Genomic DNA, 108,697 nt, shown 5'->3' on the forward strand with positions numbered 1-108,697 from the left:
ACACTGATTCTGCTAAAAGGAAGCTTATCCTTTGGTTAGCCAATATACCTTTCCCAAACACGTGGCAAATAGGTGAAGCCTATTACCTGTTACCTAAACCCGGGAACCAGATCACACTGCAACTCACTATGTTTGAGGGTTCCGTCCATCCAGGCTTATTCAGTAGAACTTCATAGGCGTCTATTGAAGAGGGCTCGTGGATTGTAATACTCAGCGTTACTGCAGTGAAAATTACTTTGCTGTAGCATAAACCCAGCTTCTGGTGACAAGGGTGGTTCATGGGAGTAAAACTTCTTATTTACAATATACGATAATTGTGGGTTATACAATAGAATTTCAAGGATGCTTCTGACGAGCAGGATGAACAAATGTCAGGGATCCATTTCCTCCGTTTGCTCAGATACACTCTTCCAGAGTCGGATTTAAACATTCACTTAAAGGTTATTGATACAATTGTTGACTTGTAAACTGAATATAGAAATCATTGAGACAAAAATAACAATTGCTCACCACTAGGATATCAATGATGTAGCTAACTACGATATCCAAAATAACAACAATGCCCTGAATCTGTGAAAAAATTGATAATTTGAAATGGATTCAATTGCTAGTAGATCAATAAAGAGCCAGCATTATTTAATCCCTATTAAATCAAAGTGATTAGTGAGGAAAATACAATCTACTACTAAACAATACTAATAGATAAGTCATAATACTTCAACCCCAATCAAGAGGTATTAAAAATCTGAAGATATTAAACTTAATAAACAATTTAGATAAAATACCTTTAATAGAGAAAATAGGAACTGATTTGACATTAACAAATCCATGTGTCATTGCAACCAGCTATTATTCACAGTCAAAAGAATATACTTTATAGCGCTAAATGGATGAAGAACAAGAGTGCATGCATGGGTTCTCACAATGGATAAAGATGTTTCTCAAGAAGGGATGACTAAAATAAACTCAAAGACATATATATAAAATAGTATTGTATGGATATACAAAGCAATACAATAGTGTCTATAGTGTCACACAGCAGTGAACCCTCTTCCAGGTGCATACATTCGGGATGACCCTCCTATAAAGTGAGAAAACCACGTGAGGGGGTCCTCTTGGGGATTCTGCTTACAGGATTTCTAGATTAATCAGGCACAAAAAAATCATAGATGGGTTCCCCGTTGCTTCTGAAAACCTCCAATACTCATAACATGAATGAAGGAATAAAACAGGTATAGCATAATACCATTTATTAAAAAGATTGACACCGAAGGTGTCCCACAGAGATAGTGCGGCAGGAGAGAAAAAAAGCTGGACAGCAACATGGAGGATAGACTTAAGAAGGGCAAGGTTAGGGTCAGGTAGGCCAGAGAGAAGGAGGATACAGTAATTAAGGCGAGAGATTACAAGGGAGTGAATAAGAGTTTTGGTGGCGTTTGTGGTGAGAAAGGGGCGTATCTTGGATATATTCCTGAGGTGTAAATAGCAGGATTTTGAGAGGTACAGAATGTAATGTGGGGTTTGAAGGTGAGGGAGAAGTGGAGGATGACCCCAAGGCATCAGACAGGAGGGAAATCATCATGTCATACAATAGAGACTGGTCACTTGGGATTATATAATGGGACAAAAGATTGCCCTTTCTTACCAAAACTACCACTGTATCCCATGTTTCCTCGTGTGGTGAGATCAGGTTTTCTGCACCAGCAAAAGAGTAATTGCATGTTCTAATAATTAGCATTATGTGCATTTTGCAAGTAGCTAATGTGAGTCATTTGTCTGGGCTTTTAAGTTATATAAATATTATGCATTCAATACATTATACAAAGACAAATGATTGGACAGTCACATCAGATAAATATTTATAGTTTAAAATCAATGATTATAGCATAATGATTAAAAATGTAAAATGGATAGCGCTATCAAACTACAGGAAGGGGTCACTATCTTTTTTCCCCCTCTGATTGAAGTGGTGTTCTGAGAGACATACAACAATAGTTTTCTCCTAGGAATATCTCCACCTTGTGGCCAGCATGGATAACGACATGCTTTTTACTGTTCACTTACATCTATTATTATCTCTTATTTTAGCTTGTTTAATTCGACAATTTGCCTGATCGTCTCTAGTAGTAGTAATAATAATAGGCGGGTTTTTGAAAAATCCGCCACATCGGTGTGAGCCAATCGATTAGAAGGGCGTGCTTAACTCATCCAATCATATTGCAGAGGTGTATATAAATTTGATTGTTGGGCGGCCGTTCGTTATATTCTTCTACAACCGTATTAGAAAGACATGGCCAGAACTAAGCAGACAGCTCGCAAGTCCACCGGCGGGAAGGCTCCCCGCAAGCAGCTGGCCACCAAAGCTGCCCGGAAGAGCGCCCCAGCTACCGGCGGTGTGAAGAAGCCTCACCGTTACCGGCCCGGAACCGTCGCTCTGAGGGAGATCCGCCGCTACCAGAAGTCCACCGAGCTGCTGATCCGCAAGCTGCCCTTCCAGCGCCTGGTCCGAGAGATCGCCCAGGACTTCAAGACCGACCTGCGCTTCCAGAGCTCGGCCGTCATGGCCCTGCAAGAGGCCAGCGAGGCTTATCTGGTGGGGCTCTTCGAGGACACCAACCTGTGCGCCATCCATGCCAAGAGGGTGACCATCATGCCCAAAGACATCCAGCTGGCCCGCAGGATCCGAGGGGAGAGGGCTTAAGATACTCGGCACCGCCATATGCACAACACAAAGGCTCTTTTCAGAGCCACCAATCATCTCTAAACGAGCTGTAGCGTCACTTATCTAGACGTGTTCTAATCAGTGCTTATTATACGTGTGTAAGATCTAACTGCTTTCTACCACAGTTTCAATCAAGGAAATATGTCGGTGTCATTACACATCTCCTACCTTAGCAACGCCGTAACACTAGGTCTCCGCTTTACACTTCAGGTTGTTTACTGTATACTGGCCCAGTTGTGTATAGTGAAGGCGGAGAGATCACTGCCGGTAATCTCCAATGAAAATTCCGTAATTAATGTGCCAGCAAACGAGTTGTAACGTCCCGTATAGTCACACTGCAATACAAGTATATTGTTATGCATAAAAGACTAACTCCTAGATTAGATTCTATATAAACAACATTTCTCTGATCCAGTTATAGAAGCAGCAGAATGAGAAAATGGTGTTAAACGTTACTGTAATCCGGACTCAGTGGTTTAATAGTAACATGAACAAGCACATTACACTATTAACACAAGTAAATAGCAGCGGTGTAATAAGCTCTTACAGGAAGATGTGGGTGGCTCTGAAAAGAGCCTTTGTGTTATGGGGACGTCAGTACTTCGGGAGTGTATCTAGCAGTAAATCACTTGCTCTTAGCTGCCTTGTGGCTCTCGGTCTTCTTGGGCAGCAGCACGGCCTGGATGTTGGGCAGGACGCCTCCCTGGGCGATCGTCACCCCACCCAGCAGCTTGTTCAGCTCCTCGTCGTTGCGCACTGCCAGCTGGAGGTGACGGGGGATGATGCGGGTCTTCTTGTTGTCGCGGGCGGCGTTCCCGGCCAGCTCCAGAATCTCAGCCGTCAGATACTCCAGCACCGCGGCCAGATACACCGGGGCTCCGGCTCCCACACGCTGCGCGTAGTTCCCCTTCCTGAGGAGCCGATGTACACGGCCGACCGGGAACTGGAGTCCAGCCCGTGATGAGCGGGTCTTGGCCTTAGCCCGAGTCTTACCGCCCTGTTTGCCGCGTCCTGACATTATCACCTATGTATGTCTCAAAATCTAACTGTAACAGATCCGCCCCCTCAGCCCTGTATTTATACCCTTATGGGACAGACTCCAGCATCTGTTATTGGTTCGTTTTCAGACCAGCCAATGCAGTTTGTGTTCAGGCAATCACCAATCAGCAGTCTACGATGGGAACATGACGTCCCTATGGATCACATGACACAACTCTCCAATAGCGCACAGAGCAGGTGGTGAGACTCATTTACATGGGCTGCCTATAAATAGAGCTGTTGTGGGAGGTGTGGTCATCAGTTTTCGTTAGTCTGTTAAGACGGTCTATAAAATGCCTGAACCAGCTAAGTCTGCGCCAGCGGCCAAGAAGGGCTCCAAGAAAGCCGTGACCAAGACCCAGAAGAAAGATGGGAAGAAGCGTAGAAAGAGCAGGAAGGAGAGTTACGCCATCTACGTGTACAAGGTGCTCAAGCAGGTCCACCCCGATACCGGCATCTCCTCCAAGGCCATGGGCATCATGAACTCCTTTGTGAATGACATCTTTGAGCGCATCGCAGGGGAAGCCTCCCGCCTGGCTCACTACAACAAGCGCTCCACCATCACCTCCCGGGAGATCCAGACCGCCGTGCGCCTCCTGTTACCGGGAGAGCTGGCCAAGCACGCCGTGTCCGAGGGCACCAAGGCCGTCACCAAGTACACCAGCGCCAAGTAATCTGCTCCTGTCCTGAGATAACACAAAGGCTCTTCTAAGAGCCACCCACATTCTCCCCATCAGAGCTATGACGGCCGTTGTATTATCGTTCCTCTTTTCTCTATTGTTTTCCTCTCCCCGATTGATTACTTTCATAGTTAACCGTTTGTTCGCTCGGTGTATTTACTGAAAGGGCAGCATGTCCCTGTGGTGTGTCTAGGGCACAGACCCCAGTATCGCGCATATCCCCTGTCGTGCCGCCACAATGGTACCATGTTAAAGCGGGAGGACTCCATTCATATCCACAACCTATTATATTCGTGAATGAAAGTGAATCAGATGAGATGTTCCACATTACACTATGATACAGGCAGTTCAATATTTTCATATTAGTTCCCAATATGTAATCTTTGTATTTCCTCTAGAAACAATGGAATACTGTAAAGAAACATGTATTACAACACTATACGGAGCCCATACTATTATACCGACGTCAGGGCTGCTGTTCCTCCAGCGGTCACGGATATACCAGCAGCAGAGTACAGCTCTTTACAAGACATGGTGGCGGCTCTTAGAAGAGCCTTTGTGTTGTGTAGCGGGACAGACAGGAAAGGGAATCAGCCTCCGAAGCCATACAGGGTGCGGCCCTGACGTTTCAGGGCATACACCACATCCATAGCGGTGACCGTCTTCCTCTTAGCGTGCTCGGTGTAGGTGACGGCATCACGGATCACATTCTCCAAGAACACCTTAAGGACCCCGCGGGTCTCCTCGTAGATGAGCCCAGAGATGCGCTTCACACCTCCCCTGCGAGCTAGACGGCGGATGGCCGGCTTGGTGATTCCCTGGATGTTATCACGGAGAACCTTCCTGTGCCTCTTAGCGCCGCCTTTCCCGAGTCCCTTCCCTCCTTTACCACGTCCAGACATTACTTTTACTTCTGCAGACAGATTTGAGAATAAACTCACTTTGACAACATCCTTCTTAAATACAATTTGTGCGGACCTGAAAGGGGACACACGTACGATGAAACAGGGGGCGTGTCCTGTGATAAGTCGGAGCTATAGGATGAAGCGAGCTTTCACTGCCCTTTTCGCCGATTGGCTGAACGCACAGCCGTTATTGATTTAAAAAATCCCGCCCAGTCGCTTTCATGCTTTACATTTTTACCGTTTATGGTTGAATCCCATTCTCATGAATCTATCTGATCGATTGTGTGTGTATTTGTGTTGTGTGATCATATGGGCTGCAAGAATTCCATATTTAAGTTTCCAAGCTGAGTGCTATTAAACAATATTCTGCTGTCCCAATGTTAAGTTCGCTCTAATTTATGTAGTGTTATAAACATAGTTATTGCAGTATATATGGGAATACTTAGCATTAGTGCTATGGTAGAATCTGAGTTAACCAACCACTATAAAAAATCGAGAATACAGTTAATAATCCCCACAAGCAGAAAGGAGACATCTGTATATACGTTGCTATTATGTGCCTGTGTTTTGTTATTTACTCCACATAGTAGTGGTGGAGCAAGTTCTTGTATCCTGGGGAAATATTTTTGGACATGTAATTTATACTCCCCCAGGTTACAGGATAAGGTCAGAGTTTTACACTGTCCAATTACATTTAACTAGAGTTTCAGTGACACAAGATCCCTGGTACTGATCCCAGTCCCTACCACATCCACAAACTGCTCGGCCATCATTCCCCAGACACAGCCCCACTCATCCTCCCCTGCTCCGTACTGCAGGACTTTTCATCAACAAATCATTCATTTATAGGGGTGCTGTGCTCCTGTGCAGCTGCATGTAGGCATGTCACATGTAACCAGAGCCCTAACTTAAAATTTTAGCGCCTGGGGCAGAAAACTGCCACCACCCTTAGCCCTCAATTTTAACCCAAATGAACCTAAAATATTCATAAAGTGCACCCCCTTCAGCGTTATCAATGTTCTCAAAAAGTGGAAAATAGTTTTCAATCCTTTGATAAGGATTGAATTATTTCTCAAATTTATGAAGAAAGCAACACAGAAACATCAGTTCCGATAAACTGCTGTTTCTTTGATAAATAAAAACACTTACCCCGCCTCTTCGTAATGCGGTGTCTCCGGATCTCCTCCTTGTCCTCTTCGTTCCTCTTCATACTACAATTGCGCATGTGCAGTTCGAAAACCTGGGCATGCGCACAAACATCTCCGCTCTGTCTCTGCAACTATAGTTGCAGAGTGAGCAGTGAGTGACAGGGAGGGATTATGTGATCCCTCCACACATGCGCTGTCCAGTTCTGCTCTTCGGAGTAGAGCTGACAGCACTGAAATATTTCAGTCATGATAATGTGCACCAGCTTCAGCTGGCGAACATTAGCATAACAAGTTACCGAAAAAACTTTTTTTTGGAACTTGTTAGATTGCGGAAGGGAGCAGTCACCATACTACAGAATGGTGACTGCTCCCAAAAAACGAAAAGGGATGCAAAGCAGCAGATTTCTACGATATCTGCAGCGATGCACCTTTCATAAATATGCGGCACACTCCAACTTGCGTTGGAGTTACGGAAAGAGAGAGAAAGTTTGCTAGCGCCCATTCATAAATATGCCCCTATGTGTGGTAACAATGAGTTACAATTCTCCTGCTACACCCTCAGTATACTCTACTTCCACATCAGAGGAGTTTACAACAAACAATTGTAACCTTTCCCAATCCAGACACTATTTCTTGTTCAACCATCACAGTCTACAGTATGTCCAGTATTTGCTTTGACTTAACTGTGTAGTATGACAAAATGTGATATTGGTTAAGACTGCTATATTCACAATGTTACTTTTTATTCATTAAACTGGGCTTTATTCATCTACATTCTTGCCTGAGTGTGAATTATGTTCTAAGTCCACAACACGGTGAAAGGGCAGAAGACTAAAGGTAGCCCCATAAGTGCTGAACTCATGGGGGAGACATTGCCAGTTATGTTCAGTATTATCCCCTCGGCTTGGTCAAAGTAAATAGTCTGTGGCTGCCCCAGTATCGTGACAGACGGAAAACAGGACTAAAAAAGTATATTGATCACAGTGCACATTTTGTGAGATATGGTGCAACAATGGGGGTGCTGAATTCACCACTCGTTTCCTCACATTATCTCCTCATTGGGGATTTCCTGCTCTATCTATCTCTCAAAAAACACTTTGTTTCTGTGCAATAATCAGCACATTTCTCAAGGGCTACCTTTGTAAATATTCTGAACATACAATGAGGCTTAAATACTGTGACAAGAGCGGGCCTTACATTGAAAATTTTTGGCCATGGACCATGTGATATCAAAAAGGAGTGGGATGGGGTTAAAAACAGGAGGACCAGGGCTCTACCTACCCTCAGGAGGTGGACTCTACCTGTTTACTGACCATTGTTCCAACACCTCTGCAACCCAAACTGGATGGCATGGAAACTGCAGGTGGTAGACCACTGATGTCATGTTCTTCCTAGACCCCCATTACCATCTAGACCGCTAGGCAACCTAGACACCTGCCTAGGGCCTAGCGGCTCTCGGGGGGGGGCGCAGTTGGGGGGGACAGGAGCAGTTTAAAATAAAAAAATAAAAAAATTAATTTTCGGCCCCTCCCCCGACTCGCGGCACCCCCCCCCCCCCCCCCCCCCCCCGCGACTGGTGGCTGGTCTCCTCCCTCCTCTGTGTGGCCTGCTGTGTGTCACATGGGACGTGCACCACATGACAGGTGCCGTCCCATGTGTGAAGGGGATGAAGACTCCACAGCTCCTAGATGGAAAAAGGTAAGTTGGGGGAGGGGTGGGGTAGTATAGTATAGTGTGTGTGTGTGTGTGTGTGTGTGTGTGTGTGGCCACTGCGTCCGTGTTTTATGTGTGTGTGTGTGGCCACTGCGTCCGTGTATTATGTGTGTGGCCACTGCGTCCGTGTATTATGTGTGTGTGAGGGGCCACTGCGTCTGTGTATTATGTGTGTGTGAGGGGCCACTGCGTCCGTGTATTATGTGTGTGTGAGGGGCCACTGCATCCGTGTATTGTGTGTGTGTGTGTGGGGCCACTGCGTGCGTGTATTGTGTGTGTGTGAGGGGCCACTGCTTGCGTGTATTATAGGTGTGAGGGGCCACTGCGTGCGTGTATTATGTGTGTGTGTGTGAGGGGCCACTGCGTGCGTGTATTATGTGTGTGTGTGTGAGGGGCCACTGCGTGCGTGTATTATGTGTGTGTGAGGGGCCACTGCATGCCTGTATTGTGTGTGTGAGGGGCCACTGCGTGCGTGTATTATGTGTGTGTGTGTGTGAGGGGCCACTGCGTGCGTGTATTATGTGTGTGTGTGAGGGACCACTGCGTGCGTGTATTATGTGTGTGTGTGTGAGGGGCCACTGCGTGCGTGTATTATGTGTGTGTGTGTGTGTGTGTGAGGGACCACTGTGTGCGTGTATTATGTGTGTGTGTGTGAGGGGCCACTGCGTGCATGTATTATGTGTGTGTGAGGGGCCACTGTGTGTGTGAAGGGGGGGGCCCATGAGGTGTAGATCCGGCTCTACTGCACGCCACCAATAAAAATGGACCATGTCTGGAGGGGGTTGACCCAGTGGGCAAGGATTGGGTGACTGTGGGGAAGAGACAAAATAAAACTCCTGGAGGGGAGCGGGGTTGTTGGAGAATCTTGGAAGAGCATGGACTTGGACTGATTGAGAGCAACCGGATTCTCTTAGGCCAGAAAGTATTGCTAAAGCAGGAGCATCTTCAGGTAGAGCAGACAGTTTACCTCTAGAGCTGATTATGTCACCACTCCATCGTTAGACACTCGTAGATTGTGGAGAATTTGTGAACCTACATCGGTAGGGAGACTAATACCCAGGGTCCCACCAAACTGGATACTCATATACACAGACCCATCTTACGGATCAGAACCCCTGGCCCACTTGGATTGTCAGCTGTGGACTTTATTACCTGGAGTTTGTACCTGCTAGGACTCTGGGTGCTGGGAGGCTTTTACTGGCATTAGTGATTTTCTGACACTTGTTATATTTGGCAAGGAAACATGTATTTTACTTAGTGTGTACACTTGGTTAAATAAAGGAGTTATCTCTTTCTTGCCTCCTTACCTGTGTGACCTGTGAACCTAGAGGGCTGGGTATCTAGAGAACTACTGTTCCAACACCGATGTCCTCACAAATACACATTATGGCACCAAATTGTAACATAATCCTGCCCCCACCTACAGAAAAAAAAGGAATTACCTGCTGTGATTAAACAATAGAACTACCATTTGGCAGACAACAGGAATTAAGTAGCATGGTGGAATTGTGTACCCCTGAGCTTGCATATTAATCTGTGTGTTTATTTACTCCTAAAACATTTCTGTATTGTGCCCAAGCTGCCAACTCTGGAAACATATCGTTTTGTGACAATACTGGGATTTCACATCTGGATGACCGGGATTACTCCTTAATCTGGTGGATTATGTGGGGTCCAATCCAGCCAGCAGCAGCTGTTCAACCTGTATTAGTGCCAACAGGCGACAGGAAAGAAACACATTCACATCTAAAAAATCCATTGTGACTACATAAGGATGAATCTAACTGAGGCATCGGAAGGATAGGGGGGAGTCCCAGTGACTTAAAATTTCTTAGAACAAGGCTGTTCAGAGGTGACAGTGGGGAAAACAGGATAAAAAGTATATTTTTAATCAGGCTAATCCTCTCCCCACAGATTGTTACAAATGAGGACATCAGTAGGGAGTCCATCCGATAACCCCACCTCCACTTGACCAAAATCATGTCTTCAATCCAGATGAACTTTGACCACAGCGATGTCTTGTATCTGCTCCCCGTCCATGGCAACACAAACACTCCAGTTTTTTTTTTAAACACCTGGGACGTCAAGACCAAAACAGGCCGCAGCTGGTTATTAGATGTGCCCAATTCCAGCAGTCCCCTAATCTCACTATCTTTCACCAAAAGAGGTTGCACATATACCTGCAGATTGGCTGGGGCAGCTCTACCCACCCAGACTACTACTGAGGAGTTCCTCAAGGTTCCGTGCTGGGACCACTCCTTTTTAATATATTTATTAATGACCTTGGTGATGGTTTAGAGAGTAAAGTTTCTATTTTTGCAGATGACACTAAACTCTGTAAGGTAATAAAATCAGAGCAAGATGTAGCTTCTCTACAGAGGGACTTAAATAAACTGGAGGATTGGGCGGCTAAATGGAATATGAGGTTTAACACAGATAAATGTAAGGTTATGCATTCAGGGATCAAAAACAAGAACGCAATCTATAAATTAAATGGAATTAATTTGGGAGAATCTATAATGGAAAAGGATTTGGGAGTGCTCGTAGACAGTAGACTTAGCAATAGTGCTCAATGTCAAGCAGCAGCTGCAAGGGCAAACAAAGTATTGGCATGCATAAAAGGGGGCATAGATGCAAGGGAAGACAGTGTAATTTTGCCACTGTATAAATCATTGGTAAGACCTCATCTTGAATATGCAGTACAGTTCTGGGCACCACTCTATAAAAAAGATAATTTGGAACTAGAAAGGGTTCAGAGAAGGGCGACAAAATTGATAAAGGGTATGGAGTCATAAAGTTATGAGGAAAGGTTAGCCAGTTTAGGCATGTTTACTTTAGAAAAGAGGCGCCTAAGGGGAGATATGATTACTATGTACAAATACATTAGGGGTCAATACAGAGAGCTTTCATGGGAACTCTTTACCCCAAGGACCATACACAGGACACGTGGTCATCCCCTAAGGTTAGAGGAGAGGAAATTTCACAACCAGCAAAGGAAGGGGTTCTTTACAGTAAGGGCAGTCAAGATATGGAATTCATTGCCAGGGAAGGTTGTGATGGCAGATTCAATAGATATGTTTAAGAAAGGGTTAGACAAATTTTTAGCGGAAAGGTGTATCCAGGGATACGACCGTTAATTTAAAATAAAGTATAGTAGTGGATATAGGGTAAAAATTGGATTGCAATATTGAGTCTGGGAGGATTTTCAAAATTGAAACAGATGGGCGGTTGCCTACTCTGGATTAATTTCAAATATAAGTGCAGGATCGCAGGAGATCCAAAATAGGTTGAACTTGATGGACTGGTGTCTTTTTTCAACCTCATCAACTATGTTACTATGTTACTATCTCTTCCGCCTCTGGTGCATCAGAGAGGTATAATTTCTCCTGGGACAGATGAAGGACCTCCAGACAGCAAACCACCATAGGGAGCTCAGAGCCCTCTTCCTGAACAGCCACAAATTCTGGGGCCAAGTCAATTATACTAGTAACATCTGCCGAACTCTGGGACACGTCATCTCATGGGTTGTTGGGTGATGCTCTGCTACGTTGAACCACATGTCTGGAGGAATTTCCCAGCAGGAGCGCTGAGAGGTTGAGGGGGGGTCAGGTGCAAAGTGCTGGAGCCAGGGCCTGTCTCTGTGGTGGGAGGAGACACCAACCTGGTTTGACCTCACCCCCTTAAGTGGCAATGAGAGGGGCCCAAAGAAGTTGTACTACTGGGGCCTAAAATTTCTCTTGGTGGATATCTTGGAGTTGGTTGTAAGGATAGAGGTATCGTACTGTAATCATGTTCCTTGTGTGTTATGTTAAAGTGCTGATTGATTTAACCCTTTTGTACAATTATAATAGCTATGTTGGGGATTCTATAATAAACTTATGCATTCTTTCTGCCACTATTTGCCTGTTGTGAGAATGTATTCACTGTTCTGCAAGAGAGCGCCGCCCAGATGTGGGGCCTGTCAAGATGGCGAAGAAAAGAGGAGAAAACTCCCCTGCCCAGGTTTTCGGCACCAATAAGTTCCTCTTTCTTTCAGGTCCCGGTGGTGGTGAGTCAATCATGGCTCACCTCCGATCATTTGAATTTTTGGCTCCAGGGAAAACCGAAATCAGGCTTAACCTTCATTATTATGGAGGTACCCCACTCATCACACTAACTGGTATTTTTAAGCCCAGATTTTAACTTGGTGCTAGTGGTGAATAAATAATTGTAAGTCAGGTTAGCACTTTGAAAGCATTTCTTACAATTGGCTCCATCACCTATAGCTTCTTTCTACAGATACATATTTTTATACATGTTCAAACTACAATGTGCAGGGATCTTAACTCTTACATTATTACTCCTGTGATACATGATTAGCAGTTACTCGTTGGGGACAGGCATCTATTGAGCATCACATGTGCATTTAGATCTATTTCACAAAGCAGCCGCTCCAGATAAGTGCTACTTGCATGCATAAACACATAAGGAACTGTGTCATAACATTATTAAATACTAGGTAATCAATACACCAGAAAACACAAAGTCAATATTATAACTCTGTACTAGAAGAAGTTGGTGGCCCTGAAAAGGGCCTTTGTGTATATATATGTGTGTGATAGGAGAGTCAGGAGCCGATGTTTAGCCTCCGAAGCCATACAGGGTGCGGCCCTGACGTTTCAGGGCATACACCACATCCATAGCGGTGACCGTCTTCCTCTTAGCGTGCTCGGTGTAGGTGACGGCATCACGGATCACATTCTCCAAGAACACCTTAAGGACCCCGCGGGTCTCCTCATAGATGAGCCCAGAGATGCGCTTCACACCTCCCCTGCGAGCTAAACGGCGGATGGCCGGCTTGGTGATTCCCTGGATGTTATCACGGAGAACCTTCCTGTGCCGCTTGGCGCCTCCCTTCCCGAGTCCTTTACCGCCTTTCCCTCTGCCAGACATGGTACTTCAGCCTCTCTCTTTCGCTTACAAAAAAGTATAATGTTATTCAACAAACGCTCGTCCTCTTTTTATACAGCATGAGCGGACTTGATGGGAGACTGCATGATTATGGGGGCGGAGTCTCTAAAACCAGCTATTGTGTAAACGGTGCACAACATTGTGCCTCTGATCCCTTTCGGTGTGGTCCGTTTCTGGATTTTAATGCAGTAACTACCTGTGTAACTTACTGGCTCACTCTAGGCTGCCGGGTGATGATCACTTTTGTCTTGTTTAGTAGAATTAATCGATAATATACATGGGAGAGAGAAGAGACCAGTGACCAGTTACGAGGTTGGATGTATTTTCCGTCCCTCTGTAGAACTTTTTTTAACAGCAAAAGTCAGCACACGGTGAAGGAGTTTCATGACTTCCAGTTTAGAAACAGAAGAGCGAGAAGGAATTAGAATATTTTCTATAAATCTCATTTCTTCCGTCCAAACAAACACAAAGTGATGCAGACATTCTGGAAAGTAGAACAATGGTGGGCGTGTTCTATATTACCCACCAATAGGAACACAGACTGGTTCATCAGCTCAGCCAATGGCAGCGCAGCCCTGCGTCCCTTATAAACACCTGGCTGAAGTTCCCTATAACATAAAAGTGTAAGATTAATTTGATCAGTAAAATAATGTCTGAGTCAGCGTCACCCGCAGCGCCTGCTGCTCCAGCAGAGACCGGCGCTAAGAGTAAGCGGCCAGCGAAGAAAGCAGCTGCAGGAGGCGCCAAGAAGAGCAGCAAAGCCTCTGGTCCCAGCGTGTCCGAGCTGATCGTGAAAGAAGTGTCCGCTTCCAAGGAGCGCAGCGGGGTTTCTCTGGCCGCCCTGAAGAAGGCTCTGGCTGCCGGCGGGTACGATGTGGAGAAGAATAACACCCGCCTGAAGGTGGCGCTGAAGGGTTTGGTGACCAAGGAAACCCTCATCCAGGTGAAAGGCAGCGGCGCCTCCGGCTCCTTCAAGCTGAACAAGAAGCAGCTGGGGAGCAAGGACAAGAAGGCGACAGTGGCCAAAGCCAAGAAACCAGCAGCCAAGAAAGTGTCCAAGTCCCCCAAGAAGGCTCCGAGCGCCTCCAAGAGCCCGAAAAAGGCCAAGAAGGCAGCAAAAAGCCCCAAGAAGCCGAAAGCTGCTGTGACCCCTAAGAAGGCGGCCAAGAGCCCGGCTAAGAAGGCGGCGAAGCCTAAAGTGACCAAGAGCCCGGCTAAGAAGGCGGCCAAGAGCCCGGCTAAGAAGGCGGCCAAGAGCTCGGCTAAGAAGGCCGCTCCTAAGAAGAAGTAGACTGTAGATCCGATCTCCTGTCCCCCGTTACACAAAGGCTCTTTTCAGAGCCACCACCCGGTCATGACAGAGCTGTGATGTGACCTCCTCCCTGATCTGCCATCTCTGCGTTACTCTATGACGGCTGCTGTGTGCTGTCCGCTCCTCAGAGTAGTTTTACTTCTCACCTCTGTGACCCCTTGTTGCTCAGGTTTTATTGTAAATTAATCTCCGCGATCTAATAATTAGTTGTATGTATACATACATTGTTGCTAAATTAACCATTTCTTGTTTCTTTGGGATGTCACGTGTATGAGTATTTTTAGTCCATTCAAATGTATACATTCAAGACCAATGATAAAGGGCTAAATATAAGAAGTTGTCAAACTACAGTATGGGGTGGGGGTATTGGCTGCTTTATTCTCAGGAGTTTCATCTGAATCTTTTTAGTGACAGGTATACAGCAGCTCTCTCCCTCTTCAACCCGTGTATTATATATACGGGTTGAATATATGATTGATGTGAAATAAAAAAAAAAATCTATATATAAGTATAGTTTGTAAAGTTATATCACCACCGTGTGGTAAGCGTGGATATATATATATATATATATATATATATATATATATATATATATGTGTGTGTATATTTGTTTCTCCCCGCTCAATGGCATCGTGATAAGACTGTAACGAGAGAAATAGTTTTAATGTAACAGCGATCATGTGCGGCAGTCTCACGTGATAATGAGGAAAAAGAATAGTCACGTAGTTAACAGATAGATATTCACGGCGTGCTTTATGACCGTAACTACGAATATGCATGAACCAATCAATTAGAAGGGCGTGCTTAACTCATCCAATCATACTGTAGCACGGTATATAAATAAGCGTGTTCAGCGGCATATTTTTACATTCTCGTATTGGAGGAATAATACTATGGCCAGAACCAAGCAGACAGCTCGCAAGTCCACCGGCGGGAAGGCTCCCCGCAAGCAGCTGGCCACCAAAGCTGCCCGGAAGAGCGCCCCAGCTACCGGCGGTGTGAAGAAGCCTCACCGTTACCGGCCAGGCACCGTCGCTCTGAGGGAGATCCGCCGCTACCAGAAGTCCACCGAGCTGCTGATCCGCAAGCTGCCCTTCCAGCGCCTGGTCCGAGAGATCGCCCAGGACTTCAAGACCGACCTGCGCTTCCAGAGCTCGGCCGTCATGGCCCTGCAAGAGGCCAGCGAGGCTTATCTGGTGGGGCTCTTCGAGGACACCAACCTGTGCGCCATCCATGCCAAGAGGGTGACCATCATGCCCAAAGACATCCAGCTGGCCCGCAGGATCCGAGGGGAGAGGGCATAAGATACTCGGCACCGCCATATACACAACACAAAGGCTCTTTTTAGAGCCCCCAAATCATCTCTAAACGAGCTGTTGCGTCACTTATCTAGACGTGTTCTAATCGGTGCTTATTATACGTGTGTAAGATCTAACTGCTTTCCATCACCATTTCATTTTTTAATCAAGAAAATGTGTAATGAGCTTTACATTTCAGGCTGTTTCTTTGTGTACTGTGAAGGCGAAGAGATCATTCATCCGGTAATCGATAATTAGCCACCAAACACAGTCACACTGCAATAGAAGTATTTGCTATGCATATAATACAGTAAATCTACTAGTTTAGATTCTATAAATAGCATCCAGTACTAGGATTATACAGAACAGACCTTTGGTCATTGATCCAGTCTTAGGAGAAGCAGCAGAATGAGAAAATGGTGTTAAACGTTACTGTAATCCGGACTCAGTGGTTTAATAGTAACATGAACAAGCACATTACACTATTAACACAAGTAAATAGCAGCGGTGTAATAAGCTCTCGTAGGAAGATGTGGGTGGCTCTGAAAAGAGCCTTTGTGTTATGGGGACGTCAGTACTTCGGGGAGTGGATCCAGCAGTAAATCACTTGCTCTTAGCTGCCTTGTGGCTCTCGGTCTTCTTGGACAGCAGCACGGCCTGGATGTTGGGCAGGACGCCTCCCTGGGCGATCGTCACCCCACCCAGCAGCTTGTTCAGCTCCTCGTCGTTGCGCACTGCCAGCTGGAGGTGGCGGGGGATGATGCGGGTCTTCTTGTTGTCGCGGGCGGCGTTCCCGGCCAGCTCCAGAATCTCAGCCGTCAGATACTCCAGCACCGCGGCCAGATACACCGGGGCTCCGGCTCCCACACGCTCGGCGTAGTTTCCCTTCCTTAGGAGCCGGTGCACACGGCCGACCGGGAACTGAAGTCCGGCCCGGGATGAGCGGGTCTTGGCTTTAGCCCGAGTCTTACCGCCCTGTTTGCCGCGTCCTGACATTCTCAGATCGAACTGTCGTAAAGATTAAGATTTCCCCGCCCCTCATCCTTGTATTTATAGACTTAAGGGACAGCCTCCAGCAAATGTTATTGGTCCGCTTTCAGACCAGCCAATGCATATTATGTTCAGGCAATCACCAATCAGTAGTCTACGTTGCGAAAATGACATCACTATAGATCACATGACACAATTATCCAATAGCGCACAGAGCAGGTGGTGCGATTCATTTACATGGGCTGCCTATAAATAGAGCTGTTGTGGGAGGTGTGGTCATCATTTTTCGTTAGTCAGTTAAGACGGTTTAGAAGATGCCTGAACCAGCTAAGTCTGCGCCAGCGGCTAAGAAGGGCTCCAAGAAAGCCGTGACCAAGACCCAGAAGAAAGATGGGAAGAAGCGTAGAAAGAGCAGGAAGGAGAGTTACGCCATCTACGTGTACAAGGTGCTCAAGCAGGTCCACCCCGATACCGGCATCTCCTCCAAGGCCATGGGCATCATGAACTCCTTTGTGAATGACATCTTTGAGCGCATCGCAGGGGAAGCCTCCCGCCTGGCTCACTACAACAAGCGCTCCACCATCACCTCCCGGGAGATCCAGACCGCCGTGCGCCTCCTGTTACCGGGAGAGCTGGCCAAGCACGCCGTGTCCGAGGGCACCAAGGCCGTCACCAAGTACACCAGCGCCAAGTAATCTGCTCCTGTCCTGAGATAACACAAAGGCTCTTCTAAGAGCCACCCACATTCTCCAGTTCAGAGCTATGACGGCCGTTGTATCTGTATCCCGCCGTTTCCTATTATGTTCACTGAACGTTTTCTCACATCGCCCTTCCAAATACAACCGCAGTCTGTCTGGCGGTCATCTACGTTCTCAGGTAAATGTGCGCTCACTGTAAATGAGCAATTCTCAGGTAATATAAGTGTAGAAGGATACACTGCTCCTAATCATGTCACGCACAGGTACAATGTAATCCGTGTAACAAGGACCGTGAGATGCCAGAGACCTATAGTTGCTGTTCCTTCTGCGGTCATGGACATACCAGGCTCGGGGCAGCTCTTTGTAAATCATGTTGGTGATCTCTTAGCAGATCCTTTGTGTCGGGAAGAGGGAATCGGCCTCTGACACAGAGTGCGGCACTGATGGCTCAGAGCAGCCGGTAGCGGTCATTACAGCAGCGGTTTCGGTGCAGGCAACATCCAGGACATCGTATATGAGCCAAGTGATGCGGGGAACGTACAGTCCTTCGTGATGTTACATCCCCGTCTATTCCCCACGTTTCGTGTAGTCTGCTCCTTACACTGTAATTCTATCTGCCGTAGCCCTGTTGCTGATGACAATAACATCTAATGTAGTGGGTGAAGAAAAGTCCAGACTCTAAGTTTAGGACGAGCTTAAAATCCCCTCCAAAATAATGTTACATAAACCAAACCATTAGGTGGGGGTTCTGTGCTCTGCTGCATCTTCCGCTGGTGTATGAATTAAAAACCTACTGATTATGTATTTAGCTTTGCAGATATTTAATTGCATCCAAAAAGAGTTAAATAAAACAGGGCTGAATATAGATGTATATCTCCAAAAACTAGAGGTTAGCATTTAATTATTGCAGAAAAAAAACAAATATTGATGCATATATTAAAACATAAATACTGACTGTTTTTTCATGTAGCGCACAAATATCAACTTTAAATTTCAGTGTACAAATAAGCTATCACGTATGTGTGCTACATGTAAAAACAGTCAGTATTTAACTTATGTGCAAAACAGAAAACTAATTTTCACCCGTTGCATTGTAACATGGTTTTGTCCAGGAGACTTAAATAAGAAGTTTCTTAAGTTAAGATCCTTAATGAATCAGGCCCACTGTGTGGTCTATGAAACAATTGTTGGAGAGCCAACATGGGCTACAAAGGGGTAACCCTGGATGAATCCGAGATTTCTAATTACAGACACCTACTGCAGACCCCATAGAGAATTTATTAACCTGTGAAAAGTCACCAGTGAAATCGAAAAATACTTAGTGAAGAAGGGGACTTTGCCGGGCTCCCAGAGCACCACTGACATGGTACATAGCATTGGTATTTCATTCTGTATCGCAGTGATACTTACCACCCCCAATTATAAGTAAACTCCTTTGTATGAAGTCCCAATTAACATAAATCAAACTGCACTTTACAGATTAAAATCCTGAAATAATTAAAAATAGCATTGCAGGCAACACTTCTTGCAATTAGCCAAGACAATTGTTAAAAGGGGTACTGGAAATTGTAACTTGGTAATCAGAGCGTGAAGCAATATGGCCAAGTAACCAAACTTGAGGAATAGTTTTATGAAAGCAAAAGATAGTATGGTACTCTAAAACAAACACTACATAAATCACTGTGTGTCAGTAAATATACACACACACATATCCACCACTTTATTAGCTACACCTTTCTGGTACTGACACCCCCCTATATAGAGATATAGAGGGGAATAGACTGAGAGCTTTATAGGTAAGGATGAGAGAAGGGAGAGAAAAATAAGTTGGGCAGTAGCATTGAGGATAGACTGATGAGGGGTAAGGTGGGAGTTGGCTATGCCAGAGAGGACAAGATTACAGAATCTAGGTGCGAAATTATAAGAGAGTGAATAAAAGTTTTTGTAGCTTCCACTAAAGGAATGGTCTGTATCTGGGATATTTTCTGGAGGTGGAAGCTTCTATATATGAAGAGGCTATGAAGAGAATATGAGGTTTGAAGTAGAGGGAATAGCCAAGGATGACCCATAGACAGGGCCGGATTAAGGAAATGGAGGTCCCTGGGCTAAGGGGGCCTCAATTCCCCCATGAGGCCCCCAATATGAGCCACCTGCCACCCCCCGTGAGGTCCCCCCAAGCGCTTACCTGTCACTGCAGTCCTCCTTCCGCGGCGCGCTGTAAGCTCCTTACTGAGGAGATCTCGCGAGAGTGAACTCTTGCGAGATCTCCTCAGTAAGCAGATTACTGAGCGCCGGGGACGGATAACTGCACTGACTGTGCTCAGCAGCATTGATCCCCCCAGACCGATCAATAATGCTGATGAGGACTTTGAATGGCCCCATGGATGCCCGAGGCCCCTGGGCCATAGCCCAGTTAGACCTCGGGTTAAACCGGCCCTGCCCATAGACAAATAGTTTAGTCTTAGAAAGGGCTGATACATCCAAGACGGAATGGCCAAGAGTCAGCAGGGGACACGAGAGATGAGGGAAGATGAGAGGTCCGTGGATAGATTTGGGCGTCATCAGCATACAGGTGATACTTCACTAATAGGTATTTTCTTTAGAAGAACAATTGTTGATAACTACAACATGCTGTTAGCTTCCACACTTTGCACATGAGGCACCCCTTTCACATTAGTGAATTTGGGTATCCCAATCTCAGGAGTGTTATTAGAATGTGAAGAGTGGAATGTGATGGAAAGGGTTAACAGCATTATTGTCTCATGCAAGCCCCCCTGTTTTGTAGATAACATACATACAATGGTCCCTGTTAGTACAAAGACATTTCTATATGTCAGCAAATAACTGGATTTAACTAGTCTCTGGGGGAGGAGGAAGGGGGGGGATTAGTTTAGGAGTTATATTAGACAGCCAGCACCCAGATAGCTTTGGCTAGAACGTGAAGAAAGCTGTATCTACTGAATCATCCTGAGTACACTGAGTGCTATATAGCAACTGGGCTTCGCAGATCAAAACATTTCTCAACAATCAAATTGTATTGCACAGCTAAGTACCTATTCATTGTATATGTATCTTTTATAAAAAAAATAACATTTGTTTTATCCTTTTTACAATTGTTGTCTGTAAATAATTGTGATCTCACACCAGAACATAAGAATTAAGGTCCATCCCATAGATTGTAAACTTGCGAGCAGGGCCCTCTTACCTCTCTGTCTGTATGTATTGTTTTATTACTGTTTGTTCCCAATTGTAAAGAGCTACAGAATCTGCTAGTACTATATATATAAATAAATGATTATGATGATGATCCTGTGACAGTAGGGCTTTCAAGGAAGCCTAAGACTACCATCTGGACAGGCTGCCATGAATCAATAGGATGTTGATGTCTTTAAGTGCAGGCTGATTGTGCATTTAACTCTTAGTGGATTTTCTTCCCCACAGTGAGTACAGAACTTTCCATACTTCTGGTCCCGGGAGCCCAACCGCTAGTGCATAGAATCCCACAGTCAAGGTTTGAGTGGTTGAATAGATTCCCAGAGTTTTACTCCTACTTGGCCAATGCTGGATACTTTCCTCTAATCACACAGGTGCAGGCTGGTGTCCTACCTGGCTTAAAGGACTTAGCGGCAGAGTATAGTTCCTCCAGCACCAGGGATGAGTCCATGGCTGCAGGATAAATAGTGTAATACTATTAAGACAGTTACTTATTAGCTGCATCTTTGTTAAATGTCTTTGGGAAGTAAATGTTGATGTAGTAAACTCTGATACCTCCTATGACATCACATTCCCCTTCCTTGCAGCTCAGACAGGGGCATGTGGCCACAGTAGATTTTCTTGAAAAAAAGAAGTTATATTTCTCGCCGTTTGCAGGGGCAAAAGCAGGATTTATAGCAGGTGGTTTCCATTTCACGTTGCCAGATTGGGTATGACCAGCACGCCAGGGGATCAGCTGTCACTTTAGCCCATACTAGACCACATTCTAACCACTTTTCGTCCCCTTCAAATAAATGGGCAATGCTTAGGTACACATAACTCCCCCTTCAAGAGCACAGCAGTGTGAAGCAGTACATATCTGTCAGCTCTCTCTGCAGTTGGACCAAAGTCCTGACTGAGCAAGACAATCACTCAAACTCTGGACTGACCCACCAGAATCAGGACAGTTGGCAGACAGTCTTGCTCTCTCCTTCTTGTTCTTGCAGCTTTCCCAGTTGCTGTTGCTGGTGTTTTAAGCTTAGTTGCTTCTTGTCTGGGTCCTAGAATGTTGAGTCCCTCTTTGGAAAAACAAATATGGAAAGCCTAGCAATGAGTGAAACTCTAGACCTCCCCATAGCTAGCCCAGGCATGAACTAAAAAAATCCCAAATTATTAGCCCCCCCTCTACGCAACAAGCCACAATATTAAATTATCTCATTCACGTTTATTAAATGGATCTATACCTCCCCAATCAGTTCCAACATTAAATCATTAGTATTCACATTTTGTAAATAGACCTATTTTCACCCCACTTGCCCCCACATTAAATGAATAGTATCCACAGTTAATATTTAAACCTATTTCTTCCCAAACAGCTTAGAATTCAGATAAGTAGTACTCACGGTATTTAATAAAAGACCCTCCTCCCCAAACTCAGCCCGTTTTCAAATAATAGCCCCAAACCACACCAGCATTAAAATAATAGTCCCATCACCCCCACTTTAAATTAATAGGCCTCACGATAAACTAGATATAAAATTAAATAATCCAGACCATAAAGTAAATAGTCCCCACCAATAAATCAATATCTCCCACTCACCAATAAATAATCAGCACCCATCCTCACCCATTAAATTGCTCACACCCCAACCCACACTACTTTAAAAGCCTCTACTCACACACCCAACGCGTTTACATTTACCTTGAAACCCCTTCCCCGACACTTACCTTTATCCATGCAGTGCTGTAGATTGCTTCACACAGGCTGTCAGCAGCTGAGCTGCACAGAGGCTGCCCCTCTACAGCTGTAAAGTAGCCCTGTGTCATGAATCGGGGTCCTAGCCATGTTTACGCCATTCAACAGTATCATATCATTGTGCATCTCCCTTCTGTCAGAATGCAGCATTCCAAGTCCTGGGACAAAGTGTATCTTCTGTCTGCTGCACTGGAGGCTGCCATCTTGGATGATAATCCTCTGAGTTTCTGAACTTTGGGGGTACTGAGTCTCTGGCCGTGGTTTCCGTCTGACTGTTCATGCGTCAAGGTTCCTGTCCACAAGGTCCAGATTCCAGTTGATTTTTCCACTACGGAGTCCAGTCCAGTTCCTTCTCCTGTCATCTGGTAGTCAGGAATAGAGGACTCTTCTTTTCCATGAGTAAGGTCTTCAACTGGCCTCCTTGTTTCCACTTCACCTCTGCTACAGCTAGTCCCAAAGGTCCTGAGACAAATCCCAGAAATCCTATTGACATGACTGCCTGTTGCCAATATATCTTCTTCACCCAAATGTATTATGATTTAGACAACCCAAAGAAGCAGTTCCTGAGCAGAAGTCTATCTGGAACTGGCATTGACACTTACTTAATAATGCATATCACTAAAATTTAGGGATCATTGAATTCATGCATTCATCTAATTAACATGATGAACCAGAAAAATACCCAGGCCCGGCGCTCCCATTAGGCAACCTTAGGCAGTTGCCTAGGGCGCCGGGACCTGCAGGGCGCCGCTGTCGCTGACTAGATTTAAAAATCTAGTCAGCGGAGAGAAGTGGGAGAGAGGTGCCACCGCTGTTTTTTCAACGTTCGCCGTCACTGTGTATTAATTCAGATGCGCCCGGGCTGCCCGGCGCATCACACACCTGATCACTGACGTCAGTGATCAGGTGACAGGTCTGAATGAAATTTTGCCTAGGGCGCCGAAAACCCTAGCACCAGCCCTGATAATACCTGCATATCCTTAAAATACAGTTTATGGTTGTGCAATCTGCACACGGAGAGAAATAAACATTTCTAAAGAGAAGCCCTAAACCCTGCTAATAAAATATTCTCTGGCTAACCACTAATTGGAAAAAGTATTGTCATAAGAGTAAAACTATATGTACGAAAAAAGAAGAAAAGATAGAGAGACGGAACCTATGGGCAGGAATTTAGTACCCCCAAAAGTCCAGAAACTCAGAAGATTATAGTATCGAGACTGAGACTGGAAAGGGTATAGGTAGGGAATACCAGGGGTGGCTACTGCATGGGCTAAATAGCCTGGAACTGGCCACAGATAACTCAGGACCTGCAACAAAGGTAGAAACTCGGAGTAAGCAACCCCAAAGGGATCAGAATACCCTGGAACCCAGAACCTGGTCAAGCCTGGAACTGGAAACTCGTACCCAGAGACGCAAAAATGGATGCAGGAGTTGGAAGTCTCAGCAGCAACCTACTACCCTAAGACCAGTAGCAGTCAGAGTAGTAGGCAGACGGGAGTTGGATCCTCACAACGGATTAATAGCTAGACTTTGTACAACAGCAGATAGTTATACTGGAGTAGCAGAAGGACGCTGAATCCACACTAAGGGGCATATTCAATTGTCCGGATTCCCCGCCGCGTTAAAACTACTACCGTTATTATGGTAATAGTTAGCTGGAAATCCAGCGAGAAAACTACAGTAAAAACGGTTTTTTCACGCACTATTACCGTAATAACGGTAGTACTTTTAACGCTGACAATTGAATATGCCCCTAAGAGTTAATGGTTGAAGTCTGTACAGCAGCAGGTGGAACAGCAACAATAACAAGCTGGAACTAGGAACGTGTTGCACTGGTAATTAGATGTGTGTGAGAGGTGACTTTTATAGTCTGAAGAGGAAGCTAATTGGTGGATGAAGTCAGGTGCTCAGTATAGGCAGGATGTAGCAAAATGTCTCATTCAAGATGGCAGCATCCAGTGCAGCAGACAGAAGTCACGCTTTGTCCCAGGATTTAGAATACTGCATTCTGACAGGAGGGAGATGCACAGTGATATAATACCACCGAGTGGCGTAAACATTACTAAGACCCTGATTCATGACCTTAGGGTTTTTTTGTTATCCAATTTAAATTTGTCTGCAGCTTGTTTAGGTTTGTTCTAATTGTGTTCTAATAAAGTGTATTTTAATGATCCAGTTCATTAGCATATGTGTTTTTTTTGCCATAAGTAAATACAAATTTTAGGTAATTGAGATTTTAGAAGTGCTGAAATGGACAATTATAGGTAATGGCCTCCAGAAGCTTTAGGGATTCTGACTGATAAGTATAAAATGCTCACATTTCCACATCTCTCACATTTCCTTTTCATACTTACATTTTCATGATATATTTTGTGTCCCTTCAACATTATATAATGTCTGCCCTATTTTCTTCACCTCTACTTTATATCTTGCATTTATCCCTCCTACTTTTCCTTATCTGTCTCCTTTCTCTGTCCACTGTCTCCATGTGCCATATTTTAATCTCAGATAACTCCCTCCCTCCTTCCCCACCAGCTCTCCCTGAGCCTCACCTCTTGTTTCTCTCACCACCCCTTACTTGTCACTCCCTTAGTCCATCCTCCTAACACCTCCTCCATTACCCCCTGCTCCTCTCACTCCACTCCTCACTCCCTTACCCCCTTACTTCTTTCTCCTCTCTCCACCCCTTACTTGCCAGTCCCTTACCCCCTGCTCCTCTCATCCCCCTCCTTTATTCCCTGCTCCTCTCAGTCCTCACTCCCTTACCCATGCTCCTTTCACCCCCTGCTCCTCTAACTCCTTACTCCCTCAACCCCTGCTCCACTAACCCGCCTCCTTTGCCCCCTGCTCCACTAACCCGCCTCCTTTGCCCCCTGCTCCTCTCACTCTCGACTCCCTTACCCTCTGCTCTTCCCAATCTCCACCCCTTTGCCTCTTGCTCCTGGACTGGAATGGATTTAAGAGATCAAGAGATATGATTCTGGAGCTCCACCAGATGCATCTGGTCATGGTGGGAATCTTGAAAACATTCTATGCAGAATTAAAAGGACATAAAACACTTTTAAACTGAACTGTCAGGAATTTGTGTAGGGCAATATGCCCAGTGTAGATGGGGAACTCTAATGAGAGAGAATCTCAGAAGTGGTTGGTAATTGTGAGCCCTTTGTGAGGTGGGAGGTAATTCAGGGTAAGATTGAAATTGGTTGAAAAACTATAGATTAAAGTATGAATATGATGCATAAAATGCCTCAGTCTCCAACAATATTATACTGCTACCACAAATAGAGGACCCTGGTTTATTACTTTACTGTTTTGTCTCTATAGAAAAGTCCTGTTTTTCCCTGTACTGTTTTATTGTATCTAAGTACAGCACTTCAGGCTGTTTGTAACTCGCAGTCAAACACAATGAACAACAGCAGCCCCTCTTCTTCTCCAGCCAGTCCTAAATATCGGAAGCAGCTGCAACTGTGGATGCAGCACTGGTGCCTGAATCTATGAACAAATGCCTGCTTCTGAGTAAGCCTTCTCCTAACCAATGTGACAGTGAGGTTGACATGGGGTGGTAGACTGGGAGGAGTTCCGTAGAGCCTAACAAACTGACTCATCACGGGTAGGACTAGATAGTGCAGCTGAACCTACTTTAGGAGATAGGATAGTGTGGGTAGAGGGGTTATTATACCCAGTGATAGACATAAAATCCACAGGTGAACCCTGGACTGCTGTTCAACAGCTAGTAGTATCTCACAAACATAGGGCCCAGCTACTAGCCTTGGCCCATGATGTTCCAGTGGCTGAACATTTAGGTATAATTACAAGTATTCTCCAGCTACAGTGCAGTTTTATTTAGCCAGGTATAACTTAATGTGTAAAGTGATTTAAGGCTACATGTGATGTGTGCCAGTGGACTGGGGGACCCATGTAGGGTACCTACCTCTGTTACTCATGCCCATCATAGGGGAACCATTTCAGTGGGTAGCCATAGACGTTGCTGCAAACCAGTGGGACCAGTAAAAGATTTACCCTCACCCTAGAGGACTTTGTCGCCCTGTATCCAGAAGCAGTGGCTCTTTTATCCAGAGCATGTCATACAAGCCCTTATGGATTTTATAGCAGGGTGGTTTCTCACATAAAGTGGTCACTGACTAGAGATCCCAACTTATGGGGGAACTTCTAAATATACTAGTAGAAAAATTTGTGTTAAGAACCCTACATACCACCCCTTATTATTCACATACTAATGGATCATTTGAGTGTTTCCAGGGTACTTTAAAACAATCTCTCTGCATATATGTCATCTCGGGGAGGGGGATCTGTGAAAGGTCCCTATGACAGCTCTTCTTTGCATACAGAGAAGTACCGCAGGATTCCACCAGGTTTACTCCATTCAAGTTGCTATATGAGCTGTGATTGAGGGGCCCATTAGACCTAGTACAAGAAAACTGGGAAGGGAAGATTTCAAGTCTTGAGGTTGCCATAATACTGTACAAAGAAAAACAGTGAGTTATTTTCATTAATCTTCATAACCGTTCTCTCTAACACATCCAAACCTCACAGAATAAGCAAAAACAAGGATATGATAGGCACACCCGAATCTGTTAACTACAGATTAATCAAAATATACTAATACTAGTCCCCATCCGTATATAATTTAAGTGCTCTTCCCACCCAGTTCTATGTGGATTACTGACAACTGAATGAGGTGACAGTTACTAACATATAACTTATGTCCAGCCTCCACTATTGACTTAATACTATTGGCAAATCTTCTTAATCAATGAGGCTCAGAAAAGGTCAACTATTATCACTCCATTTGTGTTATTTGCATTTGAAGTAATTTCTTTTGGAATGAAAAATGCCCCAGACACTTTTCATCTCACAGAAGATCATATTCTAGAGGGGGGGCCATTTTTTAGCCCAAGCCAATTTAGACAACATAACTATATATAACAATAGGTGAGCCATATAAAACAGCCACTGGTTTGTATCCATGCCATTGGGCTGACCATAAGACCAGACAAATGTCAGATGCAGATGGTGGAAGTTTTATATTTGGGACACAAGATTGGAGGAGAAAAAAAAATAAAAGTGGCAAAAGTTGAGGCAGAGACAGGTGAGAGCCGTCTTGGGCACTGACGGTTATTACAAAAAATGTGTTCCCTACTACAGCGCTATTGCAAAGCAGCTGACTGACTTGGCTGCCAGAAACCCCTCAAGACATTGATTTGGTCCCCTGACTGTGAGAAGCCATTTAGCCAGCAGAAATCATTGTTGGCTCAGACTCATGTGCTGGCTGCTCCGGAGTTTCAGAGAAGATTCCTGGTACAAATTGGCGCTTCAGAGAATGGGCTGGCGGCAGTATTGTGCCAGATTGATAGCGATGGACAGGAGCATCCCGTAGCTTACATCTCCCAGAAACTGCTAGACAGGGAAATGGCTTATTCAACTGTTGTGAAACAATGCCTATCATTTGTATGGGCCTTTAACAAACTGCAGCCCTATCTATGTGGCAGGGAATTTTCAGACATCACCACTTATAGAATATTATGCTGGAGTTTAGCTTTGTAATCTTTTAACGTTGTTGTATCTCATAAAAGGGGTAAAGAAAAAGTCAACACCAATGGACTCTCTCACCATGAAGAACAAGAATTACCATTTCAGTCTCATGGTATGATCTCCACCACTTGCACAGTAAAAGGATCAATGGACTCTGTGCGAATTTAAGAAAGAGGAGGTTGTATGTCAAGATGAGGCTTCCTGGTACTGTGCAATAAAGGTTTTCCCGCTAAGGACCCCCTTTCAGCAGGAAAGTTACAGCTTTACATAGATTTATTATACACCACCTAAGATCCATCTGAATGTTTTTTGTGATATGTAATTATTTAATGTTTGATAATTGCTGCAAGTACAATTGCAGAAATGTAGCCTTCTATATGTACTGTGCTATTTGCTATTCAATAGAACCACTGTATGTTATTGGTAAACAAGGTGATGGACACTCAGAGGGAACCCATCCGCAGTGGTAAAGGAGGGAAGGGACTCGGGAAAGGTAACTGGGGCTATAAGGTTGTGTTTACAGCGACCATTAGGAACGCCAGTGTGGGTGTATCTATGCATGAGACATACAAGATATTAGATGGTATTGCCATGATCGACGGAACGTTTTTCAATTGCAAGCAGCTTAAAATCTAAATATTTAATTGCATATAATGGTCACGCAATTAAAATGAACAAACACGATCAGCCAGAAACAGAATGAAGAGATTATACGCGATGAATTTGCGGGGATATAATATCAGTAAAGACTGTACGTACCCCACATCTCAGCTCCATTACTAGAAAACCCGCGGTGTCCGGAAGGTTTTCCCAGAGATCCGTGATGCCGTCACCGAACACGCTGCTGTAATGACCGATAGTTGCTGCTCTGAGACACATTCTTCTATACAGAGGCGGATTCCCTATTGCTCGCGCTACACAACACAAAGGCTCTTCTAAGCGTCACCTCTGTCCTCAAACGAGCGGCCCCATTGCGGCTGGTAAGTCCATGACCGCAGGGGGAACAGCAACTAGTCTTAAGAGCTGTCTCTTAATATTTAGCTCACATTATCTGTGGCTGGATTTGGGGGGACGATTAGTTTTAGTAGAAAAGAAACGATCACTATGTTGAAACAAGGGAACTGCAGGATAAATTTTAAACAATGTTATAGCCCTGATGGGGAGAATGTGGGTGGCTCTTAGAAGAGCCTTTGTGTTATCTCAGGACAGGAGCAGATTACTTGGCGCTGGTGTACTTGGTGACGGCCTTGGTGCCCTCGGACACGGCGTGCTTGGCCAGCTCTCCCGGTAACAGGAGGCGCACGGCGGTCTGGATCTCCCTGGAGGTGATGGTGGAGCGCTTGTTGTAGTGAGCCAGGCGGGAGGCTTCCCCTGCGATGCGCTCGAAGATGTCATTCACAAAGGAGTTCATGATGCCCATGGCCTTGGAGGAGATGCCGGTATCGGGGTGGACCTGCTTGAGCACCTTGTACACGTAGATGGCGTAACTCTCCTTCCTGCTCTTTCTACGCTTCTTCCCATCTTTCTTCTGGGTCTTGGTCACGGCTTTCTTGGAGCCCTTCTTGGCCGCTGGTGCAGACTTAGCTGGTTCAGGCATCTTCTTAACTGAGTAGCAAAAAATGATGACCACACCTCCCACAACAGCTCTATTTATAGGCAGCCCATGTAAATGAGTCTCACCACCTGCTCTGTGCGCTATTGGAGAATTGTGTCATGTGATGTATAGTGATGTCATTTTCGCAACGTAGACTGCTGATTGGTGTTTGACTGAACACAAACGGCATTGGCTGGTCTGACAACGAACCAATGACAGATGCTGGTGTCTGTCTCTTAAGTGTATAAATGCAAGGATGAAGGCTCGGAACCGTTATAGTCAAACTTTGATATAAACATAACTCAGAATGTCAGGACGCGGCAAACAGGGCGGTAAGACTCGGGCTAAGGCCAAGACCCGCTCATCCCGGGCCGGACTACAGTTCCCGGTCGGCCGTGTACATCGGCTCCTCAGAAAAGGAAACTATGCGCAGCGTGTGGGAGCCGGAGCCCCGGTGTATCTGGCCGCGGTGCTGGAGTATCTGACGGCTGAGATTCTGGAGCTGGCCGGGAACGCCGCCCGGGACAACAAGAAGACCCGCATCATCCCCCGCCACCTCCAGCTGGCTGTGCGCAACGACGAGGAGTTGAACAAGCTGCTGGGTGGGGTGACGATCGCCCAGGGAGGCGTCCTGCCCAACATCCAGGCCGTGCTGCTGCCCAAGAAGACCGAGAGCCACAAGGCAGCTAAGAGCAAGTGATTTATTGCTGGATACATCCCCGAAGTACTGACGTCCCCATAACACAAAGGCTCTTTTCAGAGCCACCCACATCTTCCTGTAAGAGCTTATTACACCGCTGCTATTTACTTGTATGTATAGTTAGTCTAATACTGTAACACCACTGTTTAAGCCAGATTACAGTAACGGTTACCACCCTCAAGTCAGGACTGTACGTTTTATAGTTACACAGCTCCTTGGCGATCTTTCCAGCAGCAGGGACTACTTGGGTTAGTAACCTAAGGTCTGGTGTAGGGGATCCGCCCGTTGCACACTAGTTACGATTTTAGGCAAATGACAAAAGCTTCTATTGCACTGTGACTATAGGGGACACTACAACTCGTTTAAAGAGATTTGAAAGCTGTGCGATTTTCGTTCTGCCTTCCCTGTGCACATCTGAGCAAAGGAACAAGCTGGAATAGAAAGCGGAGGGCGAGTGTTACTGCGCTACTAGTGTAGGAATTAGTTGTTTACATTATACATACATGATTGAAAAATGAAACGCTGCCAGAAAGCAGTTATGTGACGCTACAGCTCGCTTTCATAAAGATTTGGGGGCTCCGAAAAGAGCCTTTGTGTTGTGTATATGACAGTGCCGAGTATCTTATGCCCTCTCCCCTCGGATCCTGCGGGCCAGCTGGATGTCTTTGGGCATGATGGTTACCCTCTTGGCATGGATGGCGCACAGGTTGGTGTCCTCGAAGAGCCCCACCAGATAAGCCTCGCTGGCCTCTTGCAGGGCCATGACGGCCGAGCTCTGGAAGCGCAGGTCGGTCTTGAAGTCCTGGGCGATCTCTCGGACCAGGCGCTGGAAGGGCAGCTTGCGGATCAGCAGCTCGGTGGACTTCTGGTAGCGGCGGATCTCCCTCAGAGCGACGGTTCCGGGCCGGTAACGGTGAGGCTTCTTCACACCGCCGGTAGCTGGGGCGCTCTTCCGGGCAGCTTTGGTGGCCAGCTGCTTGCGGGGAGCCTTCCCGCCGGTGGACTTGCGAGCGGTCTGCTTAGTTCTAGCCATAATATTATCCTCCTATACGAGAATGGGAATGGGAAAATATTCCGCTGAACACGCTTATTTATACACCGTGTTGCAATGTGATTGGATGAGTTAAAAACGCCCTTCAAATTGATTGGCTTATGGAAAAACGGTTGATCTTTCAAACAGCCCGCCAAATATTATTTCTATTACTAGAGACAATCAGACAAATTGTCGAATTAAATATCTTAAATAAAAGATATTTTCTTGTTTCCATTATGGATTATTACGATGTAACTGAACGGTAAGAAGCGTGCAGCTATCATCCATGCTGACCACACGGTGGAGATATTTATAGTATAAATACGATTGTTGTATGTCTATTGTCAGTAAAGGAATCCAGACCACAAGTTCAGAGGGAAGACACGACACAGTAACCCCATAATAATAATTTAAATTATGACAATTGCTTTTAAGTTATAAAGATTTATTTGATTTGATTGTCCACTAAGTTGTCTTTGTATAATAAATTGAATAAATAATATTCATAAAAAAGAACAGATAAATGTCCCACGTTAAAATACATCATACAACACAATAGTACATGTAATTACTCTATTATTGGCGCAGAAACCCAGATCTCACCACATGGGGGAACGGGATAGAAATTACTTTGTCCATTATAAAACTACACGGTTACTGCATCTTAGTGTCTGTAGAGATTTGATTGATTTTTTTTATACATATTACATTATTACTCTTATAAAATGTGATTAGCAGCTACTCATTGAGAACAGACGTTTATTGACCAACACTGACACCTAGTGGTCACCAGGAGCATTTATATCTATTTCACAAAACAATCTTGTCTTCCGATACGTCTTACTTACATGCACCAACATATAAGCAATACCCGCTGCGTGCTAACATTGTTACATATTCTGTTCCCTATGCATCAGGTTACACAGATCATATACAACGGCGATATTATAGCTCTGTACTGGAAGAAGTGGGCGGCCCTGAGAAGGGCCTTTGAGTATATGGATGTGCGGTGGGTAAGAAACAAGCTGGTATTTAGCCTCCGAAGCCATACAGGGTGCGGCCCTGACGTTTCAGGGCATACACCACATCCATAGCGGTGACCGTCTTCCTCTTAGCGTGCTCGGTGTAGGTGACGGCATCACGGATCACATTCTCCAAGAACACCTTAAGGACCCCGCGGGTCTCCTCGTAGATGAGCCCAGAGATGCGCTTCACACCTCCCCTGCGAGCTAGACGGCGGATGGCCGGCTTGGTGATTCCCTGGATGTTATCACGGAGAACCTTCCTGTGCCGCTTGGCGCCTCCCTTCCCGAGTCCTTTACCGCCTTTCCCTCTGCCGGACATGGTGCTTCAGCCTCTCTCTTTAGCTTACAAGCAGGTACAATGTTATTCAACCAACCCTCAACCTCCTTTTATACAGCATGAGCGGACTTGATGGGAGACTGCATGATTATGGGGGCGGAGCCTCTAAAAAACAGCTTTTGTGTAAACGATGAAAGAAACAATGGTGGTCTGTTCTAATAACAATCATTGATTCTTCCTACCATCCTTACTACACTGTTTAACGTTGCTGTCTTGTTGTTTGAACTCAGATATTAATAAATATTTTACAACTAATGATTAATAAATAGTGACATACTCCCAGCCTGTCACCAGCCTGCCCCTTGTGCACACATATCCCGGCCTCTGATCCCTCTCGGTGTGGTCTGTTTCTGGATTTTAATACAATATCCCAGGTCTTTGATCAGTGACTTCCTGTGTAACTTACTGGCTCACTCTAGGCTGCCAGGTGATGATCACTTTTGTCTTGTTTAGTAGAATATATCTATAACATACATGGGAGAGAGAAGAGACCAGTGACCAGTACAGAGGTTGGATGTATTTTCTGTCCCTCTGCAGAACTTTTTTAACAGCATAAGACAACACACTGTGAAGGAGTCTCATGACTTCCAGTTTAGAAACAAAATGTGGGCGTGTTTTGTTACCAACCAATAAGAACACTGGCTGGTTCTTCACCTCAGCCAATGGCCGCGCAGAACTGTGCTCTATATAAACTGGCTGAACGTTCCCCCTCAAAAGAATAAGGGTCACTCTGCACCTAGTAGGAGGTTTATGGGATCACGGAAAATGTCAGAGACCGGCGCTAAGAGTAAGCGTCCAGCGAAGAAAGCAGCTGCAGGAGGCGCCAAGAAGAGCAGCAAAGCGTCCGGGAACAGCGTGTCCGAGCTGATAGTAAATGCCGTGTCCGCTTCCAAGGAGCGCAGCGGGGTTTCTCTGGCCGCCCTGAAGAAGGCTCTGGCTGCCGGAGGGTACGATGTGGAGAAGAATAACACCCGCCTGAAGGTGGCGCTGAAGGGCTTAGTGACCAACGAAACCCTCATCCAGGTAAAAGGCAGCGGCGCCTCCGGCTCCTTCAAGCTGAACAAGAAACAGGCGGAGAGCAAGCAGAAGGCGGCTAAGAAGAAGCCAGCGGCTGCGGCCAAGCCCAAGAAACCGGCGGCCAAGAAAGTGTCCAAATCCCCCAAGAAGGCCCCGAGCGCCTCCAAGAGCCCGAAAAAGGCCAAGAAACCGGCAGCGACCAAGAAGGCAGCGAAAAGCCCCAAGAAGCCGAAAGCTGCTGTGACCCCTAAGAAGGCGGCCAAGAGCCCGGCTAAGAAGGTGACGAAGCCTAAAGTGGCCAAGAGCCCGGCTAAGAAGGCCGCTCCTAAGAAGAAGTAGACTGTAGATCCGTTCTCCTGTCCCCCGTTACACAAAGGCTCTTTTCAGAGCCACCACCCGGTCATGACAGAGCTGTGATGTGACCTCCTCCCTGATCTGCCATCTCTGCGTTACTCTATGACGGCTGCTGTGTGCTGTCCGCTCCTCAGAGTAGTTTTACTTCTCCGCGATCTAATGTAAAGTTGTCTATATTAATACATAGGCCCCACATTGCGGCTTATTAACGATTTATTTGGGCGTTAGAAGATACTTATTCTTTATTCTATTCAAGTATACAAAGGCAATCGATTGATACATTCAAGAACAATGATAAAGTTGTGAATATATATCTAAACAAATTAACCCGTGCATGATACTCATGCATTCTAGTCAAATCAAGGTCAATTGGATGAGCCCTTTCTGAGAAAATAGTTTTTTCCACACACACTAACACACGCCGCTAGGCTTTTATATATTAGATAGTTATCAAGTTACAAAAAAGTGCATTGTATAGTTTACTGACCTCATGATGAAAATAAAGGGTTTCAGAAAGACAAGTCACACAACAGCTCTCTCTGCCTTGAATACGTGTATCCTATTACTGTGCAGTAGTATGTGAAGCAATGTCGCCGCCATGTGGTCAGCAGGGGGATTTCTAATTGTTATTTAGCTTTCCATTATATAGTAATAATTAAGACTAAACTGGAAAATTAGTTTTATTGCAAACCCGTCTCATGTGGTAACAATGACAAGTAGTAATAGAATCACAAAGTTCACAGAAATTCAGGGGGGGAGGGCTTTTTTACAGTTCCGACGAATATGCATGAACCAATCGATTAGAAGCAGCAGGGACGATCAAAGTCTAATAAGCACCACTGTCTGGGGTGGTGGGGTGACTTGACATCACTTTTTAAACTTTAAGCACTGTTCAGTCACCACCTCCAATCCATACCTCTTAAGGAGAAAGAGCCATTAAAAACCTTGTGGACATTATAGTAGAGCTACGGTCCACCTAAGTGCAGGCTTGGCACATCCTACAAGCAGAGAATGGAGGATTGGGCCATTTCTCAGAAAAGGGAAGCCACTGAGATGGATCCACGGAGGGGAAAGAAGCGCCCTAATACTCCTTGAGCTTTAAAGCCCAGGGATGGTGAATTACCACAGTGTGTGCAGGCCGGGGAAACAAAATCAGCATATGGGAAGGAAGCAGCATGCAAGTGAAATCCTGTTGGATGTATTCCTGAATTGTATACGGGAAGCTGCAGCCTGGAATATATTGGGTGAGCCAGAGTGGGAAAGGTTTACTAAGGAAGTGGCCTGTACAATATTCCAACTGGCAAAGAGAAGTCAGCTGCGAGACATTCCCTACGCAGGGGCAGGCTGGGATGGGGGGGCAAGAGGGCATCTACCCCCGGGCTGGTCCCAAAGTGGGCTACTTTAGGCTTGGTCACTGGGCCACCTGCATTTTTTTGCTTTAAAATGGCTGCTGAGTGAGTCTTGCCCCCAGGCTAAAGTTTGCCAGCCCTCCCCTTCCATTCCCTATACTGCACTCACAGGGATCTCCTCCAGCATCTTACATGGGACCAGGGAAACCCATTCAAAGCCTTCAGCAAGTATTGGAGGTGTGTCGTTTACCTGGGTACCAAAATTACACAACAGGCGCAGTGTCTTCAAGAAATGTTTGAGGTAGCAGAGTGAGAAGCATGGAATTGGGGACTTCCTGATACTCTAGCATGGCAAGATCCAGGGCACATTAATGTATATCATAGTCAACTATGTAGGGCGGCCTAAGAAGTTTCATAACCGGGCCCCAAAATTCCTCTTGGCGCCCTAGCTTGCACTCCGATGACATCAGAATTTCAACACTCCAGGGGGCTAAAACAATACAAAATGTTGTAAAGCAGTTGGTAAATGTGGTGTAAAAGAAAAAGTAAACTAAATAGAATACTTCTAAAGATAAAACACATATAAATACTTCAGGTTGTAGAGAGTAGACATGACAACATTGACTTCATCTGACACAATAAAGGCACACTTTCATGCTGGCAAGAGGGTGTTTAAGGGCATGACATTTTGACTAAACATAACTTTAATTTAAATGTTTACATTTTAAGTAACTAGAATAAATAGTGGCAATTGACAAGTGAATGCAAAATCACAATTCCTTATACATAGAGCTCCTTTTGAGGATAGTGGTCAACGTCTGTGTCGCTTCAACGGGTTACTCAAAATCCACCTGGATCGGTTAGATTTCCATCTTTCTCAATACCCATTAAAAAACCTCAAAGAGTCTATGTTCTACTTTCTTGCAGCACATCAAGCATGTCATTCACAATTTGGAACACAGAAGAGAGTGCTTGATATAAAAAGATAAAAGGGGGACAACATCTGCTGTGTTATCTTTTACATTTCCAGTATTTATTATTAAAAATATAGTCACATAAAAACATATACATCAAGCATATAAAATATAAATCTGAAGTTCCCTTCCAGGGTGAGGCAATCCTTCCTACCAGATGACCTTCGTTTAACAGCATAAAGAGAGATAAAGTTCTCCTGATAAGGTCTCAGGATCCTTGTCAGTTGCAGGATGCTTTACACCAGGCCTGACCAACCTGCGGCCCTCCAGGTGTTGTGAAACTACAAGCCCCAGCATGCTTTGCCAGTAGACAACCTGTTGATAGCTGGAAGGGCATGCTGGGACTTGAAGTTTCACAACATCTGGAGGGCCGGAGGTTGGACAGGCCTGCTTTACACCAAAGAACATATGGAGTCTCCTCTGCACTGGGTTATATAACAACGCGTTTCGACCTCCATGGTCTTTCTCCAGCCTTAAGAAACATCTGTGGACTCCCATCTTTTATAATCCCATCCTCCAATCACATTGAACTCTATAGAAACTAAAATCTACTCAGACAGGCTACAAGAGGAGAAGTAGGATGAGAGGGGGTGACTGGGTAAGGAGAAAAGAGGTGGAGGACGGGAGACACCGGGCCACTGAAATTAGTCATTAAACCTAATCATCCCAAGATACTTACGTTTTTATTAATTTTATCTCAACAATTCACAGACACCTTGGGAATTCTTTGGTTAACCGCACCCATCTATAAACAGGGATTCTAAGACCAGAAAGAGAGGAAAGGGTAAAGTGGTAATGGTCTGCCCCACTTGTACTATGTGTAGTAAATAACAAGACACAGACATATAATCAGGTCCGTCTTTCCCATTGGGCACAATGGGCAGGTGCCCGGGGGCCCTGCAGCCCAGGGGGGCCCGTCGGAGGAAGGAAAAAAAAAAAAAACCTGAAGAAAATACTTACTGTGCTGTCAGCTGGCGATCCGGCTCCCTCCATGGTCTCCTCCTCCGTCGCGCTCGCAGTGCATGTCGGGCGTGATGTCATCACGCCCGCCCGACATCCATTGCAGAGCGCGACGGAGGAGGAGACCATGGAGGGAGCCGGATCACCAGCTGACAGCACGGTAAGTATTTTCTTCTATTTCTTGAGGGGTTTTTTGGGGGGTTTTTTTCCTTCCTCCGACGGGCCCCCCTGGGCTGCAGGGCCCATATATATAATCTTTTTTTTTTTGTATATATAGGGGCCCCGGTGCACTGCTGTGCCCGGGGGCCCAAGATGTTCTTAAGAGGGCCCTGCATATAATGACATCTTATAACAAATGTCATTACCTGGCATTGCCTCCTCTCTGCTATGTCCAAAAGTGGTGTCACCCGGAAGTTATCTAGGAAACAGGCAACTTCCTGTCTGTGCATTAAACTTAAGTTCCCTGTGGCTTCTTGTACTTGCATTCCTCTCACATCGTGCAATCCTTGAGCTTGGTTTTATCCTATATAAGAAAAGAATGTGATGTGGATTATGGGAATTGTAGTCCATAGCTTGATAACTTGCATCGAATTGAAGTTGAAACCAGACTACAACTCCCAGAATGCATCGGTAGCTCCTCTTCCTGTGAAGGAGCTGTCATACTCCTGAGCGTTCTTCTTGCACAGCAGTGACCTCTAGTGGTCACTGCCGGCACTAAACCTGAATATCAGGATGTAAAGCTTTCTGTCAAGTTACATACACTGTAGTATATTTTCTTTTGTATGAAGTAGCAATCCTTAATTTAGAATGTTTTAATGTATGTATTGTTATTTACATTTTTATTTTCCATATCACAGATTTGACTGCACTCATGCCAGCAGAGGGGTAAGATGCAGGGAATATCTTATGTATTCAGATAGGAACAAGATAACATCTATATTTTATATAAATATCCCTTGATTAAGAGGAAACAGAATTTTTGGCTATTTGGTCTCTGAATCTCTTTCAATGAGTCTTCATAGGGGGTCCAAGATCTCTTTCCCAATCAGTTTAGTGTTTTATCTGAACAGAGTGCCACAGGTCTAGAGAGATGGAGACTACAGACAAATTCTTTTTGGGGCCAATGGTCAAAAGATATTAATGGTATTAGAGAAGGAATTTAGTAAATGTTTTAGTTTAGCTATTCTGACACATTTAGATCCGGGGGCTGATATTAGACTGTAAGTCTGTAATGAAACATAATTACTGTAAAATGTCATTTTGTGACACCTTATAAATAAAATATAATAATAATGTTATTTCCAGTTCTTAGTAGGTCTGACAAATTTGGGTGTTTAGTCCTGAGGCGCAAATGGTATAATCCAAACAGGTGTCAGTAGTGAGGGAATAAGTGACAATTTATGTCGGGATTTACATGATTCTCATATTTGGCTTGAAAAGTGGTTGTTTTCAATGGTTCAATGTCTGTCTGCTTTGGGTATTCCTAGCAGCGCCATCAGGTTTGCTGTATCATGGTCTCAGTTGTTAAGGTGGAGAGGGGAGAAACACGCTGCTATTTGGCTAAGATATGTTATTCGGTAGTGTGTCTTACATCGGGAAAGCCTCAACCACCATTTCCGATAAATCACCTCAGGGTAAAAATCTAGTCCTGAGTGGTTTACCTCCCCGTATAGATATTTTTGTAGGTCTTTAAGGACCGCTGTGGGAGTCAGGTTTGGCAAGGTCTGGAAGAGATATAGTATCCTCAGGAGCATGTTCATTTTTCTAGAAACTATTTTGATAATTTTTAATAATTTTTTCAAAAGTTAACAGAATATAGGTATTTGCATTTATTGGTGATATATACTTCTTGAATTTTAGAGGCCTATAAAACAAGCTCCTAATAGGGGTACCACTGCAATTTTAAGTATCTACTATATTTATAACTAAAGGATTGCAGTAGAAATCTCCGATATCTGCTGCTTTCCCACTGTTTTTCAAATGCAAAAATAGTCCCCACAGGTTTTTCTGTGGACAGCTATTTTGTGTGATTTTCAGAACTTGTGTCACCATCTGAAGATGGAGTTAGCCATTGAAGCCTTTTGGAGAGCATTGCGATAGAGTGATCTTCGGATCCCTCACCGCATCTTACCTGCTCCCCCCTCTGGTTACTATCGGAAAGGTGGCCACTTTGCAAAAGTGACCATAGTGGAGATAGGAGATAGGTGTTCGCCGGGACAGCTGTTTATCATGACTGCCGTTCCTGAAGAACACTTGAATGCTTATGCGCTTTCATTCCTTATCTCTGCGATAAGGGATGAAAATGATTGCCAAAAGTGCCCTAATTAATAAATATGACCCATAATTTTACATTGTTGCAACTTAAATTTGTTATTGTCAAGGAGTAGCTTAAGCTGATGATCTGGGATGTGGATGTTCTGTTCTGTTTTCAAAAGATGGATCTTACAACCTATTAGTAGGCTATAGAATTCCAAATAATTGAATAAATTGGAGACTGACATACACATATCAGCCACAACATTAAAACCAGTAACAAGTGAAGTGAATAACATTGATGATCTTGTTACAATTGCATCTGTCAAGAGGTGAAATATATTATGCAACAAATGAACAGTCAGTTCTTGAAGTTGACGTTTTGGTGGCAGGAAGAATGGCCAAACGTAACGATATGAGCGACTTTGGGTAAATTGTGATGGTTAGACGACTGGGTCAGAGCATCTTCAATCGACAGGTCTTATGGGGTTCCCTGGTATGCAGTGGTTAGTACCAAAAGTGGTCCAATGAAGGACAACCGGTGAACTGGTGAGAGAGTCATGGCCGCCCAGACTCATTGATGCGCAGGCTAGCCCGTCTGGTGCAATCACACAGACCGGTCAGAGTGCCCATACTGACTCCTATTCACTGCAGAAACCACCTACAATGGGCACGTGAACACGAGAAATGGACCATGGAGCAATTACAGAAGCTGCCCTGGTTTTATGAATCATATTTTCTTTGTGGACAGCCGGGTTCATATGCATCGTTTATTTGGGAATGAGATAGCACCAGGATGTACTTTGGGAAGAATGTAAGCCAGCAGAGGCAGTGTGATGCTCTGGGCAGTGTTCTTCTAGGATACCTTGGGTCCTTGCATTCAGGTGGATGTTACTTTGACATGAACCACCAACTTAAAGATTTTTTCAGAGCAAGGAAAAAGAGTTCAAGGTGTTGACTCAAATTTCCCAGATCTCAATCATATTGAGTATCTATGGGAATGTGCTGGAAAAACAAGTCTGAGCCATGGAGGCTCCATCTCACAATGGGGATCTACACAATATTAGGCAGGTGGTTTTAATGTTGTGGCAGATCGGTGTACAGTCATGGCCAAAAGTTTTGAGAATGATACAAATAGTATTTTTCGCAAAGTCTGCTGCCTCAGTTTTTATGATGGCAATATGCATATACTCCAGAATGTCATGAAGAGTGATCAGATGAACTTCAATTAATTTCAAAGTCCCTCTTTGCCATGACAATGAACTTTATCCCAAAAACAGTATTTCCACTGCATTTCAGCCCTGTCACAAGAGGACCAGTTGACATCAGGTCAGTGATTCTCTTGTTAACACAGGTGAGAGTGTTGACGAGGACAAGGCTGGAGATCACTCTCCCATGCTAATTGAGTGAGAATAACAGACTGGAAGCTTTAAAAAAGAGGTTGGTGCTTGAAATCATAGTTCTTTTTCCGTTAACCATGGTTAACTGCAAGGAAACACATGTAGTCATCATTGCTTTACACAACAAGAGATTCACAGACAAAGATATTGCTGCTAGTAAGATTGCACCTAAATCAACCATTTATCGGATCATCAAGAACAAGGAGAGAGGTTCAATAGTTGTGAAGGCTTCAGGGCACCGAAGAACAGCCAGCAAGCGCCAGGACTGTCTCCTAAAGTCGATTCAGCTTTGGGATCTTACACCACCAACGCAGAGCTTACTTGGGAATGGCAGCAGGCAGGTGTGAGTGCATCTGCACGCACAGTGAGGCAAAGACTTTTGGAGGATGACCTGGTGTCAAGAATGCCAGCAAGGAAGCCACTTCTCCTCAGGAAAACATCAGAGATAGACGGATATTCTGCAAAAGGTACAGGAATTGGACTGCTGAGGACTGGGGTAAAGTAATTTTCTCTGATGAATCCCCTTTCAGATTGTTTGGGGCATCTGGAAAAACGCTTTTCTGGAGAAGGAAAGGTGAGCGCTACCATCAGTCCTGTGTCATGCCAACAGTAAAGGATCCTGAGACCATTCATGTGTGGGGTTGTGTCTCAGCCAAGGGAGTGGGCTCACTCACAATTTTGCCTAATAACACAGCCATTAATAAAGAATGGTATGAAAACATCCTCAAAGAGCAACTTCTCCCAACCATCCAAGAACAGTTTGGTGATGAACAATGGCTTTTCCAGCATCATGGAGCACCTTGCTATAAGGCAAAAGTGATAAATAAGTGGCTTGGGGATCAAAACATGGGTAGGAGACTCCCCAGACCTTAATCCCATTGAGAACTTGTGGTCAATCCTCAAGAGGCGACTGGGCAAACAAAAACCCACAAAATCTGACAAACTCCAAGCATTGATTAGGTAAGAATGACTGGCTATCAGTCAGTATGTCGCCGATAAGTTGATTGACAGTATGCCAGGGCAAATTGCAGAAGTCTTCAAAAAGCAGGGTCAACACTGTACTTATTGACTCTTTGCATAAACTTTATGTAATTGTCAATAATGTCACGCCTGAAGATCTGTCTGTACTCAGACTGGGTTGTGTCTCTGGAGCTGGACTTGTGACTACATAGACAAAGCCGGGTGGCCTGATAATGTCCCTCCGCATGTAGTGAATGGACTGGAGCACATAGTGGTTACACTAGCAGGGGGGAGCAGACAGGAACTGAATTGCTGGACTGGACTGGAACCGGGATGCTAGACCGGACTGTAAACTGGATATTGTAACCGGAATGCTGGAAGAGGATTGCTGGAACCAGAATGCTGGAAGAGGATTGCTGGAACCAGAATGCTGGAAGAGGATTGCTGTACCCGGAATGCTGGAAGAGGATTGCTGTACCCGGAATGCTGGAAGAGGATTGCTGGAACCGGAATGCTGGAAGAGGATTGCTGGAACCGGAATGCTGGAAGAGGATTGCTGGAACCGGAATGCTGGAAGAGGATTGCTGGAACCAGAATGCTGGAAGAGGATTGCTGGAACCAGAATGCTGGAAGAGTATTGCTGTACCCGGAATGCTGGAAGAGGATTGCTGGAACCAGAATGCTGGAAGAGGATTGCTGGAACCAGAATGCTGGAAGACGATTGCTGGAACCAGAATGCTGGAAGAGGATTGCTGTACCCGGAATGCTGGAAGAGGATTGCTGTACCCGGAATGCTGGAAGAGGATTGCTGGAACCGGAATGCTGGAAGAGGATTGCTGGAACCGGAATGCTGGAAGAGGATTGCTGGAACCGGAATGCTGGAAGAGGATTGCTGGAACCGGAATGCTGGAAGAGGATTGCTGGAACCGGAATGCTGGAAGAGGATTGCTGGAACTGGAATGCTGTAACCAGAATGCTGGAAGAAACCAGAGGGGATGGAACCAGAGTGCTGGAATTGAACTGGAGCCAGAATGCAGACTGCACTGTCAGAGCTGGGATAGTAGCAAAACTGTAGCAAGATAGACTGCAAACTGCTGGGAACTAAGTTGGCATCTGGAATACAACGATGTACTGGCAAGAGGTAAGTGCTCCAGGAAGTTCTTTTATAGTTGCTGTCGATTGCTGATTGGAGACTGCTATCAGCTGGGCAGAAGCAGCACTCAAGGAAATGGATCAGGTGACTATATCCAAGATGGCAGCTCCCATGAACTGGTTTTGGAGGGAATCTGAAATGGAGGCTGTTATCACCTGATTGGCTGAGAGGAATCATGTGACCGAATCCAAGATAGCTACACCAATCCTGATTCTGGAGGAATCTCTGTAAGATGCTGTCCAGTCTGTCTCCAGAGAGGTCTGAAACCAGCATAGCCTGAGGACCGCAGGGACAACTTGGAAAGGCAGCAAAGAGGTAAGTGACAGAACCTGAGAGTCTGGTGTATGACAGTACGCCCCCTTTTGAGGGTAGTCCCTGGACACCTTGGGCTTCAAAGGGAATTTTGAATGGAAGATATGGACCAAGCATGGAGCATATACATCAGTGGCTTTAATCCAGGCTCGTTCTTCTGGGCCATAACCCTTCCAATCAATAAGGTACTGAAGATGACAAATCTGTGAATCGAGTATTCTTTCTACTTCATAATCATTTTATGTATCATTTGAATATTTTAATACCTGACATTCCAACTGATACAAAAGTATAAGCTCCAAAACTTCCAACCTTATTTGAATTGATCAATGGGATCATGAAATAAGAATTTGTATTATCATTCTATTCTTTTTAGGGTGGAGTCTCTTAAATTACAAATTAATGTAGAATACCAAATGAAGTTAGCAAAAAGAAAGAACACAGAGGCGCCAAATAGTGCAGTAGTTTAATAAAATAATCTGAAAACTATTAGGTGATAATAAAATGCATACCAAATAAAGTAATTTGAAAGCTCATCAAACCGTGACTCCTAGATGTCTCAGAGGGGACCATCTAACCGGTCTTCAAGCGTACGAATGTAGCAAATAATCAGCAGATCTGTGTAGCTCATCAATATGTGCTCCACAGGTTCTCAGACATATATACCAGGTAGAAACCAGAAAACAACGAAAACCAATAATAGTGTAGTATTTTATAACTTATTAGTGAAGTGTCTTGCACCCAACACCCATAAATTAATGTGCGTACCAAAATTCACTATAAAAACAACTTACATGAAAATGGTCCATAGGGCTGCTTGCTGAGGTTCCCGTCTACTTCATAGGTATTCTGGCCAAAGACAATCCTTAACCGTACCCAGGAACACAAAAGTAGAGATACCATATAGTGTAGTATGTCTGCGTGACCACTTTATTACATAATATATACAAATATGCACCTACAATAAATAAAAAGATACAGCGCTTATCTGTAAACCATATGTGGCTGATCAATGTCCAAAATAGCCTTCCCCAGATGAATAGATGATATCTCCTCCGCAACTCCCTCACGAAAAGTCCAATGAAGTTCACCCCCATGGGCTTCCACAGGTTAACAGATATAGGCAATAAGTAAGACAATATAGTATATACCTCAACACGTTCCGTCTTAAAAAAAGCCTTCGTCAGGAGGATGTAGAATACCACTTAGCTCAGGTTTGGTGTTCCACCCAATCCATTGTGTCGCATGAATGCCTGCCACCTGGTCTTGCTCTCCTCGCTTCTGCTGGCATTTTGTTAATGAACGACACACTGGGGTAGATTTACTAAAACTTGTAAAAAGTTAAAAGTGGAGGTGTGGCCCATAGCAAGCAATCAAAAATATTATTTTATCTCATAAGTAATAGATGTTGCATAAGCAAGCTGTGATAATAATGAGGTGGTAATTTGCTTATTTGTTGTTTGCTACAATAGTTTGTATTGATATATAAGGCAGCATTTGAGTCATTACTATTATCAAGTGTCTGATAAATAATCAATTCCTAAGTATGAACCATGTGTTGGTCTTGCGTCAAACACAAATAGATCATGCTTGAGTGAGTTTCTGGTGCTTTGCTCTGATCTGCGATATTACTGCACACCAATACCAATATAATAAAAACATTGAAAAAAGACTAAAAGATCACGGCAGCCATATATCATCAACATTTATATAGCGCCAGCAAATTCCATAGCGCTTTACAAATGGTAAGTAACGTGTCGTGCACTAACCTTCTCTTGTCCTCTTGGTGGGCTCAGCCTGATACTGGTTCTTAAACTGGTAAAAAAAAAAAACATTTCACTTTTGATTGGGGTATAAAGTCTATATAGAAGTTAAAGTATAAAAGCAAACCTAATTGTTCTCATTATCCTTTGCTTAGAAGTAAGGCATGCTGAACATTGGTGGAAGATTACTTCAGTCCTTGTTTTCAAAGAAAACACTTGCTGGCTGAAAATGTTGTGCTCCAGAATTGGGTGCGCCCTCATGACAAGATCTTCAACAGCCGCTGACAGAGGAGACAGTGGTAAAAAATTGATACCACAGTATCACAAAACATCCTATGCCACTAGCAATCGGTGCTGGTTATCCTGTGGTGGAGAGTCTAATTGGAACCCCGGCTTTCACCAGAGATCCTTGCAAGAAAGTGATGGACTTCATTGTGGCAAACCCACAGGTTGTGGTTGCCTGACTAGTCTGACTAGGCCGCTGCTGACAGACAGGAGAATACAAAGATATAGGCTAAAATCAGGGCTGGCTGCTCAGGTTCAAAGCATCTATAAAGCGAGAGCCTGGTGAACAAGAGAACCTTGACATCAAGTATGACAGCTGAACACAAATTCACTATTTATTGATCAATGTTTGCTACATGTGACCGTCATAAGGTCATCCTCAAATGCATCAAACAAACAGACATCTTTCTTAACTGAGTGTGGTTCCAACTGCCTGTCTCTGTGTTTCACTTAACATCAACTCCGAGCATTTAAATACATTTTATTTATTCTCCAGAATTCCAGAATCTCCATGAGCAGCTACACTACTTCATTTGACTTGAGTGTGTGGTGTATTGTGGGAATTACAGTCCAGAGAACTATAACACAAGTTGGTAACACAAAATGCAAAATGGCAAGATAAGAAGTTATGTAGACCACAGAAACATCCATCCCAGTGAAGCGGAAAGCATCAACCATAAACTGGAGCTTGTCTGACTGGGGTCTTGGGGATATGAAGGCAGAAGAGGAATCTTCTTGCTTACCATCCATTAGGCACCCATTGGAAGTAATAATCTCATAATGAGGGTTGGAGTTGACATCAGGAGACACAGTGGCCAAACAGTGATCAATAAAGAGAATCATAGGGACATGATTCTGAGTGTCCACAGAGGCAGTACAAAAGCTGCAAAGGCATCAGGAAAGTGATAAGAACCGCCTTTAACAGACTATGACTCCAGAATGTTGTTAGGGCTGTCATTGACAGGTTATGGTTGTAGAAGGTGGTCATTTCTTTCATTGCTTGCTTTTGGCTGCTTAAGGTGGTCAAGACATTCATTGACAGTTTGTGATTCCAGGGGGCTGTCATTAACTGATTATGGTTCCAGAAGGTGATCAGTACTGCCAATTAAAGAACATGGTTCCAGAAGGTGGTTAGGAGTGCCACTAACAGCCTGTTTGATTATGAAAGATCCATTCCTGGGTTTTTTCCAAAAATCCCTACTAACGAACATCTGAGGCTGGGTGACTTACATCCATAGGCAAGTGAGTGCTGGTAAGCCTGCTTGCTACATCAGAAAGGGGGCCGGTGTAGTAAAAGACAACATTACCCTGGTCCCAGACGTTCATGAACAGGATTGTGGGCCCAAACATAAGAATATTCTACATATGGCTCTGTAATAATAATACTCTATTGTTCTCACAAAGACAATTTTTTCATTTGTCATGTTCTCATTTTAATAAAATGTACAGTGCAATATAACCATAAACCACTATTACAGTACAGTCAATAATACAATATGCTTAGAAAGTAAGAAACATACAATGAAAAGACTATAATAGAGATGATACAGTTTTATCATGCATCCAAAAAAAGACATATATCAAGACAGCCACTGCTCAATTAAAGGGGGTTATATAGTAGAAGGTCAAGTAGGGGGCTAACCGCTAAGAGAGAGATATAAGAAGGCCCGACTGGAGTTTGCCAAGACACACCTGAACAAGCCAAATTTTCTCTGGGAGAATGTCTGTAGACAGATTTGACCAATTTAGAGCTCTTTGGAAAAAGTACATCATCCCTGTTTACAGAAAGCAACATGACAAGAACATCTTCCCTACAGTCCAACATAGAGGATGTTCGGTCATGTTTTCGGGTTGATGGGCTGCATCCGACACTGGTCATCTTGAATGTGTGCATGGCATCATCAAAACCGGAGATTACGAAGTCACTTTAGGGCACAATATTGAACCCAGTGTCAGAAAGTTTGTTCTCCATTGAAGGTCACAGGGGTTCCAGCAGGACAATGACCCCAACACACACTTCAAAAAACACCTTGGAATTGTTGAAGACAAGACACTTGTCTGTTCCAGCAATGAGTCCAGAGCTAAATCATATAAGACCACCAGTGGAGAAATCTGAAAACAGCATTTAGGAGAAGGCACCTATCAAAACTGGAGCAGTTTGCACAAGAAGAATGGACCAAACGGCCAGTAGAGAGGCACAGGAAGCCCATCCATCTCTATAAGAAGCGGTTGTTTGCAGTTATTTTGCCCCAAGGCTGTGCGATCATTTGTCAATGACTTGTCTTTTCCTTGATTTAAAAGGATATATAGCATTGAATTGAGAACCAAAAACAGAGAAAGAACTTTGACCAAATAGTACTGCTGCTAATTTTACCTTATGTTTAGAGGAAATGGTGAGTTATTTGAAAAAAATGTGAAGGTGCCAATAATTTTGAACACAACTGTATATAACATTTCCACTATAATTTCAGTTTTATGGAAATATTGGTTTCCTTACAATGCCGCTACACACTAAAAAATATAAAAAATGAGGTAGAGTATGTTTAAAGCTTTAAATAGGTAATTCCACACAACAGTAGTGTTTGGTAAATTACAAGACAAGATTTATTATATGATCCCACAATCTCAGCCATTGATGGAGCAAAACAAAGAAAACCCAGGTTAGCATTTCCCAGGGTGTGGCTGAGAATTAATTACAGTAAACATGCAACATAGCTGTAAAAATTACTGGCAACACTTATTCCAGATATGAGCATTAATTAAAATCTTGAGTTTTGCTGCAAAATGACCAAGTTAAAAATGATGTGACCAAACCACTTAGTAAAGTTCCTTCACTTAAGAAAATGTTTTTCTCTGCACTTACAGAAAGAATATGGCTTCCCTCTAGTGTGAACTCTACAATGATTAACAAGTCATATATGTAAACTATAAACTGTGAAGATAATTATGGCTTATCTCTAATATGGATTTTTTGATGCCTACTAAGAACTGAGCTACTAACAAAACATTTCCCACATTCAGCACACGAATATGGTTTCTCTCCGGTATGAATTCTCTGATGTATAACGAGATCAAAGTTTCTGGTGAAACATTTTTCACAAAAAGGACAAGAATATGGCCTCTCTCCTGTGTGCATTCTCTGATGCATAAGAAGTTCTGAGTTCCCAATAAAACATTTACCACAATCACAGCAACAAAATGGTCTCTCTCCTGTGTGAGTTCTCTGATGTTTAACTAGAACAGAGATGCTGATAAAACATTTCCCACATTCAGTGCAAGAATGTGGTTTCTCTCCTGTGTGACTTTTCTGATGCTTAATAAGGTCAGAGCTACATGTAAAACGTTTCCTGCATTGAGCACAAGAATATGGTTTCTCTCCAGTGTGAATTCTCTGATGTTTAACCAGGTCTGAGTTACTATTAAAACATTTTCCACATTCTGAACAATGATGTGGTTTTTCTCCAGTGTGAATTCTTTGATGTATAAAAAGAATTGAATTACTGGTAAAGGATTTACCACATTCAGAACAATAATATGGTTTCTCTCCTGTGTGTATTCTCTTATGTTTCGAAAGATCTGAGTTACTGTTGAAACATTTCCCGCATTCTGTGCAAGAATACGGCTTTTCCCCTGTATGAATTCTTCGATGTTTAACAAGATCCGAATTGCTAACAAAACATTTTCCACATTCAGAACAGTAATATGGTTTCTCTCCCGTGTGAATTCTCTGATGTTTAACTAGATCTGATTTACTGATAAAACATTTCCCACAATGAGAGCAGGAAAATGGCTTCTCTCCAGTATGAATTCTCTGATGTGTTAGAAGTTGTGAGTTTTGTGTAAAACATTTCCCACATTCAGAGCAAGAATATGGTTTTTCACCTGTGTGAATCCTCTGATGACTAATAAGATTTGATTTACGTTTAAAACACTTTCCACATTCAGAACACAAGAATAGTTTCTCTATCACCAGATGTTTTTGTTTGTCTCGTTTAAGATCCTCAGAATAAGCAGATATGTATTGCATCTGTTCTGCAGCTGTATAAATATCAGAGTCTGTGAGATTTTCTTCTTCACATGAGGTAGATTCCTCTTTAATAAGAAAAGATGTATATGGTTTATGATCTGTGGGATTATAAACTTCAGTCTCAATGAGATTTCCATCTTCACATGAGAACGATTCCTCCTTAACATGAGTAGATTTATATTGTGCATGATTTGTAGTTGTATAAATGCCAGTGTGTGGGAGATTTCCTTCTTCATATGAGACTGATTCAACCTTAATATGAGCAGATGTATATTGTGATAGACCTGTGGGTGTATAAAAGTCAGCGTTGGTGAGGTTTTTTCCATCACTTGAGACCGCTTCCTCCTTAATAGGAGTAGATGAATATTGTGCATGATCTGTAAGTGCATAAATGTCGGTGTCTGTGAGGTCTCCTTCACATGACACTAGTGTCTCAGTAACATTCTCCACACAATTCATCATGTTTTGTTCATCTGTTGAGGAATTTCCAGTCTGGATATCTATAACAACACTGTGATCCTCCGTCGTACAAGGGTGAAGAAAGAGTGGTGTGGATATTTTTGTAGACTCAGTGAAATCTGTTGGAGAGAAATACATTGTGTTTAGATGAAACAACCACATGCCGATGCTATAGACTAAGGCATGGCAAGGACAACAGCCAGTTCTCCAACTGTGACCATCAGCATAATGTGATCTCACCCACCTTCCAAATTCTCCTCACTCTCACAGCCTGATAACAAAGTAAAACATAAAGAATGCCCTCCTAACACTATCAATTAGCACCTGCAGCTGTACACGTAACTGCTGCTGGTCAGGGCTCTGACCTTGTGGTAAGGTCATAGGTCCTGTGAGAGTCAGCCTGAGAAGAGGCCTGATGCTGTGTGCACTAGAGCGTTTGCATTTACGGTGCATCGAGATACTTGTATTATATGGGCTAGGTACAAGATCTCCCATTGGCAATTACAGACTAAGAACAACTGTGTACAAACTGTGAGCTGGCTAGACCAAAACTGTTAGACTGTCTTTGAGGTTTGTGTGATGCATGCGTCAACTGTTAACCCATGAAAACATCGATCTCTGGATTTTTCTATGTTCTTTCGCCTTTCTTTTGAATTTATTGTAACCCAACTCAGCCATCAGCAACAATTTTTATGGCTACAGCTCAGTGGCCTCACTTACTACATATATGCTCTTTTTGTAAGAAATCCCATCAAAGATTGCACCAAATATCTTCCATCAGCATTCATGTTTTCTCAACATTCCTGTCCCACCACCCAGTTCCACTATAAAATAATTTCCCAAACGCCGCTCCTCTGGAATTCCCAACTTTAAATCTGCTTACAACAGTCCCACAAAGCAAATAAATCTTATAGAAGGGCCTCACAAAGTCTCTTTCATTAGACTTTTCCTTTCCCCTCTTGACAAATCAGCACACACAGAAAAAGATCCCCCCAAGGCAACATATTTTCTTTTCAATCCCCACATTTCCCTAATCCTGAATATCAACTTGACTATTCCATGAACAATTCATATATGACATATTCATATATCAATGATGAAATGGTAATTTTATGGAAATTCAGCCAATCAGAAAAATTGCCTTGGCCACCACTTTCTCTCAACCCAAAAATCATGTAATCTCTCGTTGGCTATCTCATTTCTTTCTTTGTTAATCATCCCTCAAGTGTCATCTGCTTTGCCCAGTGCCCCAGATTCTTCATTTTATCAAACCAACCCACATATCTAGAAGTGATTAATGGGAAGTTTATGAGGAAGGGGACTAGACAATGGCACTGGCTCTCCCCAAGCAGAAGAAGGTTTTCCTGCTTAGACCATAATACGCTTCAGAGGAGGGATCAATGGAGAGCAGGTAAGTGACGTTTTATTTCACATCTCTCAGATAACTCCACCTAAACCTTTGTAGCTTTGGGTGTAATTACCATTTAACTGTCTTCCAATACTCTCCCATCAATTTCATTCAGTTGTGATAAACCTATACACAATACTTGGGAACGGGACCTAGAGGAAAGGGATGGGTGTGTCATAATTGGGGGTATGGGCAGGCCCAGAAATGACCCAAAATAGGATAGTGAAAACACAAATCACCAGGATTGGCCTGCAGATTGGGCATAAAAATATGTCTAATATATACAGTCCACTAGTGACAATATTAATAATTAAGCCAAGTCCCCTTAAAATACTCAAACCTTGTGTTCTTTTTTGAAGCAGCACACTATCTCTGCAAAACACCTCCGTTAAAACTAACAGCTTATTGTGCTCTCTTAGTTATCATATCTCATTTGTGTTTCAACTTGAAACTCCATTCCATCCATTCACTAACTTTATCATGCTTCAATGAGATTCTGGTCAAACCAAGAAAGAAGAGGTTATTCTGAGATATCCTCTGACATAATAGGGTGGGGGTTCCTTTAATGAACGTCAAAGGCTCAAATCTATTTCTCTACAGTTAGCGGTTTCCCGAATTAGCAATATGTTTGTTTGCCTTCCCATGGGGCTCCAAATATTCCTCTGCAGGCAAAAGAAATTCTCTTCATCTATCCTCTCCAGACCTAGTCCCCTCTCCACAATAATACCCACCCCACAAAGTCCACTGGCGCTAGAGTAATCTCTCCTATCCTTTTCTACCCACATTCACATCTATCATTATATCACTGCCTCCTATGAACCAGCACAAACATACATACTTTCCTTATACAGAATTACATTATTCTTCTAATCCAAGCACTCATAAAAACGCAGCAGGGACAACTGCAGCCAAAGACATTTACTATACAATTAGCACAAACTCCTTCTACCATATAGATACATGTCCCTCAACTGCTAGTCCTCACATCACTAATTTGATCTTACATTTTATTCTATTATATATATGAAAAATATTTGCTTGAACTCTGCAGTGTAACAATCAACTACCACTTTTCACATTTATAATATTAAACCCTTCCCACTTCCTTACAACTCCTCTCCCCAATCTATACATTCTCCTGTCCTGATCTGGCTGTCCTCCATCTTAATCAAACACAAGAAACTGCCCTTGATCAAGTGGCTCCAGCTTCCCTTTCCTATTGCTGTCAATTACAATCTCAGACCTGGCACATTAAGGAAAAGCACTGTCTTCAAAAACTCTCCCCTCTCCCACAGAGTAGGACGTCAATGGTTTAAGTCTCAATCATCTCCTGACTTCTTCAAATATACGGCTATATACCACTTCTATTGAAAAGCTCTGGATTATTATTATTATTAATTTTTATTTATAGGGCGCCACTAGGCGTCCGTAGCGCCGTACAGGGACAAACAAAGTTACAATACAAGGTGAGACAGCACAGTACAGTAAACAATAAGCACAGTAACTCGGTGAGCTCAAAGCACAGCTAGAGGGGCGGGGGAGGGGAGAGGGGAAGGTCCTGCATACGGCTGAGCCCGAGAGGGAGGGCCCGGATGACAGGGAAACCCCCAGAGGGGAGAGGAAGGAGCGAGAGGGGACGGGGGACGGGGGGTCCTCGAGGAGGAGGGCCAGGTAGCTGGAGAGCCGAGTTAAGAGTGGTGAGGACAGGAGGAGAGATGACCCTGCTCAGAGGAGCGTACGATCTAAGGGGTGGGGTAGACAGACAGAGAGACACAGGGGAGAGAGGGAGAGATAAGGATAAGGGAAGGGGAATGAAGGGAAAGAGGTAGAAGAAAAGGTAGGAAATTAAGTGGGAGACTGGAAGACTTTAAGAAAAAGGTGGGTTTTTAGAGCCCGTTTGAAACTGGACAGATTAGGGGAAGTTCTGATAGAGGGAGGGAGCTTGTTCCAGTGGAGGGGGGCAGCGCGGGCGAAGTCTTGGATACGCGCATGGGAGGAGGTGATCAGGGGGGAAGAGAGGCGACGGTCATTGGCAGATCGGAGGGCGGGATGGAGCATGAATAGAGAGGAGGGTGGAGATGTAGGGTGCAGTGGAGTTGGTGAGGGCCTTGTATGTAAGAGTGAGGAGCTTGAAGAGGATTCTGTAGGGGAAGGGGAGCCAATGAAGGGATAGGTAGAGGGGGGAGACAGATGAGGAGCGGCGAGAAAGGAAGATAAGCCTAGCGGCCGCGTTGAGGACAGATCGAAGGGGAGCGAGATGAGAGTGGGGGAGGCCAGTAAGGAGGACGTTGCAGTAGTCCAAGCGGGAAATGATCAGAGAGTGAATAAGACATTTGGTGGCATCTTGGGAGAGGCAGGGCCGGATGCGAGCGATGTTACGCAGCTGGAAGCGGCAGGATTTAGCGAGATACTGGATACTGCAAAACATGTTTATGTCCAATCTCTCATCCCTGCTCAGACTACAAATGCTTTTTTAATACATTTTGATCTCTCCACAGCCCTCCTAACCCAAACCATCACTGCCCAAGATGTTGCTTCCTCTTCCATGAGCAACAACCTGCTCAATTCCTTCCCTGTGTCACCTTCTCTTTATTAGATTCTAGACATATAGAGGAAGAATGTACTCTTTTTCCCTCCCAATTGACTCTATCCTCTCACAAATCAGTCAATTGCTTTCTCCTGTGCTGATCCCAACCTTAACTAACATCTGTAATTTGCGCAGACGGCCGGAAGTTCGCGTCTGGTTGCATGGGCAGGAAGTACAGGTGGCCGTCCCGAAGGGACAGCGGGACGGCGCCTGACAATGTCTTTTTTTTTAAGGAATGGGATCAATTGAAGAAGCCGCAATCCAATTTCAAATGATGTCTCCCTTTCAAAAAAACAGTAACTGCTAAGTGGGACTCCGTACCTAAAGCTGATGCTGTAGTGGACTGTCTTGCAACAAAAATTGCTGTCCCATTAGAAGTTGGAGGTCTGGCATAGCCATGGCCTTGGACTCTCATGGAAGGAAGAAGACCAAGAATGACTCCTAGCTAACACAACCACCATCAGGCTTGGAGGATGGCAGGATTGTGAGGTATACAGAGGCCTGGACACTAACTACACATGATCACTTTGCTCGGGACATTATAAACAAAGGGTACAAGATAGTTTTTTGTGGTACCCTGAAAAATGTTTTTGTGAAATCAGACTCAGTCATCTCCTATGCCAATGATGGCATTATAATGAGACTTGAGTTGTAGAACAGCTGGAGAGCTGCACATTTTCTAACTCTTGTATATATTGACCAACAGGTGGAATATTACTATATGGTGGTTGCCTTGGAGGAGTAGCCTAAATATTTCCTGTGCTGCACAATGTGTCTTCACCTTTACCTTCCCTTAATTAGTAACTATCCATGGCAAAGTGTCTACATTTTTTACCTTCATAGTATTTATAGTTATAACATCAAAGAAAGGAAGCAAAAAGAGCTTAAAAAGTGATTAAAGTAAATATAACATATATATAACAATATACGTCTCATCTTGCAGTAGTGGACTCTTTCAAAGATGCCAGTTTTTAGATATTGCAATAATCAATTGTGCAATAAAATATTATCTTATATCCATTCCGGAGTATAAAATCTGCCATCTATTAGAATTCATATATACAGATTTTCTATTATCATATACATATCTTTGCATTTACACAGGAATATATATTCTTTCATTAGAGATATTTTTATATCATATATAATTTTGAATTATTATGCGATGTTAAATATTTTTTATCCTTATGTGATTCGTTACGTTCACTTCAATCACTTACAGTGCTTTCTTTTTTTGCTGTTTGTATATCTTTATTTGGGGATTAGGGATGGGCAACTATCCCTGCTGCTGGGTGACTTGTTTCCCTTTAAACTGCATAGTTATTGGTAGTATAATTATGTAGCGCTTTGATGTTGTTTTGTGTTTTTTATATAGTTATAACATCCCCTGATACTGAAACTCTAGACGGTGGTAACTTTACATAAAATAACCCAAAATCATACGGAGATTAAAAATTGACCCTTCCCTGCTATCTTTAGGGAAGATAAATAGACGGAGCCTAGAACAGTGACACAAGAGTCTGCTACACCTGTACTATGTGAAGTAAATAACAAGACACAGGCATATAATAACACCTTATAATAAATGTCATTACCTGGTGTTACTCAGTTATGGCAGCAGCAATGTCTCTTCTCTGCTTTCTACTTCTTCTGTCTGAACCGGGTGTTGTCAATAAAGTACTTCCTGTCTGTGCGTTCCACCTGACTTCCTAGTTCTGCGGTCAACCTGACTTCCCTTCTGTGCGTTCCACATGACTTCCTTGTTCTGCGTTCCACCTGACTTCCTGGTTCTGCGCTCCCCCTCTCTTACTGATTTTATTCACTTACACAATATTATTTTCGTGGATGGTTTAGTCAGACTAGTATAGTCAAATAAAAGGGAGTAAACGCGAGGAACTATGAGAATGGTGGTCGACAAAAAACAAGTGACAGGATTTCACGATAATTTGGACTACAACTCCCAGAATGCATTGCTATATCATCTCCCAACAGATGACACACAGGGCCTGTCTACCACCGGATGTGAAAAATAGCAGCTAGTGACTTCCTGTCTTGACCTGGGAGAGGAAGAGAGGGTTGCATGTGAGTACTGCTGTAGTGTGCTCATGTATATTAATATCTTGTTCTCATGTATCCATCTTGTATATTGTATTCTGTAAAACTCTTTCAGTCCTTCTCTGTGTCCTCTGTCTCCACCCCTTCACTACATCTCACACATTATATTCTATACACACGGCTCATGTCATTCCCCCATTCACTGTCATATTATTTCTAAATCATCTTCCCATTCATTCCTACACCTATAGATCGCCCCATTTATTCCTACACCTCACATATTATCATTCCTTTCATTCCTACACCTCCTGTATTATAATCCAATTCATTCCCACACCTCCTATATTATCATCCAAATCATTTCTACACATCCTATATTATCATCCCATTAGTTCCTGCACCTCCTATATTATCCTATTCATTCCTACAAATCCTATATTATTATCCCATTCATTCCTACACCTCCTATATTATCCTATTCATTCCTACACCTCCTATATTATCATTCCATTCATTCCCACACCTCCTATATTATCATTCCATTCATTCCCACACCTCCTATATTATCATCCCATTCATTCTTACACCTCCTATATTATCATCCAATTCATTCCTACACATCCTATATTATCATCCCATTAGTTCCTGCACCTCCTATATTATCCTATTCATTCCTACACATCCTATATTATTATCCCATTCATTCCCATACCTCCTATATTATCATCCCATTCATTCCTACACCTCCTATATTATCATCCCATTCATTCCTACACCTCCTATATTATCATGCTATTCATTCCTACACCTCCTATATTATCATTCCATTCATTCCCACACCTCCTATATTACCACATCTCCTATATTATCATCTCATTCATTCCCACACCTCCTATATTATCATTCCATTCATTCCTACACTTCTTATATTATCATCCAATTCATTCTCAGACCTCCTATATTATCATCCCAATTATTTCTACACCTCTTATACAGTTTTTCAATTTTTCTACACCTTCTTTGTTTTAATCCTGTCCATTCATGCAATTTCCAACTATGAATGATGCTATTAACTATAATTGCATTAGAGGGGTTTTAATCAGCTGTTTCCACTCATGATGATTGCTTCACTTATCTGTTATGCAGAAGCTACTGCCTAATGACATCCTGTTCCATCTTATACAAGCCAGACAGTTTAGTTCAAGCCACATACAGATGAGTGGGATGTCAAATTGTAGTTTAAATTACAAGTGGTTTCCGCACAACAGATTAAGTAGTGACTTTTGCTGGGAGTGAAATGAGCAGATGAAATTTCACGGGATCATGTAGGTTAAAGGGCAGCACCTAGTCATGTTTTTTTCAGTGTAGGTGGAAAACCCCTTTAAAATGAAGTTGTATAGTACATGCAATACAGACTTGCCACAATTGTTGAGGAAGAGCTAGAAAAGCCTAATGAATCTAATGTGGAGTGAACAGCAAGTGAGCTTCACTGTATTTTTTTCTCCGGTGCAGTTCCCTCTTCAACTGATATCTCATTGCAAACTGACGTGTTTCATGTACAGATTTCTCAAAGAAGTACTTCCTTAAAGCCCAGTCATGGAAGGAGTGTTGGTTGACCTGTGAAACCTCATTGGCTGGAATACACGGTTTGTGCCAATAGAGGCATGTCATTGAGAACCCATGCCCCCTCTTAGAGTACATTTGACGATATGGTGGCATGCAGTGGTCATTACAGATGTACTGGTGCCAGCGAGCAACGATTGCAGAATTTATAACCCTAGTTCAATTACAACGGAGGAAGCTTCTAGTTTTATAGATACATTAAGTTCCATGTTTCCAGGTTCTGGAGACCTTCTTGGTTGGTGAAGGATCTATTAATTTTCTCTCTCTGATAACTGAACGTTTTCTGTTGTATTTCAGTTTACTATCATGTCTGCAGACGAGTCCCTTCCAGGTGGAGCTTCTGAGGCTGGGGGCTCCTGGCCAAATTCCTCCTCCACTGCTCCCTCCGCTAAGTTTGAGCTGGAGAAGGAGACGGAGCTCCGGTTGGAGGTAGAGGGCTCGGCCACTGTGCAAGTGGAGCTGATCTCCGGGATGGCCGAGGTGTTTGGGACAGAGCTGACGAGGAACAAGAAGTATATGTTTCCACCAGGGAGCAAGGGCGCTATTTTCACATGGCATGGGTGCACCGTGCATCTATGGGGGAGCCCCGATGTAGCATACGTGTCCAAGGACACCCCCATGTTGCTTTATCTCAACACCCATGTGGGACTTGAGCAGATGCGGGTGCAGGCAGACCGTGAAGGGGAGAGGGGACCTCGGGTGCTTATAGCGGGCCCTTCTGATGTGGGCAAATCCACACTCTGTCGACTGCTGTTAAACTACGCTGTGCGGAGAGGTCGGCGCCCCACCCTGGTGGAGCTGGATGTGGGTCAGGGCTCCGTGTCAGTACCTGGCACAGTCGGGGCTCTTTGTGTGGAGCGACCGGCAGATGTAGAGGAAGGATTCTCATCTCAGGGCCCACTTGTCTATCACTTTGGATCAACCACTCCAGGGACAAACATCAAGCTATATAACAAGGTAAGAAGTTATATGTTAAAATTACTTATTTAGTATGGTAACACCGTTTATTATCAAAAAAAACAAGATATCACTTTACATTGCTAAAACATTAAACTGGTGCACAAATAAAGTCAGCCAATCAGGAGTCTTATTTATAGAGGTGTGAGGGACACTATTTTGTAATATGCCACAAGGAATCTTGAATCGCTGTCTTTCCATATTGTGGCTTCGCTACTTCTTCTCTGTATCGCTTTCCAGACATGTCCCAATTAAGTTGCTTTTTTGGTGACATTACCTATTGTATAATAGCTGCAAAACGTACTTTATAATTTTTTCATAAGCTATAGTAATAGGGTAATTTTGTTTGAGATGTTTATCACATGGCACGGCAAGTGTGCTGCTTATATAAAGCCGCGTCACATTCACACACAAGTATATATAAATAAGTAGAACTGTGTGGTCATTTTCTTTAACTGAGAAGAACATTGATTGTCTCACCACCCAACAAGATAGATCCATATGTACCTCAGTTATGGATTTTATGACTTGGTTAATCCCTTAATGACCAGAAGTATTTTGTACACCAAGTGCCAGACCTATTGAGGCATACAGTGGCTATAAAAGTATTCACCTCTTGTGAGGATACCAGGTCAATGGTTATCTCTTTTGTCACACCAGAAGGCCATATTATGTACTAGCTTTACACACCCTGGTCCCTCTATGGGTACAAAATAACACCTAGTCAAGCACCTGGTTAAACTAAACCTACTCTATTGTGTACCATGACAGATAGTGTAGCAATTACAAAACTTAAAATGAATAAGTAGGAGGGGGTTCACCGTAACAAGTCTCACACTCAACCCTATCCAAATAGGGCTATAATCAACATTCTTGGAGTACTGATCCTGCTCATGGTTGCAATCCTTTTCACACATCTACCAGCAAGGTAGGGACCTAGCTCAAGGTCTTCCTGCATTTATTAGGCTCATAAAGTGTCAAGGTCCATGGAGCCATGCAGCTGCAATCTACAGTTCCTTCCAGCAATGCTAGATTAGTGTAACAGCAGCTGTAACCCCTAGCTGGCACAGTCCGAAGTAGAACTCACTTGTTGGGGAGCGGCCCTCTGTTATCACCCTTCAGGTTCCCACGCTGTAGGGCGAACACCGGGAGGGTGGCAGCCCTAGAGCATGATTACCCAGGTAGTTGAAATTGAGCATTTAAAAACAACTCCTGATTTTAACCCTTTCCAGTCTTTTTTGGCGAAATAATGCTTTCACCGATTGACACTTCCTGGTAATTATAGCTGACTGCTAGCTGAAAAAAGAAAAAACAGCATTCAGTTTTTAAATGCTATATTGCTGCGATCATGGGGCAAGATCTAAACGAAATGGTGGCGTGCAAAGTGCTGCCACCATTTTTAATAATAGTTTATAACAGCCATTTTGAGATGTGGGATTTCCAGAATAACCGTTTAGAAGTGGCCCATCTGTCAAAAGAGGTAATAACACTTTGCAGTTAGGACAAACGTACCATAGCACATAGCAACCATTTAATATTTACATTCATTAGCCCAATTGGCAGTAGACTGAGCAAATTAGTGTCTAGTTCATATTTCACTATCATCATCATCATCAATTATTTATATAACACCACTAATTCCGCAGCGCTGTACAGAGAACTCTTCTCATCGGTCATTGCCTGATTGGAGCTTACAGTCTAAATTCCTTAACATACACACACACAGACAGAGAGACTAGGGTCAATTTTGATAGCAGCCAATTAACCTACCAGTATGTTTTTGGAGTGTGGGAGGAAACCGGAGCACCCGGAGGAAACCCACGCAAACACAGGGAGAACATACAAACTCCACACAGATAAGGCCATGGTTGGGAATCGAACTCATGACTACAGTGCTGTGAGGCAGAAGTGCTAACCACTAAGCCACCGTGCTGCCCACTATATAAATGTGAAATGCCTTTTTTAAATTTGCGGGATGATATTGAGAACTAGTTTTATAAATCAAATCAAGTGTGAAATTGTAACAATGTGATATATTTTCCGGCTTATCAGGTCTGTATATCATTTCTAAGTCTCTCTATCTTTTCTTCCCCAGCTGATCTCCCGTCTGGCTAACGTCTTCAACTTGCGATGTGACTCTAATCGCCGGGCATCAGTCAGTGGCTGTCTTATAAATAGTTGTGGTTGGGTGAAAGGATCCGGATATCAGGCACTAATACATGCGGCCTCTGCTTTTGAAGTGGACGTTGTGATAGTTCTGGACCAGGAACGTCTGTATAATGATCTGCGTCGTGACCTTCCCCACTTTGTCCATACGCTGCTACTTCCCAAATCTGGTGGGGCTTCTGAGCGTTCTAAAGAGTGTCGGAGGGAATCCAGAGATCAGCGGGTGCGGGAGTACTTCTATGGCCCCCGGGGATCACTCTATCCCCATGCCTTTGAGGTGAAGTTCTCAGAGGTAAAAGTCTACAAGGTCGGGGCCCCATCAATTCCTGACTCCTGCCTTCCTCTGGGCATGTCACAAGAGGACAATCAGCTGAAGCTGGTGCCGGTGTCACCGGGCAGAGACATGGTACATCATCTGCTAAGTGTGGTGCCCATTGATGGTGGAGAAGAAGAAGGAGTGGAGGAAAAAAATGTTGCTGGGTTTATTGTCGCCACTGGAGTGGACACTGAAAGAGAAACACTGACCGTGCTGTCCCCGGCACCTAGACCATTGCCCAAATGTATCCTGCTTATCATGGACATAAGATTTATGGACCTAAAATGAGATACAGAAAAGAAAAAAAAGCTATTTAACAAGAAGATTTGGAATGTGTTTTATCAGGGGGGAGAGGGATAGAAAATTGCTTGCTGTTTTATTAAACCAATTTTAATATTTTTCTTCCAGTTTGCCTAAAATTCCTTTACACGTGAATATGAGGCTTTGTTCTGGCATTTTCATACAGTGTAGTACAGAGATGTCAGAATGCAGTATCTTTTTAAGGGTTTTAAAATGGACCATATATACCAGACAACAGTCCAGCAACATAATGACATGAATCATAATGATTAGTAATAAAGAAGATCATATTTTAGGCTCTCGACCATAAAATATTGTATTCATTCCTCGGTCCAAACACATTTACACTATCGATAATGTGAATTATTCACTTACTATAATTAGAGACATATGATGCCAGAAGCCCATACAACTGTGTCAGAAAATTCAACAAAAGAACAATTTAATTAGTTAAAAAGCTCCATATCATTCCACCAATAGCCCCAAATTCATTTCTATACAACTTGCTGTTTGTGAGGGATGACAAGAGACACGTTATGTTTATCACATGACTCCTCCGTTGTCAGTCTCAAGAGAAAATGCAAGTAATTAAATGTAGATTCATAGTTCATTCTATTGTAATAGTTACTGTGTTTAAAACACAAAAGGTCAATTATTGTATTGCTTATAATACCAAACTGAATTTTGTACTGTTTTGTTTTTTTTATTTACAGGGAAAATAGAGAATAATTTTTGGAAAATACTTATTCAAATTTTCTACCTATGAAAAATTTTAAACAAGTGGATACACTCTTGAAATAAAGCTACGTTCCAGTTTCCAAAGTGTTTTTTTTTCTTCTTCAGGATCATAGGAGGATGTTGGGTATTAAGTTACCACCATTAGGAGGCAGGGTATAAAAACTGAAGAACATTTCCTCAGTTCCTATCACCCCTTAGTTTACCACTAGTCAAAACATGATACATAGGAGCCCAATAACAAAAAATACATTCAACGAAGAGCTGTTCTGTGCCCCTCCCCCCAATAATGTTTTTCCAATTAAAGTAATTTTGAACTTACTGTAAAATCCATTATTTGTGGCAGTAGGAACAACTATGGTTACGATGGAACAATGCCAAGACGGAAGGCTTAAGGTGATCCCTAGTAGAGAAAACAGAGCGTTCTTGAGGGGATAACGAGACGTAAAGGTGAGACCTGTCCCGCTGCCTGACATCATTGTAGGGTACTGAGAAGAATCTAGACCACCTAGGACCACCTCTATTGTGGACAACTTTGTTACCACCATTTTCATGCAATAGTGCAGTGAAGTTAAGGGATTGAATAAAAAGAAAGCCAACATCCGACGGCAGAGAGCAAAACTTCAGAAATGCTGAACTTTATTGAAGGTGAATCCTAAAAAGCTTTATATCCCAGCGCAAAGAAAATAAAAGTTTCACCAATTGATAAGTTTGGTTGGGTTGTGTAAACTTGGACGACATGAAGTTGAGAAATAGTAGTTTGAACAGGCGGCCCTGTCTAATGCTAAAATCCCCTTCAAATTTGGACTACCTCATCAGGACCGAAATTCAGATTTTTTTTTCTTATTGAGAAGCGAACCTGGTACAGTACTGGCTTTGAAGAGGGAGGTGGAGGTTCTTTAGTTTTTGGTAGTGCACCTCTGATGAGAAGAGAGAACCCAACACTGACCAATGAGGAGTAAACCGCTAGTGTCCTTTCATCAGTTTAACTTGCTGTTCATGTTCTTAACTTTCACCATGTGGGCCTTTTAAAATAATGTGTTATTGTTACTAAATGTTCAGTGTCAAGGAGCTGAATCACGTAAAACTGTCTGAGAAAATGTATAGTAATAAAACATCCGGGTACCCGGATCGGCCACTCAAAGCCTAGATTGTGTGCACTAGTGGCTGGGGTCCTGGAACCAAAAGTACGGAAAGTTCTGCACTCACTCTGGGGTAGAAAATCCACCAAGGGGTTAAATGCACAATCGTCACTTAAAGATATTTACTGGGAATATTCTCTTTTGTACGCCAACTGTACATCCTGTTGTTTTGTTAGGCTTTACAGGACAGGCAGTAGTGCCCCCCATCCCCTAACTTCTAGTAATTCCCCTGAGATCAGGATGCCCCAATCCACTACTGAGAAAAGGGTGCCTTATCCCCCTGACCCTTTTTCAGGTCTGTGGGATGTAGGCACAGTTTAAAAATGACAGTCTCCAAGCACAACGGTGCGGGTGAGTGCTCTGAGGGGAATACCGACTGGAGGCTACGACTCTGTCGGACTCCACGGATCCACGTATTAAGAAGGACAGCTGCAGCCTGCTCCTTAAATTATAGGTTTGTACCCTTTGGTGAATTCATCAAAAGTGGGCTGACGATAGATCAGTCCTCTGCCAAGCCCGTGAAGTGGGAAAAAACAAACCCTGTCAGCTACCCCTGAATATAAATGTATTGTTACCCCTTATGTATATTTTATTACATTATTACATTCCATGTACTGTTAAATTGATGCTAGCGTGTAACCATTGAGTGATATATACTGTTATAGTCAATAAACTCGCTATTTATTTTGGGAGATATCTGTCAAAATGGTGAATTGAACCTTAGTAAGATACCAGAAAGGGGCCCTGGTTATTCCTTCCTATATTTGTAAGTGTCTCCACACCTTTCTACTGGACACATCTTAAAATAAATCCTGTTATCAGATATTCCATTTGTGGTGCATCTTTTTTTACCACAACGAATAGAAATGAATGCTGGTGAAGAAACCAGATTTAGAGGCATCCCTGAAATCCCTGTGTACCAAATCATTGGCAACTAATAGAGTTTATGGTTCTAGTGTCTGTTTAAGATCCAGGCATAAGCCAATACTTTAGTAGACCTCATCTGATGGATTCCCATTCATGGCAAAAGTTTCCAATGTATCTATTGTCATTCTTCCTTTTGGGCATTTTTTCAGATAGATGTGAGAATTTTGGCAAATTCTTAACATTTCTTCTAAAGATTTCTTAATTAATACTATAACATCTTTTTCTAAGTCTATTAGATAATTGTTTGCTTTTTAAATTGGAATTCATCTCAGCAGTTACAATTGAGATGGAGGAACTCTCCATTGGGCATGCTCCTTACAATAGAAGGAAAGTAGGTCGGGTGGACCTACTTTATATATGAATTAATTATAGTGTTTCTTAGATGGCAGTCAAGCCTTCCTTAATAAAATAACACTAAGTACACAGCGTGATTAAAGTGACTCTATATAGCAGCAAAGGCTGTCTATCTTATCTGCAGTCTAAAATGTTTATCGAAAATGATATCAAACCTATGAATGAATGCAAACGCTTTTTAGATAATAGATTGGGTACATACTACAGGTTTTTCGCCCGATTATCGTGCAAATCACACGATAAACGACCATTAGGTCCAATATCACATTAGTGTGTACACTCCAACGATCATGTTTTATCGTTCCAAAGCATATCGTATAGTTTGAATTGATTTTATAACTGAACTAAAAATCTCTAGAAACAATGGAACAATGGCGTGCCAATTCTGCAGTGTGTATGCACTCACGACCAGCAGTGTCCATAGATCTCCATAGAGTTTACAGAGTCATGATCTATTCAGCCGATGGTTAAGACAGATGAAGAGCACAGATCTGAAGGTAAATCTTGTAAAAAAAAAACGTGTATAGTGTGTACACATGAATTGGCTGCTAATCGGGACTATCAGCCGTTGGTAAAATCATTAACGATGAATTTTCCTGTAGTTTTTACCCAGCTTAAGGCTTTACTACTAAAACTGTACTAAGCACACAAAGCAATAACTGCTATCTTACAGCAAGGAATAAGCTCCGAGCTATTGTGTCCTTATATTTGTCCTAGATAAGAAAAACACACAATATACTGTATATGCAGGGAACTGCTACACTGCTTGATACAAGTGTTTTATAAAATACAAATGAACCGAAATTGTTTTGCTCAGAATTATTATGCCCTAGAAACACACATAGGAAACTGCTACACAGTGTATAGAATAGAATAGAATGGATGTCTACGTCTGAACTGTAATTGAATAAACCACAGAACCTATTGGTTATTAGCCAAATGCTAATTACTGAACGCCATTAAAGGGAACTGCTACACTGCCTGATTCAATTGTTTAATAAAACACAAAATATATTTAAAGTGTTCTGCTCTTAACTGATATACCCTAAAAAAAGGGAAACTGCTATGCAATCTATAGTTGAACAAAATAGAATTGATGCTTAATCGCAAACGAAACCTTTATAGCACTATGCATGGTCTAATACGATGACATAAGTAGTGGAAAACAGAGCCCTACGAAGGCATGTTTGGAGACAAGTAGGGAGCCTAATACTAAGACCCATTTATCAGCTACAATCTGTGGTGTACTACGTGAAATACATTTCATTCAGTAACAGTAGAATAAAAATAATAGATATTCATCAATAAGTTATATACTAAATATCCCTTTGTGACAGAAGTTGAGAGTAAATAAAATATAATATCAATAAGAGAATGCCTGAATCATAAAATGACGAGACTGAAAGGTAAAATACCATAAAGTAATAAAAACGTAAAAATTTAAACAGTAGTCGATCAAATAAGAATTATACACACTGGCTGGACATAAAGGACCTATAGGGCTTTTCTTACTTATCACATTATGTTAATATTTTATTTTGGGTGTATACTTTTGTGAAATACATAATACATAACAGCATTTTGAAGGTAACAGCAGCAGTCTCAAGTTCATAAACAGCACAAGCCACCAAAAATGTTGGAAGGTGCTCCAATTAGACCATTCCATAGTTATTTATTTATTAGATAATTCAACAGAGAATCAATAGGTGATAGCTCAGAATATAAACCCTTTATTGGCCTAGGAGGATGATATGAGATTCAACTTGGAAGATGGCAGAAATTGGCATCAGAGAGGAAAACTAGAACAAAACTTTTATTGATAGAGGACAACATCACATAGATTGATAAAGAACAACATACAAGCAGGCAGCAAAACAAAATAGTGCTTTGGGGCTGTTAGCTATGCAACGATGTACAACTAGGTCTCTATCCTATGCGACCACGGCCTATTTTCACTTCAGGAAAAAGTTTACAATTAGATCTTGCTCAATGGCTACTCCTATTCTTTACGTAAAAGAACACTATTCTCTCCAGTCGATTGTAGGACTTCAAACCTTCTAGTTAAACGGATAAACAACTCCCAGAAGCCTAAAAAAAACCTGCCAGTATCTAATTTTTGGGACTCGTGTCAATTGAGGTCAATAGATGTACTTCTTCCATGGATTCTTAATAGATCCTGCTGGCTCCTAGATTTCTTGGACTGGTTCCTGAATTCTACATTTTATCCACCACTGTCTATGAATAAAGCAATAGAAAATGTAGACCTTGCAGCTCTATGAAAAATCAATATCTTATGGGTATTCAAGGCACACCATGATGTTTGTCTACTGATGTAGGGAATAATCACTACACTAAGAAAAAGTGCATGCCACATAAGAAAAGGATAGTAGGGTGCTACATACAACTCTAAGGGGTTTGTTTACTAAACTGCGGGTTTGAAAAAGTGGAGATGTTGCTAATAGCAACCAATCAGATTCTAGTTATCCTTTATTTAGTACATTCTACAAAATTATAGCTAGAATCTGATTGGTTGCTATAGGCAACATCTCCACTTTTTCAAACCCGCAGTTTAGTAAATATACCACTATATGTTCGTTAGTATCTGTGTTACCCTACGCTTACATATATAAATGATCCAAATGTGTACATGTGTATGTCACATTTATGTTCAGTTGGTATTATGCAAATATATGAAATCACAGTTCCACTGGCTAATATCGATCACCATACAATAGCAAACCTTTGTTTATTTATACAGCACCCACATATTACAGAAGATATTTAATCATTCACATCAGTGAAACTTACAATCTATATTCTCTACCACACAATGGTCCAGTGATCTTTGTACTGCAGTCCAGAACATGATACCAACAGTCAGGAACATAAAGTGCATGCTAAATCAGGACGTGTTAATTATGGAGAAAAACATATTATAAAATTGTACCTGTAGAACCAGGATGTAGGAACGAGGTAGGGACAAAAAAGAGGTAAAAGTATGTAAGCAAAAACATTAAATAAAACTTTAATAAATAAAACAAACTTATTGATATTAAACTATCAATACTATTTGCATTTTCCACCCAAAACACATCCCAAACCTTCTTGTTCAAGAGTTGTCCTATAGCTCATTTCAGGTCCATAAATCTTATGTCCATGATAAGCAGGACACATTTGGGCAATGGTCTAGGTGCCGGGGACAGCACAGTCAGTGTTTCTCTTTCAGTGTCCACTCCCGTGGTGACAATGAACCCAGCAACATTTTTTTCATCCACTGCTTCTTCTTCTCCACCATCAATGGGCACCACACTTAGCAGATGATGTACCATGTCTCTGCCCGGTGACACCGGCACCAACTTCAGCTGGTTGTCCTCTTGTGACATGCCCAGAGGAAGGCAGGAGTCAGGAATTGATGGGGCCCCGACCTTGTAGACTTTTACCTCAGAGAACTTCACCTCAAAGGCATGGGGATAGAGTGATCCCCGGGGGCCATAGAAGTACTCCCGCACCCGCTGATCTCTGGATTCCCTCCGACACTCTTTAGGACGCTCAGAAGCCCCACCAGATTTGGGAAGTAGCAGCGTATGGACAAAGTGGGGCAGGTCACGACGCAGATCATTATACAGACGTTCCTGGTCCAAAACTATCACAACGTCCACTTCAAAAGCAGAGGCCGCATGTATTAGTGCCTGATATCCGGATCCTTTCACCCAACCACAACTATTTATAAGACAGCCACTGACTGATGCCCGGCGATTAGAGTCACATCGCAAGTTGAAGACGTTAGCCAGACGGGAAGTTAGCTGGGGAACAAAATAGAGAGTGAGAAATTATACACAGCTCCAGTAGGCAGGAAAATAAATTATATTTTTACACGTTTTCATTTCAATTTTGATTTATAAAATAAGTTCTCTATATCATCCTTTACATCGAATAAAAAGGCATTATAGCCTGGTGAAAACAGCGGCTAAGCTATGATCAGATTGCTTCCAGTTAAGACTTGAAAAAACAAATATCAATTGGTTGCTATTGGCAGTAGCACATCTGTACTGACTGCAAAATTTTATTACATAAGCCCTATTGTTAATAACTGTGTTATTACCCTGGTTTATAATATATCCAAAATAATTCAATGTGGCTGAATATGGAGGTCTGAAAAGCAGTAGGCAAAATATATGTATCACCCTGTGCTGCAGTTTTTACAAAGTGGCATTTAACCCATTCCATAAATGTGACTTCTGCCCCTGTACCACCTCAAGTATTGACTGTTGTTCTCTGTCCACAAGTCTAAGAAATTCTGCAGTGATGTGTTTTTTGTAATAATAACTTAGTAATAATATGATGCTATTAACAATTAAGCCATTTTAACATATATCGTGTTACCTTGTTGTATAGCTTGATGTTCGTTCCTGGAGTCGTAGATCCAAAGTGATAGACAAGTGGGGCCTGAGCCGAGAATCCTTCCTCTACATCTGCTGGCCGCTCTACACAAAGAGCCCCGACTGTGCCAGGCACCGACACGGAGCCCTGACCCACATCCAGCTCCACTAGGGTGGGGCGCCGGCCTCTCCGCACAGCGTAGTTTAAAAGCAGTCGACAGAGTGTGGATTTTCCCACATCTGAGGGACCCGCTATTAGCACCCGAGGTCCCCGCTCCCCTTCACGCTCTGCTTGCACCCGCATCTGCTCCAGTCCGACATGGGTGTTGAGATAAAGCAACATGGGGGTGTCCTTGGACACGTATGCCACATCAGGGCTCCCCCATAGATGCACGGTGCACCCATGCCATGTGAAAATAGCGCCCTTGCTCCCTGGTGGAAACATATACTTCTTGTTCCTCGTCAGCTCTGTCCCAAACATCTCTGCCATCCCGGAGATCAGCTCCACTTGCACAGTGGCCGAGCCCTCTACCTCCAACCGGAGCTCCGTCTCCTTCTCCAGCTCAAACTTAGCGGAGGGAGCAGTGGAGGAGGAACTCGGCCAGGAGCCCCCAGCCTCAGAAGCTCCACCTGGAAGGGACTCGTCTGCAGACATGATAGTAAACTGAAATAAAAAGAAAAACATTTAGTAAATGTGGACAGAATTGCAGTGAACACTACTAGTCATACTTACACATGGGGTATACATTATTGAACTTACTCATACATACTCAACACATACAAGGCAATGCCAGAAATGGGTTCACCTCACCTACCCCCTCATTTATAATCTTCAAATAGATTGTATCACTGTTTCTATGGTTCTCAATAATTTCTTATATGCCTGATTCTATTCCCATATTATTGTCCTAGAGACTACCTCAGAATACTATCAGAATACTATGCTATTTACTTTAAACGTTTATTATTAGGTTGCATATTATTTTAGTTTGTTACTCTTTTCCCACACTTAACTAATTCACTATAAGGATGTAACAATTTGCTGGCTTTTTCTACAGCTGATGCAAGATCATACAGGATCCTAGACAATGTACTAATACAGTCCAAAGACATTGTCACGGCCTACCGCTCTCCTGCATCCCAGCTGTTACCCTGGCAGTCGGGACGTCACTTCCAGACTGAGCGTCCCGGCCGTAGACAGGGCAACCGGGACGCTCCCTCTCTCCACTGCCACCACGCCCAGCGAGCTGTCACACTGCAGGCAGTTAGATTAACTGATTAACCTGTGGGGGCTAATTAGTGCAGGGAACAGCCCTGTTTCTGATTGGGCAATAGTACTACATAAGGCAGAGATTACTTTGCCTCCCTGCCGGTTATAACTTCAGTTTACACTATTGCTGACCAGCTCCAGGTGGTGAAAGAGATTTCTTAACTGCACCAAGTGTTAACCCCTATATGTAAATAGATATAATCACGACTTATAAATATGGGGAGGTGCACCTACACAGTAATACTTAATTGTACAAAGGAGAAAAAGAAATTGTGTTAGAAGGGCACTCTTTTTATCTGAATGTGATAATCACTTACTATTAAAAGTATATATTTAATAATGTTTACATTAAAAAACATCATATAGTGAAATATTTAAACAAGAGAAAATGAATGATAAATTGACCAAAATAAAAAATCTGTTAAAAGGTAGTTAATCTACCCTGCTGTCTCACTGTTTTACTCTTATAGTCAATATTAGTGAGCTGCGTATAGAAGTCTCTATTTCAATCTGTAAGATACTGTTGTATTCCTCTACTGATAAAGTTATCACTCTGTGCGTCAATATTTTTTTATTGAAATCACTTATATTATACACTGTGTGTCCAACAATCTATATAGAAGAGACCACCTCCTAAAGAAACCCTGTTTATATTTGCAGGGTTCTAGAGAGATAGAGGGTTACTTGTTTGAATAGTCTTATTGAGTAACATTGCTATAAGAAACATAATTTCAGCTACTAATATCCCTGAAATAGGCTTAATGAGTATGCCCCTTAGTGTGTGTTCTATATACATGAGCAGCCTCTGTGTGAGGCAATGACCATACCACATATAGGATCCCACTCACGCAGCTGCTGGTAATACATGCTCTCTTAATTTAGATAGACTGCCTACATTGAGTGGTATCCAAGTCTCCTACTAAGCAGTGGCATATCCCTCTAAATAAATCTGCTCATTCGTATAATATTTTTAGACAGTAACAGTGAGCTCAGCTAACACCGACGCGCGTTTCGCTATGAGCTTTTACAAGGCAACCCGATGGTAGGTCTTGATTGGCTATATAAGGGGTTTAGACACAACCCTGTGGTGACGTATGTCAGCTCTTCACAGGGTTGAGAATCGATAGTGTTGGAACCTATTTGATTGGTCCCACTTGTCACATGATCTTGAGGATACATTTTACAGTCGTTACGTCTGTGTGTATGATTTGTTGGCATGGTAACTGATGTATACAAACTTAGAAAAAATAGAAAAATTCAGGTATGGATCAGACTCGGTCATGATCAAAGCTTATGTATTTAATCTCCTGAGCCATATATCTATGAAAATATATTTTGTGTAATAATAACAACTTTTGCGGCTTCTTATTGGTCCATCTGCTCACACCAACATCAACGTCCATTTTAGAATGTTTAATGTGGATCTTTTCCGTTGCTACAAAAATGGGGGAACCCCCGTGAAACACTGTCTCAGTAAGCAGTTTGGATCAAGTTAGTGAAAACTGAAGGAGTAACCGGTGATGCTGCTTTAACCTGTGAGGGGAGGGGTCACTAGGAACAAGCAGATTGGACAGAAGTACACAGAAGAGGACAGTTCAGAAACGGGAGAGAATACAGGTGTCACCCACAGACTGTGCGACAGAAGCACCAGATGACAGAGCTTCTGCAATTTATTCAGGACAGTAAAAGAAAATGGAAGGGAGAATATGATATGAATGATTAATTGCTGGGCAGATTCAATTAACTGTGAGGTGTCGCTGGACATCTCAATACGGTAACAAATCCCTGCTCATTATCTCCTCACATCTCTATGGGACGCAAGAGAAAATGAGCAGAGAGTTGAGTAAAACCATTGAGGCGATATGGCGTGTGGACTGATCTTGAGACACATTGCGGCACCTTGCGCGAAACTGACGTTGCCCCCTAAATGTCATGGCATGTTTTAGATTGGCAGACTGCCTGACACCATCCTAGGTCCCATACCTCCAAAATAAATCCCTATTTTGGTGGGACTGTGTCAATTACTAGACCCAGAAATTGTCAAGGCCTTGGTGATAATGTGGGCAGGGTTTGGTTGGAACTGGACAATGTCTGGGTTGCAGTGGGCATGGCATGGGCAATGATGGCATGGCTTATGCCACGATTTGGCTTTTTACATTGAGAGACATGTAGCAGTAGGATAGGGGTAATACCCCTCTGATGACTGAGCATGACCCCAGAATGGAGGGTAACTCATCAATGATCAATCCATCTCCTTCTGAGAGACAAACTGACACCACTGGAACTGAGGCAAGGAGAAGGCGAGCTAGCTAGATGGCTGTATAGAGAAATGTGACTGCTGCCATCTCCCCATCCCCCTCTCCACATTCACAGCACACTACCAGCACTCACCTATAGCTCTTCCTCCCTTATAGGAACTGACCAGAAGTGATTAACTGATGTCACTTCCGGTATCATGAAGGATCGTGAGCGAGTGAACACATTGAGTGGCGCGCTTCTGAGTGTCCCGTAACCAGAGCCGTGACGTCACAGCAGACTACAGAAAGTTACAGGTTACCAAGATAAACGGCGATTACAGAATACCAAAGCCCATGTCCTTACTGTGGGAGGTCGCCATTTTCTCGTGGTGCAGATATTCTACAGGAACGCAATGGCTATGTGACAGCCTTTTTCTTTCCATCTCTTGACAGTTCCAACTTGTCACTTCCGTACACAAGGACTACGGCGACCTCTAACTGGTAAACATTAAAGTTAGGTACAATAAATAAAGTACTACGAAAAGAGCAGAGCGGCGGCCATTTTCTTGTAGTCCACCAGAGTAACTGAAGTGTAAACCTAAATTGTACTCAACTACAACTCACACCACGCGGTGCTATCGCTTGAGAAAGTTGTATTTGTCAAGACCAGAGATGATGAGTGAATGGATTTGTTTTGGTGGCATCAGTGGTTGAGGAAGGGTTGATAATAAGGTCTCCATGCAGAGATATAGGGGACAATCACTTGTCAACATTGGGTGAATAAATAGAGCAATGCCCAAAAAAAAAACTATTACTAAAATAAATGCTTTATTACGTTGGTAGGGATTGATAACGAGGCACTAAATTATTTTAATACTAAAATATATCTATGAAACTTAAACACATGAATCATCAAGTAAATAAAAATGTAGAAATTAAAAAATTTACTTGTAATACAAACCTTGTGCTGACTCATTTGAGTTACGAGGTCATCAGTCATGCTGTAATATATGTACATAGCTAGCTAGTCCAGTCTCACGTGCGACGGTGTGTCTTCACGTGTGCACAGGCCGGCAGTGTCACGCACCAGACCCGTAATTCCTACCTGCACCAGGGTCCAGCAAGCTCGCTCTGGTGTCTTTAGGGGTGATGCCAGGCATCCTTCCATGCTTGGTCCCAATCAGGGACAGTGTTCCCCCCAGAAATTTTTACCAGCCGGATGGCATTAAGAAGCAGCCAGGTGGGGGCAGTGTAATACTTTGCAATAATATTGAAAAATGTTGGAGTTTATTGCCCACACCTGTCAGGACTAGTCAGACTGGTTGTCAGTGGTCTAACACACACTGCTGGCTGCAGTGCTCACATAGTGCCTGTTATAATAGAAGAAACAATGGTTTATTCTATTTTAATAGGACTCTGTTGACCTCCAAGAGCCGGGTAGCAGGTAAAGACAGCCAGGAGGAGCACCCAGGAAATAGGTGCTGGGTAGAACATTGAGGGTACTGAGAATTGGTCAACTGATTATTTCCAGGGGATAACTACCTTGTCAGAGCAGAAGAAGAATCTTACTCTGTCTGACTACCTCACTTATCTTCAAAGTAGGCATTTCCTCTTGCAGAGGGGTTTGACCTAATATAGGGCTCTAACTATCTTTGAAATACTACATGTCTTGGAGGACCATCCAAAATATGCTACTTCAACACTATAAGCTGCTGTTCGAAAATCTCTTCCTTGGCTTACCCACGTTTGCTAGAGCTTGGGAAACGGACCTAAGGACCTAATTAAGTGAAAATCAATGGATCACAACCTTTTAGGCTATTCACAGTAGCGCTTACAGCATTTCAATTTTGGAAATGCTAAAGTTTTAGCCTGCAGGTACCACTGTCTGAGTCATTTAAAATGTTCCATGGTTCTCCAGTGATTATTGTAGATGCAGTTCGGTCCTAGGCTCCCAACTCCACCAGTCCCTTGATGACACCTTATTGGCCAAATGTTATAAAGACTGCGGAATGGGTACTAGGAAGCAGAGTCTCCAACGGCCCAGAGTTCTGGCTTCTAAATCTATCCACCATGCCAACTTTACAACATAACAAATCTTTATTGAGACATCTGAGGCATACTGCTATGGCAGTTCTACCCTTATGCTGGAGAAACCCTCCACCCCCTCCCTGAAGGAATGATGCAGTAGATTAAACTATAACATGGACATGGATGACATCACAATGTCAACAAGAGACCATTATCAAGAGTTTATAGTTTAGATGGCTGGATTTTAAAAAATTCTGAATATTTCAGATCACTATCTAATTCACCACATAACAACAGGTCATAGGTTTTTGAAAACCCATAGCTGAAGATGTAGATTGAAAGTTTCTCTCCATAAGAGAACCTGGATTTAATCCCTCTAAGGACTGTGCTGAAACCACTTGCCCGAAACTTGACACAAAAAAAATAAAGTCCCGTAACCTGGACTAAGAGCAAATTATCAGCGAGGATGAGAGGCACAGATCTTTGGCAGAGTGGAGGGATTGAGTTGGGAGATATTTTGAGATTAAATTTAGGAGGTGCACTTAGGTGCAGTTTTGTTAATGTCTTTGTATGTTAGTAGAAGTATTTTATATTGGATTCTGTAAAGTACTGGAAAGCAATATAAGGACTAGCACAATAGAGCAGCAGTAGAACACCATTTAGCATGGAAAATTAGTGTAACTTCTAGAATTTTTTCAAAAACTTTTTAGGGAATTGCAATAGTCAATGCGGGAGATAATTAGAGAATGACGTAAAGTGTTTGTAGTGTCTTGCGTGAGATATCTGCATATTGTGGATGTTTTTTTCATGTTACAGATTTTGCATACAGATTTTACGTGGTGGACAGTTCTGAGGCAAGCATGACATCTAGGTAGCAAGCTTGAGAGGTTTATTATAATGTCAACAGAATAGAGATGTTAGGTAAGTAGCTTCTGTTGGCTGGTGGAAAGATAATTAGCTCAGGTGAAATAATGAGTTTGAGGTGGCAAAAGGTCATCTAAGATGACATGGAAGAAAATCATTTAGTGATGCAGGCAAACATAGATGGTGAACGAGCTGGAAAAGATAGCTAAATTGTGGTGTCTGCTGCATAGAGGTGATACTGTATCCCAGAGAAACGTATTAGTTTTCCCAAGAGAATTGGTAGAGAGAGGGAAGATCAAAGGGCCATGACTAAGCATTGTTGCAGTCTGATAGAGGAATTGGTGGATTTAGAGAAATAAATACTGAAAGAGCAGGGCTCGGTTCAGTAATGTTTAAGGCCACAAAATACATAGATGTGCCTGGTGGCCGAGAGGTATTATTACTAATATTGTAAATTTGTAAGGCGCCACAGTGCTTCACAGCGCCGTACTGTAGGGGAAACAGGACATACATAAAACAGGAACCTACAGTACAATGTAGACAAAATAAATGCACACATTAAAACAAAGGGTGTGGAGGAACCTGCTCATTTGGCAGCTTACATTCTAAGTGAAAGAGGGCACAAGAGTAGCAAATGTGGCTTAGAGTGTAGATTGTGACAGTTGTGAGGGTGTATTAGTGTGAATAGTATTATCAGGGATGAGGTAAGCTGTAAAAAAGAGATGGGTTTTCAGAGAATATCTAAAGATTTGAAGGCTGTGAGAGCCTGAGTGGCGTAGTTGGGAATTCTATAAGTGGGGAGCAAAATAGTAAAATATTATAAGAGAAAAAGAGAATTTTTTTTTCTTGTGCGGGGGATATTCTCTAATGATTATCCAGTACCTGAAAAACACCAGAGGTGCCACTGTTCTGTCTTTTCTACTACCAGGGGTTAACTAGCAGAGCTAGTTAATCATCCACAACTGAGTGTCATATATATGCCTGCCTCTTCCAGCTTTCCTTGCTGGTCATTAATGTTTCTGAGACTGTTTATGTTTGTACCTTGCATCACAGCCTGCTTTTTCTTTGTTTCTGTGGCTATCCATACTCCAGTTTTTGCTTCAAAATACAGCATTAATCAATCACCTGTATCTCCCCTGAAGGTAACCTGAGAATTGCATTACTCCTGCGAATCTGCTATAACTAAAAATCTGTTTATACTCTGACCCAGTCTGTGTTCATTGCATCGCCTAGATGGTTGTTTTCTCTGCAATAAACAGTTCAATGTTTTTCATCATATGTCTGGCTCCATGGCTATAATTGCAAGACTTAGTTTGTGGAAGTTTAGTAACACTAAGGATTTGTAATCTGCTGCTACCATGGTCTTTAACTGACTCAAGTCTATTTCTGTAACCTGCATTTCCTTGAAGTGGATACATGCGCTGTAGGTCCATAAGCCAACCTCTTGCTTCTAGAAAGGGGAGCTCCATCATTAAATTTATTGTCCAAGCAGATGTACTTGTTGCCCTTGGATAAGAAGACAGATATGATAATTTCTATGCATTCTATATATACCAACAATTACATCTCAAGCCCTTTTGCAAAACACAAAATTATATTTTCAACTATATCCCAAAAGTATGGGGGGGTGGGCTACCGCGCTCCCTTTTAATATATAGATCAGTAATGCTGCCTGGGGGACAGAGCAGAAGGGTAGTCCCAACCCTAGATGGTAACTGAATAAGTGGGGAGGGTGGTCCCCTATGGCGCAAACAATTGGGTGAAGGTGTTGTAGGCGCTGCTTACTTCAAGATATAAATACAAATACAACAGCGAGCAAATAGCTAAACATATGGACCCTTGGATAAGGTGACGAGTGGTCTCAATACAAATAGTTTCAGAGGAATGGCAATTCAATACAATCAGTATTTATTCCTTAAACATAATCCAGAAAAATTAGCAGGTACCTTGCTATGTGTCTAATCATATATACATAGACAATAGTCCTCATAATACATAAGGATGACAAGTAAAACCATGGATCAACCACAATGATAAACTGAGACACAGCCAAACAGACATTTAACCACCTGTGAACCCGGTCAATACACTGATATATGTTCAAAGTCCATAGGGATAAAGTCTCTGTATATCCTTAGGAGGAGTGGATCCGATATACAACAATGCGTCTCCCTCGGCATCCAAAAGTAATCCAGTGGAGCGGATGTGCTCAGTCCGGAAGTACAAGTCCGTGGTAAAACAAATATGTTAGGGATGATGTCTGTGTCCTTTTTCCAAAGCTTAGCTGTGTCCAGTAGGGTGAATGATAGGCTTCTTCAGGGATAACTATAATCATTATTGTTATCCCTGAAGAAGCCTGTTTGGTGAAACGCGTTGGTTACACGCCTAAATATACATTTCCTTATCGTCCCGTTTATACCGCTACGAGTAAGGACTTTCTCCACTTTAACCGCATGCGCATTTGGACTGAGTCGCGGCCTCTCCGCTTTAGAGGAGACAACACATCGATATCATACACTTTTTAGACATAATTTTTATTATGCACTCAGAAAATAGGGCAACAAAAAAAACCCTAAAAACAATCAAATAACTATATACTGATAAATAAAGAATTTGAGTCAATCCCATTGAAAGTCCAAAGAGACTGAGAGGCGATAATTTAGACACGAACACGGCAAGTGTTACAGCAAATATCACAGGTAGAAACACTGCAAAAATAATTTTTACAATAAATTTAATGTGAGAAAACCACATATAAAGTTGTAAAAGGCACCACCTGCAACACGGCATAGCTTCACCATCTACATTGTTAAATTGAGGAAACGGGTCCATTTAGTGATATGATAATCTGGTAGCACATATCTATTTATTTACCATGGCATCACCAATTTAATTATTAAAGGAACCTGCTAAATGATCTTTATTTATTTGTGATTAGGACTGGGAATTTTATATGTTAGACATAGGTTTAGGCATGAAGTATTTATTTCATAAACATTGACATTGTAACTGCTCCACTTTACACTGCAGTGATACTTTATTATACACTGTGCAACAGATTGTGTCTGGATTGTCATGTGTGAGGATACACTGTTGTATGATTTGATTCATGTACACTGTATTTTAGGATCTATTGTGACTTGACAATCTGGATATCGTCTTAATAGTTCAAGGCGCACATCAGCATGTTTTTTACTGGAAAGCATTTGCTATTTCAAATTGATATTAACCCATAGTTACTCTCCCGGAATGTCCAGGAGACTCCTGAATTTCTGGAGTTCTACTGGACTCCCGGGAGATCAAGGCAGCCTTCCGCATCTTGCCAACTTCCTAAGTGAAGTGGGTGGGGGCAGGACTTAGTGATGCAATTCACAGTGAATTGCGTCGTCCTGGCCCCACCCTCTTCTGTGATATGTCAAAAATGGTGTCATTTAGCAAAGGGGCGTGTTCAGTCCCCCAGGACACAGCAGTGAGCTCTCCCATCCCAGGATTGTCAGTAAAGAGGTATTGACCTGTATATCAGTGGTGGGCAACCTCTCTTCCGTATCTGCAGGTGTAGCTGTGTTGAGTGAACAGTTGATTGGAGGAAGCCTCAGCTCAGTCTATTATGTGACTGCAGGAAGAATTGACAGTGTAGACTGGGCAGATCAGAAGATTACAGAGCAGCATCATGATTGACCTTCTTTCCTCCCCGGGCGGACAGGAATATTCCTGACTGATAAGCTAAGTGAACTTTATGGTGTAGTGGTAATTAATGGTTTATTAGTGCCCATTAATTAATTAGCAGTCATTAGTTGCTAATTAGTGGGGGAGAGCATTTGTAAAGGGGAGTAAGGAGTTTTGGAGTACATTCTGGATTTGAGGGCAGGTGTGGGCATTTTGTATCATGTGTAGGTCTGAGGGCAGTGAATTCTTTTTTCTTTGCCTTTTAGAAAAAAATATTTTTTGTGTGCAACGAGACAAGCAAATGGTAGAGAGAGGAGGTATACGTATGTACGTGTGTAAATCTGTATGCAACACATTTATTTTCTGACCTTTCTTGTACTTCACTAACACATTTTTTTAGGATGGGAATTGATATCCGGTACAAGAACTGGGACTGGTCCATAGCAGCAGAACTATGATATGTACACTGAGCAAGACAAGAGCAGACAAACACTCTACAAGTATGCCAGAGATGCACCAACTTCCATATATTTTTGAACACTGTAGTAAAGAATTATGTGTTCCATTAAAAATGTATTGTGTCTTTATTAACGGGGGAGTGGGGACGCATATTACATATTTGTGTCTATTTCTTTCATTAAATATATTATTTTTATTTGTTCCTATAGAATGTAAGCTTGTGAGCAGGGCCCTCTTACCTCTCTCTCTGTCTGTATTACCCAGTATTGTTTTATTACTGTTTGTTTTCAAATGTAATGTGATACGGAATTTGCTGCCACTATATAAAGGAATGTTGATGATTACGAATAAAGGTAATGCACGGCCCTTTTGAAGGTTAGAGGGCCACGAGTGCAGCCCTAGAATTCTATCAGGTTCCCCATCACTTCTGTATATTGCATTGAGCTGCTTAACACCATGCTTTAACTCTCATGATTTAAGGAGATGACCTGTATACTATTATTTTGACTTGTGCCGTCTTATAGTTCTAACAGATTTTTTGATGTGTTGGAGTTATGCGATTTGTTAACCATAGATTTATTTATTTCAAGTTTCTGCCACAAATGCAACAGCCTTACACACATTATTTCACTGGACAACTACTTCCACTATGTTTGCATTAATGAATATAAGATTGCTGTCTGTGGGTTTTTACATGTGCACGTAGATCAGATTTGATTACAAAGCACTTTCCACACTCAGAGCAAGAGAATGGTTTCTCTCCAGTGTGTCTGCTTTGGTGTCTAACCAGATCTGACTTACCACTATAACATTTTCCACACTCCAAGCAAGAATATGGTTTCTCTCCAGTATGACTTCTCTGGTGTCTCACAAGATTTGAATTACTGATAAAACATTTCCCACATTCAGAGCAGGAATAGGGTTTCTCTCCTGTATGAATTCTCTGATGTGTAACAAGATGCGAGTTACAGGTAAAACATTTTGAACATTCCGAGCAAAAATATGGCTTCTCACCTGTGTGAATTCTCTGATGTGTAATGAGATGTGAGCTACTCCTAAAACATTTCTCACATTCTGAGCAAGAATATGGTTTTTCTCCTGTGTGAATTCTATGATGTATAACAAGTTCGGACTTACTATTAAAATGTTTTCCACACTCAGAGCAAGAATACGGTTTCTCTCCCATCTGAACATGCCGATGATAAACAAGTTCTGATTCCCAAGTAGAAAATTCCTCATGCTCAGAACAAGCAAATGTATTTTCTCTTCTGTGAACTTTCTGACATCTAACTCGACTCAAGCTACTGTCAAAACAATTCTCATCTAAGGAGAATGATTCAGAGTGAACTGCCTGATGTTTAAATATATCTGATTTAGTAGTAAAACTAGCATCACACACAGGACATGAATACAATGAATCTCCTGTGTGAATTTTGCGATGAAAATCCAGCTCAGATTTATCAGAGAAATTCTCCCCACATTCAGAACACGTCCATTTTAGTCCAAAAGGTTCAAACGATACTGCTTCATCCATAATGTTAGGAGTTATATATTGTGGTTGCTCTGCTGTATATATGTCAGTGTCTGTGAGATTTCCTTCTTCACAGGAGACAGATTCCTCCTTAATATGAGTAGATGAATATTGTGTATGATCTGCAGATTTATATCTGTCAGTGAGATTTCCTTCTTCACATGAGATAGCTTCCTCCTTAATGTGGGTAGATGTATATTGTGTGTGATCTTTGGATGTAAGAAGGTCGGTTTCTGTGAGATTTTCTTCTTCACGTAAAACGCATTCCTCCTTAATATGAGATGTATATTGTATATAACCTGTGGGTGTATAAATGTCAGTGTCGCTGAGATTTCTTTTTTCATCCAAGGCTGATTTTTCCATAATATTAGTGGATGTATATTGTGTATGACCTGTGTGTTTATAATTATCTGTGTCATTAAGATTTCCTTCTTCACATGTTACCGATTTCCCCTTAATGAGAGTAGATATATATTGTGTGTGATCTGTGGGTGTATGAATGTCAGTCTGTGGGATAATGCCAGATTCCTCCTTACTGTGAGCAGATGGATATTCAACGGCACCATCGTTAGGTGAAACTGTTGGAAAGAAATGCATTGTGGTTAGACGTTCGATCCTGGCATATAGCGGTCATATGATGTTGTCATATATATATAGTTCTTTAATTTAATTGTGATTTACAAATTTGATGTATCGTCTCTAGATACTTTTATAAACTTACCACGTAATCTGATGGATTGGTAACTCTCCATCATATATTCGTACAGAGTTATGTGCCCCAAATATTTCCACACCTGTATAATGAAATAGAAAATGACATTGTCAGACCTTATAGGAACCTGATACACACACACACACACACATACAGATGGAATAATATGCATATAGTAACATTCTGAGCGCTTTCACTGCTCCAGTCTCTGGACATGTGTGCGACTACTGGCGATGCACGTGATGATACAATCACACATAGGTTTGTACCAAATACAAACCTATGGACGACTGTAGTACTTGTTGCTTTAAATGTAGTTCTCAAATCTTCAAGCGCTCGCTAAAATCCCACCTCTTCAGGCAAGCTTATAAAATTCCTCAACCAGCATCTTAACCTCCCTACGTTACCCTATTACAACCCTTTACACAATTCACACAAGACAACAACCCTCTGAGCAACATTGCTATGGAACTGATCATATAGCCCAATAAGCACTTTTACCTTTGCAAGCTGGCTGCACCAATATGTAACACTTAACCTCTTGTATAATACTCCCATTACCCCATAGATTGTAAGCTTACGAGCAGGGCCCTCTTACCTCTCTGTCTGAATTACCCAGTATTGTTTTATTACTGTGTTTGTTCCCAATTACAAAGTGCTGCTAAATTTGCTGGCGCTACATAAATAAATGTTGAAGATTTTATACCTACTCTGAACCTAATTCTTTTGCTAAACTACGGCTGCGATCGCTGACCCACACATAACTGCTGCTCTGTCTGCCTGATGCTGTTGTGCCTCACTGATCATTTGACACCAACCTGGAGTATTTGAACCAGATGTGCCCATAGCCTTCCCTATCCTGAGAGAATGAAATACGCTCACTGGTTTGCAGACAAAATACCTGATGGCCCAGAGGCTTATCTCATTTGAAAAAATTGCGGTTCTAAGTGGAGCAGCACTAGGGTATATCCATAACAAGAAGTCTTCTGATGACACAGATGTTACATTATTGGATCCAAGGACTTTACCAAAATATGACCCACCTTTATACACTCACAATGCTCTTCAAGAGGCTACTCATTTTATGACTGTTGATGGTGTAACCTGGGCTAGCTTAGCTTTAAAGGATATGAAAGCAGGTGTGAAGGTTCTTCCTAAGCAATACATAGATTTCAGATCTAGAGCTCACCAATTGATATGCAGATGCTATTATCAAAATTGACAAGTCTACAGACCCATGTTTCTGTGCAACTTTCCTATGTCACAATGTGCTGTATTTGATAACATATCATAGTTGTAACTTCCACAAATACTGTGCTACCACATAAGGCCCATTACAATGTATTACAAAAGGCAGGAAAAGCTGCATCCCCGGTGACACTGGTCAGATTAGGGAACCAAGCAACACATTTTGGCTGTTGTCATTTTGAAGCCAGAAACCACATGGCTCCATGTCCTTATTCATAGGCACAGCTAATGATAGACAGATTATACAAATTACATCTAATCCTGGAACAAACAAGTAAAACAAATACAGTAAATATACATGAATTTACAAATTGAATACCCAACTTCATTCCACCCTGTAACATATACACCCAACTTAGAAATCCAATATATTCCCAGCAAAGTAGCATCAAATATGGTCACATCCTTTAGGGGGGGGGGGCTATGAAAAATGTTGTAATTTTATGAGCAACTATGTGTGCTAAGTGATATTGTGCAAAGTATTGTGCAACTACAGTGTGAACTTGTGAAGGGTAAAGGTTTGGTCAGAATTCTGGAGACAGCTGTGTTCTAACCAAGTCTTTATTAGTTCACGTGCAGAAACACAGCAACAACAGGTCACAGCAAAGATGGTCTTACAATATTAGCAGCACTTAGCCTGACAAGCAGCAGTACACACCACTAATGAGGCAGCTGGGCTTTATAAAGGGAGGGCATAGGCCCACCCAGTGTGAGGAAAGGACAGAACCATCACATCCATCTTTTGGAAGTTAACCCCTTCCTCACTTGTGGCAGAACCTTTACCACACCATGTTTGAACAATGTGACACTATTCTATCTCTAAGCACTTGCGTACTGCAACCAACAACCAAGTGCAAATGCACTGTCACAAATAAATGCCATGTGTTGAACTACAGTTAATAAAAGCGGTCAATGTAAATCATGTGTCTTATTAATAGAGTCACAGGAAACAGCTGACCCCATTTACACAGTAAGTATACCTTAACCGGCTTAACACCCTCCTCTATCCTTTTTACACCTCAATAAAAGAGTCCATTTCTCTGAGACTTTTCTTGGTTGGGGTATTATATCTCTATATGCGTTATGTTTGGCGACACTCTCTTTCCTCATTCAAGGAACCAGGGATTAGTTTTCTTTCCAGAAATCCTGTCCCTATGTTCAGGATCTTATTCATGGATTTCCTCCGTACGAACTTTACTGTACTGCATCTTAGATTTTTATTAAAACTAAAGCACCTGGTAAATTTGAATGGGTATAAGGGATAAACATTCTAAGAACCAAGATTCTGAAATACATGTTCCTTGTCCTTTCAGCAGTTACACAGGAAATTCCATCTGAAACCTGAACCCTGGGTTCTGAGTCAGGTGTTCAAAGGCAGCACCGCTAACCACTGAGCCACTGTGCTACCAACATTCTGAGCACTGTCCTTCTTGCGTAGCTATGTATTATTGCACACAGATCTATAATTACGCATACAGAAGTGCATCCCTGTGTACAGATGATTATCTTTTTGAACACATGTACCACATAACAGTTTAGTTACACTATCCTTTTTGTGTCTGTTTATTTTGTGTAACTAGGTGTATAATTTGGGCTGTTTATTGTCCGATTATCCCTTGTGAACCTTGCTGAGTTTTCACCACTGAACCCGGATGCTTGGCCTGACCACTACTTTTCTGTTTTCTGTAGTTTTTACCCCGCTGCCCATTTGATTTGATCCCAGTTTGCTTGCCCATATTCTTGAGTAACTGTAATACTGCAGGAAATAAAAAGGTTATCCGTCAATACTCAAGTGCTTATCAAACGGAGAAATGAGTGGTAACATTACTGAGATATTAGCTTGGCTACCAGTTTGGTTCTAATGATAGCTGGTATAGGTTTTAAACAGCAGTGGTGTCCTTTATAATTTCCCATTCCCAGCAGTCACCTCTCCAGTCAACAGATGAATGATCTTGTTGGTGAGTTCTAGGATCTTCTGGTCATTGTTTTTCTCATGTATCAGTGAGTGAGGTGGAGGTTCCATGATGGGGCTATGGGTCCTTCCCAATTCTGCTGACACACGGGGATGGCTGTTGGGTGTGACATGTTCTCTAGATGTCTTCTTCACAACTGTATAGTCCTGTGTATTGAGACAGAAACGTATACATATCACTATTCAGAAATAGTCAAATAATTATCATTCATGTGACTGCTCCATGCGATTAACCCCTAATGAAATAATCATATCACTAAATTGGACTACTGTGTAAACATTATTTCCTACAAATGATTCACAATTAAATAATGTATAAAACGTCTTCTATTATATTTACAGACATACAGTTAATGTTGCTGTGACACTCCCAGAATCCCTCACCTCTCCATTCAGCAGGTAGATGATCTCCAGGGTGATATTTAATATCATCTCAGTCATGTGACTTTTGTCTTTGTCCATCCTCGATGAGTCCACTAAATGATTAATAAAGGACATGTTCCTCTTCAGGTTAATTTCAGTTTCTTGTTAAGCAGTCACAGGAAAACCTTAAAAAAAAAAAAAACCTTAAATCAATAAAAAAACATATAAAAATAATAGCAGAGAAACAAAACACAAATGTAAATATAATTTAAGCAAATAAATTACAAATATTTTATTCATACAAAAACACAAATACTGTGCCCCACATAAGTGATACAATTATGAAATCTATATAATATGAGTTATAGCAAGTCTGTCTCATAGAAATACAGTTTTTTATAGCTGGAATTTCAAGTGTCAGGGTGCCAACCCGCTGGATGACTCCTCCCTCCATTACCCGAGAAAGGGTAAAATTACATTTAAAGTTTCTATAACTTTGTTTTATATCCATTCAAAGGAAAACAAAGCCTCAAAAAAGTTACTATAGTGAGAGGGCTGAAGCAAACAAATCAATTTGTCTACACACCTAGAAGGTGACTGAATGGGACGATGAAACAGAAGGTGTAGGAATGAATGGGACAATGATACAGAAGGTGTAGGAATGAATGGGACAATGATACAGAAGGTGTAGGAATGAATGGGACAATGATACAGAAGGTGTAGGAATGAATGGGACAATGATACAGAAGGTGTAGGAATGAATGGGACAATGATACAGAAGGTGTAGGAATGAATGGGACAATGATACAGAAGGTGTAGGAATGAGTGGGACAATGATACAGAAGGTGTAGGAATGAGTGGGACGATGATACAGAAGGTGTAGGAATGAGTGGGACGATGATACAGAAGATGTAGGAATGAATGGGACGATGATACAGAAGGTGTAGGAATGAGTGGGACGATGATACAGAAGGTGTAGGAATGAGTGGGACAATGATACAGAAGGTGTAGGAATGAATGGGACAATGATACAGAAGGTGTAGGAATGAATGGGACAATGATACAGAAGGTGTAGGAATGAATGGGACGATGATACAGAAGGTGTAGGAATGAATGGGACGATGATACAGAAGGTGTAGGGATGAATGGGACGAGGTTACAGAAGGTGTAGGAATGAATGGGACGATGATACAGAAGGTGTAGGGATGAATGGGACGAGGTTACAGAAGGTGTAGGAATGAATGGGACGATGATACAGAAGGTGTAGGGATGAATGGGACGAGGTTACAGAAGGTGTAGGAATGAATGGGACGAGGTTACAGAAGGTGTAGGTATGAATGGGCCGATGATACAGTAGGTGTAGGAATGAATGGGACGAGGATACAGAAGGTGTAGGAATGAAGGGGACAATGACACAGAATGGGTAGGGATGAATGGGTTGATAATGTGAAATGTATAGAAATTAATGGTATGATAATATAGAAGGTTTGGGAATCAATGAGATAGTATAGAAGGTATAGCAATGGATTATGATAATATCATCCCCTTCATTCCTACCCCTTTAATATTATTATTATTATTATTATTATAATAATTATCCTTTATTTATAAAGTGCTGACATATTACGTAGTATGTGATTCATAATACAGACAGTGAAGATGATTCTTCCCTAATGAGCTTACACTCTAAGAGGTATGGGTAACAATTGATGCATAAGTTAGTGCAATAAAAATGAGAGTTATTGGTGGGGAGAGTGTGCGGCTACTGTAAGGCAGAAGCATTGTCTACCACCAATATTAAAGCAGCCACTGTAGAAATCTTAAAACAGTTCGCTACTGGCAACCATGACTGTCCTTCATAATTTATCTTAACTGAACCTCTTTCTACTTCTGGAGAAGGTGTTTGCTGAAAGGGCACACTTGTGGTTGTCGAGAAGCTAGGGATAACTTTGTGCAAGAGAATACTGTTTTGGCATCATGCTTGCTGCTGGATACAAGGCCAGGACACTTGTTCCCCATGTTCACAGAAGTTGTGGCGCAGCTACAGCTACTAAGGAGGCTGCAGGGATTCCAGGGGCGGAACTGGGTTGGTATTCCAGAAGATCTTCAAAACAACCCTGTCCTTCTCTGTATTAACCTGCAATTTCTCATTGCCTTCACCAATATTTTGTTATATTTGAGAGATGGTTATGTGGGAGAAAAGGCACAGAGTGGATCTAAAGTGCAGACATCTCTAATATCCCTTTCACACTGAGGCATGGACCCAGGAATAATCCAGGTAGTGTGTCGGTGTGAATGGGTGAACCCTGGTCATGCGATTATTCCTGTGTTGGAGTTAAAAATGCTGAGTTATGAAAGGTGTTCCCAGATTATTCTACCCGGGTTATGTTAAAAGCAGCTCATGGGTCTCTGTAATGTCATCTATATGAGCCTCTGCTGTCCCCTTCTAATGACTCAACTGATGACACAGGTCCAGTGTCCATTCACTGATAAACATGTGTAACTTAGACTTCTGCATTTTATTTACAAATACAACATAGTTTTACTTCTTTTTGTTGGCTGATGGCAGAGATTTGGGGGATTTTAATGCATTTCTTCTACATAACTCCCTTTCGAGCACCCGCCGTTACTAAATTGATTGAGCAACTTCTAGTTTGCGTACAACTCCAGAATGGTGTCAGAAAGTAAGTCTATTCTATAACTAATACAATAGGCTCAGTCTATACAGTTATGGGAAACTGTAAAGATTGAGCCTATCACATTAGACTGAACATGCTCATTCATTTCAAAGTGATTAGCAACCCTGTGGAAATAACATTGAAATGAATGGGCCCATTCATGTCACTGCTTGTACATGCATAAACGCTTTGTGTTTTTCATCTTATGTGTCTGAAACCGGTGAAAACATTTTTGGTGATTTCCAATTCACCTGCTCTATATCTACCACTGAAAACTGGATGATGTCTGGCAATTTATTTTCAATGGTTTGGATAACTGGTGGCTTATTGGTCGATTTGCCATAACTAGGAAATTGACCTGCATATCATTAAATAATAGCAACTTTTATCACAGTTCCTACAAAGATACTTCAGTAGATGATCTCATGAATCTGATTAGGTGGTACGGGTACACGGTTGGCTTTAGCTTATGGCAGAGTAGACCTGTGTGTAAGTGTTGCAGAGTCCAAGAGACGGCTCTTTTCCTGCATGGTACACAAATCAGTTTTTTATTTTCACTTTTATTGAAAATACAAATTAAACGGTCGGGATAAACTAACCAACTATGTGGTTTTTCCTTTGGAGAGAAAATTACTGGGTGAGAGGAGATTTACTTGAACGGTTGTGTGCCCTGATTGTTACCTGTGGATCAGTTTTCATCAATGTCCAGTAGTATATTTATTCAGTAGTACAAGCAGAAACGCCACAACCCTATTGTGAGCCTGGGAAAGTTTAGAAGCAACATGAGATTCCCTAGACGGCTATACTAAGTAATCAAATTATAAAGTCAACTGAATGTTCAACAATGTATACAAAATACACATATATGACAAACACAATGTCAAGTTCTAAATCATGTTTACTTATCACATAGAAGGTGAAGCAATAAATTGGATGATAATCCAGAAGGTGTAGGAATTAATGAGATGATAAAATAGAAAGTGGAGGAATCATCAACATTTATTTATATAGCACCAGCAAATTCCGTAGCGCTTTACAATTGGGAGCAAACACAGTAAAAAAAAAAATACTGGGTAATACAGACAGACAGAGGTAAGAATGCCCTGCTTGCAAGTTCACAATCTATAGGACAATGGAATGAATGAGATAATATAGGAAGTGTAGGAATGAATGGGATGATAATATAGGAGGTGTGGGAATGAATGGGATGATAATATAGGAGGTGTGGGAATATATGGGGTGATAATATAGGAGGTGTGAGAATGAAGATGATAATATAGGAGGTGTAGAATGAAGATGATAATATAAGATGTGTAGGAATATATGGGGTGATAATATAGGAGGTGTAGGAATGAAGATGATAATATAAGATGTGTAGGAATATATGGGGTGATAATATAGGAGGTGTGGGGATGAATGAAATGATAATATAGGAGCTGTGGGAATATATGGGGTGATAATATAGGAGGTGTGGGAATGAAGATGATAATATAAGATGTGTAGGAATATATGGGGTGATAATATAGGTGTAGGAATGACTGAGATGACAATATAGGAGGTACATTAATGGGGGAATGACATGAGCTATGTGTAGAATATAAAGTGGGGTGTGATAAGGGGAATAGAGACACAGGACACAGAGAACTACAGGATACTCTGTACAAGGTGGATTAATGAGAATAAGGATACAGCCAGTGCCCACAAACCCTTCTCATCTCTCTGAATATTCATTATTAGTCCTTAATATTAATTAGCACAACACACCAGCACTCACCTGTAATACTTTCTTCCTTCACACACATCAATCAGCTGTCACTGGCAGTCTCTATCACTTCCGGTGTCACTGGGAAGTGCCCCCTGATGCTCAGTATTCAGTCCTCCCCCTTCTGTTGCTATATGTGGAATGCCAGGGGAACATACACTGCCCACCACTGGAGAAGCACTTGTCTTTAGTGTAAGAGCGTGTCGGCCATTTTCTTGTAGCCCGCAGCGGCCACAGAAATGACCTGAATATGAACAGATTCTCTCACCCCAGTTCTCACCCCCAACCCTTTGTCTCAATTGGAGAATTAAAATGGTAAATGTAGCACAGGACTGCAGCTATATTTTTCCTTGTCACCTGTTTATAAGCCCAACGATAAGACGTCGGCTGTAATATCCAGCAGCGCCCGTGGACAGGGCAGGAGAACGGCGGACATTTTCTTGTGGTCATTCAATCTTGTTTTGTCTTGCAAACAGGCTTAATATGATACATGACTACGTTTCCCAGAAACATCTGCTTTGTCTGTATGACTTCAATTAACATAAACCTCCACTGTATCATCTCCCTATGCCCAGCTGTTATAGGGTACATTTAGAGGCAGTGTAACCTGGATGAGGTAATTATTGTGATTTTTATTACTGCTATTATTATTTAGTAACTAGTTTACTATTATGTACCTGCATTTTAATGGGTTTTATAGAGGTTTGTAGATGTTGATACACACAGAACCCCATAATGATCTGTGTTATTAGCATGGTGTCCTGTTGCTCTGCTAGGTGACCTATTGTGAATATGGGCAGGAATATGTGTTTTATTTGCAGCAGGCTCTAAAACCCTACTGAGAAATAACCTCAGATGTTGCTGGTTGCAGATAGGATAGCCACAGTTCCCTGGGTACCAATGATGACATTTGGAAGTCTGTTTGCATGTAATATATATGGGAACCAGTTACTTTTTAAAGGATAATTCCACTTTTAAGCAAATGCCTTCCATTAAATATACTGGGCACATAAATTCACATTTGCTAATAAAGATTGAGTACTGTGATGGACAACAGACAGCCCACGGGCCTCATGTCCCCGAGTCTTCACCTTGACTATGAGTTCCTTCCTGCTTTATAACTCGTCTGTCCTTTTCTCTGCTTTATGCCTCATTGAGGGAGATCTGAAATGCGTTTTGGGGGAATTGGGGTGCCAAAGGGTATTTGGGGTGACTGCGGGGTTTGAGTGACATGTGATGTGTTTTTTGTTGATTACATGTACTGAACTTTAGAGGGCTGCACGTGGGGCTCATGAACGGTATCATCTTGCCTATCGCCAGTTTAGAAAATCCAGTGATGCATGGCTTCCTGCTGAGTTCTATCATTTAGCTTACACACTGTTATGCAGCCACAACACTTCTGACCTGCCCCTTCCACATCATCATCATCTTCATCATTTATTTATATAGTGCCACTAATTCTGCAGCGCTGTATAGAGAACTTATTCACATCAGTCCCTGCCCCATTGGAGCTTACAGTCTAAATTCCCTAATATAGACACACACATGACTACATCTTGTGCTACCTTCTCTACAGGTTTTAGATCCTAGGAATCAAACGTTAGTTGTTACAGTCATGCTGCAGGCTTTTCAGTTTTTCCTCCTAAAATACTGCTTGGCTAAACCTGCTAGGTGGAGTTGCAGAGCCCATAGTACGTAATACGAGCCCATAATCCTTTGCTGTTAATTCAAATTCTTAACACTTTTCATTCAAGGTTAACGTATGGTTTTGACATAACAGTTTTTTCCACTTCTGCCTTTCTGGATTTGAGGGCTGTGGGACATTTTAACACATATAGCCTGGTATAGAAATGTGGAGTCCTCACTATTTCCTTGACCAAGTCAATAGCTCTTAATACTTGTGATGGGAGCTTCGTTTCAAGGGGTAATATTCCATTTCATACAGCCCTGATTGGTCTTCAAGTGTATATTCTACATTTACAGCAAATCTCTTTTATTGTTGGTCCTAAAACCTTCAATCCGCTTAATCCGCTTCATCTAGGCCTACCCTGGCTTCAGAGATATACTCCAGTTCGTGGCTGTAATTCCAGGCAAGTTCCTTCTTTGCATTCTTCCTATTTTACCTCCTGCCTGAGAAGAGTAGTTCCCAATACCTCCTTGTCCTTTAGCATTATTGAAGATGCTTCAAGATCTGTGCCTCCTCAATTCTATCAGTATACAGATGAGTTCAATAAGCTCAAAGCTGAAATTCTCCATTGTCATCATCCATATGACTGTGCTAATGATCTTTTGTCTGGATCCGCTACTACCCAAGGTCAGGTCCGAATATATAAAGGAGAATCTGGAGAGATGTTTTATTTGATATTCATCTTCCCTGTTGGTTCAGGTTCTTTCTTTGTGGGGTAAAAAGGACCACCCATTGAGACCCTTTATCAATGATATCGCCATCAAAAACTGCTATCACCTCAATTTACATTGAGGTCTGTAACTTCTAGATAACATAGGGTGATGAAACAGCCTTCAATACACAGGGTGGGCAATAAAGAGCATCTTTTTATTATTTTCAGGGTCTATAATGCCCCATGAGTTTTTCAAAGTTTTGTTAATTATGTTTTTTGGGACCTCCTGTATCCATTCATCATTGTATGTTTAGATGACATTTTAAAATTCTGTCTTGGTGTGACCTCTCTCAGACTACTTGTCAAAACTGTATTACAACATCTATGAGACAATGACCTCTATCCTAAATTGGAGAAATGTAGGTTATTGTTTTAAGGTATCCTGTGTCTACCTCTGGTCTTCAGTCCAGACAAGGTTTCCACTATCCTGAGTAGGCCTCAGCCCACAGGTCTTAAAGCCACTCAAAAAATGTCATAGTTTTGGTACTTATCGAAAATTCATCAGAAATTATTTTGTTGATTGTTCTAATTAAAAAGGGTGACTGACCCTGACAAATGGTCTCCTGAAAAAGACTCTACTTTCCTCATTCTTTAAAAAAGCTTTTTCTTTTGCTCCAATACTACAACATCTGGATCTTTCTCTCCCATTCTATTTAAGATGTTGCCTTATCAGTTGGAGTTGTGCCCCTGTGCTATAAAGCTGTCAAGAGTCACCTTTGTCTATTCTTCATGCAGAAAATAAGGATTCTGCTGGAGATTGGAAACTCCTGGTTGTGAAATAAGAAACTACAATATCTTCAGCCAGCACTTAAAAACCCTGCCAAGCTTGTCCTGGTTTGACTTCCTCTTGGAATTTCAGTCTGGTCTGAAAAACATGAAGGCCAATGTTCTTTTTTTGATGATTTAATCATGCTGATTGAATCTTTGGAAGAACTCGCCCATATAATTCTTTCTCAGACTCTTGCTTCCATGACAATTTGTTTGTTGAAAATCCCTCCAGGTAAATCTTTATGTAGCAGAGAAACTTTGAATTAAATTACTCTTGTGGGTTCACAGTTCCAAGTTCAGACTTTGGAAACTATAAATTGGACTTACTGGTGTCTAGGTCTCTGGAAGGATGTCACCAAACGAATTACTGCTTGTTCTGTATGTGGACAACAAGGTCCAGCATCCATCCCCACAGAACTTGTGTTACCGCTTCCCATGCCTAACAAACCATGGACTCGTCTCACAATAGATTTTACAACAAGTTACCTGTCTCAAGAGGATGCTCTGTCATCTTGGTTACTGTTCAAGTGCCTGTTAAGGAGCCTTGTGGGGGCAGTGACTAATCTCCTACAACAAATGTGCCATTGACACTCGCACTCCGTGAGTGTCTGGTGTCTGAAAACACGAGTAAGAGTAGCCAATAATGACAGGTTACTGGTAGTTAGAGGGACAGGGTGGCAGAGTAAGACCATCACAGCTTATAACCTGTGGCAACAGTGGGAATAAAAGTCAGGGTGGTAGAGTAAGCCCATCCTCCCGCAACTTTGTTTTTTATTTAAATGATATAGAAATATTGAACTATTGCTTTTACTTATCTGTTTCTATACGGGGTTTATCGAACCTGTGTTCTCCTCTATGTATCCTTTGTTTTCTAGATTTATCTGTGAGATCTCATGAGCGTGAAAGACTCCTATACAATTCGCTGACAGATGGAGAAGGGCAATAGTCGAATGACTGAGAGGATATTGAAGCTCACCCTGGAGATCATCTCTCTGCTGACTGGAGAGGTGAGGGATTCTGGGAGTGTTATAGTGACATTGTTCTTATTTCTATTAATAAAATAAGGACCTGACTGGAGAGGTGAGTGGTTCTGGGAATGTCCTAGTGATATCAGTCTTAACTTTATTAAGAAAACAAGGACCTGGCTAGAACAGACAGCCAGACCAAGCCCAAGAATAATAGAGTACAGTATCGCTGATTATATTCACAAGATAACTCCTTGTAGTACATTGGGCACTCAAACATGTGAGTCCACCAAATATATGTGGGTGAATTTTGAAGAAAAGTGTTGTGTTGGCAAATTCCTGTTCTGGAATGCAATCAGTTTCATGGTGGGACCATGTTTTCCTTTGTTGTAGGGTTTCCTCACCAGTGTTTGGTCATTGAGTTACTATCAGGCATGAAGGGTGAGAGAGAATGTGTCTCCCTCTCTATGTCCATATTGTTTATAAAGCCATGTGACAATGTGGAATTGACAATATATATATTTGCTTAGTGTACATAGCATGTTTCATGGCCCAGTAAAGGGTGTCTCCATCTGTTTATACTGTATCTATAGGGTTACACAGTAGTGAAGAAGCCCAGTGAACGAGTTACACCCTGCACCAGTTCTCATGTCTCTGGAGGACTGAGCAGGACCCAGAGTCCCATCATGGAACCTCCACCTCACTCACTGATACATGAGAGAAACAATGACCAGAGGATTCTAGAACTCACCAACAAGATCATTCAGCTGCTGACTGGAGAGGTGAGCACTGATGGGAAAAGTTAATTAAATAGCAGGCATACAAACTAAATTAGAGCTTGACACAGGCCACCGTGGGAATTCTATCGCAGCACTGACCCATATGAAAGTTGTTTTTTGTCTCATGAATTATATGGGTTGCTAATCTCCCAGTATTCATTGTTTCACTGAGGCACCTTTGTAGCATTTTGCTTGCTTAGCAGAAAATTCTACCCAGTACTGATGAGCCCAATCAAAGACAAAGCAGTCTGTAAATGAGAATTCTGCCCAGCACTGTTCCCTGTCATCATAATCCTCATCAGCTATTTATATAGCGCCACTAATTCCGCAGCGCTGTACAAATAACTCCCTCACATCAGTCCCTGCCTCATTGGAGCTTACAGTCTAAATTCCCTAACATACACATTAACAGACAGAGAGGGACTAGAGTCAATTTGAAAGCAGCCAGTTAACCTACCAGTATGTTTTTGGAATGTGGGAGGAAACCCACGCAAACACGGGGCGAACATACAAACTCCACACAAATAAAGTCATGGTTGGGAATTGAAATCATGACCCCAGTGCTGTGAGGCAGAAGTGCTAACCACTAAGCCACCGTGCTGTCATGCTCTAAAAACTCGGTGGGTACAGCATTAATTCAGAGTTCAGCCAAAATGTGTGTTGTTGAAGCTTAAAATTGAGGGCTGAAAATTAGGAGGAGGTGGCCTTATGTGGTCTTCCAGAACACCACGTTCACATGTTTTACAGTAACACCAGGGGATGTATCTGGGTGATGAATGTATCATTGTGTCAGGTTGTCACTGTCTGTTTCTTCATGCAGGAGTGGAAGTATTTAAAAGGGCACAAGAGTCCGTACAAGGACGTGATGATGGAGACTCACCGGCCCCTCACATCACTGGGTAAGAGGAGGTTTTATCACAGTCCTGTCTGTGTCAATATAGGAGATGTTATCACTGTCATTTCCGGATGTTAGTCACTTTGTGCGCCATATCTCGCATGAAATTGCTCAGCGCATGCTCGCCAATGAACGCAATTACATGCAATGACACTACTGCCTACAACTTGCAGGGAGGAACGGGGGAGGGAAGGGACAGATGAATGCAGGCAATGCACAGTAAGGGTGTGCCAACGCAGATACAGACGATTCAAGCTCTGAGCATCTTGTACAAACGTGCTTTTTATTTGTACCATTTACACCAGCTACAGGGCAGGTGTAAGTGCTGACTACACGTATGCATGCCACTAGATAGCATAGAACGTGTTTGCGAGGACGAGAAGCTATAAACACGGCTGGGATGTACAGTAGGCATTAAGAACATCCGGATTTATGTATTTAATGTAAAAATAAAACATTTTTATTAATGATTATAGTATTATAAGTTGGTAATTTCTTTTATAACTTCTTTTTTTTTTTTTTAAAGTTCTGATGGTACTTCATGTGTGTATCCTGCAGTCCATTCTCTCTATCTATAGACATATCCAGATTTAAATGGAAATGTATCCTGAGATCCGCTTGTATTTGAATACAGACGTACACGTTTTTAAAGTTGCGTTCCAAGATTAATTAGGTTAATCAGGCCCTGAATGACATACCAGTGTGTAAAAGAGAAAACCTTTGTCTAATTCAGCAATAATGTATTCTTGTTAACCCATGTATGTAATTAACTTTACATTCCCTCCTTTTGTGCTGTTTAAGGCACAATATTTAATTAAATGTCTACATTCATGAGTTAATTTATTTCACATTCCTTTAACTCTTTATATAACTCCTTCTGCTGTAGAGCCCGATAAATCATGGCCACATGACTGTTACATAAAGTTACATCTTGTTAGTTGATGTTCTACCCATCGTTTTATAAAGGTTATACGCACATTTAGTTCTGCAACAGCACACACACAAAAACATAATACAGTATATGTTCTAATATCTAATGCTCCAAATCATGCCCTTAGAAATGTGATGTTATAAGGCAGCAGCCTTCATAATATATTCCACATAATCAAAACTTTCTTTGGAAATTTCAGGGGTAAATTACCAAACACAAGTGTTCTGGTTGCAGAGAGCTTAATACTAACATTGAATAAAGTAGTGTTTTGGCCGACTCTCTCCAATATACCAGATAACCGGGGCAGCACAGTGGCCTAGTTGTTAGCACTCCTGCCTCACAGCACTGGGGTCATGAGTTCAATTCCTGACCATGGCCGTATCTGTGTGGAGTTTGTATGTTCTCTCTGTGTTTGTGTGAGTTTCCTCCGGGTGCTCCGGTTTCCTCCCACACTCCAAAAACATACTGGTAGGTTAATTGGCTGCTATCAAAATTGACCCTAGTCTCTCCCTCTCTGTCTGTCTCCCTCTCTGTCTGTCTCCCTCTCTGTCTGTCTCCCTCTCTGTCTGTCTCCCTCTCTGTCTGTCTCCCTCTCTGTCTGTCTCCCTCTCTGTCTGTCTCCCTCTCTGTCTGTCTCCCTCTCTGTCTGTCTCCCTCTCTGTCTGTCTCCCTCTCTGTCTGTCTCCCTCTCTGTCTGTCTCCCTCTCTGTCTGTCTCCCTCTCTGTCTGTCTGTGTGTGAGTGCGTGTCTATATTAGGGAATTTAGACTAAGCACCAATGGGGCAGGGACTGATGTGAGTGAGTTCTCTGTACAGCTCTGCGGAATTAGTGGCGCTATATAAATAAATGATGATGATAATATTTGCTCTGCAGTGGTACGGTATAGACTATGTATAGGATTTAGGTAAGACAAACCTTGTTCTCAGGGTGACATTGACCTATTGACATTTCTGATCCTTTCAGGGAGCTAGATCTGAGTGTTTATGATGACAGGGAGGATGTATCCAAATAACAAAGTCCAGTCTATGGGTAGCAGAGATCTACTTTGTCTCCACGTAAAAATAAATAAGGCTCTTAGTAACTGCCAAATTCAAACATTGTGGGCCTGATTCATATCCAAACATAACTTGCAGGTTAAAAAAACGAGAGCGGAAGGTGAGCGTATTTCCGCCCGTATTCAAGTTGTGCGGATCTCAAGATGCGTTTCGGGGTTTCTTCTGGGTGTAAGTACACACTTTCTAAACGTTAGGTGCCATATGTTAACAGACGGAACAGAGTGCAGGATACACACATACATATTTGTAAAGTCACATAAGAACGCATTTAAACAAAATATATTCGCAAATAAATGAACAGCACATAGTACTATACTATAATCATTATTACAAATAAGTGCTTTAAAAAAGTTGCCTTTTTTTTTTTTTACATAAATTAGGATGTTCTTAATGCGGACATACACAATGCGTTTTTAAAGTCCCTCTTACTTGCTATCTAGTGGCACACGTGTAATTTTTAATACAAATTCTATGCCATGACAGTCATCACTATTCGGTATCATTTATACCCACCCTGTGCCTGGTGTAAATGATATGACTAAAAAATGCATACTGACAAGATACCCGGGACTTGAATCAACAAGTCCTTACTGTACTTTGCCAATGTTCATCCGCCACTTCCCACCCCTGTTCTGCCCTTTAAGTTATAGGGAGTTGTAAATGTCATTTGCGTTCGAACATAATTTGCATGCAGTTGAGGTCATTGGTGTAAGTCCCGTTCTGATGCATCCCAATAGGGGAAATACATGTAAATAATTTGTCATGGGAAGAGTATTTTGAAATTTCTCGGACAGTTAGTGGTTCTGTATTTTAGGGCATGAACGTGAGCCTGTGTTGTGCACCACACTTCTGTAGAAACAGCTATATATACTGCATAGGTTCTATCTTACTCCTGTTAGATTAATGGTGTTTTTGAGAATGGCTAAATCAAGCTCAAATGTGGAGACACGATGGGTACTTATTGTGGGAGTGTCCAGTAGTGCACAGGTTTTATGTTGCTGTGGAAAATTGTTTACATAGAACTGGTGTCACTGCACCACTACATTCAAAGTATCCTGTACGGATTACGTATACTTAGGAGCATATTCAATTAGCTTTCCCATCCGCGAATACTCGTGGCTGCACGGGTCCCGGTACCGCAACATCCAGGATTTCTGTGTGCACCCCATAGGGTTGTGAAGGGGAATCCGCGATGTTGCGGTACCGTTATGTCACTTTACATTACGCAGCCGTGCGTAATCGCGGATGGGACAGCTAATTGAATATGCACCTTAGTGTGAGACCTGTTTTTTATCTGTATTTTGTATTTTTATCTTTTGTATTGGGGTTATGTGTTTTCTGGCCTATTTAGCCCACCTTTAGAATTATTTTCTAAAACATTCAATGCAAAATACTCGATGAAATTTTTTTTTAATTCAGTAATCATATATTCAAGTTCACCCATACATATAATTAACACTTACATCACTATGTGTATAAATATATTGTCACATGGCTGCAGTGTGAAGATGATGGATCTGAGCGGTAGTAGTCATTAGAGCGACTGCCACAAAGCCGACAATACTTACCCCAACGTGGGTTGGCCGAAACTCTCATCCCCGACACAGCGCTAAATCCGACTGTTTAAAAAGCAGATGTTTAACAATTGCGTCGAATGAAGATGCGGGGACACCTAAATTATGTCACTTTCAAGGGCGACAGTAGTATTTCTGGTGTTAAAGGGGTAGTATAAGGAGGCGTCGCCTGTACAATGTAGAAGCATTAGTAAAATACCTTGGACAAGCGGCGCCTCCTTACATTACCCCTTTAACACCGGAAATACTCTACCTATATTCAGATTCATCAGCATTGACAATAATCTATGGCACCCCATCCAACAGTCAATGTTCTACTAGACAGGGTTGTCAGTTATTGCCCCTGATCTGCACTCTGGTTATTGAACTCCGACCTGTAGGTGATAGATTTTCAACAAAGTATACATGGGGCACCAGTGGATATAGTAATTTCAAAATCTCACTATTTGCAGACGATATTCTCCTAGTACTCACACAACCTATAATCTCACTCCCTATTATCTATAATGTAATGCAGAAGTATAGTGAGATTTCTGGATACAAAACTAATTGTACCGAGACTATACTCCGACATGCCCCCCCCCCTTTCCCCCTCAAGAATAGAAATGCTTAATTTCTAGCTCAATATGAAGTGGCAAAAACAAGAACTACCTTCATAACCTCAACTATAGTAGGAACATTTTTCTCCACTCTTATAATTTCATGGCTGGGCAGGATTATAGTTGTAAAAATGAACATTATCCTAAAATGGCTCTAATTTCAAGATTAATCTTTAGAAAACCAAAGCTAAAAGGGGGAAGAGGTTTCCCTGATGCCAAATTATACTAATTGGCTTCCCATTTTACACAAACAACAGCTAGTTTTGCAATGGCCATTACAATTTCTTGACTAGACATTGAAAACAAATATTCCAACTTGTTATCCTTTCATCCATCTGGCCCATTCAAAAGAGACGCAGGCCTCCCTTATCCAGCATGCTACTGCCAATACGGCTCTCATTACACATTTGGGACACTAATGCTCTTATATATGACCTCCAATTTGAGCTTTCCCCATTGCTCCTATCTAGAATAACCCAGGTTTCCTTCTGTCTGATTTATGCAATAGATCTCAGCATGATTTCGCTTTATAATACATATGATAGAACTAAAACATTGCACACCTCTACCTGACATCCAACAGAAATCACCTGAAATTAAATTTACTCAATCAATCAATTAACATTAGAACAAATCTGCCTTAGAGCTCCCATTCGCAAATGTAAGATTTACACATTATATGGCCTATTGTTTGACTCCTATAATCTATCATTAACTCGACATGATAGAGATCTGGGTCCTCCTTCAGGTGAGATACATGGGAAGATATAAGAGAGGACATATCTAAAAGTTCCACTCCACCTTAATCAAAGAAAGATCTTATAAAATACATTGCAGGTGGTACTACATTCCAGAGACTAAATAAGATGTTCCCCACCTCTGATCCGCAATGACGGAGACAATCTCTTTCTGCTGCTCTGCCCAATAACTAAATACACATTCTAAAAAACTGATGCCTTATATACTAGCAACTTCCAAAAACTGAATAAGCATTAATCTTTACTCAATGTGAGATCTTAAGAACCTAATTTGACAGGATATTTCCTCCATGATAGAGAGCAGGTGTTTAGTCAAGTGTGGGCTCCATGGATTTTTTCTAACTCCACCCCTGGTTAATATACTTTTCACTGCTATAACTCCCCCCACTTTGATCCTATACTTTTCACTGAGAAAAAACTCCCTGTGCTCCCCAGACCCTCCAACCGAGCTATTTTCCACAACACCTCCACCCATACTGTTATTTCCTGTAGTATATCCACACCACCTGTTCCTTACATCCCCCCATCCTCCATGTTTACTTAACACATTCATACTCCCTAATTATCTAAATCACTTTGTGTTTTTCAATGTGTGATGTTACATTCCAAGCAGGGTCTTTGCTCCTGCTGTGCATTTTGAAGACATTGCCCCTTTGACACGTGATGCGGAATACCACACGGTATGACATGTGAGAGTAGAGCAGGACATCACCTTCTACAGATGGTTACAGTTGGATGGTTGGCAATTGAACCTGCCCAGCGATAGACTGCACCTCATCCCTCTGCCTATAGCACCTGCAGCCCTTGGAACTACGGACTACAAACTGTCCTGTGCAGAAATATCACTCCCATGAGTCTTTTCTCCTCTTTATTATCCCCGTGTTTGTACAATCTAACCATAATGTGTTTCTCTTTAACAGATCTCACTGAGGATACACAGATATCTGAAGGTTCACACACTCCTGTGTCTTCACCAGATTGTATTAATGAAGAACACAGTATTGTTATAAATATCCAGACTGCAACTTACTCATCAACTGATGAAAACACAATCAACTGTCGTGAACATATAACTGAGAAGCCATCTTCATGTGAAGAAGGAAACCTGACTGACACGGACATTTATACACCCACAGATATTACACATATTAAGGAGGAATCTGTCTCATCTGAAGAAGGAAATCTCACTTACATTGATAAACCCACAGATCATACACAATATGCCTCTACTCCTCTTGGGGACAGATTTGTCTCGTGTGAAGAAGGAAGTCTCACAGACACTGACAGTTATACACAATATACTTTTTTTAATATTAAGGAGGAATCAGTCTCATGTGATGAAGGAAATCTCACAGACACTGACATTTATACACCTGCAGACCATACACAGTATACATCCATTCATATTAAAGAGGAATCAATCTCATTTGAAGAACAAATTCTGACAGATCCTGACATTTATATGCCTACAGAACAGACACAATATACATCTACTTATACTGAGGGGAACAGGAAAATTGATCAGACACATCACTTAGTAGAGAAACCCTTTAAGTGTTCTGACTGCGGGAAGAGTTTTAGATATAACTCATATCTCACTATCCATCAGAGAATTCACACTGGAGAGAAACCATATTCTTGTTCTGGATGTGGTAGGTGTTTTAATAGAACCTCACATCTTGTTAGACATCATAACACTTGCATAGGAGAGAAACCATATTCCTGTTCTGAATGTGGGAAAGGTTTTATTAGTAATTCATATCTTATTGGTCATCAGAAGACTCACACGGGAGAGAAGCCATATTCTTGTTCTGAATGTGGAAAATGCTTTATCACTAACTCAAATCTCATCAGCCACTACAGGATTCACACAGGGGAGAAACCATATTCTTGCTCTGAATGTGGAAAGTGTTTTAGCAGCAGCTCACATCTTGTAAGACATCACAGAATTCACACAGGGGAAAAACCATTTTGCTGCTCTGAATGTGGGAAATGTTTTATCAGTAAGTCGGATCTTGTTATACACCAGAGAATTCACACAGGAGAGAAACCCTATTCTTGCCCTGAATGCAGGAAATGTTTTACTACCAATGCAAATCTTGCAAAACACCAGAAAGTTCATACAAAGAAGGAATTGTATTCTTGTTCTGCATGAGGGAGCTGCACCAAGAACCCACCGTGCTGTTACAGAGTAAATTTACTGAGAAAATGTGCATACTGTAATAATGATGGTTATATATAATTAATACAGTATTTCCACACAACTGGAAAACAATATATACAGACATTTTAACTTAGCAAAGCAGGATTTTCTCAAGTATCTCATGACAAATCAGCCTTATCTTATGCCTTTGTCCAGGCTATGAGCAAAGATTTGGAGTTGTGTCTGCTACATCTGTGCCTTCTATCTGTCATATATTTGCCACTTTCCATTCCCCACAGTGATGTCACACACATGCCATTAGGCCACACCCTGATGCTATTGGAGTGCATTATGACACCTATTTGATTGACATGAAGGTTCTAGGGGGAGAAGAAGAGATTCTGGTGGGAAAAAGAACAAAACATTGGAACTGTACAGAATGATAATTCCTGAAGGCTGAATTATCACCATTAGAGAAACTAGGCAAAGTCCTATAACAAGAATATTTGTATACAGACATCCATTGATAATTACATTAACAAATACAAAGAAAAACATTTTTAAAAATATGAAAGTCCCTTTAAACTAACTGCCATAAAATTACCATAGATTTATCAGAATGCTAGAAACTATTTACATTTTTCAGGAACAAATTCAGCAGTTTATTAGGAATGCTTTCTTTAGAAAGAGTCAAAACATTTACAAATTAGTAAAGGAAAGTATTGGCAGAAATAACTCTGTTTCTATTCCATTAAGAATAAGAAAATAAGTGGTAAATATTAGTAAACCAGGGAGGGCCAAGAGGATAGGAGTTCACATGGGCCAGAGGTTGTAAAATATGTTTCATTAAGGCTCACAGCACTGGGGTCATGAGTTCAATTCCCGACCATGGCCTTATCGGTGTGGAGTTTGTATGTTCTCCCCGTGTTTGCGTGAGTTTCCTCCGGGTGCTCCGGTTTCCTCCCACACTCAAAACACTAGTAGGTTAATTGGCTGCTATCCAAAATTGACCCTAGTCTCTCGGTCTATCTGTGTGTGTATTAGGGAATTTAGACTAAGCTCCAATGGGGCAAGGACTGTTGTGAATAAGTTCTCTGTACAGCGCTGCGGAATCAGTGGCGCTACATAAATAAATGATGATAGTTACAGGAGAAGGGTGAAAGGAGCAACAGGAGGATCGGGAATAAAAATGCAATAGCAGATATATAAATGTTTGGACTAAAATACAGAACTTCTCTTTATTATATGATTAATGCATTACAAAATTAAGCTGAAACCTTCCTCTATGCTACAGGTTCATTTTTCTGAAATTGGAATAGGTCATCAATGGCTGGAAAAACATCTAATATTATTATCAATAATAATGACTTTGTAAATTAAAAACTGTTCAAACTTTCAGAACATACTACAAAGGGGACATGGATAAGCCGCCGTATCAAGAGGACACGACTTCACAGAGCTCTGGGACACGTAATATCTTGCACCATTGGGGACTCCCACTTCCCAAATTTGGACCAAGCATTGAATCCTCATTCTATCAAGGAGGCAAAATATTAGTATGGGGGCGGCCTTGTGTGACCCGCCATCAAGGCTCTGCCTCATAGGCCTCAGCACTAGGTCCACCTCTACCTGGCGCTCAGCACCCTACACTAACTGACCGCTGCAGCACATAACTCCTTAGTGGGACCAGCTGCCAGATCTGCCTCCAGGACTATCTGCACATTACCCTGGTCACCCCGTAACGGGTGCAGCTCTGTGTTGTCCAGATGGTGCTCCAGTCACAGAACAGCAGGATGCCCCCCCACTATCAACTGGATTCTGACAGGAGGAAAAGACAGACAGACAGACAGCTGAAAGTCCTGGTCAGTAGCAGCTGGTCTATCTCCATGACTGCACTGCCCGGTCTCTGATCCTCTGCCTGTCATGCTAGCTCTCATAACCACGCTCGCTCAGGGTTTCCTCAGTCAAGGACCAATAAAGGCAGACTGCAATCAGCTGTTTTTACAATGAAATTATCAATTCACAAAGCATTGGTTACTTATCACACAAATAGACCCAATAAGGAATGTCCTATTAATGCACAATTGAATTTGTGTGTTCTTAATAAAATAAATGTTAAAAAAAAATGGAAGGTAATTGAGAGTCTATTACTGTGCGCAGAAATCAATCCGAAAAAATATATTAAAGTTTTTACATCCTTTTTTCCCTTGTATTACTAGAAGTCTGTTCCATCCTTCCTTGAAGTGACAATGAAGTCTTGCTTTACATACCGCAGGACAGCCAGCTGTAATGGCGCTTGTCTGATATACAGCTGCTCTGCTGAAGACAGTAAATGGGTGGTCCAATACTCCTTTTGTGTGTTGACTGATAACACATGTACTTTGATGCACAGGTCCTTTAGCCATGAAAAAGATCCTAGGTAAAGGTGATCTATATTTTTAAAGCCAGTAGCTAGTGATGATGCCTTTCTTCCTATGTAATGATCTTACACGGCTGCTTATGGTGAGAAACGGGCAGTCCACTCCGTGTAGTGGTGTATTAGAAGTCACCTGTGCTGGGATGCATAACTCTTCAGTTATCGTAAGAGTGCTAAATCATCATCATCAACATTTATTTATATAGTGCCAGCAAATTCCATAGCACTTTACAATTGGGAACAAACATTAATAAGACAATACTGGGTAATACATACAGACAGAGATGTAAGAAAACCCTGCTCGCAAGCTTACAATCTAAATAATGTCCTTTTTTGAAATGTTCAATATATCTAACTCTTACCACAATGTTTTGAATCTGGGCATAGTCCAGACTTCCTCAGGAAATGTGTATATGGATCCATTCAATGTCTGAAACTTTATATAGAGGTCCCTTGTGTTCTAATTAGTATTATTCATTAAGCCTTCACAGCTGTTCATTGGGGTGAGTATTAATTTGTCCATCCTATATTTGCTGTACTTCTTAAGATACATTGGAGTTAGATAAGTTTACATTTCCACTGTATAATAGTGCTTAAAAGAATACATTTTAATCAAGTCATATGCATAAAATCTTTTACATGGACAACAGAGCTCTTTTATACGGTTCTGGACACATAACCTGGCCGGACGTAACACAGCCTCCTGCCCATTTAACCAATCCTGGCTAATTCATGCAGCTAGCACATGAATCAACCTGGAGGGGTTTCACCCCTGTAAAATTGTTGCCTCAGGCAAGGGGGAGTGTACTATCCCCCCGTCCTCAAACTGCCATGGAGAGAGAGGATCACTGATGTATCCTCCTCCTCCTCCCCTGTATATTATAAGAGCAGTGATGTATCCCACTCCCCTGTATATTATAAGAGCAGTGATGTATCCCACTCCCCTGTATATTATAAGAGCAGTGATGTATCCCACTCCCCTATATAAGAGCAGTGATGTATCCCACTCCCCTGTATATTATAAGAGCAGTGATATATCCCACTCCCCTGTATATTATAAGAGCAGTGATGTATCCCACTCCCCTGTATATTATAAGAGCAGTGATGTATCCCACTCCCCTGTATATTATAAGAGCAGTGATTATATCCACTCCCCTGTATATTATAAGAGCAGTGATGTATCCCACTCCCCTGTATATTATAAGAGCAGTGATATATCCCACTCCCCTGTATATTATAAGAGCAGTGATGTATCCCAATCCCCTGTATATTATAAGAGCAGTGATGTATCCCACTCCCCTGTATATTATAAGAGCAGTGATTATATCCACTCCCCTGTATATTATAAGAGCAGTGATGTATCCCACTCCCCTGTATATTATAAGAGCAGTGATGGATCCTCCTCCTCCTCCCCTGTATATTATAAGAGCAGTAATCACTGCTCCACTGTATATTATAAAATAATTAATTTATGCTTCTGAGCTGCAGCCACTGTTATGCCCGGTGATTAGGGTCATCGGATTCGGGGCAGACCTAAAACATTCTCGGTGATCACTTACTTCTGCCTGGATATATTTAGTACAAGCGGAGGTGAGATGGATTTTTGAATTTACGGGTTATAAGACTTAAAACTACAGTTCCCGGAATGCATCACGGCACTCTCTTCCTTTAGTGGTCCGGAGACCAGCAAATAAATACTTATTTCCGGCTTTTGCGTTCCATCCGGTCTCAGGATAATCACCTGCCGGTGATCATCAGCCGCTCTGCCATCAAGTGGTTAATTTGAGAACTGCAACGTGTCACTTTGTGTACCGCAATGCTATCTTGTGGCTATTTTCGATAACTACATGTTTTAATATCTTATTATCAGCACTGCCATCTTGTGGTCAGTTTGAAAACAGCAGTTGGCTGTCATTTATAAACGTTCTGTACTCAGGTGTTGAGAGCTGCAATTGGATCAACCATTAAACTTTCTGCTGGGACTGCAAAGAAAAGTTAACGTACCGTTACTGTAAATCCCCACATTTGTCATCTTGTGGTCAGTCTGATAATTACATGTCATCATCTTCAATTTATTGGATATAATGCATTTTGAATTCTTCTGACAAAAAAAATTATTGTAGATGATTAACAGGAAAATGAATCATCTACAACAAAATCAACATTAAACCCTTGTGGCTAAATTATGATTAATTGAAAACTCCCCTGTGTCTTTCACCTAAGTAGTTCAAGGGGATTACCACCTCTTTCATCCAGTTGTACATGTTCAATTCCACACAGGCACTTTAAAATATAAATAACATATATAATGTTGCAAGGAATAAATCATGACACTGTACAAATTGTATTATCATTGTTAGGACGGTGTCCTGTAGATCCTTTGTGCAGTTCTTCTGTTCCAACATTGTGGACTTTTTCTATGTACAGACTGTTCCTCTGGTATTCAGCTTGATCCAACCTTTTGTTCCAGTTTTCCTGCATCTCTTCCGATTTCTGATCCTGGCTTCTTGCTGTTTGGCTGGACTGTTTCACCATTGCACCTTCCAGCTTTCTACCCTGTACTCCCTCCACTCCATACTATGATTTCAGGTTTACATTTACCTGCAGGATCGGACTGGGCCACTGGGGGTCCAAACTAGCCCCCTGTAGGCCCCGACCCTGATTGCTCCCATCTTCGTTGGTGGGGGGAGCGAGTAACTTTAAAAATAAAATAAAAAATAAATTAAAAATACGACCGGGCGCTCGACTCCTCTCTGCTTCGTTCACACTGAATGTCGGGCGTGATGTCATCATGTTCAGTGAATAGCAGCACAGAGAGGAGTCGGCAAAAAAAGAGAAGACAGAAGAAGAGAAGAAAGAAGCCGATAGAAAAGGTAAGTGCAAGAACAGAAGCAAGGGGGAGTAAAGACAGCATTGCAGCGAATGAAGGGGCAAAGGCATCATGGCAGAGAGTGAGAAGGGGCAAATGCAACATGGCAGAGAGTGAAAAGGGGTCAAAGCAGCATGGCACAGTATGAAGGGGGGCCAAAGCAGCATGGCACAGTATGAAGAGGGGCCAAAGCAGCATGGCAGAATGTGATGGGGCTAAAGCAGTGTGGCACAGGGTGATAAAGGGGCACCAGGAGAAGGGGGGAGCAAAAACAGCATGGAGGGCGCAGTGTGATCATAAGGAGGTACAGCATGGTGATGAAGGGGCACAGTAATGTGTGCATGATGGCACAGCGGGCTTGTGGAAATGTAATGTATGTGGTAGGTGGTGGCTAACTGGGTTGGGTACCATTTTCCGGGCGTGGAAAACCTGACAGTGCTTACCCCGGCAGGAGGAAACCGAAGAGCTGATCGCCGACTGACTGAAATGAGTGACAGCTTCCAAGGTAGACTTTTGTCAATTGCGGCCCCTGAAGAAGCCGGCAGTGGTGGCTGACGTCACATTGAAGAGACTCAATGTGATCCGACTTGTTCGGGTAATAATATAAGGAGGCAACGCGTGTACAAGGTACATGGTATAGTAATGAACCTTGTACAGCTGAAGTGTTTTCACAGCCCTCATAATGACCAAACAGTCCTCAATGAAGACACACTCCACCTCCCGATTCAGCGGTTTTCTGAAGAGCTAAGTCACAGGATGTTCCTGTCCATCAGGCCCTTCTGGCTGAGTACTGCTCCAGGGCTATATTGGGATACATCAGTCTGCACAATAAAGTCCTTACAAAAATTTGGTGCAGCCAGTCCTAGAGCAGTCATCAGGGTCTATTCAAAGAGAGAA

General features: G+C 42.2%; 18 protein-coding genes across 19 annotated transcripts; 9 read left to right on the forward strand and 9 right to left on the reverse strand.

Moving 5' to 3' along the window:
• Positions 1-2,290: 2,290 nt before the first annotated feature.
• On the forward strand, positions 2,291-2,701 carry LOC142095463 (histone H3). The gene has a single exon (XM_075178408.1). The coding sequence runs from the start codon at positions 2,291-2,293 to the stop codon at positions 2,699-2,701; it is 411 nt and encodes a 136-aa protein (XP_075034509.1).
• Positions 2,702-3,310: 609 nt separating this feature from the next.
• On the reverse strand, positions 3,311-3,740 carry LOC142159995 (histone H2A type 1-like). The gene has a single exon (XM_075214911.1). It carries the CDS (start codon positions 3,738-3,740, stop codon positions 3,348-3,350), a length of 393 nt encoding a protein of 130 aa, XP_075071012.1. The 3' UTR covers positions 3,311-3,347.
• A 272-nt stretch (positions 3,741-4,012) lies between these two features.
• On the forward strand, positions 4,013-4,506 carry LOC142160000 (histone H2B 1.1). Its single transcript, XM_075214917.1, has one exon. The coding sequence runs from the start codon at positions 4,054-4,056 to the stop codon at positions 4,432-4,434; it is 381 nt and encodes a 126-aa protein (XP_075071018.1). The 5' UTR covers positions 4,013-4,053; the 3' UTR covers positions 4,435-4,506.
• A 524-nt stretch (positions 4,507-5,030) lies between these two features.
• Positions 5,031-5,342, reverse strand: LOC142095464 (histone H4). The gene has a single exon (XM_075178409.1). It carries the CDS (start codon positions 5,340-5,342, stop codon positions 5,031-5,033), a length of 312 nt encoding a protein of 103 aa, XP_075034510.1.
• A 7,484-nt stretch (positions 5,343-12,826) lies between these two features.
• LOC142095465 (histone H4) lies at positions 12,827-13,138 on the reverse strand. The gene has a single exon (XM_075178410.1). The coding sequence runs from the start codon at positions 13,136-13,138 to the stop codon at positions 12,827-12,829; it is 312 nt and encodes a 103-aa protein (XP_075034511.1).
• Positions 13,139-13,792: 654 nt separating this feature from the next.
• Positions 13,793-14,919, forward strand: LOC142159977 (histone H1-like). Its single transcript, XM_075214889.1, has one exon. It carries the CDS (start codon positions 13,806-13,808, stop codon positions 14,445-14,447), a length of 642 nt encoding a protein of 213 aa, XP_075070990.1. The 5' UTR covers positions 13,793-13,805; the 3' UTR covers positions 14,448-14,919.
• A 442-nt stretch (positions 14,920-15,361) lies between these two features.
• On the forward strand, positions 15,362-15,772 carry LOC142095466 (histone H3). The gene has a single exon (XM_075178411.1). The coding sequence runs from the start codon at positions 15,362-15,364 to the stop codon at positions 15,770-15,772; it is 411 nt and encodes a 136-aa protein (XP_075034512.1).
• A 411-nt stretch (positions 15,773-16,183) lies between these two features.
• LOC142159996 (histone H2A type 1-like) lies at positions 16,184-16,768 on the reverse strand. The gene has a single exon (XM_075214912.1). It carries the CDS (start codon positions 16,760-16,762, stop codon positions 16,370-16,372), a length of 393 nt encoding a protein of 130 aa, XP_075071013.1. The 5' UTR covers positions 16,763-16,768; the 3' UTR covers positions 16,184-16,369.
• Positions 16,769-17,062: 294 nt separating this feature from the next.
• Positions 17,063-17,543, forward strand: LOC142160005 (histone H2B 1.1). Its single transcript, XM_075214923.1, has one exon. The coding sequence runs from the start codon at positions 17,071-17,073 to the stop codon at positions 17,449-17,451; it is 381 nt and encodes a 126-aa protein (XP_075071024.1). The 5' UTR covers positions 17,063-17,070; the 3' UTR covers positions 17,452-17,543.
• An 11,488-nt stretch (positions 17,544-29,031) lies between these two features.
• On the reverse strand, positions 29,032-29,552 carry LOC142160002 (histone H2B 1.1). The gene has a single exon (XM_075214919.1). The coding sequence runs from the start codon at positions 29,550-29,552 to the stop codon at positions 29,172-29,174; it is 381 nt and encodes a 126-aa protein (XP_075071020.1). The 3' UTR covers positions 29,032-29,171.
• Positions 29,553-29,840: 288 nt separating this feature from the next.
• On the forward strand, positions 29,841-30,316 carry LOC142159998 (histone H2A type 1-like). Its single transcript, XM_075214915.1, has one exon. The coding sequence runs from the start codon at positions 29,857-29,859 to the stop codon at positions 30,247-30,249; it is 393 nt and encodes a 130-aa protein (XP_075071016.1). The 5' UTR covers positions 29,841-29,856; the 3' UTR covers positions 30,250-30,316.
• A 555-nt stretch (positions 30,317-30,871) lies between these two features.
• Positions 30,872-31,282, reverse strand: LOC142095467 (histone H3). The gene has a single exon (XM_075178412.1). It carries the CDS (start codon positions 31,280-31,282, stop codon positions 30,872-30,874), a length of 411 nt encoding a protein of 136 aa, XP_075034513.1.
• Positions 31,283-32,314: 1,032 nt separating this feature from the next.
• LOC142095468 (histone H4) lies at positions 32,315-32,626 on the reverse strand. The gene has a single exon (XM_075178413.1). The coding sequence runs from the start codon at positions 32,624-32,626 to the stop codon at positions 32,315-32,317; it is 312 nt and encodes a 103-aa protein (XP_075034514.1).
• Positions 32,627-33,409: 783 nt separating this feature from the next.
• On the forward strand, positions 33,410-34,000 carry LOC142095470 (histone H1B-like). The gene has a single exon (XM_075178414.1). The coding sequence runs from the start codon at positions 33,410-33,412 to the stop codon at positions 33,998-34,000; it is 591 nt and encodes a 196-aa protein (XP_075034515.1).
• A 12,994-nt stretch (positions 34,001-46,994) lies between these two features.
• LOC142159894 (uncharacterized) lies at positions 46,995-90,082 on the reverse strand. Of its 2 annotated transcripts, XM_075214750.1 has the most exons (6): positions 89,662-90,082; positions 85,231-85,394; positions 84,802-84,993; positions 81,636-81,708; positions 80,105-81,492; positions 46,995-49,355 (listed from the first exon to the last, which is right to left on the reverse strand). In XM_075214750.1, the coding sequence occupies exons 2-6, from the start codon at positions 85,342-85,344 to the stop codon at positions 48,369-48,371; spliced, it is 2,754 nt and encodes a 917-aa protein (XP_075070851.1). In that variant the 5' UTR covers positions 85,345-85,394; positions 89,662-90,082; the 3' UTR covers positions 46,995-48,368. The 2 variants fall into 2 exon arrangements, with proteins under 2 accessions (XP_075070851.1, XP_075070850.1); XM_075214749.1 differs by lacking the exons at positions 80,105-81,492; positions 81,636-81,708; positions 84,802-84,993; positions 85,231-85,394; positions 89,662-90,082 and adding an exon at positions 55,501-55,571 and having other exon boundaries at positions 46,995-50,029.
• LOC142159928 (polyribonucleotide 5'-hydroxyl-kinase Clp1) lies at positions 55,893-61,424 on the forward strand. Its single transcript, XM_075214812.1, has 3 exons — positions 55,893-55,987; positions 57,881-58,540; positions 60,636-61,424. Exons 2-3 carry the CDS (start codon positions 57,890-57,892, stop codon positions 61,308-61,310), a joined length of 1,326 nt encoding a protein of 441 aa, XP_075070913.1. The 5' UTR covers positions 55,893-55,987; positions 57,881-57,889; the 3' UTR covers positions 61,311-61,424.
• LOC142159929 (polyribonucleotide 5'-hydroxyl-kinase Clp1-like) lies at positions 66,278-72,615 on the reverse strand. The gene is made up of 3 exons (XM_075214813.1): positions 72,521-72,615; positions 68,864-69,523; positions 66,278-68,283 (listed from the first exon to the last, which is right to left on the reverse strand). Exons 2-3 carry the CDS (start codon positions 69,512-69,514, stop codon positions 67,609-67,611), a joined length of 1,326 nt encoding a protein of 441 aa, XP_075070914.1. The 5' UTR covers positions 69,515-69,523; positions 72,521-72,615; the 3' UTR covers positions 66,278-67,608.
• Positions 89,838-103,487, forward strand: LOC142159884 (uncharacterized). Its single transcript, XM_075214735.1, has 5 exons — positions 89,838-90,265; positions 93,692-93,823; positions 94,375-94,563; positions 95,381-95,459; positions 101,293-103,487. Exons 2-5 carry the CDS (start codon positions 93,746-93,748, stop codon positions 102,525-102,527), a joined length of 1,581 nt encoding a protein of 526 aa, XP_075070836.1. The 5' UTR covers positions 89,838-90,265; positions 93,692-93,745; the 3' UTR covers positions 102,528-103,487.
• The last annotated feature ends 5,210 nt before the right edge of the window (positions 103,488-108,697 follow it).

This window comes from Mixophyes fleayi, chromosome 6 (genome assembly GCF_038048845.1).
Source record: "Mixophyes fleayi isolate aMixFle1 chromosome 6, aMixFle1.hap1, whole genome shotgun sequence".
In the NCBI taxonomy this organism is placed as follows: Eukaryota; Metazoa; Chordata; class Amphibia; order Anura; family Limnodynastidae; genus Mixophyes; species Mixophyes fleayi.

Coding starts and splice junctions, on each gene's coding strand:
- LOC142159998 (XM_075214915.1), top strand. CDS start 29,857: ATGTCAGGACGCGGCAAACAGGGCGGTAAGACTCGGGCTAAGGCCAAG.
- LOC142095466 (XM_075178411.1), top strand. CDS start 15,362: ATGGCCAGAACCAAGCAGACAGCTCGCAAGTCCACCGGCGGGAAGGCT.
- LOC142160000 (XM_075214917.1), top strand. CDS start 4,054: ATGCCTGAACCAGCTAAGTCTGCGCCAGCGGCCAAGAAGGGCTCCAAG.
- LOC142095465 (XM_075178410.1), bottom strand. CDS start 13,138: ATGTCTGGCAGAGGGAAAGGCGGTAAAGGACTCGGGAAGGGAGGCGCC.
- LOC142159894 (XM_075214750.1), bottom strand. CDS start 85,344: ATGTCCTTTATTAATCATTTAGTGGACTCATCGAGGATGGACAAAGAC. Junction 84,994..85,230: donor TCTACCTGCTGAATGGAGAG/GTGAGGGATTCT, acceptor CTCAATACACAG/GACTATACAGTTGTGAAGAA. Junction 81,709..84,801: donor TTCATCTGTTGACTGGAGAG/GTGACTGCTGGG, acceptor TTCATTATACAG/GTGTGGAAATATTTGGGGCA.
- LOC142095468 (XM_075178413.1), bottom strand. CDS start 32,626: ATGTCCGGCAGAGGGAAAGGCGGTAAAGGACTCGGGAAGGGAGGCGCC.
- LOC142159977 (XM_075214889.1), top strand. CDS start 13,806: ATGTCTGAGTCAGCGTCACCCGCAGCGCCTGCTGCTCCAGCAGAGACC.
- LOC142095464 (XM_075178409.1), bottom strand. CDS start 5,342: ATGTCTGGACGTGGTAAAGGAGGGAAGGGACTCGGGAAAGGCGGCGCT.
- LOC142095467 (XM_075178412.1), bottom strand. CDS start 31,282: ATGGCTAGAACTAAGCAGACCGCTCGCAAGTCCACCGGCGGGAAGGCT.
- LOC142160005 (XM_075214923.1), top strand. CDS start 17,071: ATGCCTGAACCAGCTAAGTCTGCGCCAGCGGCTAAGAAGGGCTCCAAG.
- LOC142159995 (XM_075214911.1), bottom strand. CDS start 3,740: ATGTCAGGACGCGGCAAACAGGGCGGTAAGACTCGGGCTAAGGCCAAG.
- LOC142160002 (XM_075214919.1), bottom strand. CDS start 29,552: ATGCCTGAACCAGCTAAGTCTGCACCAGCGGCCAAGAAGGGCTCCAAG.
- LOC142159996 (XM_075214912.1), bottom strand. CDS start 16,762: ATGTCAGGACGCGGCAAACAGGGCGGTAAGACTCGGGCTAAAGCCAAG.
- LOC142095470 (XM_075178414.1), top strand. CDS start 33,410: ATGTCAGAGACCGGCGCTAAGAGTAAGCGTCCAGCGAAGAAAGCAGCT.
- LOC142159884 (XM_075214735.1), top strand. CDS start 93,746: ATGGAGAAGGGCAATAGTCGAATGACTGAGAGGATATTGAAGCTCACC. Junction 93,824..94,374: donor TCTCTCTGCTGACTGGAGAG/GTGAGGGATTCT, acceptor CTGTATCTATAG/GGTTACACAGTAGTGAAGAA. Junction 94,564..95,380: donor TTCAGCTGCTGACTGGAGAG/GTGAGCACTGAT, acceptor TTCTTCATGCAG/GAGTGGAAGTATTTAAAAGG.
- LOC142159928 (XM_075214812.1), top strand. CDS start 57,890: ATGTCTGCAGACGAGTCCCTTCCAGGTGGAGCTTCTGAGGCTGGGGGC. Junction 58,541..60,635: donor ACATCAAGCTATATAACAAG/GTAAGAAGTTAT, acceptor TTTCTTCCCCAG/CTGATCTCCCGTCTGGCTAA.
- LOC142159929 (XM_075214813.1), bottom strand. CDS start 69,514: ATGTCTGCAGACGAGTCCCTTCCAGGTGGAGCTTCTGAGGCTGGGGGC. Junction 68,284..68,863: donor ACATCAAGCTATACAACAAG/GTAACACGATAT, acceptor TTTGTTCCCCAG/CTAACTTCCCGTCTGGCTAA.
- LOC142095463 (XM_075178408.1), top strand. CDS start 2,291: ATGGCCAGAACTAAGCAGACAGCTCGCAAGTCCACCGGCGGGAAGGCT.